This window comes from Chrysemys picta, chromosome 3 (assembly GCF_011386835.1).
Source record: "Chrysemys picta bellii isolate R12L10 chromosome 3, ASM1138683v2, whole genome shotgun sequence".
NCBI lineage: Eukaryota > Metazoa > Chordata > Testudines > Emydidae > Chrysemys > Chrysemys picta.
The window spans coordinates 171,779,951-171,924,129 of NC_088793.1; the positions used below are offsets into that span (position 1 = coordinate 171,779,951).

General features: G+C 40.4%; 2 long non-coding RNA genes across 3 annotated transcripts; one reads left to right on the plus strand and one right to left on the minus strand.

Moving 5' to 3' along the window:
• Positions 1 to 7,989: 7,989 nt before the first annotated feature.
• Positions 7,990 to 45,445, minus strand: LOC101946217 (uncharacterized). Its single transcript, XR_006175620.2, has 4 exons — positions 45,281 to 45,445; positions 25,661 to 25,780; positions 11,380 to 11,459; positions 7,990 to 11,196 (listed from the first exon to the last, which is right to left on the minus strand). It is a non-coding gene; the product is annotated as an uncharacterized LOC101946217 (long non-coding RNA).
• LOC135982521 (uncharacterized) lies at positions 25,391 to 106,730 on the plus strand. Of its 2 annotated transcripts, none has more exons than XR_010599920.1 (2): positions 25,391 to 25,895; positions 102,868 to 106,730. It is a non-coding gene; the product is annotated as an uncharacterized LOC135982521 (long non-coding RNA). The 2 variants fall into 2 exon arrangements; XR_010599919.1 differs by lacking the exon at positions 25,391 to 25,895 and adding an exon at positions 41,230 to 41,336.
• The last annotated feature ends 37,449 nt before the right edge of the window (positions 106,731 to 144,179 follow it).

Genomic DNA, 144,179 nt, shown 5'->3' on the forward strand with positions numbered 1-144,179 from the left:
ACAAAAGTAATGAGTAGGCCAGTTCTATTACCTGGTTTTCATGAAAAATACTTGCAGAAACCTAAAAATCTTAGATGAGTTTTAATTTCATGGGCTGGATATATGCAAAGTTTTGGTCATAACAAAGAAATTACTGTTAACATAATTTGCATTTTTCATCAGCAATGCATGCCCAGACAGGAGAAATTCTCCTTTCCCACAGTTCATTAGCATGTGTTGCTAAATTAGATTGGGGATGTATTTATAAAGTGTGGTTTTACTCTGCCAGAAAGGCTTTGGTGGGGTTCCATGTTTATTGTGTCTCGATGAGTTCCTTGACAACTGTGCTCTATTTACAAGGGGGAAAATGGCAGGTTTTACATCTAATCCAGCAGTAACAAACATTATGATGGTCAGTTATGCTCTCACTGACATTTGTGCAAACCCACTGTCTTCAGATTATGTCCTCAGTGACGCCTGTGCAGATCCATTGCCTTCAGTAAGTTTGTCTCAGTGTAACTAATTTTGGAATTTAGTTAATGAGTCCGTTGATGATGCATGAAGAATAGAATCTAGCCCACGTTCTCTTAGTTGTGGTGGCTCTTCAAGGCTTAAAGGAATAAAAAGCAATAAAACAAGTACTAAATGTATGTCTTCATTGCACAGTTAACCTAGTGACTCTCACCTGGGTCTGAGCACCTGCATTAGCCTAGCCCATGTGTGAGCATCCCTACCAGACATGCCAAACCCACAAAAATAACGCAGAAATTGGGCTTGTTTTTGGCTTAATTGGCTTGAGAGTTGCTTATTGGCTAGTTTTTGGCTTGTTGCCTCAATTTTTTTTTTGATCGACTCTCTGCAAGCAGGGGCAAGATGGGGGGAGAGAATCAGGGGTGCATAGCAAGCCCACCACAGTCCCAGACTGCACACCAGGGGGATCTAGTCACATAGAGTGTTGGGGTTCTTAGGGACTGGCTTGTTTTGGCCTTGTTTTGAAATGGGATTAGCTTGATTTTAGGCTTATTGTGAAAGTCAGGGCACTTATTTATCGCGTGAAAGTTGGCAACTGTGATACCTACAGCAAAACCTAAACTACACTGTGTTGTCACTGTTTCTGCGCTCACTGTGTCTGGGTGCATAACCACGGTTCTTTGTGCTGAGACACTCTAGGATTCTGTCCTACTCAGCTGCAGGAAAACTTGTCTGTCCTTTGGGGGGAATTGTGGGAAGGCATTGGAGGACTATTAGCACACAAGTGATTTACTGTATCCTCATTGCAAAGTGTGTGTGTTCCAACCTGAGTTAAACCAGAGCCTGGGCTCTAATGGATGCCCTTCACTGGGTAAGATAGCTCAGGCTTAAAACACATCCAAACCTGGGTCAGATTTTTTTCTTTGCGGATGGTAGGTGGGGGATGGTGAGAGGTGTTGGACTAAAAGCCAGGTAAGAGCCTGAGTTAACTGTGCAGTGAAGACGTACCCTAAAGCAGGGATAGTCAAATTATTTTCTGTCAAGGTCCAAATTTCTTAGTTAAGGTATAGTCAAGGTCCAGACTCCAGAGAAAATAATAATTAAAAAATTACAAGTCAATAAAAAGATGTTGGGGTCCATTCAAAAGCGTCTGGTGGTCTGGATTTGTCCCGCAGTCCGCCTATTGACTACCCCTGCCCTAAAGTCAGTAAGATAAGACTCTGAATATGCACAGGGAGTTGAACTATTGAGGAGGAAGAAGATAACATTTTTTATCTTTCAGATCAGAACCTTACTTTAATCTTAGCCATTTTATTGTGTATGTGTTGTCTTACTGTGAAAACCCATTGCCATCTTTAATTTTCCCGTGACATACACTTTGCAGACCTCCTTTGATAATATTCCATTTATCCACTTCTTATATTATCTTCTGTTCAGACACAAGAGCTTCCGCCAAAAGATCCAGCCTGGGCTGAAGTTTAAAGAGGAAAAATACTTGGAAATGTATGAGCATGAGCAGTGAAGCTTCCTGTAAAAGCTACAAATGTTTGGCATCCGTAGGTATTCATGGCAGCAAATCCAGCAGAGGCACATAATGTGTATTCTCACTAATTTCTGTCCAGTGGGATGTTTTCATAACTATTGCTTTACTATGGGAGATTTCAAACAACACGGTGTAACTCAATATTTTGCAGGGAAACATTATACTAGGAACCCAGGATAGGTTAGAAGATATCCAAAGATTTCTACTAGTTCGTCAAAGATCTACGCAGAAATTCTACACACCTGGGTACAGAAAGTTTGGTCTTCAGTTTCATCTGGAGAGTTAAGTATGATTTTAGTCCAGAAGCCATTTCCCATGAATTCACATCAACTGCATAATCTGACTTTTCTATAACACAAAGTTACTCTGGAAAGTAAAGTTCTCTGTTCAAAGTGCAGGCAGGTTGATTCGCTTCCTGCATGGAATGTACTGTCAGTTCATTTTCACTAGAGTGAGAGCTATAGCAACATTCTCCTGCCTCTTCCCCCACCAGATTTGAGCTAAACTCTAAACCAAACCAAAACAACCCCCCCCACCTCTCATCTATTTTCTTTTCTTTTACCCTCACTGAACCTGTCCATCGTGAGTGGTGGCATTTACTAGGTCTACAGACACCCTTTCATGGGAATCTGTATGCTGTTGGAACTGCTCTTGATTTTTAGAAAAAACAAAAACCTATTCTGCTTTGGATAGTGCAGGATGGGACATTAAATAAGACTAGGTCAGGTCAGATATAAAGGAAGCAGGAAGAGAACAGCAGCGAGCAAGGAAACATTAGTTTGAAAACAATTTCATATTCATCACTCGTGGAGCTATTAGTAAAATCATTAATTCATCGAGTAGTGTACCCTGAACGCAGCGGGAGGAAGAGTTGCAAGACAATGCATCTGTAAGAAGGTGAAATAAATTCAGACTGTACTTAAATGTTTATTCTACCAATTCAAAAATGAGGGAAGGGGGAAAGGGCATTGTGGGGCTTTGTAGCCTTAACCACAAGTTTTTAATTTCTACATTTACAGCTGTACTTTTGAAAAAGCAGCTACCAAACAAAATTGCACACCTGTACATGTCAACTTGTAGTTCCATTATCCTGGGGTTTCTAGGATAAGAAAAGACCCACTTGCTGAATGTCAACAAAATAGATCAAACCTTATTGCCTGACATAACCAACGAATCCTTGTCAGTGTGAACTAGCAGACTTTTGCCACTGTAGATTTTTATTCATTTATTTATTTTATTTTTCAACAGCAATTGCTTTAATGCTAGGCTTGAATTTGCCATTTTCCCCACCTGGTTCCTATTGATTTGTTCTGTTTTTATTTATGTATTTATTTAAAAGTCTGAGAATTTATCTTCTTTTTTGCCAGTGAATGAACTTCATTTGAGCCAAAAGCTATTTGTTTGATATATATCCATCCTGTGTTCCTGCCAATTTCTAATGTATGCAAATAAGGCTCACTATTAAAGAAAAAAGCAAACAAGTTCGTGCTCTAAAGTATCCTGTCCTAGCATGCATGGTTTCTCATGTAAATCTTTGGTTTGATTCTTTATGTACTGTTTGATTGTTCCAAAGTCCTGACTGGGCACATGTAGGAGATCAGTTTAAGATATTACAGTATGCAGTACTGAAAATAATACCTGAATGTGCACCACAGTATTCATTTCAAGGGATGACTACATGTACTAATGATTACCTAGCATTTGGGCTTCAGAGTAGACCTATGTTTCACATTTGTGCTGGAGCAAAGGTACAAATGTTTGAATGATGTTGGTGTACATGTTTATTTCATAGCCAAACTTCTCACCAGCTCCGTCTGAAAAGGGGAGGGACTGGGAAAAATAGTTGGATGGCAGAAACAGCACATTATGTACTGAATTCTCTGCTGGTGTAATACTTTGGTGCAATTCTGTTGAAGAATCTTGACCTATCACAGTTTAGCCCCAATTCAATCTCGGAAATGCATCAAATATCATAAGGTGCTGTAAGGGAAACTACAGTCACATACTGACAATTAAAATACTGTAGGCTGCATTGTGTAGCTGTGTCTGGACACACAGGGTTTGATTCTCATTTACGCTAAGGCCCCTTTACACTGCTCTGCTAGTCAAGAATTCCAAATTGCTTTACGTTGTATTTATATCAACGTTATAAGGTGCAGGACTTTTTTTTTAGATACAAGACTATGCAATTTAATAAAACAAGCAATCTTGTTGCCTGACATTTCTCTAACTACTCTGGCAAAGCACTACAGCTCTGTTCATCGTCCTGCTTTCTTTAAATGATACTCTCTCTGAGGAGGGACCAAGATGCATATTTGAATCTGGATTCCAATCCAAATTCAAACTTTCCCAATCTTGTAGATTATGATTAGGGCCTCAGATAGAGGCCATTACACAGGGAGCTCAAAGCTGCAAAATTCACATCAGCATTCAAATCCAAAATCTGTGCATGCGGGGGGAGACACTTGGGATTTTGGACCAGTCTAATCTTTTGTATAACTAGAATCAATTGAAATATTTTAGACAATTTTGAGGAACTATTTTTTACAGAACTATGTCTGCAGTTGTTTGTTTTTTAACCAGCTCTAGTTTTCATGTAAGTTTTTAATGACTAAAGAAAAGCAGAAAAGGACTTTTGTTTTGCTATGTTTTTAATTTCAGAAATTCTTATACAGTACAATGCCTGTCTAATCATCCTGTCATGAGGGTTTCAGCAGGAAATTCACTGCATATCTCTCATAGAAAGAAGGCGAAAATGAAAATCATAATACAGTTTTAAGGCAGCATATTTAAAGGCTGAGCTATGTAATGCCAGCAAATGGGACAGAACCAGAACCAATGATGGAAAGAGAGCCCTACTTTCTTAGAAAATTTTATGAAAAATAAACTTGGGAGCATGCCAGGGTGCCTGTAAATGTTTGAAGGGGATTGTTTGGTTACAGCCCCTTCATTCACTACTCCCAGTACTGACAGCCTTCAGCTCTCTGCAGTATGTAAGTTCAGACAGTTCTAGCCTTTACTTCAAACCAGCCCAATAAAATAGTATCGGTAACATCTTTAAAAGAGTGTTTCATGCACCGTGACAGGCTGAAATCCATTTTCTTTCAAATAACATTTTAAAAAAGAGATCGGAGATTTCTCTAATTTCAGAAGTCTGAATCCTCTGTTATGCATCTACCATTGCTTTCAGACTGTAAGAATATGCGGTACTGCTTCCTTTTATGATTGCCTGTTTAACTCCACCCCGTGGATAAGATTTTCTGTTTAAAGAATCCTGCATTTATTTCTTTTGACTAGGCACCTCTTTGGAAGCCTCTTTGATGCCTTGGGCTGCTCCTTTAGAAGTTTGCATTTGAAATTTCCAACCTTTTTGAAACCTAGAGCTTGAAGTTCCTATCTAATGCCCTCTGAGAGACCTTAAGAACCTTCATTTGAAGCCCTCTTGAAGCCTTTTTAGACCCCTTTCCTCCCTTCACCTTAGAAGAAATATGTTGTGTTTGGCCATCCATTCTTGTTGAGGAAGAGTCTAGAGACAATGCTGCACCTGAGTTGATCAGTGAAGACAGGATGTAAACTGCCTAAGAACTAGCTCCAAATTTAACCTAACTTCCCCACTTCCAACTCAAACTGATCTCATTGAAGGTAGGAGGCATACTGGGGGAAGGAAGTGAGATGGACATAGGGCCAGCTGTGAGTGATTCAATAGCCTCTTTGGGGCAAGGGAAAATTAATTGGTATTGAATGTCAATAGTTAAGATGTTAAGAAGAGGGGCGGGGTCAGAAAAAATTGGATTACATTTAAAGAAGGATATAGTTTGACTGGGTGGGACAATATAGGGATAGGATTAAAAATAGGGAAGAAGCCTTAAAGTTTTAGATTGATTAAAATATATACAGAACAAGGCAGGAAATTGGATTTTTTTCCCCCATCTCAGAAAAACATTTGAGATTTGGAAAAATGTTCCTGTCCCAAATTGGGGGGCGGGGAAGCAATTTTGAAAATTTGCCTACACTGAAAATCTGTAAACAAACAAAACAAACCACTTGGTTCAGGTCAATCGAACCATTTCATTTTGATTTTTCACCTTTTTAAATTTTCACTATAATTAGCTTAATTTTTGAAATGAAAAGTAATTTTGAAGCAGGAAACTGGAAAGTTTTGTTTTGAAACTGTTGAAACCTGTCACTTTCAACAACTTCTAAATACTTTTCAATTTGTTTTTCAAAAAGAGGAAATTTAGTCAAAACTGACCTTTTCCCATAGAAGGAAAGTTTCATTAAAATTTTTCCAACTAGTTCTAATTACATAGTGTGTTTCATCTTGGAGAATCCTAAAGTGCTTCACAAACTGTTATACAAACTATGTACAGGGATTAATTAACTGTTTCTAGGGAGGAATGTGGTGGTTGTTTTATCAGGGCACAGAAACTACCTAAAAGTTTAAGACAGGAAGTGAATATGCATCCAGTTCAGATAAGCATCCAAACTTTCAGGGATTTATACAAAACAAACCTCCAAAGAGAGAGAAGTAATCAAAGTATTCTCAACCCATTCTAAAAATATGGAAAATGAAAATGTTATCAAATTGTATGTGGTAAGTTAAAATCATGACCAGTGCATTATAACTGTATTTATGTGGTGAGCATGTGTCAGTATTTTGGCAGAAGAAAACCTAAACTGTCAAAAAATGTCTAAATTAGTTCCAAAGTTTGGGGAGTGATTTTATATTTATACAGATGCTTAAAGATATGTTGGGCATGTGCAACGGAAACGGGGTTATAATGATAGTTGGGGATGTTTTAGAATAAAGCTCAAGTGATGTAAACCACCACACAGTCAGCATGTTGTCATTACCTAATTAAATAATGGTATTCAGGACAATGGTATTCTCTTCCGTATTTTTGTTTTGGCCTTAGATGCTGCTTGAGGTGCTGGCAATTCTATGTAATGTTTTTTTAAAAACTTACAAAATGTGTGAACTCCTTAAGCACTAACTGTAAAATAAATCACCCCATAGAAACCACACCAGCCAGAGAAGTGTGCCTTAAGCTCCACAGACATAATTGTTCTGTTGATAGATGTTTTAAACACATCTTATGCAACATATGAGTAACAAGACAGAATAATTACTGTAATCAGAACATCACAAGCTGGGCCAGGACTCAGGAGAAGGTTACAGAAAAATTTTGTAAGATGAGTGGTGCTCTGCAAAAGTTCTGACTTCTGTGAATTAGTGAGACACTATCCCGGTTAAAATGTACAGTACTGCTCTCTTTATTAACACCTCACATTCCTTCAATGATCTATAAAAACGTACACAATTTGTACTGCATGACGCCATTTCCAACCAAACTATTTTTGGGCCTTCAATCAGAACTCAATTCAAAACAGTCAAAAAGAGTGTGGCTTCAAAAAGTTTAACTTTAAGTCCTTTTTACAATAGCATCATATGTTTAGGAAGAATCTTTCATCTAGAAGAGCGAGATCTCAAGGCACTGTTCTAGCAATGGCTCTCATCTCCTGCTGCTGTTCTTTATGCTCTGTTAAGAGCTACACAGAGGAAGCCATTTTCAGTGTACAACAAATTTCATAGTTCCTACAAAACCCAGGAACTATGTTACATATTAATAGGCACCATCTATTGGCAGCGTATGTATTAACTATTTACATATATGCAGATGTAGAGCACTCATAACATGCTCTCCATAGGAGCACCACTGGTGAATGTTGTCCAGGGCAAGCAATGAATCAGCACCTCTCTTTGCTGCTTTGGCTCCAGTCACTCCATAACTGGACCTACCCACTTTTCCATCGCTAATAATCAAAATTTAAAACTAGGCAAAGAAAACTGCTTCCTGAGAACTTCTTAGAAACACAATCCAGTGATTTAGACTTTTGAATTAGTCTTGATAGAAATGGACTAGCAAATGAATAGTAAAAACAGGTATGAGTTGTTGATTTAAGGATATTTATTTTGTATATTTTGACATGTGATGTTGACAATTTATATTTAAGCAGTTATGAAGCTTTACTTTTTGAATCTCAATGTCTACTGTCATTAAATAATTGTGACACCCCAGATTATTCCTGAACTGTGAAAACTTAAATCACTAAAAAAACATTTAAAATCCATAATTTTGTGTAACTGTGAAAATGTAAATTGATTAAAAAAATAAAAATGATAAAAATAAGTACCCATATTATCTGTTGCAATTATTTTAAAAAATGAAAATTGAATTCTGCCAAGTCTACCCATAAGGGAGTGTGAAGCCAAGAGGCACACAAATTACAATTTCTATGAGGCATTGTAGGAAATATAAAAATATATGGAGATATACCTATCTCCTAGAACTGGAAAGGATCCTGAAAGTTCATTGAGTCCAGCCACCTGCCTTCACTAGCAGGACCAAGTACTGATTTTTTCCCTAGATCCCTAAGTGGCCCCCTCAAGGATTGGGCTCACAACCCTGGGTTTAGCAGGCCAATGCTCAAACCACTGAGCTATCCCTCTACCCTCAGCAACTCAGTTGAATACAGATTAATGTTGAACTGACCCGAAATAAAACATTTGAATTCAGGTCAAAGAATTTAAATAATTCAATATCGATTGATCCAACCTGGAATAAAATATTGTATTTAATTTTCCTGATGGAAAGTCAAAAAATTTTGGCAAAATTTAAACTTTTTTTTTCCATGGAAAACCTTGATTTTTGTAGAAATTGCATTTTCCAACAGAAAAACATTTAAACAGAAAATTCCTAACCATCTCTATCCATAACCAATGCCTATTGAAACAGTAGTAGTTTATATGCCATATAGATTCCCCTGTAACCCTAATATATAATATCACAAAAGACATAATAATTAAACCCTGGACGCCCTTTCCCAGGTCAGTGGAGACTCTACCATGGAGGCACCTACTACTTACTAATACCTACATTGAATGAGTATTGTGAGGATTAATCCCTTAATATTTGTAAGTCTATTTGAACGTGATGTTATGAATAATAATGTATTTATGTAATACTGCTTTGAGAACAGTGTTTACAGCTGAGAGAAGAAGGGAGCTCTAAGGGCCTAAGAATTGCCCAAAAGGTCTTGAAGGGCTCATGAAAACTGATATACTATCAATGTATGCACCGTTCAAGGCTGCTAGCTACTTCCAAATTTCTTAATGGAAAATACTGGACACAAACCAGACCTTGTGAGAATTATCAGATATCTGTTTCTACTTAACATGTCCCTTTCATCTCTCACTTTCACCAAGTTTCCCAGAGGAGAGAACAGAATATATAATATAGATACACACACACTTTTATGCTTTTTCTGAAGAGGGCTCATTTTTACATTAGTGTGAATTTAAGGTTTGATCTTCTCTAGAAACATATATCTACAACAGAAACAGTTAGGCGTTACTTAGATTCTAATAGGAGTCCAGTGGCACCTTAAAGATTCACAGATTTAGTCTAAATCTAAAAAACCCTAAACCTAAAAAACCCACTTCTGAAGCTTATGCCCAAATAAATCTGATAGTCTTTAAGGTGCCACTGGACTTCTCATTTTTGTGGATACAGACTAACATGGCTACCCCTCTGATACTTGGATTCTAATGTATATTCCAAAATGCATGGGGAATTAGAGAGAGAACTTTTATTTGGAGCACAGGTTCTTAATCTATGGCTTATGGACCAATGGTAATCTGTGAAGAGCTGGCTTTTCATATGCTGGTGGCTCTCTTTCTTGTTTTCAACTGCTAAGAGACATTAAAGGAAGCTAAAAGTACATTAAATGCCTAAGGTATTGCTCCTCAAAAAGACCATTCTCTAGTTTTAGACACAATTTTATATCTGTCCTACACAGACTTCTTCTTTCTTTTTAAGATTAGTTAGACCACTGGTCCAATAGAATTTGGAATTTTTTATGTTTCTTTTTACCATGTTAAGTATTTGATCTACTCTAAATCATTTCACATGTTCTGTAAGTAGAGCTGGGTTAGGAAAATAACTTTATATACACACACTGGTAATTGCTGACTTCCAAGAGCCTATTGCTTCTTCTTGTAATATATTCTGCCTGTATTATTTCTTTCTTGAAATCAATAGGACCAGTCACATTTTTAAAGTTAGTTGAATGCTTAAATACCTTGCTGAAACAGGGCCAATGTTAGTTTGGTTTATTTATGAGTAAAGGCTGCAGGATCATGCTCCAAGTCTTACCAGGCCAAACTGTTTTGTTTTTTTTTTAATAGAATTACAATATTTAGGGATGAAAGTGATATGGTGGATAGAATATTTGGGGATTTGAGCAATACATTTGAAAGCACCTCATGAAATCTTACATGAAAAATTCATTTCAATGGGCTCAGATAGAGTCAAGGTCATGGGCGCTGAAAATTGGCTAACAGATTGTAAACACAGGATAGCGATAAATGGAGCTGTATCGAGCTGTGGGACAGAGGCTGCCCAGTGGAGTGGCACAAGGTTCAGTCTTAAAAGCTGTTTCTTTAATGTCTTCAATACTGATCTGGCAGAGAGAGCGAACAGCTCGTTAGATTAGCAAATAATAATATGTTGGGAGAAGGTGAATTCCAGTCATGACAATGACATAACACATAAAGGAGAGAAATATGGGAAGAAAATAAAATGAGTTTCATCCTGGAATCATGTCACCTAGGGATAGGGTGACCAGATGTCCTGATTTTATAGGGACAGTCCCGATTTTTAGGCCTTTTTCTTATATAGGCTCCTATTACTCCCCACTCCCTGTCCTGATTTTTCATATTTGCTGTCTGGTCACCCTACCTAGGGAAAGATCCATTGAGTACATGATTGATGTTTCAGTGTGAGGGAGAAACCCAGGAAGCAGCGATGCTGAAAGACCTCCAGGGATGACAGTGGGCAGACAATTCAACATGAGTTTGCTAAACATTATGGATACAAAAAAGTCCAGTAACGGTTTGGGCTGCATACAAAATGGTATCCTATTGCAGAAGCAGTTGTCCCTCTGGTCGGGGTGCTGGAACTAGCTGTGCTGGGGGTGCGACATCACCTCCTGGCTTGAAGTGGTTTCCATCATATAGGGATTACAGTTTTGTTCAATGTCTTTCAGCACCCTCACTATACAATTTGTTCCAACACCACTGCCTCTGGTGTGACTGCACTGGAATATTGCACTCCGATCTGGGTGCTATATGATCAGAAAGTCTACAAGTAGGACAAGGAATAATGGGATGGAATTTAGGAAGCAAAAATGTAGGCTGTATATCAGGAAAAACTTCTTTGTGTTGAGATGTATTTGGCTGTGCAATAGCCTCCTTATGGAAGGAGTAGAAGCCCCATTGCTCAGAACTTTTAAAACTATACTGAAGAAAGTCCTAGGTAACATACCTGAACATAGCAGAATGGTCCTGCAGGGGCTGAGAGATGGGCTAGATCTTCCCTCTTTTCTGTTTCTAACTTCTGTGATTCTGTAAGAATAGCCATGTTAGAAAAGGGTCAGTTATTAAAACATCCCATTAAACATACCATTTAGCTGGGAGACTACATTTGACCACATTCATCGTAATTTACAATAAAATTTGTGAACTGAGATTATTGCTGGTATTAAACATATATTCATAAGTAAATTAAGACAGTATTTAATGCTTCCTGCACTGCAATTAATTGTGTGCCCCAATGTGGGTCATTTCTACCATGTTTTAGCCTGCAAGTTGAATAGGACTTTAATAATCTTGATGGTATTGTATGTTACTGAGATGGCTTTTCATCTCTAGAAAGATCTGAATTTAAATCCTAGTGAAAATGAGTTTCTGGTCTTTCTTCTCTCTATTGATTGGTGATTAACATCTCAACATAACTGAGAAGCTCTGCTCAAGTTGCCTGACCCAGGATTGGAGTACAAGATGTATCCTGAGCTGAATTTGCAAGTCTAAGGGCAGCCTTGCTAAACATGTGAAGCACTAGAACAACCGTTCCAAATTTCTCTTTAACCTATTTCTCTCCCTTTCACTGCATGTGCTGCAAAACTGCATTTCACAATTGGAAGTTTGTTAGCTAACAACAATGTAGTTTCTCTCTCTAGTGACATCAGTATTTGTGGCCATAACTATGAAAAGACTTACTTGAACTTTCAGAAGCTTGTAAACTCTGATTGTTTTGGCCCCTTAAGATATTATCAACACATAAACAGGAAAGGAAAACAGATATAGTATCTACAACAAAATGTACCGCACACTCGGACATGGTAGCCAAAACTAAACCAAAAAGAGAAAAAACATGCCACTTTCTTGGCAGAAATATGAGATAACTTACATAAGCAAAAATCATGCCTGTAGCTACCATAAAATCCTAATCCACATACTAAGAATCTGTGGTGTTTGAATTTGTTCAATATACAAACTAAAAGCGAGCATGTAACTGCACAGTCCATAGCCTTCTAACTGACATATCATGACTTGGGGGGGAGGGCGGGGAAGTACAGCGGAAGTTGAGAGAAATATGCATGTGGCTGTCTCATGTTGTTTAAATTTTGCCTTGAGAAAGGGATGAATTTCACAGGATTGCTCACTTGATTTGCAGGGAATTTCTAAGACACTAAAGAGTACAATACTGCACTATTATGCAGCATAAGAAAGCTTTAGAAGTAGAAACATTGATATAGGGCATGCAGAGGTCAACGTGTTATGCTAGTGCTGTGCTAGTCATCTGATTTCTATTGGTTGCTTTAAATACAAAACAAGAGTCCTCCAGTTAGATGTCTAGAGGCAGCAGATGATGTTGTTGGTTTCACGTTTAACAAAACTTTTTTTTTCTTTTATTCCAGTGTAAGTGTAAGACAATTCACAATCCCCACCATGATAATAGTTGTAATTGGGACTTCAAGTCCTGAGAAAATGGCATCTGACAAAATGCTGGATGCTTTCATATCATCCACTATACATGTATACAAAAAAAAAAAGGAAAGAAGGCTGCTGATTTCTAGCTGAAAATGAGCTGAGATGTATTAGCAAATACAAAGGTATACTGAAATGCGTGGATATTAAGGCCTTGACCCTGTCAGCCATTGCAAGGGGTGCAGCAGGGTTCTCAAAGTTATTGCACTCCAATGCAAATGAAATTTATACACGGAGACAAGTAAGGGCATGAACTAAGAGTAGGGCTATACACAGAGGGTGAGATTCAGAGGGCCAGCACAGACCCTGCTTAGTCCCACCTAAGTCTTCAAAATCATGTTTTAGTGCGACTTAAAGAGGTGTGTAGGCCTTGTTCTGGCCCTATGCACAAGGGTGAATTTCACCTTCCAGGCCCTTTCTTTTAAGCTTCTAGTCCTGTGTGTTATCTTACTCCTGTCCTGCAGATTGTCCTCTGGAAGGCAAATGGACTATGGGCAGGAGTAAGCTATGTGTAGGGCAAGGATTTCAGGTTTAGGCTAGGTATGGTGGTTCATCTCAAGCTCCACTTACACCAGTGCACCCTTTTTCCTAGTTGTTCAGAGTTGAAAGTAGGTGAGGACAAAGACCATGTCTCAGGAGATATGGCTTGAAGCAGTGTCCCCATCATGCTGTTGAGGGCTTAGCTAAGTGTTCCTTTCTTAAGCCTCTCTTCCTGATACCCCAGGGTAACCTGGCAGTTGTACAGCAGCACTCTCATTGACACATTATTAGGTTCCAGTGCCTTCCCTCTCATGCTCACCACTTTTTATTTTATGCTTGTATATGGCAACACCCCAAACCTGCACTGTTCATGACCAAACTCTAAATCTGCAGCTCTTCTCTTGTCACATAGTCACAGTACCCTGTTTGATCTTACCTACAGAAGCATGTGTATCATAATAGCTATGCCCAGCACGGTAAGTTAAAGCTAGGGGCACCTACCTAGCCCAATAGATTACTGAATGGACTCTGTATTGCTATGTGAAAGTCCCAGCTTTAATTACTGGCTGCTTCTCTTGCTTTTCGCAAGAGCAGGGACAAGAGTGCTGAGGAAGAGACAGACAGCTCTGGAGAAAAACAATAGAATCTCAAGTCATTTCATAGGGAAGAGTGCTAATGAGTTCTGAAAGGTTCCAGCCATGTTACTTACTAGGCCTGCCATATCTCTTTAGCAAGCTGAGGGACTATTTACCTTTTTCCATCTTGTCTCTCTCTCTCTCTCATTATTTGAGGGGAAGTGGTTCTGGTGATGCCAAAACTTGGAATCCTGGGACTGGAGGGGAAAAAGGCATTTGGGTTTGCTGGGTAGGGTAGGGGGGATGTTCATCAAGGCTGTGGATTTCATTCACGTACCTGTTCATTACTGACCCTTTGTAAATGGAATATTTGGACCACATAATCACTCTTTAAGGCCTGATATCTCGCTCTTGTGCCTGGACTTTCAGAGGCATTTAGCCACAAGTGATATATTATATGGCATGATGGCCTTTTCAAGGTTATAGATCAACACCCCATTCAGATAAGCAGGTCAGGACTTTGACCAGCATGGTGGCCTGAATTCTTGCTTGATCACTTAATTTCTTATAATAACCCACACTTCTGTATTTGTAGCATGATATGGGCCTGTTGTAGCTTGTGCTTCGTTGAAAATAAAATTTCAAAAACAATCTTGAATTCTTATTTCACCGGCCTGCATTCATTCATTATTTGTGTGTCAAACCTATAAATCAACATTGCGATTCCCTTTGTAGAAGTAGTTCCCTGTTCTACCGTTATTCCTCTAATAATCATCTCATCTCTTTCAGCTTATACAGCTGCCTTCTGCTGTCTTTAAATAATTGCTTGTAGATTAAAATTCTTGGCATAGAGTGGCCTTTCTCTAATCATATGTCATCATCCTGATTATTTCTGCTCCTCAGGGGATTGAAAGCTTGTAATCTTAATTTGTAAACCAGTCTGATTAAAGGTATCTTATTTACAGGGCTTTAAAGGAGAACTCAGTGTGTTTCCTTTATTTCAGGGAAAATACTAATAAATTATCCTTTTTATTGAGGTGGTTTGTGAGAGGACAGCCAGCCTTTGGGCTACTCAGGAACAGCTACCACGGCATATTTTGTTAAAACAATCCTGCCACTCCTTATTAAGCTGCAAAGTGTTCTGATACAGTCACGCCTGACTGCTTGGCTAATGTACCTTGACTCCAAACCCCATGCAAATCCATTCCTTTACAATGTACACTGTGTTCACATCAAACAAATTCAGTCCTTCCTTCCCCTCCCAACAATCTCTTTATGGGTGAGTTCTGTAAAATGGCCAACATTTGAATGTTTGGGTTTCTAAAGACAGTAGGAGTTGTGGATTGGTGAGCACCTCTGAAAATGAGGTCACTTATTTAGGTGCCTAAATATAGATTTAGGAGCCTACCTTTAGAAACCAATGTCGTTGGCCATTACTCTTACACAATACATCTCAGATTCACTTGCAGTATGAGATTATCAATTGATAAAATGCTTCACAAAGATTTAAGTTAAGATCTTAAAACAAAACATTTCCTTTACTGGTTTACAAAGCTGCTACCAAAATGTTGAGTTTAAAAATAAAGTTAAGTGTTTGTATTGGCCATTTGTTTCTTAAATAATGTATCTGGCACTTGAGAAAAGGCACATCATGAGCGAATTCATAGAAAAAGTGTGTAGGTAATGTTAACCCATCTACCAAGTAAATCAAGTCAAACAAAGCAGCAAAAGGCAGCAATTAAATGGCAGAGTGTTAGCTGTCGACATGAATTTATTAACATGAATGGTATTTCTAAACATGAAGTTATTAGGGCTGGGTGGAAATTTTCTGCGAACATGTTTTTTATGTCTACTTCAATTAAATTTCTTTTAGAAACTGGAATGGAACATTTTGATTTTCTGGTTCAAAATGACTTTTTTTTCCAATTTTTAAAAAAATTGTATTAGCATATAAGCATTTTAAAAAGTCAAAATCTGAACAAAAGTTTTTTGATTGACCCAAAGCAGTTTTTTTCAGAATTTTGCTCCATGGGAAATTTTTAAAAATTGTTTTCATCTAATTTTTTAATAGAAAAAACTTCAAAATCCTGGAATTTTCTGTGAAAAGAAAAATCTGGTTCCCACACAGCTCTGCTAGTGATATGCTTATAGCATTAGTCTAATTTTCATTACATTGTTTCTGTAGTAAGTTATATCAGTCATAAAACTTTCATTAAACAAAGATTCATTTACAGGCTGAGTCATGGCCGCCACGCTGTTAAAGCCATAGTTGGCGTTGTCCTGCTTTAAATGCTTCGAAGCTGTAAAGCTAAATTATATGTAAAAATCTTATATTAGGTTTTCTGTCCTGAAGGCAAGGGTTCTTGTATGAGAGAGTGAACTATACAGTGTTGGCTTTCTTCCAATGATAATATATGACTGCTTAGACTGCATGTTTTAGGCAATGAGAAATAGATGTGTTTGTATTGCCACTTAATTTACTAAATCTACCATTAATAGAAAAGCAGTATTCTATTATGAACATACACAGTAAAAGAAAATACTTGGTATTACTTTTCTATGTGCCTGTGTATGTATGGTATATAATGGTACATGTAAGGAGAGTGCTGAAATAGGTGCAATGGGTTAATGGATCCGTTGAAATGAATCTCATAGTAGGAAACAGCAAATGTCCCCAGAGCCTTTTCCATATAAAATGTAAACTATTTTGAGATGTACAGATCTGTTTAATTTTAATATTTCCATTGGAAATGTCTTCAACTTTCTTCTAAGCATTCTATTAAAATTCTACACAGTAGGTTTTACGTTACATTATATTTGGTGCAAATGCTTTGTTAAAATTAATTGGCTAAATTTAGCTTTGGATGCAGGCAACCAACGTACTTTGAGCTCATATTAAATGAGACAATTCCATGTATAATCTATTACATGCTCTTAGTATAAGTGTGCATTATTTCTAATATCAGCTAAACCAAATACAACTCTTTTCGTAAACATCCACAATTGGAGCTAATATATCTGTGAAGAAACATATTCTGCCAGATAACACAGAGTCCACAAGAAATAGTACATATAAGATACAGAGCAAAAAAGCATTCAAGCCAGATCTTGATAAAGCCTGTGGACGTTTCCTGCAAATGTTGTTACGTGACCAAAAAAATTATATGTCTGTGCAAGATAAATGAATGTAAATGGGTGGTTAGAAGTGCAGTTGCCCATTTTGTGCATGCACAAATGGATAAGTCCACAAATCTTGCCAATGTATTTATAGATACTTGTTTGAAATGTGGTCCACAAAGCACAGACTACATTATAAATACTACACAATCCATTCCTGCCATACAGATTTCAACTAGAAATTCTTGCCTCTCTTCTTATAGACAGTATTAGTATTCCTTCAAAAAATATTTCCCTCAAATTATCATCACTTGGCCTTATGTGCAAAACATTTGCAAGCTTCTATAAATATAGAAACAATTCTATATTTACTTTCCTGTATGTTCATCATAAATAGAGTCAATGGTGTGCTGGAGTCCTGGTCATTTATCTGCAAAATTCACATTTTCTGCTAGAATTCTACACTGAAAAATTGAGGCTCAACTTTTTTTTTAATTTTAAAATTTTGGAAAACTTTGTTTAATCAAGAAACCAGTAACACTGCCTGGGACCTGACAGATCTTTAGCAAGCTCCCCTAGGTGGCTCTGCACACTCAGAGCAGGTCTTCCTCACCTGCCTTTAACAAAGATAGTTGATTGCACAAAGTTCTGCATTGGTTCTATGAGGTAGATGAACACTTATTGGACACTGAGGTGATACTATCAAACTCACTTAATCTCTCAGTATCATCTTCTAGTATTTTATCTAATCTCTTGGGGCCCAATCTTGTTGCTTTTAAGTCAATGGAGGTTTTGTTACTGGGAGCAGAATGGGAACATGGAATCCTTTCACTAATAGTTAGGATCCCATCCACCCTCTTGGTAATCGACTCAAGTAACTAATCACACTAAAAAAAAAATCCGTATGTCTATCCTGATTTTTTTCATTTTTAGACCATTATGCCTTATGTAGCCAAGATGATTATATGGAGTAGCACCATCCTTAATTGATATTATTGTGCTCCATAAGTTTCTCTTATATGCAGTACTCTGTATCATCTACCCCCATCTTTCTGTTGTTATAATCATTTTCTTTTACTCCTCTCTATTTTTTCAATGTCCTTTATATAATGCAGGAACCAGAATTTAGGGTCATATTTGTCACATTTTCCACATGTTCACTTCCTATTCGCATCAAGAAGAGAACATCCTGCCCCATAGTATTTAGTAATGACAGCCTGCAATAACCTGTACAGACCTCAGCAATACCAAAGATCCCAGGGAAAAAGTAATTCAGAGGTTTGTGTGTATGTGAGAGAGAGAGAGAGAGAGAGAGAGGAATAAACTCTTGAACTAGAAAGTTTCAGCCCTTTTACCCAAACTCAGAATAATCAAATCAAAATTAATCCCAAACATTTCAAAAGGCTTATGTGGGGTTTCTCAAATCCTTCAGAACATATTATTTTAAAACATGATTTAAGTAACAGGATAAGGTATGTTATTTATTTATCAGTAGGGAATGGCATACGACACTCTTTCCCCTCGATCAGCCTGACAATTCTTTCCATAATAGGTCTTGGAACAAACTGAAAATATAAGGATCAAAACCACTGGTACATAGTATGCTCCTGTTAAATGAAATGCATTTGTACATATGGTGCTTTTGTGATCAAATAATTTTGTTTTTACTATTGAACAATTGCAAAGTCAGTTGCAAATTCATAGCCAATGTCGCTCATTTCTCTCATCAAATATCAAGCTATGCAGGGATGGCAGTTTGAATGAGATGTTGTTGGGACACCATGACACCAGTTTAAAGAGAACTCCTCTACCTGGGAATTATGCTTTGCTTTTACAGTCAAAACACATACCATTCTCTCTTTTCTGTCCACTTTACATTAAAATTAATCTTTCAATGGGATGAAGTCAAGTTACACAACTATACAATGGGTGTGAGAACTGATCATTATTTACTATGAAAATACCATGTTACAATTTACAATCATGATAAGGCTGCTCTCCACCGCCAGTGCAGTATAAGGATCTTTAGTGTAAATAAGAATCAACTCACTATGTTTACTCATTCTCAGTCAACTATCCCATCTGCTCTCCATAATGGACAATTAGGATCTGATTCTTCACTGCCCTGAACCTATCATTTGCATCTGTTCAAAGTGGGTGCAAAAAGCTAGCATTATGATTTAGTAGCATTTTACAGCCACATGTGGGACAAGAGAGAATCAGGCTCATAGTCTGGGATGTAAGAATGTCTTATCCTATCTATTTAGTTAGTTTTATGATCGTACACACATCTGTGAAAAAGCTTAGCACAACTGGCAATGCAGTGAGAAACTTTATATCTTTATAAGATATCCAAGCAGTATAATGTCTGATAGTTTTCCCATTGGATTTAGTTGTTCAGTCATGAACTCTTTCTTTTAATTGAATTTCTCTTCCAAAAATGGCCGTACCCACACACATACTGCAAGATATCATCTATTGTCATTAATGCCAAAAGACAGTTCAATAGCATCTATGAAAGAAAACTTCTGACAGAATGCAATATTCCACTTCACCAAAATAAAAACAAAACCCTTTGATTTACAGAGTCTGGTTCTTTTCCTATAATAAATGTAGACATTTTCGTGAGCATTCTGTTTTTCCTGTGATTAATGGTGCTATTTATCTCAAGGACTTGAAAACAATCAGGCCATCTATTGGAAGATGTTGGGCTAAATTCACTGACAGCAGTGGAATTACACCAGGGTTGAATGGAGCCCCTGGTGTGTAATGGCAATCCATTAGGGAGCCTAAAAAAAGTTCAGAGGACTGATTGGGAGAAACATCCCAAAGTTGGAGGCTCTGCACAGAGGTTTGATCCATGCAATAGGGAGACCCTAACAGTGAGCAGGGGCAACAGAGCCTGATGTTTGTGCTGGGATTCATTTTGAAACTTGAGGCAGTATTCTGTGGAATCCACCTGTTGGAGTTGGCAATAAACATACTACTAACATTTCCACCAGTGTTCAAAGGTAAAGTATGTGTACTAGTGCAGGATAGGAATGTGTATTTGTTTTCATTGAACACTGTCTGACTTGTCATTTGTTAGCATATTTCTTTCCTCCTCATGTGGAGGGAATTGGCTTCCAGGGACTGATGATTGCTGCTACCCAATGCTAGCAGGTGCCAAGCCCTTAAAGGCTATGCCAAAGCTTTTCCAAGCACTGAAAGCAGAAGAGTGGCAAGCCCTTGGGGAGAAATGGTGGTCCAGTGGTTAGGGCCCTAGCCTAGGACTTAGGAGCTCTGGATTCGTGTCCCTATTCTGCCACTGACTTCCTGTGTGACTTTGGACAAGTCTCTGTGTCTCAGTTCTGCATCTGGAAAATAGGAATAATAGCACTTCTCTACCTCATAGGGGTGTTGTGAGGATAAATACAGTAAAGATTATTTAGGTTCTACTATAATGGGAGCCATATAAATACCTTAGAATTGTGAGTGCTGGAGGGTCTACCCTATGGATCCTACTCTACGGACAAGTGCACCAATGGATTAACCACCAATTGCATATCAAACCTGGAGATCAGTTACACCAAGGCTACAGATTTAACCCCTGTAATGTAATACTTTGGGTGTAAGTGTTGCTTGCTATATATCCTGGCATGCATATTGGTTGAGCAACGAAAGTGAGCATGTGCCATGCACTACCAGTGTGGAGTTACAGAATTGCCAGCAGTGGCATAGCTGTGGAAAAATGCTTGCTGTCATGGCAGTGTTGTCGTCAGTGCACGGCAGTGGTTTCTCACATGCATTCTGCTTCATGCACTGCCTCACACTAGTCAGGAAGGAGTTCATCTTGAAAGTGAAGATTGTTTTCATAACAACCAGAAATATCTGCAGCCCCTTCTGCCTGTCTTCAGTTGCACATATGCATTTCCAAGAGCTTCCGACAAAGAACCAACTGCCCTGCCAGCAGATGCAGATGGAGATGGTGAAGTGGTGGAATTGCATGATTCATATGCTGGGTAGCCAGGTAATATTTTTAACTATGCTGCTTCACGCAGACCCAAGAAGACAGCAAGCTGCAATTTGCCCACTCGTAAGGATATTGTGTGACATCCTTACTTCTGGAGCTATGTGATATCTCAGACTTAGTCACTGGGATGATACCTACATTACCCAGGTGATACTACTGTTCTGATTCTTGGGGGGAGGGGCCATCATCTCTATGGTCCAGTAGTATGAGCAAGTTAGTTTATTATATTGTATAAGTAGAGCAGCACTTTAGTCAAACTAGCTCACCAAAATCTCCTTCCCATCTAGTCTTTCCGTTCTCTTATGGCAGTAAACAGTTACGGGCATTAGCCCAGCCACTGAATATCAAATGATCCTAGCTGTTCTACTTGGCTAAGCTGAAGTCTGGGAGACTGACTTCTAGAACTGGGCAATGTAACATGGAGACAGAGCTGCCGCCTTGACCTGGGAAGATGTAAGCTTAGAAAAAGTATTCAGGTTTATTTATTTATCAACCCTTTTCAATGCTACCATAGTATAGATAAAATTCCTAAAAGAATGTATCAAACAAGCTGAGAAATATTATGACGAAACAGTCTCTTCATGGGCAAAGCAGAGCCCTCAGAGATTAACTAATAGGTACTTCCCATATAATTAGTGCTTACTTTATTAATGAGTCAAGATTTAAATAACCACACTCATTTCTATTCGGCACAGTATGCTGGACAGTTAAAGCATGTACTATATGAACTATTAACATATCTTTCTGAATTCTTTTATGGCCCTAATCTGTGTGTGTGTGTGTGTGTGTGTGTGTATAAAACTTTATAACACATTGATGTAATACATTTTTAAAGTATTTTTTATTTCTTAAGCCTCTGACTAGCTGACAACAATATGAAATTTGGTATAGGGAACATCTTTGACAACACCCATCTAGATTGTTGTCCACTTGTTTCATGTAAATATACTCAAAACCACATTTTAAAAAAATATAAATGAGAGCAAAGCTGTAAAATAATGTTAATGCCAGAAGTGAACATTACTAAGGAGGTAGGATTGTGTTTTTCGGTTTTCATCTCTCTCTTTAAGGAGAAAAATAGTCTAGTTGAAAATTACATAATTATGTTTCTTTTACCTAAGGCAAGTTCTGCCAGTGAACCATCATCAAAGGTTTGCATTTAAGCAGGAAACCAGCATTTCTGGCTGGAAAGAAAGACAGCATTATCTCTAGTTTGTTTACTTTAAGCTGTAACAGTAAAACTTTAGCACGAACATGGGAGTTTGTCTCTACATAGCTTAGGAAGAGAGACCAAGCAAGAGATGAAGTGAATATGTTAGATATGGGTGTGCATATCTTCATGCCTGGCGTAGAAGATTTAGTATACATCACTGAGCAAAGCTGTGAGATGTTATCTTAATGCCAATACATCAGCATGTTTTCCTTGGCTGAAAATTGACCATCCTTTCTGAATGCCAACTCAGTTATCAGAATAGGAGACCCAAAACTATCTCTCAGAGAGAGGGGCGGGGGAGAGAGAGAGCACATGATTGGTAAGAGAGGGTATGTTGGAATGCACTTTGTGCTGAACTATATGTAAGAGAGGTAGAATGCTGTTACAGTACAGTACTTTCCTTTGGGAATTTCCTGTGGAACAACATTGACCAGATAACTAACTAAATAGATATTAGTGAGAGAGAGAGAATCCAAGGGATATTTATCCTCAACTTAAACAGGTCCAATAATATTTGGAAGAGTTAATCATATTACTGTATGTATAACTACTGCAATCAACAGGTTAAACCCTTGTTACTGGAGCCATCTGGAAAATAAATTCTCTCTCAAAGAAATTGCTGCTCCACTCTGCATGCTGTTACAAGTTAAGCTTGTATAAAGCAAAGGGTGAAGAGACTTGAAAGATTATCTTGCCGTGCAAATTTGAAATACACATGATTTCATCACAGGCACTTTCTATAAGTAAAACATATAGAACAGTGATTCTCAAACTTTTTTACTGGTGATCCCTTTCACATAGCAAGCCTCTGAATGTTCCCCCCGCTCCTATCAATTACAATGCTTTTTTAGATATTTAACACCACTATAAATGCTGGATGCAAAGTGGGGTTTGGGGTGGAGGCTGACAGCTCGCGACTCCCCATGTAAGAGCCTTGTGACCCCCTGAGGGGTCCCAACCCCCAGTTTGAGAGCCCCTGATATGGAAGCTTATAGAAGTTAAATATTACTAGACATTCCCAAATAATTTACCTTTGTATTGTTAGTACAGTTCTGTCTTCATGTGTATTGAGGTTGATGTTGATGGGAAAAGTCACATTAACTTCAAAGGGCTTTGGAGCAAGCCCTCTATGTAAATTGCATAGGTCTATAAGGAAGGTTGGCCAGCAGAATGTTTTGCCAGGTTTATAACCCACTTGAAAACTGGGTTCTAGAATTAAACCCCAGAAATCATAGAATGTCAGGAGGTCAGCTAGTCCAACCCCCTGCTCAAAGCAGGACCAGTCCCCAGGCAGATTTTTGCCCCAAATCCCTAAATGGCCCCCCTCAAGGATTGAACTCACAACCCTAGGTGCAGCAGGCCAATACTCAAACCACTGAGTTATCCGTCCCCTCTTCTGAGTTCTGTTTAGGTTTGGCAAAAAGTGAGAGATGGATTTGTGTTCCTTTTCAAAATGTTAATTCCCTAGTTCGTAGAAGCAGAGCAAGCATTATCTTCCAACATGAATCTTTGGTGACAGGCTTCCTTTTAGTTAGAAAGACTTTGTTATATTTCCTTTGAAAAACAATAGTTGAAATGAAGGGAAAGGGAGTATAACTAACATTAATAGGATGAAATTAAGAAAGGGAAAACATGTTGAATATCAGGAAAAACATCCTGACAGTGAGATCTATTAGACAACTGAATAGTCTCTCGAAGGAAGTGCAGGAAGCCACATTGCTTGAGACATTTTAACACTACACTGGACAAAGCACAAGAAAATATATCATAGGAACTAATCTGGCATAGACAAAGGAAAAAGGCTAGCTGGCCCAACAGACCCTTTCTGTCTCTGATTTCTAGAGAAGTTAAAAAGTAGCAGAGGCTTAGCGAAGCCTTAAAACACCACCAGATCTTCAAACCCTTCTGAAGCAGTTTAACCAGGTGCTCTGTTCTGGTATGTAGACAGATGTGATATGGATTCTATTGAATATGTACAGTTTTTAGGCACTGACACTCACACCAGTAGATTCTAGACCAAAATGTAAAGCTGACAAGGCAAATTCCCTGAGATAATAAATCAAACTGTAAAGACAAATTTGGGAAATTTAATCCCTGTAACCAGGGCCGGCTCCAGCTTTTTTGCCGCCCCAAGCGGCGAAGAAAAAAAAATCGATTGAGCTGTCGCTGAATTGCTGCCAAAGAGGAAGCGAGGGACCCACCGCCAAATTGTCGCCTAAGACCCGGACGTGCTGCTCCAACAACGGATGGACTGTCGCCCCTTTCTATTGGCCGCCCCAGGCACCTGCTTCCTTCGCTGGTGCCTGGAGCCGGCCCAGCCTGTAACTTTGAAAATGACCTTAATGTGGCTATAACTCAAAAGAATATCGGAGCCACCAATCCCTACCTGTACAGCTCATTTGGGGCTAACAGACCATGTCCCCACTGCCTGTGGTCGTGTTTAAAACCTAACTGTGGGAGAGAATGGGCCAAATTCTGATCCACCAGCATAAATGGTGAGATCAGAATTTGCCCAGGGCATCTACTGCATAAACATACTTATCTGGTTATTAATGCTGTAGTTACCAAAATGTAATGTGCATGCATTGATCTGGCACTAACGAATCCATTGCAATTCTTCAGACAATTATAGCTCGGTGCTAGAGTCTCAGTTTTACTGGGACATTTGCTTGAAGTTCACAGTTGGCTGGCTTTTTTTTTTTTTTTTAATTGGTTGACGGAGTGCTCTGTGTGCATTTGATGGGTGGATGTGTGCGATAAATCCTATTAAATATGAGGTGGATTCCTTACTTTAAGAAACCTCCCATAAAATTATGCCATTAAAATATTATTTTCATTAACATAAAATATGCATTTTGAGAAACATCTTTTTCCTCCCGACTTACAATAGTTAAGGGCTCTTTGAAGACCATCGTGATGTATTTTATTTTTCATCAACAAACTGTTCCTTGCATCTTTTAAATACCATTTGCCAGAAATAAAGCATATGTTTAGCACTCAGGAAACGCTTTAGAGGATTAAAAATCACAGTGTGAAGAGGAAAATGATATCCTAAACCTCCCCTGCACTCAGACAAGCAGACAGCCACATCATGTGTAGCTGAATCAGACTTTAGGAACTGCTTGCACAAACTATGGAAATGTCTGGCAAGATAAAATGTACCCTGAGCTGGAAGAAAATGAGTCAGTGGTCACATGATGTTCCATGGCCAGAACTTTAAAACAAACTTTCAGAAACTCATTCAACATATGTTGATGAACACACAGATGAAAGCGTGTATTGTACAGATGGGAATTCCAGTGTCTTGCTCAGGGACTTTAGAACTTATGAAAGAAAGCATTTATAGTGTAATTTGTAGGACAAACACCAAAAAAATCACCTTCTTCAGACTGGTATAGTAGTTATGAAAGCCTTGTTTTCCTGAACATACTGAAGTATTCACACGTACACATATGGTATTCGAGCTTAACTCATCTGTCCCTTGGTGCATTCTTCATCACTGAAAGAGAAAAACAAAGCAGAAGAAAATGGAAAAGGCTGCTGCTGAAAGAAAAGCCCCATTTTATTCAGTCTTATGCATGAAAAAGAAAAGAATGATCAAGATCTTTCTCCAGGTTAGTTCTCGCATGCCTTGTGGATTTGAACTCCACTAGGAACGTTTTACTGAGTTTTACAGACTACAGAATCATTGGGTATTTAAAAAAAAAAATACATCCAAAGGATGGAAGAAAGTAATTTCTCTTTTCAAACTGGCTGTTTTTTTTGTTTGTTTGTTAAAGTTGTTATAGAAAACTTTGCTTTGGCTCAACTGGATGATTAAACAATGTGACGTAATATCCAAATTAGAATGCCCAAAGATATAGGATAAGGATTTTGAAGAGGCCTAAGAAAGTAAGGTGCCATCGTCCACTGACTTTCAGTGAGATGTGGACATTTTACCCCCCCTCAACCCTTTGAAAATCCCAACCTTAAAGATGTGCAAAATTTGGTGCATTTTGTTCGCAGGTATTCATGCAAATGTTTGTTTATTTTGGTTTGGATGGGTTTGCACCTCTCAAGTGTTACATTTGGGGTATCAAAAAAAATCTCAAAACAATAACAGTTTTACCCCAAACCACCTATTTGTAGCTCAAAATTTTTTTTCCTGATGAGTCTAAAATAGATCTCACTTTGCTCTAAACTCAGCCTATGTTTACTTTAAACTTGGAGTGGGTTTGCTCAAAGCTCAGACCAAATTCACCGAAGGATTTGCAAATCTTTTGGCAAACTTAGTCCAAAGTTTGAATTTGTAACAAAACCCACTAGCAGGTAAGGAGGCGAGAATATCAGGGGACCTGTCGACGTTTACAGAGTGTTCCTTTAGAAGGGTACATATCACAGTTGAGACTTTACGGGCCATATTTTCAACTGGCTTCAAACCAGCCTCCACATTTTTTTTGCATATAACACCATATTTGAATGCAGACACAGGCATATGTGAGCACCACTTGATTTGTTAAATGCACAAATGTCCACACCACAGTGGAGATAGAGACAAACTCTCAGATATGGTTTTTGAGCACACAAACAGGTGAGGCATGGAACATTTCAGGTTCAGGGGCCCTGAAAATGTTGCATTATCTATTTTAAACAAAGACCTGTGATGGAGAACAATTTAAAAAACCTTGCTGCTATGCTTATGAAATATTTTAGCCATATAGATGTATTGCAATACATATCTCCTGATCCTCAGCTAGTCTAAGGGTATGTGTACACTAAAGCTGGAAGAGTGACTAAGGTAGTCCACTAGAAATAGATGCATAACCACAGTGGCGCAAGCAGAGGGAGAAGATAGCGGCCCCAAACATGGTTCCATCTGAGATCATAGGTACTGCAAAAAAAAAAAAAAGTGTGCTCTTAACTCAGGTTACCTAACCCATGTTAGCTAACTCAGGTTGGAATAGCAGTGAAGACATGGCAACTCGGTTTTTAACTCAGACTTGAGTTAAAGCCTACAGGGGAGGCTGAGTGTAGCTAACCCAAGTTAGGAATGCACTTTTTTTGCAATGTAGACATACCCTAAGGCCCTGTTATGCTATGCTCTGCTCTGGCAGTATAAATAGGCTGTAGTGCTACTGAGAATGAGGGCCACAGAATTTAATATTACAGTTAAGGTTCTTTTGTTTAGCAACTATTATCCCACCTCTTCCAAGTAACATCACAAGAGGAACATATGCACCCTTTAACTCCTGTTGTGAGTTTATTAGTTGACATGTGCATGTATTTTTAAAACATTTGAGTAGCTTTAGTTTTAAAATCAGCAATACATTTTATATTGGGCAAACTTCAAATTGAAATAAGGGGAGTTACATCAGAGATGAACTTGGCCTATTCTTAAAATTATTAATCTTGGTCAATCTGCTGAAGTTTGTTCTTAGTCCTTGTTCAGGCAAAACTCTCATTGATTTATAGAACTGAGTAAAATAATAATTAATAATAATGAGGATCTCCTTGTGCTGTGTCTGATTAAAATGGTATTAACTTTTATTTTTTGACCCGTTGCTAATTGACCACAGTTGCAATGTGAGATTTCTTGGCTGGTTGCATAGATATTAATGTGTTGGGGTTTATAATTATATTGTAAATTACTTTTGCTGTAACATCCAGCCTATGCACTGGAATATTTGAAGACTGCGGTTTTCAATGAGGTGCAGCTGTTCTTACAAGGATATGATTTTCATTGCTATCACTTTTCTGTCGGGTGCTCTGTCTGTAATAAGATTCTCCTGCAACTTCCCAGGCTGTTAACAATATGCTGAGGTCTAAAGAGTCAGCCTAGCACTTTGATCCAAGATGCATATTTTGATCTGTTTGTCAATGATATCAAGAAAGAGAAAATAAATCTACAGTACTACAGTCTGCTTTGACACTAGCATCCTGTCAGTAGATTTGGACTGGCTGAGAGGACTTCAGATAAATGCCACGAGAGCCCCCAAAACCTGCCTAGCCACATTTCTCTTTTTGTCCTTATGTGTGTGTTTGAGGGGCAGTGATATAGTAGTAGATAATGCTAGGTGGTTTGAGATAAGCAGTTCCAACAAATCAGCGTGCTTGGCATGGTGATCGGATGAACATTTCATGGAGCCCTTTTATAATTGCTTGCTATCGAGCAGAAAGTACAGAAGGGAATTATCGAACAATTCATCTTTGCAAATGTTAGACTCTCCCCACACAGGCCCTGATTCAGCAGGTTACTTAAGCACATGCCTAACTTTAAGCAAGTGAGTAGTCCTATTCCCTCTGATGGGACCAATCCCATGCTTAAGTACTTTGCTGAACTGGGGCCTCAACGGGTGCATCTGCACAGCATTTGGGAGTGAGCCTCTCAGCCCGATATCCTGGGGCTAGTGTGGCTCATGCTAGTGCTCTCAAAATAGCTGTATAGAGAGCACTTTGAGGTTGCGATTTGGGCTGGAGCTCTGAAGCCAAATGAGAGGGGTGGGATTGGGAGCCCATGCTCCAGACCAAGCCACAACTTCAAAGCACTGTCTATACAGTTATTTTTAGAACATTAGTCCTTCTCACCCCAATCTATCAGCCCAGGCTAGGAGGCTTGTTCCAAAATGTTGAGTACACAAACCCAGTTTGGGTGTCAAACTCAATCCTTGCACTTGAGTTTGCAGAGGCATGGAGCCTAATCCAAAGTCTGTTGACATTAATGGAAAGACTCTCCATAGACATCAGTAGGCTTTGAATCAAGTCCTGAGAGCAGTACAGAAGCAACATGCTCAGCTTGGGAGGAGGGGTTTCACATGGCACACACCAATCCGTATAATTGTCTCAGGGGTCAATGGTGTCAGTCATCAGAGGATGTTATATTCAGGTGGCCTTAGGCATATCTTGTGCTTGTCACAACACAGAGTCAGGAGACTGCAGTTCTATTCCTGGTTCTGCTAAAGATTTTTTTGGATTTACTCAATGATTTTTGTATCCTTTGCTTTTTTTTTCCTTTGGGGAAGGGGTGGGGAGGAAGTAGTCGTAATATGTTTTAAATGGTATTGTTTAGAAACTGGCATTATTTCTAATGTGTGAAAATATGGTTAGATGTATTGGGCTAAATTTTCCAAATTCCCTTTAAAAATGTGTGCATAAAATGTACCACTTTTGTCTGCATATGCAAAACTCCACAGATGTGTACAATCTGCTGTTTACATTGCACTTTCCTGAAAGTGACTTTGCAAAATTGGTACATTTGTATTTCTTTAAAAAAATCCAACCTTAGTTTAAAAAGGGGAGTGGGGGGAAAGCAGCTCTCAGAGGATGCATTACGTTTTAAGAGCACCCCTGCAAGATACTGGCTTTTATTTTATAACTATACCCTTAGAATACTAAGATTTACACCCCTCATTAATGTAATTTATAAGACAAGATGACAAGAATTTTAAAAGGTCTGTAGCCCATCCAGTCAGTAACATCCAGGCAGTTCAGGTTTGACCAGCCTGATCTTGTCAAGTCAAGAAAACAAAAATCAATCAATAAATAGCAGGAGTGAGAGTACTTAAAATGAAAAAGAGAGAGTTCATTTCCTGGTAAGGGAGAGGGGCCAGGCAAGCAGCTGCCATTTTGCATTGCAGAGAAAATACCACTAGGAAGTGAATTCTTGGTATTATTTCCTATTGAAACACTCTGAGAATTCTCCCTCTTGGTCTTTTATGGTAGATTGATGAGAAGCATGATAGGAAATGCTTGGAAATGGCTTGTTCAGAGACAGATCCAGGTCAAAGCAAGCCTGACCCTGATATGAGCCCAAGAGTCACATTTCCATCTTGCTACCGCCAATAATAACCCACACAGGTATTAACTTTCATTTTTAAGTGACCTTCTATGCTTAGAGCTACTACTTAGAATAAAATTAGTCAACATAATCACACATTTTCCACTTTTTTACTGAGAAGGCAAAATATCAAAAGCATAAGCCTAAACTAAAGGAAGGAAAGTTGTTTGCCAGTCTGAGCAAGAGACTGGAGCGTCAGCGTTCTGGATTTCTTTCCTGGCTCTGCCATTGACTTTCTGGGTGGCCTTGAGCATGAACTGACAGACACACTTTTAAAAATTGGTCTCTAATTTGAGTATTTTAGAAAGCTAGTGCCTGATTCTCGGAGCATCCATAGTTCCCAATAACATCATTAAGTTTTCAAATGAGTCCATTAATTTTGGTTAGCTTAGTTTTTGGGGACCCAGTTGGAGACAACTAAAGTGGATTTTCAAAAGTACTTGGTATTGGCCTAACTCTCCTCCCACTGAATTTCACCATTGACATAATTAGGAGCAGAGTCAACGACCAATCCTGAGGACCTTTGAAAATCCCAACTTTACCGTGAAGGACCAGATTTTCCGCGTTACATAATACAACAGGATTGTCAATAAAATGAACGCCCAAAACTCAGGGAGGCGGGGGTTGTGCACACATCCCTCCCTGCCTCTTTCTCCTCTTTTTGCCTTTTCCTTCCTTTTCACACAAGGATAAAGTGAAGAAAATAGGGAATGGTGGGGGTGTGTGTTTAAAAAAAAATGAAACCTCAGTATTTCACATTTTGGTTTGCCATCAAAAAACATTTGATAAAAATGAAAGATTTCCTCAAAAAAATTATTTAAGTGAAACACTATTCTTCATTTTAAACATTTTGATGAAACTATTTTGACCAGTTCTACTGTCTACTGTGAATGTTTTCTGTTGTCCTCTAAAGGATAGAGTGACACCTGCTCAACTATTTGCTGTCATCTCTCCAGCTAGTGGCTAGCCCACAAAGACTATATAAACCACATTACTGCTGAGAGGTAAAAAAGATTCTCCTTTTGCAGAAGCAGCAAACATGGTTTGGGAGCTAAACCACTAGTTCAAGTTCTAGTCCTTGTGCTATACATGTGCTTAGGCTAACAGACATGATATATGTATATTAATGTGGCTGATGACATGAGCGAGTTATTTTCATATTCCTTTATCATTCACTATTCCCAGCCAACAAAGCTTTTGTTTGTACCAATGTTTATTAAGCAAAAGCTTATTTAGAGCCTATATTGAAATTTGTTCAACCAACAAGTAAATCCTTTTAGTAACCAAACAAATTTAGCTTCAGATGAAAGCAGAAGTAGTTTATAAAGAGGTCAGGTCATTCAATCAGTGGACAGAAACAATCCCATGCGACAAAGGTTATGTCCAAGCTTTGAGCCGGTGATATGATTCCAAGCTCGAGGAGACACACCTGTGCTAGCTCTCATCAAGCTAGTATCCTAAAGTTAGAATGTAGCTGGGGCAACGTGAGCAGTGGGAGGCCCCTCAGTATGTGCCTGTTTGAGACCATTGGCATGTACAAGTGGTGGCTAGCACCTCCCACTGCTTGCGCTGTCACAGCTAGCGCACTAGCTCAATGAGAGCTAACATGGGTATGTCTCTTCATGCTGGGAATCACATGCCCACCTTGAAGTGTAGACATACCCTTGGGTAATCGGTGACACAGCTCAAATAGCAAATTCCTAATATCACATCGAGTGACAGAATACGCAGTATGAACAGCAGTTCTGCAAACAGAAGAAGAAAGGACTACATTTGTTAACTACCTTGTTTGCGATGAATAATAGTTTGACTAGCCCTTCTAGGGATTCATTAGAATGCTAGAAAACCAGACTATACAGGTGGAAGGTTGAGCGTAAGTAATACTACCCCATGGCACTTCTTCATCACTATTCATCCATGGTCTCTAAGGGCTGGACCTTGAACACAAAATGTGAGCAATATTCTAAGACACTGGGACGCACCTGAGAGTCTGGTCTGACTAATCACTAATTTCTGAATCATTCTGACTGCGTAGGTACTTAATCACTGCCACGGTGTTGCATGTGTCCACAGTGTGAAGTGGCAAACAGGCTGAGGAAGAATCAAGGTGGGGAAGGAGAAGTAGTAGAGGAGAGAGCTGTGAATATAATGCAGGGGTAAAAGGGCAAGGAATGCAGAGCAGTATAATCAAGGGCAAGATACAGTAAGGAATAATGGGAAGAACCATTTTCACTATTTAGACATGTTGCTGGATTCTAAATGAACTGTCAGCACTTGGGTGAAAAAACCTAGATTTCATTGTGGGCAGCATACTGAAAACCTCTGGTCAGCATGCGACAGAGGTCAAGACAGGAACTAAGATGTTACTTTTTTTTTGAAAATACAAGCTAAGAGAGAAAATAATGCAGCAAATATCATAGTTCCATTATATGAGTCAATGGTGAGCCTTCAACCAAACACTCTGATCAGTTCTGGTGACTGCCTGTCCAAGAATATAGGAGAACTAGAAAGGGTCGAGAGGTAGGCAACACAAATGGATAGATCCACAGAACAGCTTTCAAAGAAGGAGAAATTTTAAAATGGGATGAATTAAGAGGCAACACAAGAGAGAGATGTAAAATAATGAATGGCACAGAGATGGTGAAATCAGGCACTCCTATTTATCCTTTTTTTCATAATACAAGAGTAGGAGGCCATGGAGTAGACACTGAAAGGCAACAAATTTAAAATTGATAGAAGAAAATACTTTTTCCACACAATGCTTAATTAACCTATGGAACGTCCTGACGTAAAATATTACTGAGTATGATAATTATTGTTCTTCCTAATCCAACCACTAACTTCTTGAGGCTGGAAGGAAACTTTCCCCAGAGAGATATCACTGCACACTTGTCCATTATGGGGAGGTTTATGTCTTTCTCTGAAGTACCTAGAACTGCTCACTTTCATAGACTGTCTGAGGAATCAGGTCTCTGAGGCAGTCCTGCAATTCCGAGATTCCTATGACCTTATAAAAGTTCTTACCTGGATCAGGATTCTCATTTTCACACAAACTTTCCTTATCCTTGTGCTGTATCAGTCTCCTCTTTCACAACAAGGAGATGATACACTTATGACACTGAGGGGGCATTATTCTGTCGTCTTTGGGTGGCACTGTAACCCAGAGTATCAAGCCACTAGACACTTTCACTTTCTTGTCATTCATTTCAACTGTGTGACTGTGTATGTATTTGCTGACTACACCTCTGTTAATAGTAACATAGGCTGGGTATTGCAGCTACAGTCCAAGCTCTTTACAATCCTCCTGTCCTTCAGGGTGAATTCCATTGAATAAAAATTATTATTATAAACTTGTTTATGGTAGGAACCCCAACCAAAATCAGGACTACATTGTGCTAGGTGCTGCACAGAGTGGTAAATAATCCCTGCTCTGAAGACCTTACCATCTAAATAGATATAAGATGAGGGGAGACTTGATAATAGTCTTCATATGTTGAGGGTTGTTATAAAAAGAATGGTGATCAATCCTTCTCTATGTCCACTGAAGGTAGTACAAGAAGTAATGAGCTTAATCTGCAGCAAGGGAGATTTAGATTAGCTATTAGGAAAACTTTCCAACTATATAAATTTTAGTTAAGCTCTGAAAAAAGCTTCCAAGGGAGGTTGTGGGATCCCCATCAAAGAAGGTTTTTTAAGAACAAATTGGATAACACCTGTCAGGAATGGTCTAAGTTCACTCAGTGCAGGGGGCTGAACTCAATGACTTTTTGAGGTCCCTTCCTGTCCTACATTTCTGTGATTCTATGAGACAGAGTTATAACGGAGTTCCTGTTATAAACAACCCCCACCCCTCACCCCCCCACACAAAAACCCCCTTCTACTTGCAAGAGAGGAGGGATTTTTTAAAAGGACACATCTGTACTGAAACACCTGCACTAAATAACTTTGTATCCATCCACTATGAAATTTTTCAGAGCCCAAATCTCATCCAAAATGCCACGTTCTCTGGATGAGGTAGAGAATTTTAGGAAAGTGAATCCTATTCACTATGGAATTCCAAACAGCCTTTCCGCACCTCTGATACTTTCACCTAATGAAACGACTATCAAAAAAAGCACAGAAAATACATTTCAGAATTTAATAATAATAATTGAATAGGTTTCAGAGTGGTAGCTGTGTTAGTCTATGTCAGCAAAAACAACGAGGAGTCCTTGTGGCACCTTAGAGACTAACAAATTTATTGGGCATAAGCTTTCGTGGGCTAAAACTCACTTCATCAGATGCATGGAGTGGAAAAAACAGAGGTAGGTACCTGCATGACCCCACAGTATACCAACATTTTTATGACTGACTTAGAACAACGCTTCTTCTGCTCTCGTCCTCTAACACCTCTACTCTACTTGCACTACACTGATGACATCTTCATCATCTGGACCCATGGGAAGGAGGCCCTTGAGGAATTCCACCAGGATTTCAACAATTTCCACCCCACCATCAACCTCAGCCTGGACCAGTCTACACAAGAGATCCACTTCCTACACAGTACAGTGCAAATAAGTGATGGTCTCATAAACACCACCCTATACCAGAAACCTACTGACCGCTATACTTACCTACATGTCTCCAGCTTTCATCCAGACCATATCACACGATCCATTGTCTACAGCCAAGCTCTAAGATACAACCGCATTTGCTCCAATCCCTCAGACAGAGACAAACACCTACTGGATCTCTATCAAGCATTCTTAAAACTACAATACCCACCCAGTGAAGTGAAGAAAAATATTGACAGAGCCAGAAGGGTACCCAGAAGTCATCTACTACAGGACAGGCCCAACAAAGAAAGTAACAGAACACCACTAGCCGTCACCTACAGCCCCCAACTAAAACCTCTCCAGTGCATCATCAAGGATCTACAACCTATTCTGAAGGATGATCCCTCACTCTCACAGACCTTGGGAGACAGGCTAGTCCTCGCTTACAGACAGCCTCCCAACCTGAAGCAAATACTCACCAACAACTACACACCACACAACAAAAATACTAACCCAGGAACCAATCCCTGCAACAGACCCCATTGCCAACTCTGTCCGCATATCTATTCAAGGGACACCATAATAGGACCTACCCACATCAGCCACACCATCAGGGGCTCGTTCACCTGCACATCTACCAATGTGATAAATGCCATCATGTACCAGCAATGCTCCTCTGCCATGTACATTGGCCAGACCAGACAGTCTCTACACAAAAGAATAAATGGACACAAATCAGACATCAAGAATTATAACATTCAAAAACCAGTAGGAGAACACTTAAATCTCCCTGGACACTCAATAACAGACTTCAAAAACAGACTTCAACGAGAAACTGCAGAACTGGAATTTGCAAACTGGACACCATCAAATTAGGCCTGAATAAAGTCTGGGAGTGGATGGGTCACTACAAAAACTAATTTCCCCCTGCTGATACTCATACCTTCTTGTCAACTGTTTGAAATGAGCCACCTTGATTACATTGGCCTCATTAGTATTCACCTCTTCTTGTCAGCTGTTGAGAATAGCCCACTTTCACCTTAATTGAATTGGCTCATTAGCAAGGACCCCCCACTTGGTAAGGCAACTCCCATTTTTTCATGTGCTGTGTATTTATACCTGCCTCTCTATTTTCCACTCCATGCATCTGATGAAGTAGGTTTTAGCCCACGAAAGCTTATGCCCAAATAAATTTGTTAGTCTCTAAGGCACCACAAAGACTCCTCATTGTAATAATTGAATAGTAGTTGTAAAAAAACCCCACAGTATCAAAACAACATGGAAAAGCTTTTATAACACTTGTGAGCTGGGTCTGCATTTCATCATTGTTATAAGTGAATAAATGTCTGAAAGGACAGGACAGCATTTATTAGATGAGCACAATATCACCTCTCCTCAAACGCCAACATCAGAAGGGAAGCTTACTCTCAACATGCACAGTATGAGAAAGTTACTGACATTGCAGAATAAACTGAACACACTTGAGGACATTGGCAGGCTTTTGTCAATTACACGAAGTCTCCAACAGCTACTCAAATGGCTAGTTACTGAGTGCTGAACCTCAAAAGATTCAGAGAGACTGTTCAGTTTGGATACGCATCCAAAAGTTCTACTGCTTAATCAAAACCTATCCAAGCCTCTTTGGTCTGGAAATAAGGCTGGAAATGTTGCAAGATCTTATGATATTTCCAGTGCTCACTTCTTGCTGCCAGCATAAGGATACCGTGAGAACCGTCTCTCACAATATTGTATGTTGGTACTGAGGCTTCTACTCTTGGCTGAAACAAAAATCAGTTAACCAAACTTTTTGAACCTCAGAAGAGGACTGGGTTTGGTTCAAAGCCCATCCCTAATAATTACATGGGGAAGATAAACCATAAACCCTTATGCAATGAGTTATGTATACAATTAGTTTCTTGCAAGACTATAAAGCCACTTCCCCCTTTTTTTTTGTGGGATTTAAATCCAATACAGTTTCATTTCAAAACCCAGCTTGGATGGAAATTTCGTTCACTCATAAATGTAGTTGCGACTAACTCTACCACTACAAAACTGGTTTATGGAGTAAGTGTATAATTGTTTCTGCTTTCTCCACCTCCCCACTACACATGCACCTTTTTGTGTGATATAATCATATTTTTGTCTACGATGTGTATATTTTTTAAATTAAAACTTTAGTAAAGAGAGATACTTTCGAGAAGTCTTTGGCATGCATTAGGAAAGCAAAGACCATGTGCTCTGACAACTGACTTACTTTGGTAGGAAAAAGAATGAGAAGAAAGAAAGATTAAAAACTGGCAGAAGAAAAACAACTAAAAAGAAATACAGCTCCAGATTCTGATATCAGTGACACAGATGGCTGTTTTGTCTTTTGAAAGCTCAGATGAAGTGTTAGGGCATGAAATCTTTTAGACTCAGCTCCTGTGACGCCTCATGATTGGACTCAAGCATTTCAAGTGATTGGAACTTAATGAATGAACTGTGAACTGAAGTGTTGCTCTCAGATGTATGTGACAGCTGGCTGCAGTAACTCAAACAGTTGCTAAAGGCTTGATGATGGCCAGTGATGTTTGTCTGTGTTCTGAACACATGAATGCATGTTTGTAATTCAAAAAGTGTTGATTCCTGCACTGACTAAAAATAGGAGGAAACAAATCACTGAGGCTAACTGATTTATACATAAAGGTATGCAGTGTTGTTGTAGCCTTGTCAGTCCCAGGATATTAGAGAGACAAGGTGGGTGAGGTAATACTGTATCTTCTTGGCCCAACTTCTGTTGGTGAGACAGACAAGCTTTTGAGCTACACAGAGCTCTTCTTCAGGTCTGGGAAAGGTACTAAGTATGTCACAGCTAAATACAAGATTGAACTAATTAGCATAAGTAGTTAGCATATATTCTAAGGACCCTTCTAGGTGAAATGGGGCATTAACACCCCTTTAATGATAGGCCAAAAAAGGGGGTTATGGCAGTCTAGCTATAGGATAGGGAATTTGAAGCCAATGCAAAATTAACTGGTAGTGGAGGCTCTACCGAGCCAATCAAAATACCCAAATATCTAATAAACCACAAAACCATTTGTGCAAGAGACAGTGTAATAAAAATACTTGAATGCTAATATCTAATCTGTATTAAATTGATTCACCTAAATTTGGGTGATTGCTGATTATGCACTATATGTATCTTTATGACTTTATCCAAACTAATCAGAACAAATAGAGTGCATTCTAGTTTAAATAGAATTAATGGGTAAAATCCTCACCCCCACCCTGGCCCCTTTATGCCAGGTAAAAGAGCCAAAGCAATGTAAAGGTGTCCAAAAATCTCCTGTTCTGACCAGGGAGGATTTTCCCTTGGTGCAGGTGCTGGAAAGACCATTTTAAGGCTAACTTCTAAGGACCCCTCACAAGCTCTGGTGTAGTAGCCCAAGGACAGTATGGGGAAGCCCAGGGAGGCTACTGTGACTTAGACAGACACCCTTCCCCCTTCCCCTCTCCCAGAGGCTGCCTAACTTAGGCCAGGGATATCTCCAGCCCACTCAGGAGGCTACAGAGATGGGTTTAAAGTTGCCTCAACTCCACTTCACCTGAACATCAAGTTGTGTGTTGCGCTTCTTAGAGGTGCTGCACAGAATCAGGGCCGGATATACACCTTATGCACCCTAGGAACAGCATATTTAACTCCCCCTCCCTCTCTCTCCCCCCGACCCCCCGCTGACCTTTGTGTTTTCCATAAAATATGAAACTTTTTTATCCCACTTTTTACTTTTAGGTGCTGCTAGAATGCCAGCCTCCCAGGCATGTGCCTTCTGTGCCTAATTGGAAATCCGGCCCTGCACAGAATCATATCCAATATCTGTGGAAAAAGTCAATGGAAAGATTCTCCTTGATCTCCACTGACATTGGATTGAGACGCTAGTATCCTGAATGATGAAATCAGAACTCTTGCATTGAAAGAAATATCCTAGGCATTTGAATTTCCAGCACCTACCACAAGGTCTGTCCCACTTTGCTTTTCCCCCTTGTCTTCCCCCAGCACTGTGCAACTCACATAAGTAAGGGCAGCCTTTATTTTCAAATACTGTCACTCCTAAGAAAGTGTTGCACTAGCTAGTATAGACAGCATGCAAAATGTGGCCCGTGTGTATGAATTTGCCATCCTTCCTGTCTGTTTCAATGTCATAGGCAATCTAAAACTATGGAAAAGACCTTGCCCAGACATTATCACAGTAAAAGACATTTATGGGCATATCAAAATGACATAAAATAAAACTATTATTTCTGTCTGAAGTACACTTTCCCCTCTGGGAAAGCACATCAAAGCACAAAGGTGTCATTTCCTTCAATAACAAAGGAAGGGCTGGCCCAAGATATTTGGCTGCTTCTGGTCAAAACTAATATATATAATATATATATTATATATATATAAATATGTTAATCAGCTCTGAATCTTGGTAGAATTTCATGGTGAAAATCTTCTTTTTTAATCTCTGAGAAAGGGAACAGAGCTCAGAAATGCAAGTAAAGAATATGATATGGGTAAGATTATTCCCTAGCTAATGTACATGACTAATCACAGAATCAGCAGCAACAAAAGAAACAAATGACTAAGTTTCCTAACTTGGTCTCTATGGTATGGGCCAATCCTGCTCGTGTGAGAAGCTGGTGAGAGAGCCATTTGGTACCTAGGAGGGATTGGCAGCTTGATTCCCAGTAATAATTGTTGTATTTATTTAAATACATTGTGGGGTGGGAGGTTGCATTTTTCTTGGGAAAAAAATCAATACTTACACTTCAGGACTTCATCCCATCTCTGTAAGAGAGAGCCAAAGCAAAGCACCAGATACAACAGTCCTTAGACTTTGGGGAAGTTCAGAAATGGATCAGAATCCAGACCTGAACAGCCTGGCTCATTCCCATGTTCTTGAAACCTTCTATCACTGACTCTAAATAAAATCAAAATGGACTCTGGTACATTAGCCGTTATGGCAGAATAGAGCTCATAATTACTCATCTGAGTAGTTCCATAGAAGTCAATGAGGTCACTCACATGAGTAATAACTACTTATGTGAAGAAGGATGGCAGAATCCTGTGTCTTGTAAGTAAGTAAATCTCTTTAAAACCATGTGACATATGTCAGACTGAGTATTTTGAGCTGTATTTCCATATTGTTTCATCCATGAGATGCTTACAAATGAGTCTTGTGCATGCAAGTTCACTATACAATACTGATACACAAATTAATTTTGATTGAGCTGTTTTTATCTCACTCATATAGTTGTACTGATTTTTTTTTTAAATTCTAACCAACATATTGTGAGAGAGAGAAAGGAAATATGAGGTTCAGAGGTTCAGGTCAAATAACCCTTCCCTCACATTTGAATGCTTGAACCATTTTAGACCTCAGGACAGTTACTCAGCTTATGTCAATGTTCCATTGTTGGCAATGGAGCTACCCCAAACATAGGCAGAGTTGGGGGGGGAGGGGCAAGGCAGGGTGTTGCATTGGGGCAGGCAGCCTGAGTGTGCAATGCAATGAGTTCTGTAGCGGGGACAGGAGATGTGCTGCTCCCAATTTGTGCCCTGCAAGTCTAACACCAGCCCTGGAGACCCCATTAAAATGGGGTTGCGAACCACTTTGGGGTCTGACCCACAGTCTGAGAACCGCTGGTCGAACCAATAGAAGGCTGAGGGGAGATGTGATTACTCTGTAATGACCCAACCACTCCCAGTCTTTATTCAGGCCTAATTTGATGGTGTCCAGTTTGCAAATTAATTCCAGTTCTGCAGTTTCATATTGGAGTCTGGTTTTGAAGGTTTTTTTGTTGAAGAATTGCCACTTTTAGGTCTGGTCACTCAATAACAGAGGTATTTTCTACTCCATGCATCTGATGAAGTGGGTTCTAGCCCACGAAAGCTTATTCCCAAATACATTTATTAGTCTATAAGGTGCCACAAGGACTCCTCGTTGTCAGAACAAGGACTCTTTCTCATGCTGTTTATGTACAGTGCATAGCACAAAGGGTCCCTGATCTCAGGTGGGGTCTCAGGTGCTATTCTAATACAAATAATAATAATAATTACATAACACCATATTTTTCCTTCTAATCCTGAATATAATGAAGGAAGGTATGACAATAACCCCAACTATACATCAACAATGTATTGTTATCATTTATTGTGTTAGTACTGAGGGGCTCTCTTCAGGAATCAGGAGCTCATGCTAGGCTTTGTACAAGCATAACAAAAAGATTGTCCCCAATACAAAGATTAGTTTTTTTTCTCCAGTTTATCTAGGTCACCCACTTGGTATCATTTCTATTAGTGAACACATTCCCAACACTGAAGAGATTCCAATGCCTAGGGATTCTTTAATTATTAAAATATTGTTTCTTAACATTAAATTTAAACTAAATCAGCCCCATTCGCGAACTGGCCTGTTTAAAATTCCTAATTGTAGTAGTTTCCAGTGTTCCAGTTTGAAACAATGTGTTGATCAACAACATATTTCAGAATCCAGGAAGTTGCTTTTTCCAGCCAAAAAAAGAAGACAATGACCATGACCAGATTGTTTATATTCTATTGCCTAATGATTTTTCTCTCAGAGGAAGGTTTTCTCTGTAAGAAAGAATTTCCCCCTGCACAGCTGATGTCTAAGAGAGACTGTGTCCTGATGACAAGATTCAGAAAGGTCGTTTAAATTATACTGGTAAGGTTGTCTCAAAAATGATTGCTATTAAATATGTTCTAAACTTAATATTCCCCGTAAGACTGACTGCCTCCTAAATGACATTTTGACACATTATTTTAGATGTAAGTGTGCATGTGTTGAATTTTAAGGCCTCCCTGTTAACTTTCAAAAAGCCTCATGAACTGAAATGAGTCAGGTTTATCTTGCCAAGCCTCTGGTACCTTTATGGTTTGAGGGTCTGAGGAGTTAGGGATTTTGATCTTGGAAATGTAATAGGTACTGCAGAACCAGCAATGCTTAGGGCCAGATTTTTAAGCATTCAGCACCCAGCAGCTCCTTTGGGCCTGATTTTCGCAGAGAGAGCAATGTGTTGGCATACTTACCTCTTTTAAAAATCTGGCTAGAAGTGCCATAAAGGAGCTGTTGGATGCTTAGCATTTTGTAAATCGCCTTAGTTAGTTGCCTAATTGTGAACAGCGCTCTTTTGAAAATCTGGCTCTGATTGTGGGTGCTTTTGAGGTGATGCCTCAGTGCAATGGCTAAGCTCCTGGGCTCACATAGCCTAGAAGGGCTGCCAATCTGTTCCTGGGTCCAGGAATCTGAAAACCCTTTCGTCTCTCCCAAGTCCATCAGGAGGTTAGTAGGGGAACCCGAGCCTGCCCACTCCACTGGATTCCAGCTCAGGGCCCTTGAGATAGATAAGTAGGATCAAGGTTTTTTTACTTTGACTGCGCCCCAAGCTTCTTCCTATCTGCCCCTGGATCTCTGCAGGCTCTCCAGCCTATTGGTCAGTCTGTTCCCTCCTGGGCTGTTGTTGTGAAGCTGTTAAGTAATTTGCTGGCAGGAGCTCCTTTCTCCAACCTGCTCACAACTGCAACCCCTCCCCTCTGCTTCCCAGCCCTTTTATCCTCCTAGCTGCTGTGAGGCTTACAATCAGCAGTGGCTCGAAGTACCTGTATTAACCCTTTGGTACCTGGGCCAGTGTACATACACCCCATGACAGTGCTGAGCACTTGAGAATCTGGCTGATTGTGACACTAGTGACCTTTATTTTTTTTTTCTTTTCTTTTCAAAAAAAGCTCATCTTCCAGAATGCTGATCTCTTTTGACAATCTGGCCATTTTCCAAAAGAAGGTCTGAGCTCTTTTGAGAAACTCGGCATTACTGTATGTATTTACTTTTGTGGCTCTGAAGCTGTGGAATGTCCTGTCTCCTGCCTGGCTTTTTAGAGGGAGCATGCCCTGTAATGCAACTAATTTCCCCTTGTGGGGAAAGGTGGAGAGCAAGAGGTAGGTGCGCATAGATCTCAACAGAGCAGGGAGACAGAACAAAATGCTGGGTGTTTGGTGACAGCAAAATAGTCAATTCTGTAGCAACAATGCTGAATTTTGTAATATCTTGAAAAAAAGGCTAAATTCCATGGCCATGCAATCACAGAATCCATGGGTCCCTGTGAGATGACTGTGGCAATGCACACCTCTCGGAGTAAGTGTTTCAGGCTCTTTGCAGACTCAGACAGGCATCAGTTTACATTTTCAAGGTTGTCTCTGCAACCATAAGGTAAGGTTAGAAAAATAATTTTTATTTAAATGAAAGTGGAGGTTCTCAATCATGATTCTGTGTCAAGGGGTGAATTCTGCACCAAATTTATACCAGGGGAATCACAGACTACACAAGGAGCTGAGGATATCTTACTTACTTTGCAGAGGTGTTGTGTGGATCTATTAATGTTTGTAAAGCACTTTGTGCATAAGAACTATTATATGATGTAAAATAGTAATCCTATTTTCATCAAGTTGTAAACTGAGTACTTTTCCTGGTGTTGAAGGAAGATATCATGTAGGAGAGAGATATGGGCTATATATGGAGGTAATAATGTGGTCTTTAAGTAATAGAGAAATCACTACCCTGATGAAAGAGTTAAGAATAGCTTGTTTGTCCAGAATTTATTTGGGCATCACAGCACTAAGAATCCAACCCAGATATTTTCTATCTTGATTACTAGTTAGGAATGCAAGTAGCAACTACCAGCAACAATCTTACCACAAGTCTTACTAACCTGTTTTTTGAGGTACCACCTGTCAGGGTGAAAGTATTGTTCTGTGTCTGTGCTCAATTCAGTCATTGGCTTGTTAATTGAGACTTACGACAAAGGTGCCAATTGTGGTAGTGGTATGGATTCCTGTCCATTGGGAATTGGATTGAGACCACCAATTCATTTCATGCAGACAGCTGACCAACCATGAGTTAGTAATGACTTTCCGTTAGTGGTGACCTAAGCTGTATTTGAACTAGTGACCTTAATGTGAAAGGCTCTGTATCCCATTTCTAATCTTCCGAGGATTTCATTTCTAACTTTTATTTTGTAATAAACTCTGTTCAACCACAGGTTTCCTCCTTAGTGGATGTTAAGGCAACAACCTGTTCTTCTTCACCTAGAATATTCTGATACCTCTCTCACAGTACTAAGTGATATACCACATACAACCTTTCTCATCATTTCATTCTGAAAGGATCTGAATATATTTTAATTAAAAAAAAACCTATAGAATCTCAGTGTTCTAATCAACTTGTGTTCAGGAGAGCAAAGAGAAGGTTTTATAAGCTGTATTTTTAGTACCCCCAGATAAAACAGTAGGCCCAATAGCACAAGCAAAAATTCTGTGATCCTTACTTCAGCAATAGCTAAATTCCTGTGCAAATCAATGAGCTCTTTACGTAAGCAAAAAAATTCAGAATTGGCCTAAAGTGTTTTGACACTTGTGCTGGTGCTAACAGAAAGTTACCATGTAACAAAAGCAAATAAAAGAAACAAAACATTCAACATTTCAGAAAATGTTTGTTTTTGGTTCAGTCTGAGGAACAAGCAAAGATTTGAGTCATTTTATCATATCTGGTTAGTCCATTCGATTAGATGGGCCAAATTATCTAAATTAATATTTAGAAACCCACACTGGCCTGTTTATCTAGAATCACATTTAAAAGCCCATATTGTCCAACCTTTTTTAGATTTATTCATGTATTTATTAAAATTGTCAATTTTTTATCAAACCCTCCTCCGATTTGTTGATTACTGAAAAGGAATAAAACACATTATTAAAACAAAAGCATTAACATTTCCAATTTATATGAGCATCTTCAAACTAAAAAGATCCTGCAAGAAGAGTGAGCATCTCCAGTTATAAACAAAACTTGTTATTCTTATGGTTGTTACAAAATATTTAAATCAGTACTTTTTTTTTTTTAAGCAAGGCAAAATATTTTAGGAGTAAAAATTTAATACTTTTTGTGGAGATTTAGCCATACAATTCCAACAAATGTTAATGAGAACAGGGCAATTAAATCCTATTAATTGCAATAAAAATGTACTCTTAAACTCCATATTTTCTATTTGCGTTTGGTTGACAAGAATTTAGGAAAAGATTAAACAAAACAGTTTGTTATGAAACCCAGCTGCTTTGATGGATGGGTGATGTGTCCAGATCTAAAAATCCGAGGGGAAAAAACCCATACCAACATAAAATTACATTAAAACAGACTTAAATAAAAAAGTGATCTTTGCTTAAATAGGGGAAACAGTCTGCAAAATAGTGAGTTTAAATCAAGAAAATTGCACTACTCCCTTTCTTCTCTGAAGCCAGTGCTTTGTTAAAAATATTTATGTAGCCAGACATAGTCCTACTTTTGTATAAATTATAACACAAACATTCAGATTCCCAAAGAGTTCCAGTACTCTCGTCCTCTGTTAGTGCTATTTCTCCATCTCTTTGATCAAAATGACCAGCCTTCAGTATATGGTCAAATACTTAACATATTTTGTATAGTTCATTCAGGAAAATACATGACTTTAATTACAACTCCATGAGTCCCTTGTGGTTTAAAGGAAGAAATAATCATAAGCTTTACCTGAGCTCCTGCTGACAGGCAGCTGAAGGAAAGTCGGATGTAAAATAAATACTTACAATTGTACTGTAAATGTACTATTATTAACATCAGTTGTGGAAAACTGTTGCCCGAGTTCAAAGATTGTAAATGAGCCTGGCAGTGAGACGTATGGCCCAAAGATTTGTTCTGAAGTCACTGTTATTATGCACCACAGCTCCCTTTTCCAATATAAAGGGCAAACATTTTCCCTAGACACCAAAATGTCTAGTTTGTGTTTTGTGTTGTGCTTCTGAAAACATTTTCCTACCCTATTGCTGCAATTTTGCCTTAATTCAATGTCTACTATACCCATCATATTAGAGCTGGTTGATTTTTTTTTTAATTACAAATTTTTTTTTTTAAATGACCTATTCTCAAAATAAAAATATTTTGCAGAAAATTTTTATTTTTTTTAAAGAAAATTTCCATCTTTTTGGCAGAAAAATCTCAAGCTGAAATTTTTGACCAAAAACGTATTTCCCCAGTTTTCATTTCTTTCCAAAATTTTCATAAAAAGTTTACCATTTTCTGACCAGCTCTATTGTGAAAGTTTCTGTTTATTTTAGGTCAAAAAGTGATGTCATGTTCTCAGCCAACAGAACAACTCCAGCTGTAACATTAGCTGTATATAATAACAAAATCTCTTTTTTATTCATAACATTCTTGGGTACATCTCCTATGACACCTGACAACATCTGAAAAATGTTCCTATTTTAGCTTACATTTTACTTTATTATTTTCACAATTTTTGTTTTCAAGAGTCTGGCTAGAACACATTGAAAGGTGAAGAAACATGCCCCATATTCTGCCCTATCTGATGAAAACATTTTCTAGATAGTTTTCCATTTCTAGATGTTAGCCTGAATTATCCTGTGCCAAAGCTTCTGTATTTTAGTTCATAGTATTGTGATAGCTAATTGCTAGCTGGTTAATAGTTAGAAACCCAGTCCTCCTGTTCTTCTTTTTCCAGTAAATGGTAGAACTCATGGGGTTCTTTCTCAGCTAATTGAGCTCATTAATAGTAAGAAAGCAATAACTATAGCAGAAACAACAATTGACCAGAAGTCATTTGCACAAAAGGAGCTTAGGTCAGGCAGCTATGTGGTTTAAAGAATTAATAATAGGACACAGAGTCTAGACCAGGGGTTCTCTAACTTCATTGCACTGTAACCACCTTCTGGCAACAAAAATTACTACACAACCCCAGGATGGGGGACCAAAGCCTGAGCCCGAGTCCCTCCGCCTCAGGTGGGGGGGAGGAGGGAGTCGAAGCCCAAGGGCTTCAGCCGCAGGTGGCGATGGGGGTCTGTAACCTGAGCATTGCCACCCAGGGATGAAGCCCTCAGGCTTCGGCTTTGACCCAAGGCAGTGGGGCTTGGGATTTGGCCCTGGGAGGTGGGACTCAGGCTTCGGCTTCATTTCCAGGCCCCAGCAAGTCTAATGCCAGCCTTGGAGACCCCATTAAAACTGAGTTGCGACCCACTTTGGAGTCCTGGCCCACAGTTTGAGAACTGCTGGCCTAGACCAAATCCAGCCCAGATCAGAAGAGACTGAGTATTGTACCATCTTCTAACATTCAGACAATTATGGGTGTAGTGAGGCACAGTGGCCTCCCACTCTCACCTGATGGTGGGCAGAGCCAGGCAAGCCTTGCCCCTTGCACCTGAAGCTGAGAGGCAGGACAGGAAGTGTAAGAGGTGAGGCCTCTAGCTCAGTGGGATGAGAGTCAGGGAAGGACTCAGATGCCTTTGCCTTGCTGCTGGCTCCTGGACCAGGGACCAATCCCTTCCCCTGGAGGAGAACCCCAAGGTAGGGGAGCTGCTGAGGCTGCCATCAGCCAAGTATCTTGCGTAGCTGCCAAAACTGCCTGCAGACAAGTGCCCTAAGTAGCTGCTGGGACTGCCGCCAGATGAGTACCTTCAGGAACTGCTTGGACTGCCAGTTGCTGAGTACCCAGAGACAGGGCCGGCTTTAGGCACTGCGGGGCCCGATTCAAAAGAGCTGCCGCCGAAGTCCCGCCCCTGTCTACGGCGGCAGCTCTTTTGAAAAGAGCTGCCGCCGTAGACAGGGGCGGGACTTCGGCGGCAGCTCAATTGGCTGCCGGTGCCTTCGGCGGAGGGTCCTTAGGGACGTTGCGGGGCCCGAATCAGGTGAATCGCCTTAAAGCCGGCCCTGCCCAGAGGAGACTGAGGACCCCCGAGCAATGGAGCCCTACAAACAGGTAGGGGTAGGAAGTAACCCAGAGAAACCAGACATTAGTCTGGTTGTGTGACCAGAAAATGATTCAGTCTGTTTTGGTGACTTCCCTGCTGACCTAGTGGTGGAACCATCCTCAACTGTTAGGGCCCTGGGCTGGGACCTGGTGGAGTAGGGTAGACCCGGGTCCCCTACCCCTGATCCCCCCCCGCCTTTGTGGGCTGGTGTCCTACTCACTTGAGGCCAGCAGGCCTACTCACATAGGCTAAAGACAGCCTATTGCTCTGCTCCGCCCATAGGCTGTGTTTGCTGTTCGCTCCAGCCCGAAGACTATATCAAAAGATTGCTCATTGCCTTGCCTCCCCCCCGCTCCCCTGCGGGTTAGGGCAATAGACTGTGTGCTGCTTTGCTCTGACCAGAGGATCAGAGTCCTAGCTTGCTAATTGACTCTATTACTGTGTGAGGTAGTGAAGCAGAGTGGCCTCACTCCGAGCCTGATGGGGAGGAACGGTCAAAGAACCACTACAATGGGTATGTATGTAAGAACTTCTCAAGTGTGTGAAATCATGTCATTGTCTATTGGCTGGCCTACCCAGAGGACATAAGCCTAAATGCTTCAGTAGTTACAGATTTTCCTTTAGCTCAAGTGATAAAGGCTTGGGGGATATTGGCAATAGAAGATTTGGGGTCAGATCCACAAGCTGAGTTACAGCCCCTGTGTGCCACACTAGCCTAGTTGCACCACTTTCATATGGCGGCTTAATTAATATATTAATGGCGAGCACAATTTTGCGCTGAATATTATTACAAATTTTGGATAGTGCCACGAGTGTGAGATTGGTGCTGTAACTGTCTGTGTACCGTATTGATATAACACAGGGGTTGGCGACCTTTCAGATGTGGTGTTCCGAGTTTTCATTTATTCTCTCTAATTTAAGGTTTTGCGTGCCGGTAATACATTTTAACATTTTCAAAAGGTCTCTTTCTATAAGTCTATAATATATAACTAAACTATTGTTGTATGTAAAGTAAATAAGGTTTTTAAAATTTTTAAGAAGCTTCATTTAAAATTAAATTAAAATGCAGACTCCCCCGGACTGATTGCCAGGACCCGGGCAGTGTGAGTGCCACTGAAAATCAGTTCACGTGCCGCCTTCGGCACATGTGCCATAGGTTGCTTACCCCTGATATAACATGTAGTCTTACCTAAAGTATAAGTCCCACAATTAATTAGAGGTGAGTGAATTAAGAAAGAATTATTCACCAATATTTTATTAAGAACACTTCCATAGTCAAAGTTATTCGCAGCTAATTCACACAGCTCTATATTAGTTACTCAGATAATGAAAAAAATGTTAATTGAATGATTTCTAAAAAGATAATAAAATGATATGTCTAGAATAAGTGTCAGTCTGCTCACCAAAATGTCAGTGTTTTGAAACATTGCCAGATCTGCAATTTATTTTTATTTGAAATATGATCAGTGTGCTACAGCATTTACTGTAAACTAGAAAATGGAACTGGATACGCTCCCAGGTCTCAAAGCATTGAAAAAGAGTGCCAGTAGAGTACAGGTCCTTTTGATACAGCAAGCCTGCCTTTATGTGGGTGAATCAGAGAGACTAACTGAATAAATAAAATCACTGCATTCAGAATCCAGTTTGCAGATGATGCAACAATCTTCATGTTAGATGATCATTTAGAAAGAAAATATTTAAGTTGCTTGTGTTTGAAATACCTGCTTTTATAGTTCAACTGGATTTGTAACTGAGCTGACTTTGTCATGGAAAATTTAGTTCTGCCTATCAGTAGGGTCAGACATGGTACCTACAGTTTAGACATGATCTTTCATCTACCCTTTCAGAATTAGGGGAATGACTTCCATTGAAGTCAATGGCAAAACTCCCATTGACTTCAGCATTCCAGGATTGGGTCCAATATTAGATCACTCCTCACCCTTCTCCTATAAACTGCTGAATAGGTGCAGATGATTTCTTAAATACTAATTTAAAATAAACCGAAATACTTACTATTTGATCTTATAAATGGTAACAGAACATTGATGATTAAAAGCTAAATTAAGTGTTTGTATAACTCCTCTCTTTATATGCTCTGATAACTTTGTTCCACTATATTTTCACCACATATATGGTGATAGTAAATAACTATTGACAATTATTTTATACAGTATAATTCAGAAAATATTTTTTTGCCATAAGTTTAATATGAATCCCTTATATGGATTTACCATGTGCCATTTAGCTCCTAACTTACGGCTCATACCCACATCTATTTTGCTATGAAGTTAAATAGGAAATATTTTAATGTGCTCATAGATTCTTGGAATATCTAATTACATAGCAAAAAAGGGGTGGAGGGGAACTCATTACAAATAAATATTTGAAGCAGTGAAGGACTTATTCTTCAGGCACTACTGGTCTTATAAAGTATTTTTGGCAAGACATTCTCTTTGAGGGAGTCCAGTACTAAATACATAGAAGTTCAGAAAACCAGGTATGTAACTTTTCCTCTGGCCGTGATATTTCTCAGAGATCTGCAGCTCCATTGGTCTGCTGATCCTGTGACCATGGGAAGATGGTGGGAAAAGAAAACACACTCACCAAACAGCAACTTTTCACACAGACATTTATTTCTCATGCCAGTTCAGGATAGTGAGAATTTTGTCACTGATGGTAGACCTTGCTTTGGACATTGTATCTTTTCTCTAGCATTACATGAAACTTAAAGCTGTTCTGTACAGGCCTCTGTCTAGAGAAAAACTTTTCACAATGTTGACAATAGTTGTCTCTTCCTATTATAATGGCCCCTTAGACAGTTGAAACTGAAATTGATTTCCCTTAGCAAATCTCTCTACTCTTCGACTGCACGCTCACATTGGTTTGTTATTGCACTATAGGGTTGTTCTTCAATGCTGAGCTTATAATACTGAATATTATTTTATTTAGTTTATGAAGACTATTGTGTAAATTCTTTTGGGGAAAATCCTCCCACATAAATAAAGAGTTTGCGTATTTTGCATATAGAAAGGAAAAGTAGGTCATATTTGAGGGGTTGCCTGTCTTAATAGTGTCCCTTTAAGCAAAACAATAGCACCAGTTCTAATAGGCAGTTTTCTTAAAAGGTTTCACTATGTGAAATGAAGCACTTTCTACAGAAGGATCCTTGCGATGTTCCAGCCTTCTTTCTTGGTCTTTCTGTCTTACTCCCTCTCCTATATGTAACCATTGTTGCATCTGACAAACCGGCATGATAGGTGAAGAGAAACTGTAGTATCTGCTAAATATCTGGTGCATCATCTACTGGGGAGTTGCTTTATCATCTTGTAGGAGAACTGACTCCATGATATTCAGTAAGAGATTTTTTTCCTTTCTAGTTCATCCCTGCTATATTTTTTTCCCAACTCTACTATAATCCAAAATTGCTCACAGGGTTTAGCATAATCGTGTGCTATAATCAGAACCCTATGTACTCTATAATTCTATGGTCACAAAATCTGGTGCAGAATCCACCCCACTCCATCAGTGTGAATGGGCTGCACTGAGGACAGGAGTGGCTACTGCATAATCTCTCAGTTGCGGGAAAGGACAGAAAATGTCTGGCCACGCTATTCTACACAAGTGTAACAGTCCCTGGAAGATCCTTACAAGCTGTCTCATCTAGAGTGATTTAAGAATATTCTAAATTGTGCCAGGGGCTAAGGTCCAAATTAGAGTGATGCAAAGGTGAATTAAAGCCACTTTCCCATCTCCCCACCCTGGTCCTGCACTTAGACAGTCTGTCCTATTATCTTTAAGGCGTTACTCTACATTTACACCAGAGCAGCTGAAATTAGAATTTGGCCCTTTATCTTTGCAAACTATATTCTGTGCTTTCTTTTATACACTGTATTCCCAGGTCTGATCCAAAATCACCGCATCAGAAAAAGAAGTCTATTTTATGTTGCTGAACTGAAACCCTTTAGATTCTCCAGGATATTTTTCTTTAAAAAAAACATTGCATGCCAAAGAATCTGAGATTCATATACTGCAGGATATGGTCTCATCACACCCTCCGCCTACTCATTTGGAAGTGTCTCATGATTTTCCTACATCATTTGACACATCTGTAGTTGTTTAATTGTTCTAGCCTTTTAGACTACATTGTGAAACAATTGCTTACTGGACTCTTTTTTTTGTTTTGTTTTATTTTATTTTTTTTAATTATAAATATAGCTTTCCCATGCACAGCACCTCCTCCACAGCAACGCAGACCTTGGAAACTTGCATGTTATCCAAAAATATGATTTTCTAAACAGGACGTTTAGATCTGCATTGAAGAAGGCAGATAGAATAGTCTGTGTATATGAAAAATGTTTCTGTATATCTAAACAAGACACTTTGGGAATGGGAGTGCATTGTATTTCTGGATGACTTTCTTTTTTATTCAGCTATAGTCATTTATCTCAGTTTTGGCTCTAATTCAGGAAAGCACTTAACTACATGCTTAAGTCCACCTCTATCCAGGAAAGCACTTAAGCACATGCTTAAACTTATGCATCTACATAAGCAACCATTGCTGTACAGGGATACTTTCTTGAACTGGGGTCTTAGTCTTCATGAGGTGATCAGCATTTTAAGCCACCCAAAAAGAAAAGTTACCGAAGTGCACTTATTTCTGTTCACTGGTATTGTGTCATTCAGTACACAGCACTTCACTCACACATTGCCAAATGCTTCAAATTCCGCTTTTCCCAGCCTTACTCCTCAGTAGTGAGGAGAACTCCCCACTTCTCAGACAGAGACACCAAACATCTGTCAGATCTCTAAATCCCCATCTGTGACTCAAGGTCATAGGACCAGCGAATCAATGCATTATGGTGCTAAACTACAACTCTAAGATCCCGTAATGGATGTATTTAGTTGCAAATGTTTAGAAATGATCACAAAAGAATGTTAAACAATCTTCGTTGAAACAGGGGCTTCTGCAGATACAGGCAGTGAAAGCAATCAGAGTGACTCTGAGAGACTGATGAAAGAGCTCCTACACACTGTATCACAAGAGGTCTGTAAGAACATTATTTGTTTTTTGAGAGGGGAAACATATGAGAGTCAAACTAAAACTAACTGATCCATAGACAAATCTAGATCACCAGAGTCTGTTTGGCTGGAACTTGTTTGTAAAGCAGTGTGGACTGTGGCATAGGTAGGGAAACCTGAAAGTGAAATAACTAATGGAGAAGGAGGAAAGGATAAGTTTAAGCCCTTCACTGGTATTTTCCACTTCCCACTTCGTGTGGTGAATGAACACAGCAGTTTTGCTTGGAGTGTCAAAGTTGCTGGCAATGTTGATGCTTTGGAAAGGCCACGCCAGGCCTGACTCTACTGGCGTAAATCAGGAGTATCTCTAGTGAAATATATTTGTATGTAACTAGTGTTCCAGACAGTAGAATCAGGCACGCAGTGCCTGGTACTTCAAGCAGAACTGGTTGTATAGTTTCCTCAATTTACCAGGCAGAACCCAAATAATGAACAAGCTTCTACCAAAACAAATGTCTTCTTTAAAACAGACGTAAAGTGAATTGTGTTGTCGTTTAGGATGACAGATGGACATCTATTCTACTCTGTTCATGTTCTTATACCATATTCATTGTCATCATATCTAAGTACCTGGAGACGTTGGTCCTCTATTTATCCATAGAACAGGTACAGCGCCAGGAGCCGTCATACAGCCCGCCCTGCAATCCCAATAGTGTGTGTCTGTTCTACTCTGGAGAAATCACTTGTAGGGGTGAGACTAGTTCAGTTTCCATTTCCATCCAACCCTTGGCTGCAGCACACTGAGGCCAGCAGTTCATGCCACATGGGCCATCACATAGCCATTGGGTAATAACAGCTTTTGATCATTACTGAATTAGGCTACATTTGATCCAGCAGAAAGCTTCATATCCCATGAAAAATCCTCTGTTGGTATTCGATTTCCAAATGTGTCTTTTAACATGTCCACATAAGCTGAAAGACTGTATGAGCAACTTTATCCATTTTATTATAAAAGAGAGAAATTTTTAATTCACTAAACTTCTAAATAATTAAAGTTTGTGGATGGAACTGAACAGTCACAGGAAAGTAAATACCATACAGTGGCTTTAAAAACACTTCCCAATGAGCCATCAGTTTAGTAGCATTTAATTACACAGTCACTTAATCACAACATAAGTGACTTTCTTTATACCTACTGTTATACCCTGTACATTATAAACTATGCCTGAGTGTTTTCAGAGCATAACCTAATTTCAAGCGTCAGGCTCCAAAGGGAGACTATCGTGTAGAGCACAGAACTTATTTTACTTCCTGTTTCAACTAGCTTTCCAACAGAAATGTGATAGAGACACTCTGATGATCAATTTGGTTATTATATTCAAGAAACAGACCTCTCTGCAGATTTGCTGAAAGCTCTCAACCCCATTTGGTTTGACTAGTAAAACAATGTATGTTACAGAAGAAGAGCAAAATTAAATAGGCAAAATGCAAATGAATATAGATGATTCAATCTTATGGCCATTTCCTGGCTGCAAGACTATAGAAAGAAGCACCATTCTCATTTAAATGGAAAAGTTCTGAGAGGACTATACAAAAGCCACTGGAGAAAAATGTACAGGTTGGATGTACTCAATATTAAATGCTTTTAGAATACATGGAGTCTAGTGCTCTACTGCAATAGCAATGGAATTGCTTGGGTAGTGTCTAAAGGATTAACAAAACACAATGACACACCTGCTGGAAGTGGTGTGGAGGGACCAGGGTGCAGCAAGAGTGTCCAGGAATAATGATGATTCTGCCAGCACTTCTCCTGGAGGCTGCCAGGCAATGCACATCATCCTTAGAGGGTACACTGCTCTCCTTCCCCATCCAGCCAACTCTTCGAGCCAACAGGGAGGGAAGAGCCTTGGCCTCACTCTGTCCCCTTCCAGTTATCCAGAAAGGCATGAGCTCCCAGTCACATTGTGGCTATCTATCTTGTTTAGGTCAGTGGCTCTCAACCTTTCACATCCCTTTCAGGAGTCTGTGTCTTGTGTACCCCCAAGTTTCACCTCACATAAACTACTTGCTTACAAAATCAGACATAAAAATACAAAAGTTTCACAGAACACGATTACTGAAAAATTGTTTACTTTCTGTTTTAACCATATTATTATAAAATAAATTAATTGGAATATAAATATTGTACTTACATTTCAGTGTATAGTATATAGAGCAGTATAAACAAGTCATTGTATGAAATTTTAGTTTTAGGGCTGTCAAGCGATTAAAAAAATTAATTGTGATTAATCACAGGATTAAAAAAATAATCATGAATAATTGCGCGATTAATTGCACAATTAATTGCACTGTTAAACAATAATAGAATACCATGTATTTAAATATTTTTGATGTTTTCTACATTTTTCAAATATATTGATTTCAATTACAACACAGACACAAAGTGTACAGTGCTCGCTTTATTTTTATTTTTGATTACAAGTATTTTCACTGTAAAAAAACAAAAGAAATAGTATTTTCAATTCCCTCATTACAAGTACTGTGCAATCTCTTTATCATGAAAGTTGAACTTACAAATGTAGAATTATGTAGAAAAATAACTGCATAGAAAAACAAAACAATGTAAAACGTTAGAGCCTACAAGTCCATTCAGTTCTACTTCTTGTTCAGCCAATCGCTCAGACAAAGAAGTGTGTTCACATTAGTGACTTCTTTGCATTTTGTCTACAGTGAAAGTGTTCTTAAAATGAACAACATGTGCTGGGTCATCATCCAAGATTGCTATAACATGAAATATATGGCAGAATATGGGTAAAACAGAGCAGGAGACATACAATTCTCCCCCAAGGAATTGAGTCACAAATTTAATTAACACATTATGTTTTTAACAAGCGTCATCAGCATGGAAGCATGTCCTCTGCAATGGTGTCCGAAGCACGAAGGGGCATACAAATGTTTAGCATATCTGGCACATAAATACCTTGCAAGGCCGGCTTCAAAAATGCCATGTGAATGCCTCTTCTCACTTTCAGGTGACATAAATAAGGGGGCAGCATTATCTCCTGTAAATGTAAACAAACTTGTTTGTCTTAGTGTTTGGCTGAACAAGAAGTGGACTTATATGCTCTAAAGTTTTACATTGTTTTGTCTTTGAGTGCAGTTATGTAACAAAAAAATCTACATTTGTAAATTTCACTTTCATGATAGAGATTGAACTACAGTACATGTATGAGGTGAATTGAAAAATACTATTTCTTTTGTCATTTTTACAGTGCAAACATTTCTAATAAAAAATAACAAAGTGAGCACTGTACACTTTGTATTGTGTGGAATTTAAATCAATATATCTGAAACTGTAGAAAACATCCAAAAATATTTAATACATTTCAATTGGTATTCTATTGTTTAACAGTGAGATTAAAACTAGGCATAGAATCATAGAACTGGAAGGGACCTCGAGAGGTCATCTAGTCCAGTCCCCTGCACTCAAAGCAGGACTAAGTATTATCTAGAAAATATATAGAGAAGAGTTAATGTACCCACTGGAAGACTTCTACGTACCCCCAGGGCTACATGTACCCTTAGTTGAGAACCACTGATTTAGGTGTATGAGGCTGGGAAGCATCCTTTCTTGTCTTGTACACTCACAATGGAACCAGTCTCCATATGATACAGAGGTCTCAGTTGCTACTGCAGAACTGCTTTTGGATCAGTTATGTGTTTGTAAATTCAAGTCTACTCCTGCTCCTCCCTCTATTTCTTTACTAGACAGGTCTTATAAGGAATGGTGTGCTCTCTTGCACGCTCTCTCTCTCTCTCTCTCTCCATTTGGCTAGGTGTTTTTTTGAAAACGATAAAAATAGAGACACTAGCCCATTATTTCCATCATGTTGAACCTCCAATAGAACACTTCTAACACACTTTATGTGAGCTGTGAAGGGGCATTTCACTTCTATTGAAGGTGACACAAATTGGGATTTAGTGATTTCACATCTGCTAGTCATTAAGGTTACAAATTTAAAAAAACAGTTGGTCAGTTTGCCAAGAACAGCCTTCAGCTATTGAAAGTCTTAGGTGTGCCAAAGAAGGGTCCACATCCAGTTTACCTCTTCAAGCACACAAAGCCAAATATTCTTTTCCTGGTTTTCGAGTCTTCAAAGTACCACTTTCTTGGATCGTGGGGAAATGCCATGAGAATGAGTGGCTTTGAGGGTTTCCTGTTTGAAATACTACAAAAACATTATTCTTTCAGCATTTTGCTGAGATGCAAGACCAAAGGCCTCAGGGAGATTCCTAGATATAGGAGACTAATGCTTCTCTCACTCCACCCACTTGCCTTCTGTGCTTCAGCACACTCAGTCCTGCCCTGGTTGGTCTAGAAAATTGCTGAACAATTCTAAAATGATTAAATTAGTGGTAAACCACAAAGGTTTACCAGTTTCCACAGACTGAAGATGATTACTCAAGTGCCTACAATAGTATCTTTGTAAGTCAAAGTTATTTGTGTCCCCCTTTAAATTGTAGTCTTCATGTCATATTATGTTGTGTTGTATTGCATCATCAGTAACATAATGGGACCAACCATGCAAGGTGCTGAGCTTCATTAGGTCACTCAAGTCAGTGAGAGTTGAGGGTATTCAGCACCTCATAGGATTAGGCTCCACAACGCAGATTTGAATGATAAAACCAATACATGATTAAATTTAAAGCAGGACACTGGTGTTTCCTGGGCTGATAGCTATTATGAGATAGCAGCTGCTTCCCCAGAAATGTCTAGCAAGCTAAAATAATGTCAGGATTAATTGGAAAACTGGTATTTATGGAAAGTGGGTAGCTGCCAATGGGTTGAAAAAAGCAAATAGTGTGAAGTAAGTTGGCATACCTAATTTTATCCTGTGCAAGTAACTACATTTCTTTACACAGTGGCTGCTTTATTAAAATAATAGGATACTGGAGAGTGCATAGGTGCACAACAGCCAAAATTTATTAGTCAAGCCCATTTCTACTTGATTCTTGAGTATTTCATTGAAAGAAAAAGCTACATAATGCACTTCTACCCCCTCAAATCTCCTTAGTGGATAGCTTTCTATTACTTCTCTCACTTTCCATTTTTTACTGCTTGTCTTTCATAGAGCTATTTACAGGGATGGTACTCAACAACTGGAGGACCATTCTACCCTGTGGTCTGATGTGACATTAAGATTATCTGTTGTTTGTAAGGATGGGGTGGGGGAGAACACTGTAAATAAATTGCACAAGGTGTTTGACTAGAAAAAGTCATCCATGCGGTATGTAGCCAGAAAAGAGACAGGAATGGGATGATGTTCTTTCACATTGGGGCACAGAGAAAATTTAAAATCCTTTCCTATGCCTGTCGTAGAGATGAAGAAGGGCTTCTACTTCTATCTGCAAAGCCTCAGCCAATGGGTCTGGTGAGTGTCTGGGAGGGGAATAATTTGGTGAATCTGAGTTGCAGTCTCCAGGGAGAAAAAGCGAAGTATTTTTTGCTGTCATGAATTTTGGAACATGTTCAGAGGGAATTAACCATATCTGTCAATCTAGAACATTCATTTCTAAAAGAGGCAAATGCCACATCAGCTATAGCTGTGTTTTGTATGGCTGTACTCACTAGGGTTCTCAATATGCTGGGGACGCTTTGTTCTGGTCTATGAGAGATGAATCCATGCTTCCCAGAGCTAGTAAAATCAAATGGGTTGGGGAGACAGTATTAGTTCTTCCCCAAAGGAGGACAGGGCACCAGCATCCCTCAATGAAATGGTCATTTAAATCCTGGCTCAAGAAGGAATCCATTAATGCTGACAATCTCACTGCTATCACTGGCTCTAACATGCCTGCTTGTATTCAAGGCAATTGATAAGATGCTGTTAGAACAAATCTGGCTGTGTCCCAAGTCCTTACATTTTCTTGATCACTGTCAATCTGGTTTCATGCCTGAATATAATACTCCTGGGCACCACTGCACAATGCAGAATTTTGCAGAAATTAATGTTGTTCGCACAGAATTCATTTTCCCCCACAGAAATGGGCTGCAGTGCTGATGGCCGCCCCTAGGAGCTGCTGGACCCAGCAGAGCCCAGCTCACACAGAGAAGACATTGCAGAGGGGATGGGATGGAGCTAGAGCAGTGGTTTTCAAACTTTTGTACTGGTGACCCCTTTCACATAGCAAGCCTCTGAGTGCGACCACCCCTAATAAATTATAAACACTTTTAAATATATTTAATACCATTATAAATGCTGGAGGCAAAGCGGAGTTTGGGGTGGAGGCTAACAGCTCACAACCCCCCATATAAGTCAGTGTGTTCCTGGCAGCTGCAGTTCCCAGCATGCCCTGAGGGAAGGAGAGGGCGGCACACAGGAAACTGCGTGCAAGCCTGGGACTGAACATCAGGCTGTTTCTCCCTCTGGATCCGGGCTCTGAGGGGGGGGGGGGTTGTCTGGGCCCCTAGCTGGACTCTGGGGGTAGGGGGAGAGGCAGAGAAACAGGAACTGGGTTATCATAGGGGTTTCTTTAACTCTCTACTCCTTGGGGAATTTTTGTGTGTGTTGTTACAGACGTACTTGTTGACAGGTATTTTAAAATTAATTACCAAAATATATTAAACTGGCATGATTATGCAGTGTTATTTGGACAAATAAAATGTGCAGAATTTTAAAATATTCTGCACAGAATTTTTATTTTTTGGTACAGAATGCCCAAGGAGTAATATTATATGGAAATGGAACTCTTTTGACCAATGGGTGTGGTCATCCTAGCAGTATCCTGATAAAAGTCAGGTGTTCAATGTCTAGGCATTTGCAGGGCCAGTGCAAAAGAGGATCCAGGCCAAATTAAAGTCTGCTGGTTGGAGGGGAACAGGATTGGAAGATCTTCTGTAGGGAAACAGTTACTATTTTAGTATCCAAAGGTGTGATGGATCCAGGACCCATTTAGTGCTGGATTTTGTTTTTTCTCAAGGGCAAAATGTTTGTACAAGAAGCTTCTTTCTCTTGGGCCCTTAGCCCAAGACATAATCTGGACTTGCTGCTCCCATAAGCACAAGAAATCCATGTACCTAGTACCTAGAACAACATTACCTTCTCCAGACTAGCAGGGGAGGCACCACACCTTTGCATAGGGTGGTGCAGTAGCCACTGTGCAGAGCTGTGCATTATAGGACTTAATCCACCCCCTCACAGGGAAAGCAGAGCAATCATTTGTAAACTTGCCAGACCTCAAAGGTTTGGAATTTGGGAAAAGCAGAAAAGCAACAAAGCTGCAGATATTTATCAAAAGCTTATCAGAACTACCCAAACATCTTAAGACTACAAAATTAGGTTAGAGAGGCATTCTCCCCATTACTTTCTGCACCTCTGTTTCCCATTCTAGGTAGACTGGGAAAAAAACATTTCTTCAGAAATTCCAGGACAACAAGAACATTTGGTTTGAGTCTGGTTCTTAAAATGGACACAGATTTGGGAGGGTTTGTGGTGGGGTCATATCTAACCTAAACTTGCGTGCCTATCTCTGTGACTCCCATTAAATTCAGTTGGATTTTTTCAATTAAAATACCATGAAACACTGAAAAATGACCCTAAGAACAAATTAGCTTGTTTCTCTTTCCCAGCTGTCTGTTTACATGCTGTGCATGACATTAAGGGTCTTGATTCAGAAACAAATTCTGATGGCTATTTGTTTGTTAATACAGCTCTCTGATTGAACATCCTAGAAAAGAAAGAACTCAGTAGTCTGACAGCTGTGAGACTGCAGTGTCAGCCAAGAGATTTGAATTTCAGAATAGTAGAAAACATAGTCCTAAAGCCTTGGTATTTCATATGGGTGAAGGCTGTTTACAGTATCACATGACAAAGCCATGGGCTAATTCAGTCTCTGAGGGGGGGAAAATACTTCAGCTTCTCCTATTAACTGATACAGAAAACCACCTTCGTATGGTACTGGGGAGACTTACTTCCTAGGCCTTTCTCTGCTGCATGCAAAATGCTTGTTGCTACTTGAGGATGACTGCAAGAATGCTGGGGCCTTGTAGCAACTGGTTCATCCTTTATGCTTATAGTGTGTAAGTAGTAATTACAGCACAAACCACATGTTTGCCCTCACAGTTTACTTGTGAGACCAGTTTCTGTGACTCCAAAATAACAATTGAATTTTTGTCAGGCACAACCCCCTTCTCATCCCCCAACCTCACCTTGCCTTATATAAATCTAAAGGCCTTTTAATTTGTGTCAATACTGTAAAATAGGTCACACAAGATTTTTCTTTCCCCTTTGATGATGGGAATTACATAATTATCGGTTTCCGCTATCACTGCAAAGGAACTAGTTAGAAAGCAAAACACATCAACCACATAAAAAATGTCAGGTATGTGGAATTAGCCAGGCTTCTGCAGAGAAGAATTACAGATCTGCTTTAAAAACCTTTAAGTTCCAAGGTGTTTGGATCTGGGAAGCAGGGGAAGGGGGTTATTCTGCAAGTAAGGGTAATTTGTGACATTCAGATCTGGGTTCAGATTTTAAACATCTCTAAAGTTCAGAGGTGTTTATATCTGAGTCTTGATTTTGTGTTGAATAAGAATCCTTATACGATCATATTCATTGCTTTCACTATACCATGCTGATGCTCATCCCTTTTGGTAGCGTTGTTCAGCAGCTGATCACAATTGCAGTCCCTGCACTCTCCAGAATGTGGCAGTGTGTGCTTTCCCATTTCAGGCCAGGCAGTTCCAAGCAGTGTCCATCCTTCCGTAGGCAGAACTTTTCCTGGAGCTTCCTTAGGAGTTGACTGGCACCTAAATGGCATGAGCCCCAGGTGATCTTGGGCAAATTGCTTATGGCCTAATCTTGAGGCAGGGGCTTTGTCATAAGCAAATTGTTTATGGCCTAAACTACACTAATACTTACCTCCCAGCGTATTCACAAGCTTAGTTACTGTTTGTGAAGTACTTGGAGCTCCTTGGATAAAAGGCAATCTAAAAATACAAATTATTAGTAGTACTGTGTTCTTGGGTTGCCCTTCCTCAGGACAGATAAGGAAGCCAGTTTGGTTTAATGATTGTGAATGGTAAGGACATCTGTGCAATGATTACAGAAATAGTAACATTCTGCTTAATAGGGATGCATTCTGAACAGCTAAGTGGTATTTCACCAGGTGTTTAAATAAGTGTGCAATTTTAAGCTCTGGACTTTTAATATAGAAGATACAAAATAATCATATTCAGAGTAAAATTCAACCCTCACAGCTGCAAACTAAGGTGTTACTTAAATCCTACCTAAGCTCTCAAAACAGAAGATCAGGAGGACTTTAGTGGTGCATAGGTTTCATGTTGACTTTCATTTTTGTTCCACACAGTATTTTATTCCACTTAGTCTTTTCAGACTTTTGTTTAATAGCCTCTTCTCTGAGTTGAGACAATAATTAGGATGACAGTCTATGTAACAGGGTTTCCACTGAACACAGAATAAAAATCCACATTAAAAGAACATTATTAACATTGGAAGGTCAAGCACTCACAAGTCAGGAAATGTCAAAATTAAGGTTGCCTTTGCATATGCATTGCAGCACAGTTTTTTTTAACAATTCATCTGAAAAATTGTGCCCACCTCTAGTCAGGAGGGGAATGGGAAAGGTTTGACGCAGAAGTTCAGTGATGAAACAGAAAATGAGAAATACAGTCCAGCATCAGAGGAAACACTGTTTTCCTTTCAGTAAGAATGTTTCTTGTTCTGCATTGGAAGAAAATGATTCTTTTGTGTTCTTTATCATTGGCATATGAGACTACCACGGGGAACGGGAAGGGAAAAATGAAGTCAAAGGAGGACAAAATAGAGACCCTCCTTGGGAAAAGGAGATAAAACCTTAACACAACTCACAGAATTCCACATATCTCCATATGCACATTGTCCTGAACCAATGGGGCTCAGTTACAGCCGCTCATAGTATTCTGCTGGGCCTTCAGCCAGAACGCTTCCCTGCAGAAAGGACAAATGGTCCTACAGATTGTTACCTTGTCATCCAAACCTCTCCACAATCTGATCCAGCATTCCAGTGTATGGAATGCTGCCAAAAAAGAGAACATCCTCTGGAGTTAAGTGATGGGGCTTCTCTTACAGAGACTTAGAAGCCATGGGGTTGGGATTTTAGCTACGATCCTTCAAGTTACTGTACGTGGGTGGATTTCTTCACATATCAATTTGCAGAAGCAGGACATTTGTTTGCACACATCTAGCTAAACAACGTGGGGCCTGCTGTGTAGCCTCTCTTTTTTGTGATGTGGGATTTATAACCAATTGTCCTCTTGCTACAGTATTATCCTATTATATGTATTTCTATTATTAAAGACTCGCCAACCCTTTCCCTGAACATGGAGCTACTCAGTTTTCCCAAGGGAAAGTAGGGCTTCCAAAACTGTAAACTATGCTTACAAAAGACTACATGCCGAGGCCTCTACTGTGCAGGTTGGAGGTGAGAAGAAGTCTTATTGTTTCCCTCATCATCTGATTGTGTGGTTGATTTTATTAATAATTCCCTTGTTCTTCCTATTCCTTCCGCACTTAGTTCTCCCCTTAATTCTGGGGGGCGATCTGGAGTGAGAATGCACAGGTCTGAGGGACCTGAAGAGGTGAAAATGCACCGTGAGAATGCACAGGGCCTGCAGCTGCTCTGAGGGAAATATCAACAAGAGAATAATAGAAAGATTGGGAGACACATCCCTCTCCAGTGGGACTTTTAATATAATTTTGTAGGACATATTTTATACCATTATGTTGGGAGTAACCAGGTGGTGCTGTTACATATAGGCTACATCTACACTTGGAGCTAAAGGTGTGATTTCCAGCCTGCATAGACTACCCAGGCTACCTTGATGCCATGGTAGCATGATCAGCACAGGCTAGCTGCCCTGAATATGTGTCCAGAGGGCCCAGGCAGGTTTGTACTCAGAATGGCCAGCCAATGCCACCGCTTGCCACTGTCCATGCTATCGAGGATTACTACTATTTTTAGCACACTAGCTCGATGGGAGCTAGCTTGAGTATGTCTACTAGAGCTGGTGTAGACAGAGCCATAGTTTTCTTAGCTTTCAAGCCATTGTTCAATCTATGAAAAAAACAATGCTGCATTGTTGTAAGTTTTGTGGCATATGTTCTTTTTTGCGGCGCTGCTGCAAGCAGCAGGAGAGTTTGCGTTCCACCTTAATCTCTGTAACTAGTGTTAATCCTTACAGCAGACGTGCTCCCTGGGAACTTGGTTTTGGTGCTTTGGCTAAGGCAAAGGTTTGTCTATACAAATATTTAGTTTGCAACAAGCTGGGGTGTAATTCTACCCTGCACTAGCCTGTCACTGTTCCTGTGGACTCTGCTGACACCACTTTTAACAGTTTCTTCAAGTGATTTGTTCAAGTCCGGTCTCAAAGAAGACTGATGATTACTGAATGAGGGGATTACCTGTGTGCTATTTGACTACCTCCATTCAAGCACTAGCGTATATTTATACTAAAAGTGTACCCAGACTTTGCATCATTGGTTTCTCCTCCACTGAGAAACAACCCGAGTCACCCAAATCTGCTACTGCTCGGCAAAGGAGTGACAATTTTGAATGTATTCTCACAGGCATGGTGGCACCCAGAGTGTACATGTCCCAAAGCAAGGTTGATGTCACCATAGCCAAAGGTCCCCTCTTACATAAGCTAGGGGCTATCTAATGGGATAGGATGGATTAGACAATGACAATTACACTTGCTATAAATAAATGTATGTATAGACATTTCTATTATGTATTCTATTTTGCTTGCCAATTGTAATTCCATGTTCAGTCTGTTTGGCCACCAGGATGTATTCCTGAAGAAAATACGCATATATCCACCTGGTAGCCCTCTGTAAATAGAGAGAGCAAGTGGTGTTTTGGATTTGTGCTTCAGCCTTGCATGTTTTTCTGAGCAGTACTGTTCAGGAGTAAATATAATATGTACAACTAACAAAATATATTATTGAAGTTGCATTTTCATAAGCCATAATCTATATTTTGCTATTTTAAAAAATTACATAAACAAAAGATGCTTATGGTAACAAGTGGGTGTGTACAAACTAAGCAAGGAGCTTTGAATCCAGTGCGCTCTTGTTATACTGGGTACAAAAAGATAATATCACAATGTAGCATAAATGAAAACTCTGAAGATATCCCGTTTGTTTGTTTTACTGTTTTGTTTAATTTCATGGATACACATGTTCCTTTCTGGGTTCTTATAAGACTGCAAAGATACGGTATTGCCAGAGTAGGTTTATTTTTCTTTTTTTCTTTGAAACCACAAATTATACTGTTTATCATGGTTATGAAGCAACAGTTGGGGGACAAATATGATATTAAAAATAGACTTGGATTTCCCAATCACCAGGAGTGCTGGCTTGCATGCCTATGCAGCAGTGTTGATTTGGGGGTAGTTAATTTTCTTGGCCTTTGTTTTTCTACTGTGTGATGCTCTGAGGTTATTTCTAGGCAAAATGAAATATATAGCTATACATAGTAAGAGAATTGTATAGTAGAAAATGTTCTTGGCACACACGCATAAGTTAGGATGAGCGCATAACATGCGTTGGAATGGAATAGCTGTTTTTTGTTTATTTGTCCATTTGAAAGCCATTTTGAACATAATTTTTACATTTCTTTTATTAACACACAGTGAAACAGCTTCAGATACTTAAAGCATCGTTGGGCCAAAGAGAGAGAGGCTGGGGAGATGAAAGGAGAGAATGACTATGTAGGCTGCTGGTTAGGGCACCCATCTGGGAGATGGAAAACCCAGGGTCCAGTCCTCCTGTTCCAATCACTCTTTAATTATTTATCCAAACTAGAACACCTTCTATGGGAGAGAATAAGGGAGCCCCCATGAGAGCCACAGGGCAGTGGTTAGAGCTCTCTTGCTGAGTGGTGGGAGACTCCTGTTCAAATTCTTTCTCCCCTTCAAACAGAGAGGGGATAATTGGACGCTGGTCTCCCACATTCCAAGCGAGTGCTCTAAAAGTTATGAGGAGGGCACCACAGCCACTTCCTCCAGTGGCCAGATTTTGAATGGGACCTGATCCAATTGGTGGCCTCGGAGCAGATTAGGCCCCTCACACAGCTTAGCATCTGAACACCTATCTTTCCCTGTTCTTTGAATCTCTCTGGGGCTCAGGTGGGAGATTGGCATCCAGAGGCCTAGCGGGAGACAGTAGTGAGGAAGCAGAACTGTGGGCACCTAGGGAAATTTTACCCTGAAACAATAAGGTTTGGAGTGAGTTTAGGCATCTATAGAGTTTGGTGGGAGTTTGTGAATTGCAGTAGAGCCTAAAATTAAGACTCAGGAACCTAAGCCCAGACTGAGATGCCTAAATTTTGGGTTTAGGTAACTAAGTACCTTTGTTAATCTGGGCCCTTCTGCCTACAGGATGAAGATCCTCTGGTTACCTGATGAAGGCTTACTTCTACCCTGTTGAGTATATGATTTTCAAGAGTAATCACTTAAATTGCATGCTGATACAACCTCTTCTATCTTATGTTAGGCACAGGGAGTCTCCAGCACAGATCAGGAAGAGTCAATGTGGAGTAAGGACAGATCTTTGTATCTTTTGGATTCAAGCCCCGGGCTGGAAAAATTTTTTTTAACAGGTTGCAGATGGCCAGATGACTTTTGTTGCTATGATAAAAACAGTGCAGAGTTCTGTCTGCCCCTGCTCAGGCTGTCAGACAGGTTTTCCTGAGATGTAGGAAACAAAAGAGTTTAAGCAAACAGGTAAAACAAGGAGATCAAAAAAACAAAGGGAAATGGGAGTGGAAAAATAAGGATGAAATACCACCCCCTCACCATTAAATCAAGTATAAAGTTTAATGTATAAGATGAACTCATAACTGGACACCTAAGGATTACTGTATTGTGGCCCATTAACATGTATACTGTGCACAAAACGTTGTAATCCCAGTCCCCCCGCCCCCACAAACAGCGTTTCAAAATTAGCTGTAATTTGCATGGTTCAGATAAAACATGATGTGAATAAGGTTTGGTCAGGTGGGTAGTACTAGCCCACCCTAGAATTAAGGATGTTTCTCAATGAAATATCCATACTAAGATCTTAAATAAATATCCATGTATTTACGTTGAGAGGGCTCAACAGGGCTACATAGGCTGGGAACAGCTGAGTAATTTCCAGCAGCATGTGATGTTACATAGGTAGGAGAATAGAGAGGAGTGGGGACAGTTTTGCTCATTCTAGGGTATGCAATACAAGGGAAAATTGAGAGAGAGAAAAGATGGGGGAAATAAAATAAAGGATTAAGGTGAGAAGGATGAAGGAAGGTTATGCTTAACTCCCATTTTTCTTTTCTTTTGTACTCCCTATTTTCCCCTTCCTCTTCTTTGTCTTGCACTGTTTTGCACTCGGTCTGTCTCCTTCTCTTTTTCAGTCACCTCCCATTTTTCTACCTTTCCTCCCCTCTCCTTTTCCTTATTCCTCCTCATTTTAGACTGTGCCCCTTTACCAGCTCTCTTCATTAACAATAAATGTTCCTTTTCCTATAAATTGTCTTTCCATCTAACAGCACTACTGCTCTGCTGGCAGAGTTCAACTCTGTTTTCATGTTGCACTCCCACTGAGAGAAACTGGGTATTGGTTAACACACTGATACAGCAAAGTATTTAAGCACATGCTTAAGGTTATCCCTGTTCAGCAAAGCACATGGGCACATACTTAACTATAGGCATGTGCTTAAATACAACATAGATGTTAAATCCATATGTGCCTATTTCCCAATGAAACGTAAGCACATTGTGCTTTGTTGATATGGATGAACTGCTAAATAAGGATCTAAAGTAAGTGCCTCTAGCAGGCATCTTTTTGGGAATTCCTTTGCATTGATCACTGCACGGGTGGCTTTTTCCATGTTAGTGTGAATATTTGATTTTGACTGTGAACAATTATATCACATAAACTCATATGAACTTTGTAGATTCATAGATTTCAAGGTCAGAAGGGACCATTGTCATCATCTGGTCTGACTTCCTGTATCACAGAAGCCATAGAACTTTCCTCACATAATTCCTATATCTTTTAGAAAAACATCCAATCTTGATTTAAAAATGGTCAGTGATGGAGACTCCATCACCACCTCTGGTAAATTGTTCAGATGGTTAATTACACTCTCCATTAAAAATGGATGCCTTATTTCCGGTCTGAATTTGTCTAGCTTCAACTTCCAGCCATTGGATCGGGTTATACTTTTCTCTGCTAGATTGAAGAGCCTGTTGTTAAATAGTTGTTCCCCATGTAGGTACTTATCGAGTGTGATCAAGTCACCCTTTAACTTTTTCTTTGCTAAGTAAATGTGTACATAATAGCTTATTATTCCATCTATCGCTTACATTGTGTCTAGGCTGTTTAAAAATGGACATCTCACAAATTACACTCCCCGTACTGCACAGAAGTTCAGCTTTTCTCCAGAGTGTTCTCAAACGTTTCCTTTTTCATCTGCCAAAACTCACTCAGGGACTCTCATTCATCCACCTCTGACTCTCCCCACCTCCCACCCCTTTACCTTTTGCTCCCCTTTGCTCTCATCTCCTTCAGAAGTTGAGAAGCAAAGGAAGAATCCTCCCTTTGTACTCCGTTTTTCCCTTCTCTTCCCCCTCCTTGTTTTTTCCCTCTGACCTCTCTGTGGTTTTCTTGTTCTGATTATGAAGTCTTTGGGGTCTTTTCATTATGAGTATCAAGGTTCATTGTATGTCCAGTGTACTAAACTAGTTTAAGATGTTTGGGGCCAAATATCCTGACAAGTGATTAACCATATAATCTAAATGGATGGAATTTTCAAAAGCACCTAAATGATTTAGGAGCACAAGTCCCATTGAATATCAGTGAGACATGTTCATAAGTCACTTAAGTCTTAGGCTCTTTTGAAAAACTCATCCTACATCTTTAAACCTTGTTGGTTTAATTTTGGTGAAAGCTGCTTTATATTTTTCAAAGATGCTCATCTATTTTATCTTTGTATTTGGCACTGGTATGAAGGCTACTGGAAATCGTGTGTCCAGTTCTGGTGTCAACAACTCAAGAGAGATGTTGACAAATGGGAGAAGGTTCAGAGAAGAGCCATGAGAATGATTAAAGACTTGGAAAACATGCCTTAGAATAATAGACTCAAGGAGCTAAATCTATTTACCTTAACGAGAATTTTAAGGATCAACTTGATCACAGTCGGTAAGTACCTACAGTGGGGAAGAAATATTTAATACTGGGATCTTCAGTCCTAGCAGATAAAGGTATAGCATGGGCCAGTCACTGGAAATTGAAGCTAGATAAATTCAGATTGGAAATAAGGCATATATTTTTAGCAACAAGGATAATTAACCACAGGAACAATTTATCAAGGTTGATGGTAGATTTTCCATCACTGACGATTTTAAAATCAAGATTGGATACTTTTTCTAAAAGATCTTCTCAAGGAATTATTTTGGGGAAGTTCTATGGCCTCTGTTAAGCGAGAAGTCAAACTAGATGATCACAATGGTCTCTTCAGTCTTGGAGTCTATGGATCTATAATTTTAACAGTTATCAGTATGATTTAATTCTCACCATGCTCGCTTCTGGACCAGAGTTGTGACTTCAAGTCACCAAACAAGTCCTGGACCCATACCTAGTAGGGAGGCTGCAGTGTATCTGTAAGGGTTGCCAAACTACTAGAGCTGGCATGTTCAAGGTGAGGCATTAAAATGAACTGCATCTGCTTGGCACTAGAGACTGGGAGTTATATTTGAAAATCACATCACACTTATCAAAAAGAGAGGAATAACCTCAGAGTTCAGACCAACTGCCTCTCTTTCAGTAAAATCTGGTGTAATGACCAAGGCTGTGTGTTAATTTTCCAGGTAAAAGCTCTATGATGCTTGGCTTAACCACGAGATCTTACATGATCTAAAAAATAAAAAGGAGTCATTTAAAAAATGGAAAGTAGGACAGATTACAAAGTATGAATATAGGCAAACAACACAGGAATGCAGGGGCAAAATTAGAAAGGCAAAGGCACAAAATGAGCTCAAACTAGCTACGGGAATAAAGGGAAACAAGAAGACTTTTTATCAATACATTAGAAGCAAGAGGAAGACCAAAGACAGGGTAGGCCCACTGCTTAGTGAAGAGGGAGAAACAGTAACAGGAAACTTGGAAATGGCAGAGATGCTTAATGACTTCTTTGTTTCGGTCTTCACCGAGAAGTCTGAAGGAATGCCTAACATAGTGAATGCTAATGGGAAGGGGGTAGGTTTAGCAGATAAAATAAAAAAAGAACAAGTTAAAAATCACTTAGAAAAGTTAGATGCCTGCAAGTCACCAGGGCCTGATGAAATGCATCCTAGAATACTCAAGGAGCTAATAGAGGAGGTATCTGAGCCTTTAGCTATTATCTTTGGAAAATCATGGGAGACGGGAGAGATTCCAGAAGACTGGAAAAGGGCAAATATAGTGGCCATCTATAAAAAGGGAAATAAAAACAACCCAGGAAACTACAGACCAGTTAGTTTAACTTCTGTGCCGGGGAAGATAATGGAGCAAGTAATTAAGGAAATCATCTGCAAACACTTGGAAGGTGGTAAGGTGATAGGGACTAGCCAGCATGGATTTGTAAAGAACAAATCATGTCAAACCAATCTGATAGCTTTCTTTGATAGGATAACGAGTCTTGTGGATGTGGTATACCTAGACTTTAGTAAGGCATTTGATACGGTCTCGCATGATATTCTTATCGATAAACTAGGCAAATACAATTTAGATGGGGCTACTATAAGGTGGGTGCATAACTGGCTGGATAACCGTACTCAGAGAGTTGTTATTAATGGTTCCTAATCCTGCTGGAAAGGTATAACAAGTGGGGTTCCGCAGGGGTCTGTTTTGGGACTGGCTCTGTTCAATATCTTCATTAACGACTTAGATATTGGCATAGAAAGTACGCTTATTAAGTTTGCGGATAATACCAAACTGGGAGGGACTGTAACTGCTTTGGACGACAGGGTCATAATTCAAAATGATCTGGACAAATTGGAGAAATGGTCTGAGTTAAACAGGATGAAGTTTAACAAAGACAAATGCAAAGTGCTACACTTAGGAAGAAAAAATCAGTTTCACACATACAGAATGGGAAAAGACTGTCTAGGAAGGAGTACGGCAGAAAGGGATCTAGGGGTTATTGTGGACCACAAGCTAAATATGAGTCAAAAGTGTGATGCTGTTGCAAAAAAAGCAAACGTGATTCAGGGATGTATTAACAGGTGTGTTGTGAGCAAGATACAAGAAGTCATTCTTCCGTTCTACTCTGCTCTGGTTGGGCCTCAGCTGGAGTATTGTGTCCAGTTCTGGGCACCGCATTTCAAGAAAGATGTGGAGAAATTGGAGAGGGTCCAGAAAAGAGCAACAAGAATGATTAAAGGTCTTGAGAACATGACCTATGAAGGAAGGCTGAAAGAATTGGGTTTGTTTAGTTTGGAAAAGAGAAGACTGAGAGGGGACATGATAGCAGTTTTCAGGTATCTAAAAGGGTGACATAAGGAGGAGGGAGAAAACTTGTTCACCTTAGACTCTAAGGATAGAACAAGAAGCAATGGGCTTAAACTACAGCAAGGGAGGTCTAGGTTGGACATTAGGAAAAAGTTCCTGACAGGGTGGTTAAACACTGGAATAAATTGCCCAGGGAGGTTGTGGAATCTCCATCTCTGGAGATATTTAAGAGTAGGTTAGATAAATGTTTATTAGGGATGGTCTAGACAGTATTTGGTCCTGCTATGCGGGCAGGGGACTGGACTCGATGACCTCTCGAGGTCCCTTCCAGTCCTAGAATCTATGAATTTCCCTACACAAGGCCTGATCCAGTATCTCTGTGCTCTGCACAGACCTGAGAAAGCTTTCTTCTACAAAGTAAGTGTGGATGTGACCCTCTGGTGTGAATGTAGAGAATGTAGCTGGTTGCCCTGCACATTTCAGAGAATATGCAGCCTCCTTTTTTGCACAGTTCTGACTGGAGTTCTCAGTTACTGTCACAATTTGCACCATCACGATTTAGCTCCTTGCTTTGTGAAGCACTTTGAGATTCCAGTAATCTGAAAGGTGCTACATAAAAGTATTTCTTTGTAGAATAATTGTCCTTTAAATCCAAGTCCAGTGCCAGGATCTGGTAGACCTTAAATCACAATTTTTACTTGGCTAATGTATGAAATTAGCCTTTAGTAATGATGCAAATATGCATAACGTATCATTTTGCAAAATTCTTTACAAACATTAACTAGCTAATCTTAACAGCACTCCTGTGGGTTAGGTATGTATTAACCCCATATCATAGATAGGGAAAGTGAGGCACAAATTACCTAATTTGCCCAAGGGCACAGCACTCGTTTATCAGATCTATGATAGCTAATAAAAAAATACATTGAGAGAGTTTCTGGCTTCCTCCTCCATTCAGATCATGCCTCTTTCATATCCACTATCCCATAGTCAGAAGTCATTCAAGTCCAAACCTGCAAATACTTAACCCAATAAATAGTCCTTAGTTGAATGGTCCATTAAGCTATCCCAACTGATCTTGGGTGAATTTGCCTTTACCAGGTTCCTTTGCTATGGGACTCAATAGGATATTTGTGTGAGCAAGAAATACTCTTGAGTTGGGGTTAAGGGTCCTATTTGTGGTTTTATAAAACCACAATTCAAAGTTTGCATCTTGAAACGACTAGGATCTTTTCTAATTTTTTTTGAAGCCAATAATCTCATCCTATAGTTTTGTTTCAATTAGAGTTAATCCCATAGTACTGTTAATTGACATGGTGTTTGCTTTGTAAATGGTGCCAGTAAATCAAAGTGGTAATTTCTGTTGTCCCCACTGTTTAATTTTGTTTCTGTCAGATGACTATCTGCTCCATACATGCCAATGTGGTTTCATATCTTGCCATTTGTCTCTGTCAGAGTTACAAAACCCGTAGCAATAACACTCCCCCCATTCCAAGATATTTGCACTGACATTTACGGCAGCAAGTTTTATGGTTTTTAAAAAAAGTCTAAAAGATATAGAGTTGCAAAAGGGAAGAACACTTTAAATATAACTGTACATTAAATATGGTTACTGAGTCATTGTTTCGGTTTTATACAGGACATATATCTGGCCTGTTTAAAATGCACTGAGAACCAAAGCTAAAAACCATCTGCACCTCCTGTTTCCGTCTGAGACGTTATTTATGTTTTTGGCTTGGTACCCTGAGCTAAATACAGAATGTGTAAAGACTGTTAATTAACCCTTTGAGAAATGAGTTTCCCACCAGCATATGGAGCACGAATATGTTTTTAATCAGGTAGTAAAACTCCCAGGATTTATACTGTTTCAAATGTTGCTTCTTAATGAAACCAAAGGGAATACATGTTAAATACATTAAAAGAATTAGCCCCAAACCTATTTTTAAGCAAAGTTAAATTTGTGACCCACACCAACAAAAGCCAGGAAATTCAAATTTAAGGCCAATGGTCCAACATTAACCTAACGTATTTTGGATAAAATGCTTAGTGAAGTAAATTTTAAAAGGACAGTGTCTCTCATCTGTTACATTTTCTTTTCTGTCTGGTTGCTTCATTCCAATGTTGTTTAAAGATCTGTTTATACATATACATTATTTTTTGAAAGTTGGCTAAAATGCCCATTATTTTCCTGATACAATAGATTGGAACATCAATTAAAGAAGAAATTCAGACTAAAGCTCATTTTGGCCCTGATTCAGCAATGTATGTGAACGATTTAAGCAAGCAAATAGTCCTGCTGAAGCCAGTGAAATTTCTCCCGGGCCTAAAGGTAGTCACATGCTCAAATACCTTGCTGAATTTGGGCCTAAAAAAATCCTATTATTTAATGAATAAAACAAACCATCACAGCTGGAATGTGATTTAACCTCCTCCAATTGAAGTCAATAGGAGATGAACCCCAGACTTTAATAGGAATTCATTCTTACCCTTAGTATTATTTCAATCTCTAGCATAAACTCATATATATGTACATAATCTGTGTGTGTGTGTGTGTGTGTGTGTGTGTGTGTGTGTGTGAGAGAGAGAGAGAGAGAGAGAGAGAATAATTATATGGATACCTGCAATAAAAAATGTTATGAACAAAAACTTTATTGTCCAAGCACAGGGCCTGTTTGTGTGCTTTTCAAATATCTGCAACTTGGCCATTTTACTTTTAAAACACAAATTGAATGAGGCATTTTTGGAAACGATGGAATTAAGGGCCTGGAAAATATCATGGTTTAAATCAAAGTCTATTTGATGTTATATATATACACACACACACACACACTTCAAACTGGGAAGCCTACTGGTTTGTCTTTGCACATGTTTGACTTAAAAATAGTCACAATGAATTTTTTTTTGTAAAGGATTAAAAAACCAACAATCTTTAACATTCCTGTGCCATAACTTTATGTGCCAAGTTTCAGGCTGAGTGAATTTTCATGGCCAAGGGCTAAACCCCTAAAAATAGTAGTTTAAAATATATGGCCTGAGTCCAACTGAAAATAGCCTTGTCAGCGTAACTTCTGGCCCAAAGAAGCGTTGAGGTCCTGTTGTGCTGTAATGCCATAGAGGATTTTTACCGTCCCTTGGAGAAAAAACAGGCTTTTCAATGGCTGAGCCTGCAAAATATTAGTTATTATTAATTGTATTACACCAGCATCCAGAAATCCTGATCTGAAGTAGGGCTCCACTGTGCTAGATTCTGTACAGTTACATAAGAAGACATAGTCCACGACCAAAGGAGCTTACAAACAACAATTCTAATCCTGTAAAGATGTACGCGCAGTCCCATTCAAGTCTATGGGCCACACTGTACAACTTGTCGTCATTTACACCAATGCCAAACGGCTTTAAATCGTTACCATTCTATTCTGTATCATGTTTACACCACCTGTGCACTGGTCTAAATGACAACACAAGTCGCAAGGTGATGGAGAATCAAGTTCAATGGAACTACACACAAGGTGAAATATGCGTGTCTGAAACCTGGAGCATAAAGATTAAGGTCTAAGGCCTTGATTCTGCCTTCAGATCTGCAAATGGGGATGCGTTCGCCAACACAGAGGCCTACCAGAGAATCAGGATCTAAGAAATACCTGCTGTTGGGCCCAGTCCTGTTCTCGTGGAAGTTGATGATCACTCCTTTTTTATTTGCCAAAAAGATTTTGCTAAACGAACAGTAATAGAGGACCTATAGGAGAAGTATTTTAGGGCCCAAAATTCAGATCTGGAAAAATTAGAAAAACTAATGTCACTTAATGTCTTTAAAGGACTCAGGCCCAGATCCTCAAAGGCATTTCGGCTTCTAACTTCCATTGAAATCAATGGAAATTAGAAGCCTAAATATCTTTGAGGATCTAGGGAGAGACAATAGAGAAAGGAGTGATATTAAGATGGAGACAGGGTAGAATTTCATGAAGTTTTGCAATAAAAATTTGGAAATTTAAATAGCTATCTCCTGGCCCACAAATTTTGTATTCTGCAGAATGTTGGCAAATGTGGCAGTTTTTGCCTTAATGTTTTTCTTTAAATATGAAGCTCCATGAAAACTAAACAGATCTATTTGTGTGAGGAAAAATGTGCAATTTGTCAGGTGTTGTGCAAAACTGAAAAGTGTTTGTGTAATCAAAATGAAACATGAGACCTCAAATTTAAATTTTGTACAGCCCTGTTATTAACAAAATTTGTTTAAATAAAAGCATTTTTGTTCAGATTTAAAAATCTCCCTCCAAAATCTTGATATTAAACACTGAAGGTGAGATTCTGATATCCTAATTACAGGTTACTAGCACATTATGCCACAAATATTCCCATTGGCTTCACTGGATTTGCCTGTACAGTATATAACTACTGAATGTGAGAAAGGTTATCAGAATCTGAAATATTTTGCTGCTACATGAAAACTGGAAGATGAAACTGAGATGTCATTGACTAGTGGCAAAAGTGCAGTTGACTAGTCTATTGTTCAAGCCTAGTGGAATTTAAAAAGCAAACAAAGCATAAATGGTAAATTCTTCCCATTTTGATATGCAAAGGTATTATTAGTAACACAAATATGGATTTTTAAAAGATATCTAAATTTAAAACAAGTGCATATTTAAGTGCTTGCCCACTTCAGACACACACACCCGTAGTACATATACACAAGTCAGGGTTTTATGCATGCATGGAGATCTACATGTGCACAACACCAGCCTGCACTCTTACAATGAGGGATTGTCACACCTAAATCAGGCAGATTTAAAGTGAGCATGTACTTGTTCTGAAAATTTGGAACAAGACTTTAATCTGAGACTCTCTTACACTGTACATAATTTCTTGGTAGATATTTTTATTTCTGTTGTTGCTACTTCAGGTTGTTGTGTACCTTGCACATCATTTGTAGCCTGTTTATAAACATGGTTACAGTTTCTTAGATGCAATCTTTAGGGATCATCAGAGACCTAGAAGAGCAGTAATTAAGCCATCTCAAATGCGAACGTCATGGGCCTCATTCTCCAGACCCTTTTTCTTGCATGCTCCTTTATACCTACCCCATGTGAGTGCAAAGTAGTTGCAAAATGCTACCAAATCAAGTGGTGGTGTTTGACGCTCACTTTGCACAACTGTAAAGGATCACACAAGTGCAAGACTGCAGAAGAAAATCAAGCCCCTTATCTAGGTTGCTTGGGGAAAATCCGTTTTATATTTTAAAATAATAGTTGGAAACGGTGGTGCTTGTTTTTTTGTTTTTGTTTTTTTTGTTTTTCTGAACTGTGCATGTTTTCTTTGCTCAATGCCTATAGAAGGCATTCACCATTCATGGAGTCTAAGGGACCATGGAGGAGAAAGACCATGTATTCTGAAGGGATGGCATAGTGTTTTATGTTTACTTGGGGTACTACTCCAAAGGCTTCTGAAGTGAATGGGAGGTTTTCCATCAGGCACGCTGTGAAAGTGCGGTATTGCACTGTCTCCATTTGTCCATTACTTTGGGTTCCAATTTCAGGGGCTGCAACCTTTTGATGGCCACTGTCGGGGGATAGGAAAAGGAGAGCAACGGCTCTATTTGCAGGATATTTAATTGGTTACTTTGCCATTTTTTTCTTAGTCTCTGACCTGAAGACTGTTGATGGACGTGCAGATCTGAAAGACTACAGTTTGGATTTTAGATCCTGGTATTGAATTTGCACATTAGAAAAACTATCATGTTCCTCGTAAACTGAACAAATTGGATTTGAATACAGTAAGAGACAACAAGCATCCAAGTCCATGATGCCATTTTTATCAGGTTTCTTCTGAAAGGAACCAGATCTTAGGACCCTGTGTAGTCAGAGGATTTAGAAGGGAACAGTACTATTGTGATTGATAAAGGATTGTTTGTAATAGAATGCCTTGGAGTTACTCTCTACTCCTCCTACCTCAAAATACACCCATGTTTGTATCCATTTCTGATTACTAAATTCACAGAGCTATACAACTACTTTAAAATGCATTCAGACACTGATTAACCCTTTGATTCCATATCATTTTTTGATTAGGAAAGGAGAAAGCACCCAAAATATTATTTATGAAGAGTCGGAGAAAAGAATCTAGGCTATAGTCAGCACACAAGCAGATCCCAGAGAGGGGTCACTTCGCAAACATTGGGAAGAAGGGTGTATTTAGAACACTGCTGTGTGCTCTGGAGTTCTTTAGGTAGCTGGAGATCTGGGGCTCAGAGAAAAAATGCAGTTTAGAGGATTAATAATGGGATATGGCGCTGCCTCTAAGTCACATGTTCAATTCTGGTTCAGGTGGGCAGGGTTCAGAAAATTGTTCCCATCAGATGACTGGTGGCCTATCTGAAATGAGTAGGTGACTTTAGTCTATTCTCTGATGTCCATGTAAAATCACAGTTGGCACCTTTGATGGCATGATCAATGAAGATGCCAAGGGCTAAATGAATGAGTATGAGGAGCTGTGCTTTAATCCTGAACTTTGGTCATTCTGTGAATATGAAAATGCTTCCACCGCTACTTGCTCAGCTATACTAATTCTAGGAATAAACAGAGCACTCTGGTCTTGAAGATTGTCAATCCACTTGGACCTTTCACTGCTGAATAGTGCCACATTCACTTAAATTGCCTTCAGAGTGAATATTTTTTCTTTAAGTCAAATTACATCACCTAATGAAACATAAATCATAGTATAATATTTCATAGGCCAAATTAAAGAACAAGGTGTAATGTCATATGTCACAACCTGTTTGGAAAAAAATTATACATATAATATATGTAATTTTACAGATTCAGTGAAGTTACACAGAAAGGGGAGGAATTCACCTCCACATGCTTCCTTGTATAGGAACATATTATTTACAGCAGGCAAATCAATGTACAGGTCTAAAACATTTTTCCAGAGAAAATAAATAAGTAGAATGAATAAACCTTACTATAAACAAACTACACATCATCCACCAGTGTCTTCATACATCATATCCTTGTCAGTGGCAGTGAAGCATAACTAAATATAATTATCCTAATAAATCCAAAATCAATATAGGTCAGTACTGAGAAATTAAAAAATAAAATGTTCATCTGAGGTTTTTAAAACAACTAAATTCTACCAAATACTACCACAATCTATGTAATCTGAACTAATCCATAGAATGGATAGCCAGATTTTTTTTTTTTGAAAGAAGCCACTGACATTTTCAAATAATTTCAAGCCATTACACAAAGGGAGAGGGGGGGCTGTTTAAATCTATCACAAGATACATTGATGTTCTTTTTTGCAGGGTTCGTGTCACTGCTTTTATTCATCCCCATGAATCGTCACTAACATCCTTTTTTTTGCAAATGAATATGTGTAAATTGAGAGGGGTGTGTGTGTGTGTTTGTGTATATACGTGTGTGCACATGCGAGTGCATGCACACCCCACAAACCAACAAATGTAAGGCAGGTGGTGGATATACTGTATGTATGAATACAACGAACAGACAGGCTGTGTGGTCTAGGGAATAGGATAGTTGACTGGAAGCCAGAGATCTGTGTACTGTTCCTGGCTCGGCTACTTACGCAGTGGGTGAGTTTGGTCAAGTCAATTAACATCTAAACTTTTCCATCTGTAAATTACCCGCCTTTGCAACCTGTTTGGAGACCTGTGTATGAAAAGCATTATTTAAAGTGCTAGAAATTATTAGTATGTTAGTAGGATCGGATCAGCAATCAACAGGGATTATATATTACTTTCACATGTTGCCACTGGGACAGTGGAAAAAGGGAAACTTCTGAGAGCGCCTACAGCTTTTAAAGGACTATTAATGAGAACTGAGCCAAGCAGGGCTAGGTATAAGCCCTCTGCTCTCTTTGTGGACCTAAGCTTCATATCATCTTAAATTTTCTCTCCTACTTGCTTTAGCTTTTCATGAGCTCAACAGGCCACCCTTCCTTCTCCAAGACTTCCCCAGGTGCCAACTTAGCACCCAGCCCACACATCAAATCTGCATAGTCAGGTTTCCTGCCAGGTCATGATCCTCTCTGGGACACATTTGAATGAGAAGCCTCAGAAGCAAATGTGCTTTTGAACGAGTAGCTGCCCAGCTCAATAGAGAGATGAAGACCTAGTGGTCTCTACAGTGTAAAGGCCAGAGGGCCTGGATAAGTGTGTTTGTGGTAGGATGCTGCTGAGAAAAAGTTGTGAACGTAATAACATAAAACTGGCCAAAGTACTAGATGTTTCAGAGGGAATGAACAGTACAGGGCAATTACTGAGTGATCTTTCCCCTCTTGTCCAGTCCCAGCTTCTGGCAGTCTGAAGTTTAGGGACACCCAGAGCATGCGGTTTTGCCCCTGACCATCTTGGCTAATAGCCATGAACTTATCTAATTCTTTTTTGACCCCTGTTATGCTTTTCGCCTTCACAACATCCCCTGGCAATGAGTTCCACAGGTTGACTGCATGCTGTGTGAAGTACTTCCTTATGCTTGTTTTGAAGCTGTTGCCTATTAATTTCATCAGGTGACCCCTCATTCATATGTCATGTGAAGAGATAAATAACACTTTTTTTCTCCATACCATTCATAATTTTATAGACCTCCATCATATCCCTCCTTAGCCATCCCTATTCTAAGATAAACAGTCCCAGCCTTATTAATCTCTCCTTATATGGAAGCTGTTCCATACCCCTAATAATTTTTGTTGCCCTTCCATATACTTTGTCCAACTCAAATATATCTTTTTTGAGATAGGGGTGACCAGAACTGTACATGGTATTCAAAGTGTGGGCATACAATGGATTTATATAGTGGCATTATGATATTTTCTCTTATTTGCTATCCCATTCCTAGTGGTTCCTAACAAACTTAGTTTTTTTGACAGCCGCTGCAGATTGAGCAGATGTTTTCAGAGAATTATCCACGATGACTCCAAGATCTCTTTCTTGAGTGGTAAGAGCTAATTTAGACCCCATCATTTTGGATGTATAGTTGGGATAATATTTTCCAATGTGCATTACCTTGCATTAACAAACACTGAATTTCATCTGCCATTTTGTCACCCAGTTTTGTAAGATTCCTTTTTAACTCTTTGCAGTCAGTTTTGGACTTAACTAGTAATTTTGTATCGTCTGTAAACTTTGCCACCCCACTTCCACTTTTTCCAAATCATTTATGAATATGTTGAACAGCACTGGTTCCAGAACATATCATTGGAGGACCCCGCTATTTACCAATTTCCACTGTGAAAAATTCCTACCGTTGTGGAGATGGGCTATAACAATATGGTGAGGACAAGGGGCTCAGATCAGACCCCATATGTGAGCCTTCCAATTGACCCCTTCTTCCACAGTGAAGGATGTACTAAAGTATTAGGTTTAGAATGAAGAGTATGCTCACTTTTGGCGGGAAATTCTGAGAAACAAGGTTTTAAGGATTTGGGGCCTGATTCTCTCTTCACTCATGCCCACTGTACACCAGTGTTACTCCATTAATCCCAGCTGAGCTACTCCAGATGTATGGACTGATCCAGGGACCACTGAAGAACTTCAGTAGTCTTTGGATCAGGCTCTTACTGTGGTGCATGTGAGAGGAGGGTTGGCCTGTAGATTCTGGTCTCCTCACTAACCAGATATACCCTTCTGCCAGAGATGACAACTTGCAAAAAAACCACTGTTTCCCCCAAACAAGTCATGTTCCACTGATAGGTCATGGGCCTGCAAAGCTTCAGTGTTAAGAACACAATGTAAAATATACTCACTTCCAAAAGTACAAGTTTACACTGGCCCAGGTGTATAGTCCTAGTTCCTGATTCTCCACAACCTTGTACCTTGTGTAGTCCCGCTACCATTGGTGTCATTCTGATTTGGTAGCCTTTTACAGCTACCTTGCATTCACTTCACAGAGGTGAAAATGACTACACAAGGAGCAAGGCAGTAGGGAATGAGGTTCCTAGATCAGAAAAGAAGTATCTAAGTGGGAAAGAGAACAGCTTCTAGAGCTAGGAAAACAACCTGTATGTTTTTGCTCTATAAAATGTTTTTACATTTTGAAACTTTGCGAGAGGAAACCAGAGTTCACTGACAAAGGTATTTCATCAAGCCCGGGCCTGTGAGTCAGAGTCTACCTGATGACAGAAGTGAGCCAGCTAACTAGCTGCCTGCTGCTCACATTTCAGGTTAAAGTGCAAATGCACCACAATGCTCACCAGCCACCTCCGGCAAACTCCACAAACAATCTTTCTTGCAACGATTTTCATGTACAGCTCTAGGGGTACCTTTTCTTTCCCTTTTCTCTCACCCTCACAGGAACATGTTGTATGTTGAGCGATTGTCGGAGTGGAACTCTGTTTGAACTTTTGTCTAATCCAAATGTGAAAACATAAGTAACCAGGAATTCAGTCGGCAACTACAATAAGATAGTTCCAGTTATGCAATCCATTCACTTATGTGCCAAAAAGATCTGCAAAAGCCTATGTGGGAGAGGCATTCAAAAGTTTTTCCTTTAATAGAAACTGCTTTGTAGGTATCTGATATGCCAGTAAAGATTAACAGCCAAAATTTATTTATGCACACTGTGGACCAAATTCAGCTCTGGGAAAAGTAGATACAACTTGAATAAATGGGAATTGTGCCTGTTTAGTTTAGAGCTAAATTTCACCCTATATGTATTATTTTTCCTCTATCAGTCATGAGTACAAGCATATATATAATCCAAACCTTGAAATTCTAGCAGAAGTATTTTCATTATCAAGTAAGATCATCACTGTGTCTCCCATCCGGATTAATCAAAGCTTTATTGTTGTTAGTCTGCAGCTACAAAAGTCATTGTCACCAAGTTTAACATGTAGAGCTATTAGAAATGCCAATCCAGATTAGACTAATGGACCATCTGGTTCTACATATATATCACACAGTACATGTGCCCTAATTAACTGGCTGGTTTCTTGTAGGTGTCACAGTAAAAGTGGGTCTTCAGAAGGGATTTAAATGTAGAGAGTATAGTGACCTTGCAGGCTGGCTCAGGAAAGGCATGGGGGAAAGCATTGAAGATGACATGGAAATGTTTATGGAAGAAGTGGACAAATGGGGTGTTGAGGCTGGCATTGCTGGCATAGTAGATGAAGGTCCAAAGATGTAAAAAGAGAGAACCATTGTACATAGTAAAGTTGCCCTCCACATCCCTAAAGCTACTAACGGTACATCTATACTGCAATTAAACACCCATGGCTGGCCTCTGTCAGCTGACTTGGGCACACAGGCCTCAGGCTGCAAGGCTAAAAATTGTAGTATAAACGTTCGGGCTTGGACTGGAGCCCAAGCTCTGGGACCCCATGAGGGGGAGGGTCCAGAGCCTGGGCCTGAACATCTACACTGCAATTTTTAATCCCGCAACCTGAGCCTCAGGAGCCCAAGTCAGCTGACCCTAGCCACGCGCAGCCATTCCATGGATCCTTTAATCCAGTGTGAATATACCCTCAGGGAACTAACTGCTATACTTGCGGGTGCTGTTTAGCTGTTTTTAGCAACACTATCTAACATATTAAAATATTTTATTCTGAACCAATGCTCTGGGTCTGAATATGCCCAGAACTTTGAGGAAGTTTTGGATCCAGATATGAACTGTTTAGCTCAAGCCCATCCCAAAATGAAAGTAGTGCACTCAGTCTTCAGTTGAGCTGAGTATATGCTCGGCACAGCTGAGGTGGTGGTGTGGTATAAAGGTGTTTAAAAGCCACCTTTCTGCTCCTGTCCTTTTCCCCAAAAAGCCTCCAGAACAACTTAGAGCAACCCTAGGTCTACTCTGGGCTGCAGTGGTGAATTTCAGGTCATTGTCTCTGCCCCAATCCCTTCACTCCTCTGGCAAATCCCTTGTGTTCCCCATCTTTTATAGGAAGAGGGGTGGCATGCGGCCAACTTTGCACAACTTGAGGGCTTCCTTCATCAGGGGAATCTTCAGTTGCTCTTTTGGAGCAAATTTCTGGCATCACAAAGCAACCAGAACCAAAGCCAATAATTGACGCCATTAAGTGTAACTTCTATTTAAATTGTGGGGAAACTGGTAAAGCAAAACAGAGGATATGTCTTCCCCTCTTCTGCCCCCGCCCTTTATATTATTCTTCCTACATGAGTGTGGATATGAATGGATCTATTCAGGAGCCTCCCTTTGGTGCTGCCTGACATAACTGCAGCACTTGTGGCCTAGATGTATTTGTGTGAGAGGACATAAGTCAGCATTTCTACAAAAGCAAAACATTCTGGCATAGATGAGTCAGCTACATAAGGTGACAGCTCGCAGTAGCTTGAATTTAGTGGGAGAAAGGCCTGAACTACAAAGTTGATATTTGTACTTTCCCAAAGTTCTGGGGTATGTAAATCTGGCATTTTGCTCTTGGCCCATTTTTGTCTGAGACATCATGAGAGGCCAACCAAAGGCAGCCTACTCTGATGAATGCACAATGTTGCTAGTGTACTCGGTAATTAATAACATTTTTTAAAAAATCATTTGGCAACACAATTGCATGGGTTTTTCATCTTCCTCTGCAGTGTGTGGGTGCTGGTCACTTGCCAGGATTATTTGGGTAGATCTCAATCATTGCACTGCCACTGCACTGGTGCACCTCGGTTCCATCTATTCTCTTCCTGTGACACATACTAATCTAGTCTCCTGTCGGCTGTAATATTTTGGTCTAATTTTGATCGTTGGGTTTATTGTGTGGGTGCTGGGTGATGTTGATGGCTTGTGAGATCCCGGAGGTTATACTAGGTGATCTGATGGTCCCCTTCTGGCCTGAAACGCTATGGTTCTGTATCTCCTGAAAAATGAATATCTAAAAACAAATCAATAAAATAAACTAATCCTATTGCTAGAGTTTCTTTTGCATTTATTTCAGAATGAGTATCTTTGTCTGACAATACAAAAGACAATATTTCCCATTCTGATGTCTACTTCACGAGTTTTCCTGTATTTTCTCCTCTTGGTGGCAGCACTACCGATGCTCCTGGAACATATCTTTATTTAGGCAGAGGGTCAGTATACTTGTCATTACCTGTGGGGGGAGGGAGGGGATGAGAGAACTATTTCTGTGGATTGTTGTAATTTATTTTCAGTTTGGCAGAGAAGTGCAAATCTAATTCTTTCACACAAGTTTCCTTTCATTGTACTAAGTCTGATCAATTCCTCTGTGCATCCAAACAGATGTATGTGAAGAGTAAGATGTCTGGGCTGTCACATGGCCTCCTAAATACCTGTTGCCTATATATAGATAGATAGATCAGATTACAGTCTCTAAATTGTAGGAATCCAACTTTACTGGCCTGCGGTTTCTAGCCTGTTTAGAATGAGATGCAAGGATCGATCGACAATATGGACTTTGTTCAGATCAAACAGATTTTTTTATTTGTGTCCATTATGTCTCCTTCCCCAGTTATATTGTGAACTGAGTACTTATGCACATTGCTAAAACAGGTGGTAGGATTTTGTTTGTTTGTTTGTTTGTTTTTATATTTGTGACCAGATCCTCAGCTGGTGTACATGGGTGCATCAAGATCTGACGTCATTTATACTAGCAGAGGATCTGAGACGTTTTCCTCCATTTAATGCTGCTAATTTTTATAATACTGCTCAATATTTCTCTCAACAATTATTTTATAATTCTTAGCTGACTTATAAGTGAAGAAGAGACCAATATTATTTGCTCACTTAGACAAATGACCATGGTTTGAAGAGGCGTCTTACTGAATCAGGTACACAAAACATTATGGAAATAAATCAATCATATATATATATATGTGTGTGTACAATATATAATAATAAATTATTTCTTTTTAGCCCTACTGTGATTAAAACAAACTAAATGTAAATGTAAAATATATTTCCTGAGTCTGCGAAAGTAAACAGAACCTTCTACAGAGGGCTGGCAATTCATGCAGAGATGAAAATACAGATGAACTGTAGAAGGTTCTGTTTACTTTCATAGCATTTTCCACCAGTCTACAGCAGAATTTTCTGCTGGAGTCATGATTCATGTGTTCCCATATTTAGATGGCAGGAAAGCCTGTCTGTGAGCCACATGCACGCTGTCCAGATTTTGGGGTAGGGATATATGTATGTGTGTGTGTGTGTGTGTGTGTGTGTGTGTGTGTGTGTGTGTGTGTGCATATACATATATACAGGTTTGTGTGCACACTTATATCTAGGTGCATTTGTGTATGTGCATGCACACACACACACACATATACACTAACACATGTAACACTTGATGTAATGCTTACACTGAATTTAAAAACAACCTCTCCCACAGTGGACAGAGACATCAAATTGGGACAGTAATAATAAAACTGATTTTATTTATTTCCAGGTTCTAATACTTACAATTTAGCAAAGTAGACTACATATATACAATCTACATATGTATACACACACACCCATATAGCACACATACACCAATAGCTTACTTTAGTAAACTATCAAAATAAAGTAAAAACAAATAAAATATTGAATGGATTCCCAGTATCTGTTGCTGTACCTTAAATCGGTATCCCCTTGCAACCAGTGCTATCCCCATTAAACCCCAAATACAGCTTCACAGCCAATAGAGGTCCCTCTACTGGCAGAGCCAAACTCTTTTGGGCCTACCTGTACATCAATGCACTGAGGGCATATGTGGCTAGGAAGGTGAGGGATAGGACTTTAAGATCCTCTACTTATGGCTCCTTTTGTATTTCCCAAACCCAGCTATGAATTACTTACACAGTTCTGCTAAAATCTAATTTTCTTCTCCTTTTATCTTTAAGGCCCAATATGGTTACTTGGGTTAGGACTGAATGATCCAACCATAACCATCCCCCAGTATCCAATGTATAGTAGACTTTACTTATGTATTTGACTCATGGACTATACTCAGACAGCTGAACATGGAAGATTCGGAGATGATTGAAACCTGTAAGCAGAGAAATTGAAGTGTTTAAGCTGTCGTTTACGCTCCCCAGTCAGGTTACTGTTCCTGTGATACTCTGGGTATGTCTACACTGCTACATAAGCGTGTGCTTGAGCCCAGGCTCAAGCCTAACCCTCTTTGAGTCTACACTGCAATTGCGCTAACCCAGGGCTTTGATCCAGGGTCCCAGGACCTGCAGGGCTGGAGGGTCCAAGCTCAAATTAAGCTAATATCCAGGGAGCCTATTGCTTTGCAGAGTAGGTGCCGTCTCACTTGACTTGGGTCCTTGGAATCAGCCAGAAATATCCCACAATTCCAAGGGACAATTCCTTAATTCCCCTCTATCCCAACAATCTGCAGCCCACTCTATTGAAAATGGAAGCCACTCTACCTGTGCAAATGGCAGCAGCTTGGGTCAGTGTTAACCCATTCTCTTCTGATCACTGATCTGCAAGCACACTATCCGAAAGCCTTTGGGGTTTGCAACGGAGAGCGAACCAATCAAGCCTTTTGCAAAAGTGAGTTGCTTCAAAATTTCAGTGTAACCATACCCTCTGTGGTCATGGGATTCTAGGATGCACCATGGTGGATTCAGATATGGAGGAGGCTGTGCTGCATCATGGGAGACGTAGTCTAGTTGGAAGCAACCCTTAGAGGAGAGGAGGCCATGAGGCACCAAAGCTGCAACTCCCATGAGCTATAGTTAAGGCAGACACAGATTACTGTTGAACTGACCCAAAATGAAATGTTTCAGTTTGGTTTGACAAACTGAAATGTTTGACTCAGCTTGACCCAACCCAAGCTGAAATATTTCATTTATATTTTCCTGATGGAAAAACAAAATATGTTGGCAAAATCGTGATTTCTTTTCCCTCTTGTCCTGCCCCTACTAACCTTCCGCTTTAAACTATGAACGGATGTTAAAGATAAATCCTCCATACTTGTTTTTCCTTTCTGAACATTTCTGGCCCTTTCACAAAGCTTTTTTAGACACCTTGGAAGCCCCCACTGACTCCAGATGGTACTTACTGTTTGTTAGATTCATTGTTAAAGAAACAAGGAGTATTTGAAGCGATCAGGGCACAAACTTTAAGACTCACCTGTAAAGATACAGGTGTTCATTTCTGTCCGTGCTATACTCCGTGTGGGCCAGACTATGACCCCCTTACTCACCATGCTAAGCAGTTACCCACCCAAGACTTCAGTTCTTCAGGGCTACTCATATAAGTAAGTGACCATCAGTGAGGATAACAGACTCACAATCATGAAAAAAGGAAATATTGTCAATTATTAAAATTCCTCATTCCTACTCTTTGTTCTTTGTTAACAAAAATATATATAAAGAATTAGAGCTCCCACCTTTGGATGCCCCCATCAATTCCCCAAGGAAGATTTCATCGATTAGAAATGACTCCAGCTGACTGAACTTTTATTTTGCTATTTTTAGAGTGGTTACAAAAATGAGGGTTTTTTTGTGATTTCATTTTTTCCTTTTAATATACCACCTCCAGGAGCAAGTCTTTCCTTTAGAAAATTCTACTGCTATAGCTTGGCAAATCTGGAGCAGATCTATTTGGACAAAAATAGCTTGATATGTGTATATATATTTTAAGTAAGGAAGCAAGTTAATATAAGGTGACTATAAATAGGTTTATCCATAAAAAACATAGTGACTGTTGGCCCACGCCTTGTTTGTGCATTCATTACCAAATCTGAACATTTAAAGACAGGACACAATGGGAGAATTAACATTTTTGGAGGCTCGACTGTTGCACTTAGTTTTGAAAATGTAGCTCTAACTTGTTTATTATTCTGACCCAAAGGGACGTTGTGATATCATGTTTATAAATATGGTATGGGATTGATCCAGCTCCCATTAAGGTAAAACAAAGGCTTCCATTGACTTCAATGACAGCTGGATTGCATGCTATAAGAAAAATGAAAATTTTCCAAATGTTTGGTGAATTGAAAATTCTGAAAAAGTTTTATTTCAATTTTTGGCATTTTTCTTTAAATATAAAAGCAAAGGAATTTTGGAAATGAAAGGTTAGAAAGGGGACTTAGGTGCTATTCACAAAAACAAAGAGGAGGAGGTGCTCCTGCCCCTGCCGCTGGTAGCCCAGTGAATTGGGCTCTCACCTCGGATACGATGGAGCTATGTTTGAATCCCTGCTCTGGAGCAGGGACTTGAACCAACACCTCACCTTTCTTAGGTGCCCTTGTGACCAGGCTATCGGGTGTTCTGGCGTGGGTCTCTCCTTTTGAAGCTATTCCACTTTGTATAAATATTTAAATATTCATAGGACTGGACTTGGGTGTCCCTCCCCGCCCCGAGGTGAGTGCAATGGGACAAGAAGTCCTATTGGGAGTATTTAAATGAGTAAAACTGCACAAAAGGTGAGATTTTTCAAAAGGGCCTAAGTGACTTAGAGACACAAGTCCAACTGACTCTCAGTAGCACTTGTGTTCCTAACTCCCTTGGGCTCCTTTGACTATCCCAGTTGCATGTCATTGTTTGTTGGATCAGGCCCTTATTTGGCCTTGCTGATTCTTTAATTGTGGTACAGTGGAGAAATTCAGACTGGTACGACTGAAAACACTGGTAGCTATGAAGAGAGACATTTGGGGGCAAAAACATAAAATTTCATTAAAATGCCTTTGATTGGAAAATCCGTAGAAGTCAATTGGAATCTTGGTACTGACTTTCATGGGAGTTGGATTCAGCCCAAATTGCTGTGGAATATCTGTGGTAGAATACTACATAAAAGTGAAACTCCTCACAACAAAACAATAAAACACCTTAATGAGGAGCATCTCATCAAATGACTCCAGTGTGATCTGAAAACAAAATCAGATTCAGTTTTGATGTTTCCAATTTATTCTTAAAATACTGTTAGTACATTTCTGTTAGCATGGGTTTTCAAAATGGACTCATTTTAGTAAGAATAAGAATAGATTAACTGATTTTTATTAAAATCCTTCTCTTTCCTCAGCAGAAAAATGGTTTGAAAGTGAACTCTCTGACTGTCTATGAAAAAGATATTCAGAGTTGCCATTGCTAAAGCGCTCGCTGTGCTATTATCTCTCAACTTTCAAAATTCCTTATTGCATAGTCACAAAAATGGAGCTTTCAGTGTCAATGCACATTCAGTAAGAGTGACAAGAGTGCAATTCATGTGTCCTGGCCCTGCCACCATACTTTTTAAATCAGTGGTCATTCTTCTTTGTGGTGTCAGACAATATGCTCTAAGAAGCAAAAAAAAGGCAACGAATGTCTTCAGACATGCTTTGTGTGAGGGACTATGTTCCCCTCACTCAGGCTTACACAAAAGGACTTTCACATCACTCACACAGGAAAGTGACCTCCTGATCCGGTGCTACGGCCAAAAAATAAACCAGTGTTAGCCCCTAGGCAGTCCGTGTGTGAGTACTGAGCAGACCTTCACTCTGTCCTTTCCATGGTTTATTTATAGATAGCCTTATTTGTTTGCATTGTCAAAAAGCAATAATTCATAGATTATTTCTTAGAGTCAAGAGAATAAAGATCAAATGCTGCCAAGTGTACACATGACAGATAAATGAGAGTATAACACCAGAATCCTCCTTTATCATGGAAATTGTGCTGGTTTCCTGTTAAGCAAATGAAAAGCAGATGTTAAAAACATAGCCAGTTGTGCATAGTTATGCTGCATTGAGATGACTAAGATTACAAGATGGTAAATGGTTAGTTGTTTTTTTTTGTTTTTTGTTTTTTTAAAGTAGAATGGTAAACGTGAAAGAAATTTGCCATTCAGTTGACTTTAGTAAGTCTAGAATCTGCTGTTTTCAACTCTTTTACATGAACATGATAGGAGGCACAAATGAAAGTTAATCTTCCTTTTAAAGTGTGTGTGCTTACAGTGGTACTTGGAATTTTGCTTGTACATCTTTAGTAGTACCTTTGTCAGTTAGCAAAAATTTTGGTTGTTCAGAGATTTTACCCTTGGGCTACCTTTAACTGGCAGTCTTTATTCCTGGGATTCCACATTAGCTTGTTGAGAAATGAATCAATTGTGTCTTTCCACTGTGTCTCCCTCATAATGTCATCTCAAGGTATGAGGCTGGGGGGGGGGGGGGGGAATGTAAAGCCTGAAGGGGGAAGGTGGGGGAAGACAGATGATTTATTACAAGGTGCCTTCCTTGCTGGAAATGTTCCCAACAAGCAAAGAATGCTTGAAACTGTTTTGTGAATTGACTCTGTGTGTGTGTGTGTGTGTGTGTGTGTGTGTGTGAGAGAGAGAGAGAGAGAGAGAGACCCCAAGGAAAGGGCAGTGAGAAAATGCGTTCATTTACAATGCCACTCACTGGGATAGTTTCATAAAATACACATTTCATTTTTCTGACGATATAAAGCTATGTGGGATGTAGAATATTCCGATTTTGGTGGGAAAGTCCTGATTTCCAAATGATTCCAGGTTGGTCTGCAGACTTTTTAATGACTTGTTTCTGCAGTGCTGCTTCCTGTTTGTACAATATGCTGACAGTGAATTTTGAAAGAGTGCCCAGTCTTCCCTGAAATTGATATTTTTTAAAAAAAATGAAAGAAAGAAATAGGGAGGATGAAGCACGCTTCTGCTTCAGCTATCAAAGCAAGCTGCCAAATACTGAGAAGAAGTTTCCTAATAATGAACGATTTCCAGGGACATCACCCCAAAAATGAAAACGCAATAAGATTTTGCAATGGGCAAAATGGCAGATTTGAATGACAAATAGGATTTAAGAGAATAATTAATAAGCTGACCACATCTGCTCTTTGTTATGAACCATGTAAAAACTCCATCAAGGCAGTGCTTTCTCAATAACATGGTGGGCATGAAATTCACACTTGACATGAACTGCACGAGTTTTCTTTGGCTACCAATACTGTGGCTAATCTGGCAGTCATTGAGGACCCAGTCCTGTCCTCCTTACTCAAGCAAAACTATCAAAGTCAATGGATGAGCAATCCCACTGAAGCCAAATGCACAAATAAAATGTGAAGTCACTGGAACTAATTACATGCTTAAAGTTAGGCATATGCTTAAGCAACTTGAAGAACTGGAGCCTTAAGTCCTGAAAACAGATGAAGAGGATATGAAATATAATCATGCTCCTGGACTTACCCATTAACATCTGTCATTATTCAGGAGATTTAAAAAATCACATTATCTCCAAGGTAAAATTATTTTTTTTCCTGACAGATCATTTTTCTCCCCTTTACAGCTCCCTTCTGTGTGTGTTCCTCATCATGTGCTCCCCACAATTTTATCCCCACTGTATGTAACACACTTCTCATCCAGTTGCATTCCTCAGTGGGTTCTGGTAGCAAGAGGCAGGTGGTCCATTACGAGTTGGAGTTGGCTCGTACAAAAGCCATTGATCTAGGTGAACTATATATCTTGACTAAATGTGGATAACACCAGGTGGAGAAACAGATTTAACAGCATTATCCACAACACTAGTTTACAAATTCACTTATTTCCCTATGGTAACATACATTTTTGTGTATCCACATAAAGATGCTAACTGCAATGTGCAGATTCTCCCAGTTCCAGTTCTTCTGTTCTTCCTTCACTTTTTCTTATCCCTTCAATACATGCAGGCAGGAGACTGGAGTTCCAGATTAATTGATCAATTTAAGGGATCATACCCTCTGGAATTATTGCCATTCCATTTCTAACCTCAGGACTGCAGAGAAGAGCAAACCTTGAAACGTTCAGAAGTTTGTTTCTGATGAGCACCCAGAAATGTTTGTTTGAATCAGCAGATGCTCTAGCATCTGCAAAACTGGACTGGAAATCCTCTAAGAATATGTTTTTTCATTGTGAGATTTGTCATCATACTTTCTACTTCTATTCAGACCACAAATATATAAAGAACTGCTTTAACCTTTCAGCACTGCTGCGTCTAATCCAGGTGGAGACTGGAAGTGGAGAGGTGCATTAATCTGGGTGTGGTTTTTTTGTTTTTAAAGTTATCTGGTGGCCTGTGTGAAATGAGTTTGGTGAGGATGAGATACTATTGTGATGAGGACCATTATTGTTACAAAATATTATAGCACTTCAGATACAAATGCTATCAAATCTAAATACTATAAAATATTTTACATGACCCATAAGAATTTTTTTTTTAAATTCCTGCTTTAGGCTTATATAGCTGTGAAATTACTTTTATGAAAGAAACATTTTGTCTCTGGTTGAGTAAAGATGCCAGGAGAATTAATTTCCCTACATCAAACCAAGCAATAAAGTAAACTCATTTTCTGAATAGAAAAACCTCTGAAAACAGAAAAATAATATTCCCTTGTTGAATTTTCTGCTCCCTGTGTGGTCAAATTAAATTAATTTTAAATCATTTCCATGAGCTTTAAAAATGTTATCTTTGTGTCCATCAAAGAAGACAGAATGTATAGATATAGCATGTTATGGAAGTGAAAAGAAGCTGATTGATTTATCTTTTTACTGCAACTCAGGAAACATCGGAAGGACTGGTTGCCAGTCCACATCAGCTTCATAGTCCAAACTAAAATGCCTTTGGTGCTGCTAGCCAGAATTCCATGCTGGACTCGACATAGGCAGACACTAGTATTCACTGTTATTTCTCAACACTTTCAGAAATTGCTACTATCCTACTTGACAAGAAGGTGGCACCATCACTCTGAGATTGGTATTTCTCAAAGGCTGCAACTGCAGATCCACACGGGTACCTTTAAAACAATCTCCACAGGATGCATCAAGTGAATAACAAAATAGCAAATTCACTGCAGCTGCTTTATATGTGTTTTTTTTTTTTTTTTTTTTTTAAAGAAACCGCCACACTGAAGTCCTACTCCCTTGAAAGTAATGAGTCCTCCTTTGTGCTTTTCATGGGAGATGTACTGCTTCAACTGGATCACTTCATACCCCACCTTCATTGTATCCCACCACAAAACGGCTTTCCTTGGTTTCCAGCTACAATGAGTTTCTTTGTAACTCGGGTGCTTTGCTGGTGACCTGCCTGAGCAGAGTTTCACTTCAACAGCATTGAGGGGACAATGCAATGAAGAATCAGAGCTCCCCCACGTTTGTATCAGCACTCAGCTTATTGGTGCTGCCGTGACAGATGCTCGATGCAGAAATCTGAATATAATTCTTAAATGCCTTGGCTGTACTTACAAGTTACTCCTTAGTGACCAAATCACCATATTAAGCTAAACTTCATAAAACTACCTTCGTTTCTGAGCTGCACGTGGACAATGTTTATGCCAGAAGATAAGGTGGACCCACTTTCATGACTAATTTTATGCTAACTGTAAAGATGCAGGAATTTATCCTCCCCCTTAATGTGTGGGCGTATAACTTCCCATAATGTTAGTGAATGGTCTGCACATGCATCAAAGGGTAAATTATTGTTCGTTGTTGTTTGCACTATGCCATAGGTGTGTATGGTGTTCTACAAACAAATAAAACACATGTTCCTGCTTGTAAAGGCATTCAGTATATTAAGCAGTTATTATACAAAAGCCCTTCTCTTAAGAGTCGCATTTGCATCTTTTGTAGTGAATACATGTGACAATTTTCACACACCATAAACTAGAGAGTATAGAGGAGATGAAAGGACTAAGGCTTCTTCCAGTCAGTGGCCAAATGTTCTCTATATATGTCATATAGATACTTTTTTTTTTCCAACCAGAGATTTTGAATTTAGCTAGGGAGCTTTAAATATCAAAGTTCTCTTTGAGTCCTGGATTTGTTTCACAAAGGCAGTGGTTTAATAATCAATGTGAAATGCTATCCTATTCACAGATCTACCCGCGCTACCTAATCCCTGTTACTTTCTCTTTTAATAAACATGGGGGTGAAAGGGGTAGGGAAAGTTTTTCAGAACTAAAAGCTGCTCTCTGCAACACAGCCAAGCCCTTCCTGACAGAACTGTGGTTACACTGCTATGTAATTTGTGCAATACGGGGAGGCAATTTTCATCGTAAGTGGTAAATACAAAGGCCTCACCATGCTGCCCACTAATTGCTAAATACTCAAGAAGTTTTTCAGACATTTATTTAACACTAATTGCATTTGTAAATACCCTTTAGTTTACAGTGTGTGAAAGTTGCAATGCATGCCTGTGACAAAGGATATCAAAGTGACACTTCATAGGCGGATATGACTGCAGCAACGTTAAGCTCCTTTTCAATAATATTAATCATTTATTAAAACTCGGCCCAGCAGAACAGGCCAATAAGTATATGATGAGCTCTTAATTTTAATGAGTGATATGTAGAAAGCAATCTCCCCCTCTAAAATTTTCAAAATATGTAATAATTTTGCATATTAAATGGTTTTAGCCTATGAATTATCACCTTAACATGTTAGTAATAATAATAAGGTGACTACAAGTGGGGAAACCTTGCTACAGGTTTTGTTTTACTTACACAAGGCAAAGAGCTCAATGAATATACAAACACCAGAGGCCTTTTGGATTGTTGTCAATTAATTTTAGCATTGTGGCAGTGCCCGGCAGTTTCCAGTCATAGATCAGGGCCTCATTGTACTCAGCACTGTGCAAACACATAGTAAGAGAGTCCCTGTACCAGAGTGTTCAGAATCAAAATAGATGAGTAGTGGGAAGGGAAACTGAGGGATGTAGACTTGGTAGAGCAGGTCAGTGGCAGAGCTGGGAATTAAACTTAGATCTTTTTACTTCTAGTCCAGTGCCCTAATTGCTACAGCACACTGCTTTGCCTTAGTGGGCTCCGTGCTCCAATCCCAGCACTGCTGGGAAACACAGCTGTGAGGTGGACACTGGGCATGCAGTTGAGAACACAAAAACCATTCTGGCATCTGAGTACTCAAGGACCAACCCTGAAGTCCTGGGTTCTCTCTCTGCGTCATTACTGAATTTCACATTGCAATATAGCTCATGAAATCACACAATAAAGGAAATTATACATTGTGTTTCTAGAACATATAATCATGTGACGTATGTTTATAGATGGGCTTTGCTTCGTGGTGCTTCCTTTTCAAGCCTGCAGGAACAGGGTCTAACAAAAAGTGTGTATGGTGTGCATGAAAAGGAGGTACTAAGCAAGAGCGAAGGCAGGCTGTATTCAGCCTTCCTCATACAAATTGGCCAGTAAACCTCATCTGCGATCTGAACTCTCACACTTTACCCTGCTGCACTAGGTCTGAGTCCTTTCTGAATCTTGAGAGTGGGCTGCTGCTGATGCCACATTGTTAGTTGGTTGAGTTAGGGACAGATGCCCACCAGGGACTAGGCTGGGACCTAAAGAGAATTTGGCTGCAAATCTGCAAAGATAACAGTTGTGTCACCTAGTTCCCCTTACAAGATGTTATTAACTATAAGAATAGTGCTGAGTGAAGCCAAATGTTCAGCATGATACAATTTAAATGTTTATCTGATTTATAAAAATTTCATCTGAACTCCTCTGTCATTCAGTTTTGATTGTTATCTACATGTACCTAATCCCTTTATTCGGGAAATCAGGCCGGAGCATCTGTCCCTGTGGGACTTTTATGCCTGATTGGATTCAGCCATGTGAGGAATAGCATGAGATCGGCTTTCCTCCAGGTCTGCTGAGTGGTTAGGGCAGTGGTTTGGGAGACCTGGGTTCAGTTTCCTGCTCTGCCACAAACTCCCTGGGTGGCCTTAAGCAAGTCACTTATCAAATCCTCAGATCCTCAAAGATCCTTAGGCATATGGATTTGAATGGGTTAAATACCTTTGAGGATCTGGGCCTTAGCCTCTCTGTGCCTCAGTTCCCCATCTGTAAAATGATGATGATTGTACTTCCATACTTCACAGAGGTGTTGTGAGGATTTTAATGTGTCGAGGACCACATTAAAAATTGTGAGGTGCTCAGTTATTGTGGTAATGGGGGTCATATCACTACCTTTCGTAGATGGCAGAATTCTGCCCTCATGTGTGTGGGTGTATCAGAGGGGAAGGAACATGCAGGGTGCTGCTTGGCCATCTGCATGGGAATTTGGTAAAATATAGATATGGTTCTAGCTCTCCCTTGAAAGGTAGACTGGAGGCCAGATAATGCACCTAACAGCATATCTGTGCCCTGAGGGTGGTGAGATGGTGCTCTCCTTGGGAGTGTGGCTAGACCATATGTCCTGCTGTGCATACAGTTCCATCCAGCAGCTAGTGCTGCTCCCCTTTGGAGCAGAATCAAGGGGCACTGCTGTATGTGCTACCCAAGGCTTATCTGTACTGGCAGAATGGCTCAGGAACCATGTGCTTGGCTATTCACACTACATTCTCCACTCTTCCATTCACATGTTTCAGAGGCGCAAGAGCTGAAAGTACAACAGAAACCAGGACATGAAGAGGGGCATGAAAGTTTTTAAAAAAATGAAAAAGAAAAAGAAAGGAAGAAAAATAAAAAAAGAAACAAAAGAAAAGTTCACCAAACTTATTTCAGCTTCAGAAAATGTTTGTATGAACTTCGGGCTAGGATTCAGGCCAGCTCTTTTGTTAGTCTGAAAGGGTTCACCCATCCCTACATAACAGTCTGTTAAACAGAGCTATAGGAAGAGCTTAGTACATATGGTAACGAGAAGCTATCACGTTTGGGGCCTGATCAAGCGCCCTTTGAAGTGGAAAGATTCTTATTGACTTCAGTGGGTCAAGCTCTTATCTTTTTGTCAGTTTTGGAAAAAGATGTGTGTGGGGGGAAGGAGGGGGGGACAGTGGGGGAATCACTGGTGTACTTCAATATTGCAAGTTGTAGCAATCAGCCAGCTCCCTTCTTTCTCCATTCCCTCAAATCCATGTTTGAAATAAAGAATTTCTTCACATTTTGGGAAAAAAAATGAAAAATGACGGTGCAATTTACAAGATATAAAATATACTTTGGAAACTAATTGCAGATTTGTGAAACGTTATAGAATGAACTTGAGCATGGAAAATATGCTTGTGCAACCAGCTCAGCTTTAACGCATGTGGGTGGTATCTGATGGCTGCATGATGGTCTAGGTGGAATAAATTGGTGGTGCCAGTCCACTTATTAGTAGACATGGATTTTCATTGCCACTGGAGACCAACAGATGAAAGGGCTAGGGATGGAGAAAATAGGTCAGTTAAAATGAGAACAACCCAAATCTTTGGACAGTCCTGGAACCAAACTGAATTCAATCATTTCAGAGCTTTGTGAAGGGTTTGTTTGTCTCCTCACTCACTCCTTTGGTAGGAGTGGAGTGCACTGAATATGCTATTATCCGGTGCTTCCTGCATAATGACACCCCAGAGGCTATAATCCACACAGGAAACTGTACAGCCTAGGTTCTCTCTACTAAAGAAGCCCTAAAGTGCGAAATTCCACAGGGTCAGCAGCAGCTCACATCATCACCTCGTATTGCTCAGAAAAGGCCATAAACCAATGCCTTCCACAAGGCGAGCACTGAAGGTGGTAGCAGAGAGCTGAGGGTTCCCTAAGGAGACTGCAGGGTGGGAGGATACATGGCCACTTCTAGAAGAATTACCGCCAGTGTAGGAAGGAGGGTAAAAGTTCTGGAGCCTCTCCCAAGAAGACTACCTACAGCATTGCCAAACATCCTGTGAAGAAATGCTGCTGCCACCAAAAAGGAGAGAAAAACCGGAGTGAAGGAAGGAGGTATCAGAGACGGGCCTCACTCAGGATGGTCACTGAGTTTGGATAAGGTTCAGATAGGCACTCAAACTTCTACGTGCTTACTCAAACTGGACTTGGGAACCTTTTAATCACTAACAGAGATTTAATTCTCCCCTTGTACAGAAAGGCCGGTTGTTCCAAGTGAGGCCTACTTGGGCTTGATTCTCCACTGCCTTACACAGTAACTGGTCATTTCATCTGCACAAAGTGGTTGTAAAATGCTCTCAGGTCAGAATTGTCCACTCACATGCAGCTGTGGCAGCATTTTACCTTCCCTTTGCACAGGTATAAATTAGTATATTAGGTGCAGAGCAATAGAAAGTCAGGCTCATTGGTGGGAGAGGCTGAGAAAGCTTGCACCACCGGTCTCGCTCTCTCTCTCTTGTTCATTCGTATGGCATCTACAGAGCAACATGCTGTAGATGCAATTGTAGGTCCATAAGCCATTTCAAGGCCTCCTCTGCAACATTGTTGATATCATCCAATTCACCTTTGAATCCATATTTGGGGCATTATGTTATATGTTCGATGGTTTGGATGTTCTCACTGCAGTCACAAAAAGGGGAGCTCTGATTTTCCACTTGTGCATCAAGTAGCCACATCATCCAGGGTTTGTCCAGGTGCAGTTCAATGTGGTCCAATGTCTGCACGGCAAGTCTAAACTGTGAGGGCGGCTGGTTAGGTCAATAATAATGTGCTTGTTTGGAACAGTAGATGAGGTCCAGACACTTTGCTATTCCTTGGCCAGATCAAGAGACATGCCAGTGTTGTGCTGTAACCATTCAGTGACCATACAAAGGCTTTCATGTCTAAGGCTGTCGACCCAGTACCATTCAGATGTATTCCATTCATTTTTCAAAAAGTAGCCAACAATATCTGTGGAGTTAATAATATTTTATGCCTTTAAAAGGATACTGTGAATGTCAGATTGTCCCAAAATGTCAGGTTTGTAAAAACAAGTTTTTAAAACCTGAGATCTATAAAAATATTCCCACAATTAAAATAAAAAATCCAATGAAAAGAATTGTTTTAAAATAAATAAACATTGCCTTGTGGTGTTTTTAGCCCAAACATTCCATCATCAAGAACCTGAAAGAGAAACTAACTGCACTGATTTTCATTTTCCAAGCCAAAGGAAAATCGAAATGTAACATAGATCATAAATAGTGACATGTTCACTGGATTTTTGAAATTCCTTTAATTTGTAATCATCTATGGTATTAGTAACACAAGCAGACTGTTTTGTTTACAACATAGCTACCTATCTTTGAGTCCAGTTCTGCTATTCTTACTCCCCTTGAGTAATACCTCATTCTAGGACCCATCCCATTGATTTCAGGGAGACTACTCCTGGAGTAAAATACTATTCAGGCTGAGTAAGGATATACGAATCAGAACTATAGTACTTTCTAAGACACCTACCACTGTGGTATCTTAGCCGATATGATTAAGTTGTCAATGCTCCTTTAATGTCACTATTGAAATGTTATGAGCTATATACAATTTCCCAATGCTATGGCTAAGTACAACTCTAACATAACAGGATAGGAATAATTAGGGGCTTTAATGCATGGCTTACAATTTAATTTATACCTGATTTCCCCCCTCCCCCACGCATTTAATGGGCCAGGTCCTGAGATGCGTACTCAACTCTTTCCCAGGCAAATTCCTATTGACTTCTATGGGCGTTTTGCTGATTTCCAATTCAGGAATTGGCCCATTTTTTCACTGCTGTATTTTAGGGATACATGTAATCGAGAAAGATCAGCAAAAAGAAGGAAATTCACAGGAGTCATCCTTCTCTCCTTCCCATACACACCCCAAGAGGGAAGGGGAATCACATTTCAGATAGTAGGAAGTCACACTTGCCCTGTTTGTTCTGTGATATAAACCTATAAACAGAGCCATTCAGTCTGTAAATAAGTCAGACTTACAGAGTGACTGAAAGATAAAAGTCCTGGCTCGCCAAAAAAAAAAAAAAAAAGGTGGGGGGAGGACCGACAGAGGTTGCAATAAAAACAGGAAGGTCTCTGTTGGTCCTCTTGAAGTCTGTGGTTAAAAACATCAAAGCATGATTTTTTTCCCAACCAGACTGCTGTGTCACTTTATAATTCTTCATAAAGTAGCCCATCCAGGAACTAACATACTGCAACTGTTAGCTGAGGCTCTGCTTTGAGTTAGAAAAACTGTAGCTAGCTTCAGGCAAGTTAGGTTTAGGAATCTCTTGTAGGTTTACTTGGCACGGTGTGTTTCATTGAAAAACAAAAACTTTTCAGAGCTGACAATTACAAGCTCTTCTACTTCTTCTTTTTTTTTTTTTTTTAACTCCCAAGACCGTAAGAAGTTTTTAATGATTTTGAGAATTTCCTACCTTGAAACTTCAAACAATCAAGTTAACTGTAGTGTTCATATCAAAGCCAAAAGTATATATTCTCTGCTCAGTTAATTATTCAGCAGCTATGGGGGGAGGGGGGAGAGAGATTTTCAAGTTCTAAGCCAGCAGGGTGCATCAACCCTCTATCTTTGACAGGGGAAAAAGAGTTGGCTGTCATATGAAACTAATTCTTATAAGACATTCAGAGAACAGCATTGAGTTTTGTTTCTTGGCTGCCCTTGGGAAAGTAGCCAGATAGAGATAGGTGGGAAGAGACGCTAATCAGGAAAAAACTTGTAGAGTAGGAAAAGAAACAGCATTGTTCTGCAAACAGGGCTAGTGAACTCTCATGTAAACAGGGTTAGAGGCTTCTCTGTACTACACAATACAGACAAAAACAGCTTGATTTATTATGATTCAAGAGCTGACATATTTAAATTAAGCAGCATTTGTTTTCGGATCTAGTGTAAAAAGGACAGGCTTCCATTTGCTGAGCTGATACCAGTAACAACAATTCTGTACAGATGGAGCGTCAGAAAACAGAGTGATCAGACTTTCAAACATAGGACTGAATGTAAGCAATATAGACCTACAGTAGAGCAGCCTGGTTTTGGAATCAGAGGTTAGATTTTATCATCCCTTATAGTGGAGTTGCCAGTATAAAACTTGCAACTACCGTAACTCAGGCGATTTATTTAAAGCAGTGAAGAGTTTTTGTAATGCCTTTGGTGTTCCACGGCAACATTTGCTTGTCCAGTGTCTGCTCACGCTTGCTGTTGAGTACAGATGGGTGTGGACAATAAATAGTTCTCTCAACAGGCAAAGTATCTCAAAAATAAAGACTGAGCCCAAGCTTATCCCTATACCTGTTTTTCACACCAGCAGAATTATCAATTTACTTGGGTCCAATTGAAGTCAGTGGCAAAATTCCATTGACTTACTGAGAGCAAGATTTGACCATTGTTGTTTTGCTTACCAGTCCAGGACCAGGAAACACAGGAACTTTCAAGAAAAATCCTGTACTTTTGAGATTTCCATGATGATTTCTAGATAAGTTTAGTTAAGTTTTGAACAAACATCCAAATTTTTGGGGTCTTATTCAGACTGAACTGAACCAAACTGCTGACCTTAAGTCCAGATGCCCAAAATGAGAATTGAGATCATTCAGCACCTCAGAAGATTGGGTCTCTTATAGAAGTTTCATAGCAGTATACAGGAAGAAATCTGGGTGAATAAAAGGGGGGGGGGAGAATTCATGAGCATTTATCAAATAAAGGCTATGAAATCACTTCTGAACCTATTTGTTTTTCATGAATATTCGTATATATGACTTTTTGTCAAACAAAGTCCCACAGAAGGGGAAATTTCTAAATAGTTGTATAAATAAATTTGAGAAAATGTTCACACCACAAGTGGTTTATTCATTTCTTTCCCATGGTTATGAAAGCTTGTCATCCAATGAAAGAACACAAGGAGTGAATACTACAAAGCACTGGCGGGGTAATGAACATTTGGTGAACAATTCATATTCTAAGATGTTTTAATATGAAACACTTGTAGAAAAATTTGGAATAAGTAATATATTAATACAAAAATCAAAGTTTGTTTGTGAATCAAACAATTTGCTGTCAATACTTCATCCACCACTATGTTCAATCATAGTCCGTCATTAGCACTAAAAGTGGGCTAAAATACAGAGGGAGCTTTAGAAGTTATAGGGCTTGTCTATATGAGCATTTAGTTCACAGGAGGCCTGGGTGTGAATCTACCCCACTCAGCCTGCTGCTCACTAACTGTCCCTGTGGACCTTCCTGCTGCACACTAAAAGTTCTGTAGTGGATGTTGGTCCACCCGGCTTTGGAACGAGACTGGATTAAAGCCCACTAGAGAACTTTTAGTGCGTGGCAGCAGGGTCCACATGAACAGTTAATGCGCAGCAGGCTAATATGGGGTAGATTTACCCCCCAGCTTGCCGTGAACTAAGTGTTTGTATAGATAAGCCGTTAGCATCAGATTTAATGTATCCAGCATTCCTTGAACCAGAGTTTTATGTGTGGCAGCATTGAATCTTTTCATCCTTCCAAGGTAAACACATTAAGTTCCATGTAACTTAGTTTGAGGGTATATCAGGTAAGAACTTAAACATGGAGGTACTCTCCAATAACATTAGAGATTCTGGGCCAAATTCTCAGCTGGTGTAAATCACTGTAGCTCCATTGACTTCAAGATGAACTATTCACAGCAGACTTAAATGGTGCTAAGTCAAATTTTACCAGTTTGAGGTTTGGGCACTTTCTGTAACAGCAGGGGGTTCACCAAAGGCCTGATCAGAAACCCACTAAAATCAATGGGTGTTTCTCCAATGACTTACATGTACTTTAGTTCAGGCACCAGGTGTCCTAGTGACCACACATTTCCCCTCTGTTTTGCCTGGCTAATGTTCTTTCCCACTGTGGTGGATGCATTTCAATGATGCTAAAGAAGCCCCAATCCTGAAATTCTCTGCTCAGAGGCACACCACTGCACCTGCATGGAGCCCCATTGACTTCAGTGGGTCAATAGGCAACAGTGCACCTATGTGAAGTGAATTGCAGGACTGGACACCTCATTTGTAAAGCACTTTGAAATTCTAAGGCACGTAAGGTGCTATATAAACACAAAATACAATACACTGTTGTTATTCAGTAACAATCTTCATTGTCCCATGAACGTTTATGAGAACCCAGAAAATCACCTTCTCGTTTGGAAACAGGCATGGCTTGATCACTTTTTTTCTTAACCATGATATGTTTTTGAAAATTAAATAAAATACATATTTCTACTTGTCACTAATAGTTTTATTTAATGAAGTAATTAACAGCAGCTTAGTATGAACTATGTTTTTCTTGCTTCTCAGCCTGAAATTTCCAAGATGGCATCACCTGTAAGAGAGAAAAAAAAAGAATGTCATTGAATAGAGGAGGAGATGCTGATTTCTATGTGAGTGGACAGGAGAACAGAGAGCGCTTTGTGGCTGAAACTCAGTTAACTGGAAACCTCGGGAATTGCAATTTTTACGTGACTGCGGTTCAGTGGAACAGAGTCTTGCGCTGATAACTCAGAGATAAACGACTAGATCCTGGTTTGGTAGCTGATGCTGGAAAACATGACCCTCTTCATGGATTGATGCTATACAGACTCTGGTTGCCCTAAAGGAGGCCATATCCCTCACTAGCTGGTGCTGTGCTGGAATTAAAGTAACTGGCAAGGCTAACAGTGGGAGGAAAAGCATGCTGTTTGTGCAGTGGTGTTGTTCCTACTTATCTGTTAAACAAAAGTGTGCTTTTAAAATATTTTCCTTGTCTGACGTCAACGAGTGTTCCAAGCATGAGAAAATAGTGAGCCTGTTGATGTGCCAATTGACTGCTATTGTCAAATGGCTGAATTTCTTAGATTTCTTAGTATTGATTTAGCGAAATCCCTTGACAGCCTGAGTTTGATCTCTTCCTGATGACATTCTGTCTCTCTTTTCTACTCGATGAAATGGCAGGTGTATTATATACAGTATCATCAATTTATACTTCACAGCCATTTCTAAGCTCCTGCACTTCCTCAAATTCTCTATTTATTTTCGTACTTAAGGACCATGTTGTTCAGCCATTTCTTCTCGGTGAAGTGCAAAGATTTGGTTTAAAGCAGGCTATAGCTGAAATATGGCTTTCATCAAACAGTAACATCTTTGTCAAACTTCAACAGAATTAACCTTAACTGCCAAGGAAGGTTTGACTTCCATCATAAAAATGTTTGATTAGTGTTAATAATTTATTAAATTGGTTTGTCCTGACATTGCCAACATGCTGGAAATCTCTCAACCATTAAAACATTAACAGAGGCTGTCATACAATGCTTCCCCTGTTCTGTGTTGGATTTCAGAACCACGTTCTTCTGAGGCTGGTTCTGCAGGGTTCCAATGTGCACTCATTAGGACTGCATTAAAAGATGAAATATAGTGAATATTAAAAAGTGTGGCACTAGGAAGCAGAGCATGCTGAGCGTACCTCCACAGACAGTTTGGCTGGGATTAAACCAGGCAAAAGCAAACCTTTTGTCAAAATATGGGGAAATACAATTGTTAGCTGAGTATCTTTAGGAGATGGATCCCCTCTGTTGGATTACTGGTGTATTTTAAAAAATTGGGTGAGGCATTATTAGAACTACATTGAATAGTGAACGTGATAATTGAACTGTTTATGTTGAGGCATATCACTAAATTGTATCCTCGGCAGAATTCCATTCAATAAATGCACTCAGACCTTGAGAATGGGTTCCCACCAACTTTTACTTTGATCAGGTACAACCACAGTTAAATTTCCAGTGGTTGGAGCCTAACCTGTAGCAGCAACACCTGCTTTACCTCATGCAAAATGGAATTGTGTGTGGTGTTGTTATTTATCGATACCCTCTGAGTGTGCAGAAGGCTTTTTTATAAACATATTGAAGACAAATAGCTAAATCTATCCATTGTGTGCTTCTATTATCTTCAGTGGCACTACACCAGGAATGAATTTGCCCCAAGGACTTAGTCCCAAAGAATTTACCATTTCCTTTTGACATACCAGTATATGGGACATAAGGTGCAGAGCCACATTGGAAGGCAGTGTTGAAAAAGTACATAAGTGTTCACTTAGGCAAGCTAAACCTTTCTTTGTGAGCACACACTTTGTGGACTGCATTTAGGTGCCAACCTTGAAAATTTGGCCCAAGGTTTTTTAATGTGGGAAGATGTTCTATTCAAAAGAAATTCAGAGCAGCTGTGGTTTATTCAGTACCCTGTGATACCCAATGTGATGGGTGCATTAGAACAAGAGGCACATGTCTATTTTTTTTTGCTTAATAAATAAATAAACGGAGTTTGGCAGACATGTCCTAAACGCTTATCTATTTTTGAACTCATGACCCTTAAAGCAGGTTTCATTAGTGTCTGGGTCTTGCTGTTCTCAATCTACATCAACGCTATGAATCAAAGTCTGTGCTCAGTTACAGTAATATAAATCTACAGTATCTGAACTGAAGTCAGTGGAGTTACTCTGGATTTACAATAATGTAACTGAGGGTAGAATTTAGACCCGTATTTTCACTTCTGTCAGTGCTCACTGGCAATTCAGGGAATACATGCTTTGTATTGTGAACTTCAACAGAAGAGTCCCATGACATCAAAATATAAATCAAGCTGTTGAATTCACTGAAGTTTAGCGATGTTTACTGTTAGCACTGAGCTGACTGCATTTTGTAAAAGGGAACAATGTCTTCGTACACGCTGTTTTATAATATGATGGCAAAAATTGCATAGGAAGTTATGTATTGCCAAGGAAGAAAAAATAACCAGTTGTTCCAACATCAGAAATTCATAGTCCTTCAATTTGATACATTCTGACAGATATGTCAGTTACATGACTGTTCTGGGAACAGTTTTTAAATAAATCCACATACATCTTAAAGCACTGACTCTGAAAGTGATGAAAATAGAATCACTTCTGCTCTTCTGTATCAATGTTCACAGCTTTAATGCTTTCTTAAATAGTTGCTGTGATAATATTAAAAAGTGTTAAACCGTCTGAAATTTAAAGAGTCCTGCATTCATAAATTATAAAATGACAAAAAAAAATGGGTCTGACTCTGCATATTACATGGGATTATTTTAATCTTGGGTATCAGGGTCTCCTGCGAATTATGATGTCACTATTGATGGAATTATTTCCTTATAATTCACCAGCCCATCTACTGTTCTCTATGGGATAAATCTTGATTTCCTATTTCAGTTTTTACTCAGTCAAGTAAAACGTCCATTGACTTCAGTAAGCTCTTGAACTGACTATTGTCCTAGGGGCAAATCGTGCTAAGTGCTGAGAACACCCTCTTAGGCTCTGAGCATCCTCAGCTTCCCCTGACAATACCCCTTGAATTAGTGCTTCAGGGTTTGTCCCTATAGAATGAGCCAGACACATGCACGATATACATAAACAGACAAGAATGGAAATTTGATATTAATGGTTAATAAACATCCCATTCAAACTGCGACACTGGCAGACCAGGTGCCAGCTGATGCCAAGGCCCCCATGTCTGGCTCACCTGTGTGTTAGTATTGTTAAAATAGGTATTAGAATGATAAGAATGTGTTTAGTGTTTAGAATTTATGTAATGCTTGTAAATTGCTGCATACATTAATCTCACTTATAGCATCTGTATAGCATATTATAAGGTAATATCTGAGTATTTGCATTATAAACCTTTGTAACTGTGTAAATCACCAGAGAGAAACATTAACTAATATAGATCTCCAACAGAAGGTACTATGTCCTGGCCAACCAGGATAGACACGAGACAGACCAGAGTACGATATTAAAGAGGACAAAATACCCTTTTTGTTTATTCAGTCTCCTTCCCTCCCCCTGGAAGATGAGTCTTGCAAGTGAATTCTTCCCATCAACTGAGTTTGCAGCTCAAAGCAGAAAGGTGGAAGGGAATAAAAACCCCTAACAATGATGAACTGTATCTTTATGCTGCTTAGACTCTGGAGGGCAAGAATTACTAGACATAAGCATAAGATCCCCAGTGCTTAGCCTGGGTTAGCCCTAAAGTACAAGATCTTGCTTGTCACAGAAGCCTCTTTTACTTCGGAAAATTAAGACTGTAACTCATTTGTGTATGTATGTTTACATGCTTTAACCTTGTAAATATCTCTCGCTTTCTTTTCCTATTAATAAATCGATATATAGTTTATTATAGGACTCCTACAAGTCTTGTCTTTGGTGTGAGAAACTCTAAGGTGCAACTGATCTGGAGTAAGGGATGGGTCCTTTGGGACTGAAAGTAACCTGAATATTGTTGTGATTTGTGGTGTAAGGGACTATCTATCACAAAGGTAGGCTCTGTGGATGGCAAGACTGATCCGTATACCCAAGGGGGCTGTCTGTGACTCCATGTTAAGGCTGTTACAGGGCCTGAGGAGTTGTCACAGAATTGATCTGTGAAATTGAAGTATAGAACTCACAGCCAATTTGGGGTGTGTGCCCTGGTCCCCAATAGTCTGCTCTGAGGTTGGTACTCATGCTCTTGAGCCACTGGGAGGCAGCTTGACACAAACCTTCTCCAAAATAAAGAGGGTCATGTGAGCTTGAATTAAGTTTGTAAGCGTTTATTAATTATAATTCTACTGCTGTTTCCTTTCCAAATAAGGCCCCTGTCTCATTGCATTTGTAAATGCCCTGCAGAAACTTCATCCCAGTTGTGGTCGGGGTGGGGGGAGGGGGCGGGTGTCACAGGGTGGGAAGTGAGATCTCATAGGTCATCTCGGGAAATTAAAGGGACAGTTATCTCTTTCTTTCCAAACTAATTACTCTTATTTTATTAGAACAATCCTTACATGCATGTTGAAACCTTCTTCAATGGCACTATTTTCCTGGCCTCAGCTTTGATGTTTAAAAAAAAAAAAAAAAAAAAAAGGGCAGCAGGAGCTATGTACTGAGCACAGCACTCAGTCACTGAAATAGCTGCTAGTGATGGATTTTTTATAATGTTGTATGATTTAGCCAAAATCCAACAGAGGGGAGAACTCTGCTCATCACATCAAAACAACACCATGTTTACTGCTCTGTCTTCCCATTATTTGGACTCATCTTCTCCGATCTGTCTCCTTCTTCTAGGAATAGTACAGATAATTACTTATCTGGAAATATCCCAGATACACTACTCCCCTTATATACTGTGTGTTGATCTTCAACCTGCTTCAAACTTCAACTTCATAACTTCAAACTTCATAAACTTCAACCTGCTGTAGGTCTGCGGAGAATCTTGGATATCTGATTGCCCATGAAATACTTGATTTTAGTTTGGGTGGATGGGGTAACTTTGCCAGCCACAGTGTTATATTATTTTATCCCATCATGGACCTCTTTGGTGCGTCAGATAGCCTAGATTGTATAGGGCATGCCCTTGTCACTATCAAAAGTGTTGATAAGTTAATGGATTCTGATGTTCCCTGCTTTTCATTTGATTTTTCTGATCTGATCTAAGCATTATAATATTAAACCCTTTGGAAAACATGCCCCACCATTAAGTGCAAATGCAGTATGGCATAATAGCAACATTCAGTATTAGGAAATACTATCTGCTGGCATCAGCCAAGGAAACAAGTACTATAAATTATGAGATCCTGGGGAGGGCATGGAGTTGGTACTCCTGGGTTCTATTCCCAACTTTACCACTGACTTACCATGTGACTTTGGCAAGTCACATAACCTCTAAATATTGTATAGCGGGTAAAATCATTGTCCCTTACACCTTGTGTAGCCATTTATACCTGTGCAAAGTGGGTGTAAAACTCAACAAATCTTTTATATTCACTTTGCACTCATGTAATGCACTCAAGTCTCAGTAAAGAATCAGGCAAATTGCATCAACCTTTGACATATTCCATTTTCTCCTATCTTTTTAGACTTGGCTATCATTTTACATAACTAGTTACACCAATAAATTGCTTTAGAAGCAAATAGAAGGCTAAAATATCTTGGGCAAAAAAGGTCCAAGACTGATGTTTGTATTATAAAGTTCCTTAGAAAAATATTATTTAAACAAAATAATGTTATCTGAATGTTTTAATATTTGCATTTTAATATGTTTGCAAATATGTACAGGAGGCAATAAGTATTAATATTTAAGAAATTATTTCCAAGGGAGTTAGGTGTCTAACTCATTTAGGCACTTAAATTCCCACTATGGCCCACATCCTCAAAGGTGTCTACATACCTTTGAGGATTTAGGCCTATGTGCCTATCTGCATCATTAGACACTTAAATACCTTGTAAATCTGGCCCTGTCTCTTTTGCAAATGGAATTTAGGTTCCCAAATCACTTAGGTACTTTTGAAAATTTTACCCACTCAATTACCCACTAATGGTTTTATACAGAGATTCAATAAACAAGCCATCAACACTTTCATTTGGTAGAGTGAGTAAATTATAAACTATGAAACCCTGGAAATTCTGTTCGAAATCGGAGCAGCAGTGACTTCGGAAAGCAAAGAAGCCAAACTGATATGCTAAGATATAGAAACATCCAACAACAATGGGTAGTGTCCATGTTGTACATGACTGAAAACAGAAAGAGAAATTCCCATTGTGCCTTCCTTGTGATACTCCTATGGGCAAAAATGCTATGTATTTCATCTATTATATTTTTAGATTTCATGACCATTCCTTGATTTGATCTTAACTACATTGCCAGCACATGCTCAGACAGAAGTGAAGGTGGTAGGAATTAAAGGTGAAATCTGCTTGAGTCACACCTGTAGCCAGTTTTATTTATCATTTCTAGAAGTAAATATTTGATGTTTTATTACTCACTATAAAAATTCACCTTTTTTTTTGTCCCACCTGCCTGATCCAGTCAGTTAATAAGTTAACAATTTCTTTCAGCAGTTGGGCAGGAAAAATAGAAATCCAGTAGTTTAGTATTGGCTTCTTAGTCATATCTTGGCAATTTTTCCTCACTGCATTGATTTTTTTTTGAGGCAGTGAATCAACCTCTCCTTGGCAGCAGAGGTAAACAACACTGAGAGAGACAACTACTCGGGATGTTTCTTATACTCAGCACCCCTTTCCTCAGCATAAAGGTTTGTGTCTGCATAGCAGGTGCAGCTTAGCCCTATTTTTAAGATAACTACCTCAAATGCAAAGAGTTCAAGATTTAAAGGTGCTCCACAAACAGTCAATATTTGGCTGTGATTGCTTAAGTTGCACTGGTATCGTATGATCATCATCAACAGGAAATGAAGGACTTTGTTCCTTCATGATAAAGATTATATCTATATTAAAAACCAGTCGGGCCTCCTATGTGCCTGATTTTTCATATGCAACTGCTTTTGACTACTTACCTTTTAGCAATCTCCCTTCTGCCAACAAATAATTTAATACTGTAGCCTGGTAGACAGGACTTTGTTTTATTTTTCTAACTTTATTCCAGCTCACAGACTGAAAATCACTTCCCAGAGCACCAATGGGAGGGAATGTTTCCAGAGATATAACAACCAGATGATTTACACATTTCATTATGGTTTGATATAGCTCATAAAGATAGGGGCTCTTTTCAGCATGGTTACTTAAGTATCCAAATATTTACTTTAAATGTATTGTACCTAGCATTGCGCTATAGTACATTGGACAAAGTGTATATTGTGTGGGTGGGTGGAACCTGGCAGATTTCTTCATCTTGAACCCAGGCCGACTTAATGATAACACTTGGAGGGAAACAAGACTTATCACCCCATGGGAAACTACAGAAAACGTTTTATGATTGTGGGAGTATAATGGCAGGTGGGTTATCATTGGGGCAGGTGCTGAAAGTACTGCACCCTTTCTGGAGCAGCTGAAGGCATAAAGGAAGTACTTGTTACAGGATTAGGTGTGTTATAAACCCCAGTGAGCCTGATTCCCCTCTTATTTACACCAGGACTAACTCCACCCAAGTAGGGGTAAAACTGATGTGAGCAAGAAGAGAACCAGATGCATTCACTTTCTGTCGTCTCCCCTCAACTGGGTGGAGGATCCATGAGGCAAAGGGGGTGGAGACCAGGACTATCCTGGGAAGTGGGGTAGCCAGTGGGTGGGAACTTCCAGTGCATCACCTTCAGCCGCTTCTTCCAGCTGGGCTCATGTGGACTCCAAAGAGATTATAAAGCCACCCTCCCATGACAGAAACCCTAAAGGAGGGTAGTTAACAATATACCTGCTCTCCTTTAAGGTGAATGTTTCTCTCCATTAAATATAAAGCCCAGTCCTCCACAAGCTTTAAGGCACCTTAAGTACCTTTACTTCCCCTGATAATACTTTACAAGTCTGTAGCATTTTCCATTCCCATATTGCTAAGCACTTTAAAAAAGTGGTTGCATGATACTATCCCCGTTTGCTGCTGGGGTCATGAGCGTGCAGAGAAGAATTAAGGTGCCCAAGATCACAAGGCAAGTTAGTGGGAGAAGTGGGAGTTGGATCCAGGTCTCTTCACTTCCAGCTTCATGCTAGATTCCCTAGGGCCTCAATTTAGCAAAGCACTTAAGCACATGCTTAACTTTAAGCATGTGATTATTCCAGTTGACTTCAATGGGACTACTCACTTCAAGTTAAGCATGTGCTTCATTACTGTCCTAAATCTGGGCCTCCATAGAACTAACCTGCGTTTTTCTGGTTAAGCCTACACATGCATACAAGTAGGGTTATGCCAGTGCTTACCTATGAAAATTATAACCAAATTACTTATATTTTTGAAAGGAAACATAAGATTTGGTTTTAAAATTGTGCAATTGACTAGAGAACTTTACTCCTCTGGCTACACATTCTCTTGCTGGGGGTGGAGGTGAGTGGGTAGAAAAAGTATTTTAGCACAAGAAAAAGAACATAGACTAAAAATGTAACAGCCAAGAAGTAAACACTAATCATAAACAAATGTAAGCTTGAATACAGAAGACAGTGATTTTATTGTATTGACATATGGTGCTCAGGAAACAATGGAGGATTTGTTCTTTTACATAAGTCAGGGCACACTGGCAGGCAGACCAATCCTGTGGCCATTGCTTCCAGATAGCATGTGTCATAGCTTGAATTATAAAATAGCTAGGAATGTACAGGCAGGAGTGAGGAGAAAGCTTTCTTTAAAGGAAAAAATAATCTCTTCACTTTTTAGGGCACAGAGGGCTACTATAATGTATCATACTGAAAATCAGACTAGAACTAAGGAAGTGATTCCCTCTCATAAGGTAACTGCTCTGCTTCTGCCGTTCTCTAAAGGAATAGTTTGATTTGAACTCTACAAATCATGTCTGTATGTGATGTCTCAAAGCATACAAATACAAAGTCTGTTTTGCATAGCTAGGCAAACCGTGAAGAGACAAATGTTTTTGCAAGTTGGCACTGCTGCTCAACACAGTAAAGTAATCTGTCCGGATGTTTCAGACCTCTGCTCTCAATGCCATTAACTTTAGTGCCCATCCGGGCCCTAAACAAAAGATCATACTAGGATCTAGTTTCCTGATGTGGATCACAGTGGCAGGTGGGGATTGTTCTCTGTGATAACAGCAGTTACCCTCAGAGAGGGACACGTTTTTTATTGTCTCCTGGCACAAGATACATTGTTCAAGTGATCAAAAGCAAACAGTGACTACAGGCACAAGAGAGCCATTTTGAAGTTGGTACCTGTAGAAGGTATCAGCTTTGTGATGATGTGTCTCAGGACCTCTTAAAGAAGGCATTTGTAAGGGAACTACTGGCTACTATTTATTTATTGTTTGTATTTATTACAGTGCAGTAGTACTGAAGGGCCCCGCCAAGATTGGGGCCTTTTTATACTAGGCGCTGTATAAATGAATAGTAAGAGGCAGTTTCTGCCCTGAAGAATTTTCATTCTAAATAAAAAGACAGGCAGAGAGTGGGAGAAAGGTATTATTGACTATCATTATTAAATGACTTGACCAATGCCATATAGGAAGTCTGTGCCAGAGCTGGCAGTTGAAACCAGATCTTCTGAGTCCCCGTATAGTGCTTTAACTAGAAGATAGTCTTTCCTGTCTTAAAAACTGCAAATAATGTGGGGGCAGGTGAGCAAAGGAAAACACTTTTAATGATTAATTATGGAGTAGTAGTAAAGGAAGAGCAAAAATATCTCCAAAATCTTCCATTTGTTGGATCCAAGGTCTGAATTAATGTAATTGCATAAATGCATTTAAAAGGCTGTTTGTTTATTCAGGGATTTACAGATGCTGGATTCAAGAGTATGTCAATGCTAAGATTCTTCTGCTTATATTTCTAAATATTTTTATTATCAGCCAAGGACTAGAAAGTTAACACAAATGTCTATTAATCTATCCCTAAACTTTCTCTCATTCTAAGTAGCATATTCCACCCTAAGCATTCACTGCTAACCCAGGGGATGGAATTATGCTCTTCTACCACAAACATAAAGGAGAACCTAGCCTTTATAGCAATGCAAGAAGGAGAAATTACAAAGGCTGCATAATCCTCTTCTCGGTAAAATGTTTCAGACTCCAGAGTAGTATTCCTAAAAGGAACAAATAATCTCATTAAAGACCACGAAATTTGGCATTTCTTCATTCAGCGATAGCTTCAAGGGATTCTAAGACCAGGGCCAGCTCCAGGCACCAGCCAAGCAAGCTGGTGCTTGGGACGGCAGATTGTTCAAGGTGGCATTCCGCCCAATCCTAGGGCGGCACGGCCGCTTTTGTTTGTTTGTTTGTAGTGATGCTCTGGCCTCCCTGTAGGGGGCGACAGTGCAGAGGACGGGAGCGCCCTGCAGCAAGCCTGGCAGGGCAGTCCGCGTCCTTCCCTCCCAGGCGACCGGACTGGCGCGGAGCCCCTCGGCAGGTGGCGCACCGGTTGGGGACGCGTGGTAGCACCCCGCTGAAGCCCTGGCTGCCCCCCTTCTCTCTCTCCCTCTCCCCCCCCCGCTCCTTCCCCCTGCCCTCTGCTAGCCAGTCCCCCTGCACCCTGTCTCCGGCCGTGCTGCAGTCTAAGACACAATATCAAGGAGTTAATGTTTTAACACCCCTTGGGAAGTGTATAGTGCTATGTAAGTGCTAAACCTTAGTAGTAGTAGTAGTAGTATCAGGTGCTGTTAAGAGCGACTTGAGTCACTTTTCCACGATGGCCTCCCTTGTACAACACTGTGCTAAATCACATCAAGGTATCAGCAATAGTCCTTTTGTCCAAAGCAAAAGCTCCATTTAATCTGTAATGAATATATCCCAGTTTTCAAGCCACCAGGAAAGACTGGACTCAAGGAGTAGGTTATTTCCTTGGTGGAAGAGGAATGCGTTGGCATCGATGCAGGATACTGTATTTCTAATGTAATTTTTGGCAGGTATGTACACTCTCAGCCAGGATGTTAGATGCCAAAAGCAAAGTGTGGCTCATAGCGCTCTGATGTAGCAACAGAAAGAGTTTTGTGTTCCAACCTTCAGTCAGCCTGTGTTTCCATGGCTATTTATCAGTGAATAGTCAGAAAAAATATTTGTGAATGCTTCTGTGACTTCTACCTTGAATTTTACTTCAACCATGTTTATGCACATTTTATTTACTTGTAATGAACATTTGTGCAAGTGAACTGTTCGTCACACAACTATTGGAGACAGCAAATTTCAGGCCCACAGCTGAATTGAAATTCATTTAATCACAAAAAGAATATCATCTCATGATCAAATAAAACTTAGTTTGTGATAGCAGAAGCTGTGTTGCCTTTTTAACAGTGGCCACTGCACGTGTAATAACAGACATATGCAATAGGCTTGCATTTGATTAACAAACATTGTTAAGGCTGGTCCTCAAAAGGTCAATTTATGAGACTTCGAAATCTTTTTCTTTCCTGCAGAGAGCTATAACCCATATATTAAAATAGAGGAAAACATGAATTATTTGCATTGCATCATTTTAGGAGGCCATCATATCAGCAACCTTCACTTCCAGTGGGAGGGAAAATATAGATAGTTGAATTATTTCATAGGAAAGATGTGAACAGTCACTTCAGCAAACATGGTCTCTTGATTAAAAATTCTTGATTGCATCCTGTCTGTCAACAGCTCCAGTCTTATTTGCTTTGGTGCAACCTGTCTTCCTTGTAAACAAGGTTTCAAAGATGTTGTGAAGACAGATGAATGTCTAAACAGAGAAAACAAAAACCAATTGTACCATAAATCAGTTCTCATAGACTCAAACATCTACCTTGACGTTAGACCCGTAAGACTTTGCTTGAATGAATAAAGCTGTTATGCTATAGTTTTCTTTTCATATACCCCGCTGAGTACCTTCATTTGTTACACTTTGTTTCTTTCACTCCTCATCCAGACTGCTGTAGTTATACCTTGTTGACTAAGGGAAGCTGGTAACAGCTTTGGTATCCTAGATCCACTTAGGGTGACCAGATCACCAAAGACAAATATCAGGACGCGGGGGGGGGGGGGGGGGGGGGGTGACGTGGGGGGGGCGTGGCGGGGGGGGTGACGTGGGGGGGCGGGGCCAAAAAAAAAAAAACTTCCTCCGCAAGTGCTGGAGGGAGGCCCGGGAGACTCAGGGGAAGCGCGGGGCCGGGGTGAGTAACAGTCCGGCCTGGCCCCGAGCAGGCAGGACTCAGTCGGGCGGTAGGGAGAGGAGGGGGGCGGCCCGCGGGGCCAGGAGGCGGCTGTTCTCCCCCCCGGGCAGCGGGACTCGGGAGCAGCCGCTGCTGCAGCTCCCACTGCCGCGGGGGAGGAAGCGGCCATGGCGCTTGGCGCCCGCGGCTCTGGCGCCCCCGAACCCCCCGAGCCGGGGCCTGCTGCGGGGACCCAGCAGCGCGCACGCTGCGCCCAGCCCCTGGCCAGCGTCTGGGCTGCTGCCCAGCTGGTGCTATCGCGCGGCGGCCCCGGAGTGGGGGCAGCAGGCCCCAGCCCCCCCCGTCCCGCAGGGGAACGAACGGGGCTGGGCGGCCGATGCCTCCGCCCCGGGGCCACCGCGCGATAGCACTAGCTGGGCAGCAGCCCAGACGTGCCTAGCCAGGGGCTGGGCCCAGCGTACGCGCTGCTGCAGGCCCCGGCTCGGGGGGTTCGGGGGCGCCAGAGCCGCCGAGCGCCATGGCCGCTTCCTCCCCCGTCGCCTGGCCCCGCGGGTCGCCCCCCTCCTCTCCCAACCACCCGAGTCCTGCCTGCACTGGGCCAGGCCGGACTGTTACTCACCCCGGCCCCGCGCTGCCTCTGAGTCTCCCGGGCCTCCCTCCAGCACTTGCGGAGGGAGGGGGAATGGTGAGCCCAGGGAAGAGGCGGGGATTCGGGGAGGGAGCCAATCGGGGGAGGAGGGGGCGGAGTCGGGGCAGGGGGGGGGGGGCGCGAGCACTTCCGGGCTCGAGGCTCGGGGCATTTCCTTGTTTGTCCGGTTGTCCCGACCGCACGTCGGTCGGGACGCGGGACAAACAAGGAAATATCGGGACGGTCCCGATAAAATCGGGACGTCTGGTCACCCTAGATCCACTGCTTAGAACAATAGGGAACCAAGAACCTTTCAAAGTTGTGTTTGCCATTTGGCCAGCCCTTGCAAACTCCATCAGCAGAGTTATTTAGAATTGTCAACAAGGCTAGAGGGTGCTTTGGTTTTCTCTTTCTAGCTGGCTATTTTCCAAATGGTATTTACTTGCCTACAGGGTCAATGACCACATTGTTTATCAGCAAAACCCTTCTTTCTTGGGTTGCTCCTGCCCTGCTTAATTTCTGACTCCTCATTCTTGGCCACCATGGCTCCAACCATTAGGCCTGATAGCCCATGTCCCAGTCTATGACAGCTGAGAAGTCTGCTTTAAATATCAGAACTCATTCCTGGGGGGTTGGTTGCATAGGTCTGACATGAATTGTCAGGTTAGTAATTTAGACTTAAGGTACATCTACACTACAAAACACAAAACAAAAAAACCCTGCAGCAGTGAGTCTTAGGGCCCAGGTCATCCACTCAGGTTTGTGGGGCTTGTGCTAGGAGGGGTAAAAATAGCAGTGTAGATATCCAGGCTTAGGCTGGAGCATTGGCTCTGAGACCCTCCCCCCTCACTGGATTTCAGAGCCAGGCTAAAGGCCAAGCCCACTGCTGTGTTTAGCCCTGTAGTGTGAAGCCCATTAGCAGAGACACTTGACCTGGGCTCTGAGACTCCCTACCACATGTCTTTTTTTGCAGTATAGATGTACCCTGAGACTTCGAATCTCCTGTGTGTAGTAGCACATGAGGTCACCAAATTTCCCACTCTTGTCTATCCAGAACAAGATGTTTGCCCCACTGCTGTCTGTCCAGAATAAGTGATATCCAGGTTGGCAGTTGTCCCGCAATAGGTTATTTTTTTGTCCTCTGTCTGTGCCTTCTCTTCCCTTAGATTGGATTCCAATCTAAGATGTACCTTGCTTCTGCTATGGGGTAGCTTGATGATATGGCTAAACCACTGTAGCTGTCTCTGTCCTCCCGTAAGGATTGCAACTTGATGTGGTGGGAAAGCTTGTGTGCTTTGATGACCCTGTGAGCTATGCTAATGAGAGTAGAATTCCTGGTAGGTAGGGCCACCCAAACCACACAGATCAAAAGGTAGGAGCCAGACTAAAGGCAGTCCACCACTCTTCCTGGTAGGGGGTTCTGAGTGAGGCTAAGACCTGCCAGGCCAGAATGCTTTCTGTTATGGAAACAGCACAGCAACAAGACCAGTGTTAGTAAGCATCATTTTTAATGGTGTAATATGGGACTCTCTCACCATTAATACTGGTAGACGAGATGAACCGTAGCCACAATGTCCAGATCTGGGCTCAGACTTTCCTAAAGTTCAGGCTTCTTTGGATTTGATTTAGGCCTGGCTTTAACTGATAGGATCCACTTTCCTTCTCTTCCCTTTTCTTAAGCCAAAACCAACTTGGTGTTTCTTCTTTGGGGATAGTATATCAGGCTAGAGAGGCTGCTATTATTATTTTATCACAGTAGCACAGTGATGAGGTGCATACCCCCACACATGCCCTGAAAGGCTTAATATGGGCCTAAAGGATACCTGGAAGGAGAGGCAGGCTTAGTTGAGCAAGAGGCTCAGCTGGGCCAGAGTAGGCTGGATTATAAAGCCAGGGAGTTTGTAGCAGAAAGGGGACTGTAGGGACAGAGTTTGCAGTCACTCTGTGGGGAGGTGAAAACCAGGAGGGAGAATAAACCCTGGGGTTATAGTTCTAGAAGGGAGGTCAACTCCAGAGGAGTAGTGGGGAAAGGAAGACAGAGGGCTATTTAGGAAGAAGCTGGGGGAAACAGCAGCAAGGTATTGACTGTTTGTCGTAGGGTCCCTGGGCTGGAATCCAGTGTAGAGCATGGGCCAGGGTTCCCCTACCAGCCCTGGGGCACAGGAGCACTGGAGACGCTGCCTGGACAGACTTTATCATCTTAGAAGGGGAGGACTACAGTGATGTGGACAGAGGACTGAGTCACAAAGGAGCATTCTGAGTCTTGGAGAGAGAGAGAGAGGGGCCACAGTGTGAGGAAGGGGGTCTCCAGAGGGAAAGTGGGCTGGTACAGGCCGGACGGCATACCAGTAAGAAGTAGCTGCTGGTACTGGCATGTAAGCAGCCCACATTAAAGCGCTGCCATGGCAGCGCTTTAACATCACTGCCCCTTCCCCCCCAGGGCACCTGACGGAGCCCCAGGCCCTTTAAATCGCTACTGGAGCCCCGGGCGGCGTGGGCTGGGCCGTGTGGAAGGGCTGGCTGGGGGAGGCTGACCCGCCCCTTCCGCCCGAGGCCCTGCACCTTCCGGGGGCTCGGAGCCAAGCTCCCGTACCAGTAAGTAATTTATCTTACTTTCACCTCTGGGGGTATCAGCCCTGAGTGCAGCTAATCCCCAGATGCGGCCCCAAAGAGGCATTCCCAGCGGTACGTGAACCCCATGACAAGCCCCTAAAGACTAACTTAGATGGGGATCCCATTGAGTTAGCACATATGACCACAGAGTGAGAGATAGTCCCTCTACCAAAGAGCTTACTGCTGGGAGAAAAACGTTGAAGAAACAGACTCCTTTTGGAAAGTACAGTTATGTTAACATTGAAATGCTTTGTGAAATCCTTCTGATTTCACTGAAATGCTGTTTTAGATGTGGAAGGGGGAAAAGAAGGGGGAAATAAGTTCTGAAGATGTCCCATTTTGACATTAGTATAAATTTTGATTTTTCATTTTGAAACAACTTTGTTTTGAATTTTTAAAATTGTCTATATTATAAAATAAAGGCAAAATGAAATGCTTCAGTTTTGTCACAAAGAAACACTTCAATTTGAAACAACTTTTTCCCCAAATTTTCTTTTGCGGGGATTTTTTTGAAATTTCAAAAGTTTTGTTCCTAATTGGAACAAAAACAAATTTTGAAATCTCAAAATATTCCATGAAATGGAATTTGCATTTTCTGCATAGCTCTACTTACTGTCTAAATCAGTGGTGGGCACTGCAGCCCATGGGCTGCATGCGGCCATGAAGGTAATCTGATTGCGGGCCGCGAGACATTTTGCTGACATTGACCATCTGCAGGCACAGCTCTCTGCAGCTCCCAGTGGTCGCGGTTTGCCGTTCCCAGCCAATGGGAGCTGCAGGTAGCAGCAATCTGCAAGGACATGCTGGTCTAAATAGACAAGATAGGCAATGGTTGGAGGAAAGGAACAGAACATGCAAGCAGAATGAACAACATGATGTTTTTGCAAAGTCATGTTAGTTCCATGCCTTTTTTTTTTGGTGGCGGAGGGAGGAGTTTGCTAGAGGACGATTAGAGAAACAGAAAGGAAGGGAGAGGAGACATTGAAGTGTGAAAGGCAAAAAGGGAGGGAAAGCAGGGATGAAGCGTGATCACGGGTGAGACTGAAGTGGAGTGACTGTGCAGAAGTAAATATCCAGTCAGCACAGAGAGAAATGGCCAGAGTAAAAGCTGGGGAAAGTGTCTGAGGATATCACTAATGTCCTTTACTGCAGCTGCTTCTGTGTTTGCTACCTGCTGGAGTCTCTGGCTGGCTTCTCCCATGAGTTTCTCTCAGTCTCAAACCAACCTGGTCAGTAGGGGCCCTGGTACCCACAGAAGTAGGGACTCACCCTTTTTATACCAGATTTGGCAATTCTTACCTCATACTCAGAGCACTGTACTGACTCCTCCTACACTACTGTGTACACCCATTTTACAGAGGAGAGGCAAAATGACTTACTTGGGGTTACACAGCAGGTCAGTGGCAAAGCCAGGATTAGAACCCAGGTGTTTTAGACTCTTGTTTTCTCCTCAAGACCTGCTACCTTTTAAAATATGATATGCCATTGGCAGAGCCTCATTACCATGACTGTCAACCTTAGGGAAGACTGTCAAGAAGCAGGGCAAAGACCCCAAACTGGTGGTATGTTCTATAATTAGACTACCAACCCAGTCGCAAATGAGAACTCTTGAAGCACTACCAAGTCTTACCATGGAGTCAGAAACACTGGAATGTCCAAGGGAACTATCTTGCCACCTAGGCAAGCTGCACTTAGTGCTAGTCGGTTGCTATACCCCAAAGATCACAAAATATTCAGGTTGCTCCCAGTCCAGTCACTTATCCCAGGTCAATTTTACTTTAGATCTCTCACAAAAGACAATGCTTGTAGCCAATCCTGTAAAAATTAAGAAATCTATAGTTAGTTTTAGAAAAATAAATGAGTTATTACAAGGTTTAAAGTAGGCAAGAATATATACACAAATGAGTTAGTCCATAGTTTTAAAAGGTGACAGAGTTGTAGTAATCTGTCAGTTCTGAATGTCTTTCAGGGCTAACCCAGGTTGACCCTGGGGATCTCTACTTCTGGTTCATAACTCAGCCCTGTGAGAATTCAAACAGCAAAAGAGAGAGATCAACATTTTTCAGCTGTTTCTAGTTCCTCCTTCCAGAATTCGAGCTGATGGGATGAGACCTTTTGCATATAGCCTCTTCATCAGGGGCGGCTCTATGTATTTTGCCGCCCCAAGCACGGCAGTCAGGCGGCTTTCGGCGGCATGCCTGCGGGAGGTCCGCTGCTCACGTGGATTTGGCGGCATGCCTGCGGGAGGTCCGCCGGTCCCGAGGCTTCAGCGTACCCACCACCAAATTGCCACCGAAGCCGCGGGTCCGGCGGACCTCCCGCAGGCATGCCGCTGAAGGCTGCCTGACTGCCGCCCTCACAGCAACCAGCAGGCTGTCCCCTGCGGCTTGCCGCCCCAGGCACGTGCCTGGTGCGCTGGTGCCTGGAGCTGCCCCTGCTCTTCATCAGTGTATTGTGATGTCCCACAATGGCCCATTTAGCTTTGATTAGAGGACAATCCTTCATGACTGGCTTCACAGTTTCAGAGCAAACTTTTTTTTTTTTTTTTTACAGTTATGAAGCAAAAACTTAAACATTACCTTAAAGCACGTGAGGAAGATGCTACAAGTAAGATTAATGCATGCAGCAACTTACAAGTGGATGTTTAAAAACTTTGTTATAAGTTCAATACCTATCTTAACCATACTTAAGCATACACAGGTGAAAGACTGGTTTCCAGCAATGAATTTGACCGTGCTCAGCTGAGGCCTAAAGTCCTGGCAAGAGTTGGCACCTGGTCTGCCAGCGTCACAGCCATGATATTGTGAGATCAAAGACTTTGCCAGCTCAAAGTTTCATAACTCAATTAGTGACGTTGACTCTGGTCCTAGGAATAACGATGCCTGATCAAATTTATGCCACTGCATCTCCAGTGATTGGATTTGATCCACTTGATTTTTCCCACTGCAAACTAAAGTGATTCCACCAAGCCCTTTTTGGCCTGATTCCATGTCCATTTCCACACTTTGTCCTCTACTCCCTCAATACCTATCCCTGAGAAATGGAAATGTCATATTCATCCTCTCTCCCGCATGTTGCCAGCACCCTTCATCTTAAAGAAAACATTGTTTTTAAAAGGATTCAAATGAGGAGTTAGTATTCTCCAGTTTGTTTCCAAGTCACAGCATTCACTGCTACAGTTGGATCTCGCAGTCGGGTCAGATTGTTTTATAACCTCTGCTGTAAATTTGAGCAAGCTACTGTTTTAGTAGCTTGGTGCATTATTTTAAATTGCCTGGATTTTGCTCATGCTGCACCCAGTGATCAGTAGGGATGGAGGTGAACTCAGCCTGTAAAGGCACATCTGTTATGCAGGATATTTACATTCTGTCAGCTCTAAAAAGATCTGTATTCTAAGATACAGTAGTTGGTAGGACAGTGCCTGGAAGGGTTTTATAAAGTGAGACTTCTAGAAGGCACCGAGATTGCTGAGGTAATTTTTATTTTTATTTTTTTAAAGTGAGAACATTTTTCTTTTATCATTATTCTTCTGGATCAGCTCGATAGAGTTATCCAGCTCCAGCCCTGTCAGTGCAAACAGGAATTGAGAGCAGCTTCTTTCCCACGGGCTTATTGGCTCAGTTCTGCGATATGAAGGCAAATGAAGGGAAGCAAGAGCTGGGCCTGAGGGGTCTTTCCCCATCTCCCACCACCTTCAGCTCTCCTTCACTAGAGAAGGATCAGGAAGAGTTAGGTTGCCTTCCTTGTCCTGGATTCTGCTTCAGTGTGCATATAGGGGTGGGAAATAGAAGGAAAATGAGCTATGAAAAGAGCCACCCAATTATTCTGGGAAGACAGAATGATAGGCGGGAAGAAGCCATCATGCTTCACTTATCTTTTTCAGTGGAAGGGAGCAGTATGGTGATATCCAAATACCATAGTGATGAATGGATAAAATCTCTGGCAACATGACAAAGTTTGAAATCTACTTATAATCTTATATAGTAGTTTTTCAGTCATGAGAACAAAAGGGGAACCCACAGAGGAGAAGTTAAGCAGAGTTCTCAGATATCATAGGCCATGTGCTAATGGCTCATCCAAGGTAGAACCATTTTCAGACCATGCTTCAAAACAATGAAGCATGGCTTCTAAAGAAAATATCAGAGACAGATCTCTACATGCAGGAAATCCACTGATACTGGGCCAGAAAGTGGACACATGACATCTGCATTTTAGTGGGTGGTTAGTGCTTTGTTAGGATGCTATGGATGTGTAAATAGTATATGTGTATGCCATGTGTGTACATAATTTATAATTGCATGACACTTTTATATTTGTTGCTGATCAATTGAATGTATATCTTGTTTATCTTCAATTTTTATTTGATTCTGTATTTCTGCGGGATCTTAATTCTCTAAGCATTTGGGGCAAAAGATTGGGCTAAATGCTTGGTTGGAGAAAACAGGTATTATTCAGTTGAAATCAAAGGAGACACACTGATTTACAACAGTTGAGGAGCTGGCCTTTAAATATTTTTCAGTGAGAGATCATAGTCTTCAATTAAAAACTGATTATGCTGCACTAAGGTACTGCATAGACTGAACCATACCCACTAACTGCACCATCTTGCAAACTTGTGAAACCCACTAGTTTATGTGTGAAGGAAATCCTAATCCAAACATTTTATTTACATCCAAATATACACGAGTCTTAACTTCCCATATTGTTTTTTAATTGGCCATAGTAAGGAATGAGTGTTAGGATCTGAAACGGATTATAAATCTAAAAAAGATCTTGGATTAATTACACCATTTTGTTTTTATTCGTGTTCTAATGGATCTCTCTCTCTCTCTCTGTATTAATTCCCACCCAAAACTAAATTTCATTATGAACATTCTCACTATACCCTCACCATGTACTATCCAAAAGGCATTGCTCTGAAACAAAGATAGTATAGTGTATTATTTTTAACTCTGATCTAATTAATACTGTGTGTACATTATTGGAATCAGCACAGCAAGTCCTTTGTATTTCATGTCACAGTGGATGTTTGCTGTGTGCTGTCATTATGAGGAACACATTTCTTGCACATGTCCCGTATGATGGTAATTTTAGAATGCTTCTCATTGCACTAGAACTTTGTGACATCACAGAAAGCACAACTCTAATTGCCACACAGGATGATCTCATTTCTGTTCAATATAGTTACATTGCTTGAAAAATTGTGTGACTGGTGGTCTGAACTCCAGTTCCCAGTGGAGAGGTGTCCACTTAAAAACTACCACCACAACTGCTGCCCTATTGGCAGTCTCAACATAGAAACCATGGCTTGAATGACCAAAGAGATTTAACTCCCCTTCTGCATCCAGGCGTTCCAGGTCTGTTTGAGTCACAGTGGCAGGGCAATATGGGGAAGCTACCACTTCCACAGGCTGTGTTACACCTGTTCAGCCATAAATCTAGGACTGGCAACTGTCAGAAGCACTTAGGCTCTCACTCAGCCCAGTACACAGGCATGTGCATAAGTCCTATTGATGTCAATGGGATTTACACAGGTGCTAGGGTTGCCAACTTTCTAATCACACAAAACCAAACAACCCTGCCCCACCCCTTGCCTGAGGCCCTGCCCATGCCCCGCCCCTTCTGAGTCATCACCCCCCACTTGATCCATCTCCTCCATCTCCCCTCCTCTGTCACTCGCTCCCCCCCCCTCACTTTCACTGGGCTAGGGTGTGGGGGTGGGGTACAGGAGGAGGCTGAGGGCTCTGGCTGGGGGTGCAGGCTCTCGGGTGTGGCCAGGGATGAGGGGTTCAGGATGCAGGAGAAGGCTTTGGGGTGGAGCAGGGAGTTGGTGTGTTTTGGGGAGGTGAGGACTCTGGCTGGGGCTGTAGGCTCTGGGATGGGGCCAGGGATGAGTGGCTTGGGGTGAAGGAGGGGGCGCCAGGCTGGGGCCAAGGGGTTCAGAGTGCGGGAGCAGGCTCAAAGCTGGGGCAGAGGGCTGGGGCATGGTGGGGGGTGGTGAGGGCTCCAGCTGCAGGCTCTAGGGTGGGGCCTGGGATGAGGGCTTTGGGTGAAGGAGGGGACTAAAAAGTAGAGTGCCTAGGGCAAACTAATCATGATAAACTGGACATTGTTAGATTCTTTTGCAGTAGTTGCACTGCCAAGGACTAAAACGTTAAGCGCCTAGGGCAAACAAATCATGAAAAACCCATTGTTAATATTCCTGTTCTGTTCAAAATAAATGTTAACATGTTTAAAACACTTACTGACTGATCCTTCCCCTGATTCAGGGTCTGGGTTAACGCCTGGGGACGGTTGGTAGGGGATCTCTGAGGGTGATGAAGAGATCCTGGCTGTCTGGGAAATCAGCGTCGTAAGTGCTGTCGACTGCCTCCTCCTCCCCTTCCTCATCTTCCCCGTCCGCTAACATCTCCGAGGAAGCGGCCGTCGACAATATCCCATCCTCAGAGTCCAAGGTCAGTGGTGGCGGCCGCACCTAGAATGGAATGCAGTGCCTCGTAGAAATGGCATGTCTGGGGCTGGGATCCGGAGCGTCCGTTTGACTCTTTGGTCTTCTGGTACGCTTGTCTCAGCTCCTTGATTTTCACGTGGCACTGCGTTGCATCCCGGCTGTATCCTCTCTCTGTCATGGCTTTTGAGATCTTCTCGTAGATCTTCGCATTCCGTCTTTTCGATCGCAGTTCCAAAAGCACGGACTCATTGCCCCACACAGCGATCAGATCCAAGACTTCCCGATCAGTCCATGCTGGGGCCCTCTTTCTATTCTGAGATTGCATGGTCACCTCTGCTGGAGAGCTCTGCATCGGTGCCAGTGCTGCTGAGCTTGCTACGATGTCCAAACAGGAAATGAGATTCAAACTGCCCAGACAGGAAAAGGAATTCAAATTTTCCCGGGGCTTTTCCTGTGTGGCTGGTCAGAGCATCCGAGCTCGGACTGCTGTCCAGAGCGTCAACAGAGTGGTGCATTGTGGGATAGCTCCCGGAGCTATTAGCGTCGATTTCCATCCACACCTACCCTAATTCGACATGGCCACGTCGAATTTAGCGCTACTCCCCTCATTGGGAAGGAGTACAGAAATCGAATTTAAGAGACCTCTATGTCAAACTAAATAGCTTTGTTGTGTGGACGGGTGCAGAGTTAATTCGATTTAACGCTGCTAAATTCGGCATAACCTCCTAGTGTAGACCAGGCCTTAGAATAGCAGAGCAGTGCTGCAGCATCTTGTTTATAGCAAGATAGTGCTTAAGCGCAAGATTGTGCCAACGTTGCTCACACTGAATAATACCTTACTCAACAAGATGTCTAGGGTTAGCATATGTCTGTGTTTTCCTGGACACAGCCTCTTTTTTGAGCCTTCTCTCTCTCTCCAGGGGGATTTTAAAATAACAGGAAATGTCTGTGGTTTTTGCAGGGCAGAGAAGCTGCCGCTCAGAAAGAGCCCCAATAGGTCCACTTCCTAATTGGTCCTTCCCCTGCCTCTGCAGATGATTGGTCCATTCCCCTGCAAGCCAGAGCTGCTGGATTCCGCCCACCTAGGCCCTAGCTCCCAGACTTGGGGATGGGGTCCCACAGGGAGGTGCTGACTGACAGCTGGCACTGCATCCTGGGCTTGCATCAGTCACCCTGCTACTGTGACAGGGGGTGACACTGCCCCCCACTTCTAGTGAGTACCCCTGGCACAGGTACCCTCTCCAGCTTCCCCCAAATACCCCTCCCAATACACACACACTCCTCCAGCACCTCCAGGTACCTGCCCCCCCCCCCCCCCCCCGCCCTCAATTTCTCCCCCAGCGGTGTCCTCTTTTTGGAAACTTGAAATATGGTAACCCTAAAAATGTCCCACTCACTTGAGTAGAGCTAATCTGCAAGAGTCACAGTGGCAGCATTGGGCCCATTTTTATAACTGCGTTGATGGAGGTAGAGGGAGGTTAAGAAAGCTGGCAAGGGTCAGAGACTAAGTCTCTCAAACTAGATTTCAAAGCCAGGAGTCTCACCATTTCCATCCCTTTTCAGTGACTACCTCCTGCAACGTAAGGCCCAGATTCTGCAAACTGGCATGACTCGTGTGAGGATGTCAGAGGGATCATTTGTAGTAGTGAGAGAATCTTGGAGAGATTTAATTCTAAATACACAAAGGAGGTGAGACTCCGCTTGGATTTCTTCCATGCCTGTCCAGCCCCTGCTGTTTCACTGAGGTCACTGGGATCGGGTGCTGTTAGCACCTGATATTTTTAGTATTAGGGATCAAGTTGCACAGTTTTGGAAGTCTTGTTCATAATGAATCACAACTCTTTGCTCAAATTGTAGTAGTGCTAACGTTGTGCAGTTTCACCAAACAGACTTGTCCTGAGGAGTAAAGAGGCTTCGGCTACAATGACCAAATGTCTCCTGTGAAACAAATTTCACTATGAGAATCTTACAAGAAACTGCTTGTGGATAAACACTGACTAGGGCACAGATTTATTTAGCGTAAATGAATACAGCAATGAAGAGGTTTAGCATTACTGTAGATGACAAGGTTTCTTAGAATATCATATTTAAGGTAAGCAAATTACACATTCAGCGTACAGAGAAGTTGCAATAGCTTAAGTGGCTGCAAATGGAAACTCAATGTGCAATTATAGTAAACCCAACCCAAATGTCAGCATTTTTCAACCAGAATGGCTTTTCTCCCCAGACGAAGAATGCCAAGGTGTCTTTTTGCACCCTTAGCTATATTAGACCAGTCCTTTGTTCATTACCTGCAACTGGAGTTCCCCTCTCCCACTGCTGTTCACCTCTTTCTGTTAATTTTCTTCTCTTTAAATCCCTGGCAATCTCTTCATTAGCATTTGATTCAGTATGCAAACAGACTCCCTGGTGAACAGTCCCACGCAACTGTCCACCAGGGTGACAAGTGTCTCCCACCCCTGTGGTTTGGAACTTGTCTTAAGGCATGCTACTTCTGGGGGTATGTCTACACTGCAATTAGACACTTGCAGCTGGTCCTTGCCCACTGATTCAGGCTCACAGGGCTTGGGCTAAAGGGCTATTTAATTGGAGTGTTGACATTCAAACTTAAGCTGCACCCCGAGTTCTGGGACCCTCCCCTTCATGGGATCCCAGAGTTTGGGCTCCAGCCCATGCCCAAACATCTATACCACAATTAAATAGCCATTTCGTCCAAGCCCTGTGAGCCCAAGTCAGCTGGCATGGGCCAGCCACAGGTATCTAATTGTAGTATAGATGTAACCTGGGTTGACCTGCCCTTAACTACAAGGCCATTTGAGCATAATTTCAAATATATATTGTAGCCTTTATGGTCTAATTGATAGGGTTTAACAGAGTTGGGGCTTATCCCTTATAGTGTGGTAATGATTGATGAGGGTTTGGTCTCCTGATTGGCTACAGTATTGAGAGCAACAAGGTGAATATCACCAGATCATTAGAGTGAGAGACCCTAGGAGCACACGAGGAACAGTCACAAGTAATCACATATCCATTTATTAAGAATTTCATTAAGCAGGTAAATGCCACAATCATTGACCCATAACAGAAGAAAATGGGATAATATAGAATGTACAGCATGAATACTTGCACTACTCACATCTCCATGTGGGGTACATTGGAATATGGATGATCATCAGGTGGCTATCAGTTAAGCATCTCCTGATGCATTCCTTCCCAGCACAGACACAGAGTGGTGCCTTTTATTATGAATTATACTAATGCCCACTGAGGTTCATACATATTCACAAAATGTTCCACCTCTTTCCCTTGTTTGTACTTCCACACCCCACTAACTTTGGGGTGCCCCATTTTCATAGGCTAAATATTTAATTCCTCATTACTCATTAACATTTACATCAATGAATCACCATAGCAACTTGAAGTTAACTTATTGCTAACACTCTATATCTACAAAAAATTCCCCCAAACATTACAACCCATTTTAATTGGTATCTTGCAGTTTTAACTGCCACAATGGGATACATTTTTCCCAAACATAAGCACTTAACAAAGATATTTACTGTAACAGCACATTTTATGATACAAGGTTATCCTCATGTTAATCTATTTCTAGGCCTGAGGCCTTTTGTTCCAGCCTTAATCTATACTAAATCATTTGTTTCTGTAATAAGCCAATACACACCTGTTAATCTTATACCCCACTAACATTCTATTTACTCCTAACGACACAAGCTAAAAACTAAATGACAAATCCTATTATTTGCCTCTTAGCTACCACGTACATAACTATTATGTTGATCCAGGTGACAGGCTTTCAGTAGAGACTTTACATGATGCTTTTTGGTGAACTAGTATGTAAATACCAGACCCTGGGGATCCCTGTAGCCCTTCTGCACCCTGAGTCCTCTGCCAGTTGACATCCAGAGGTCCTTGGGTCACACATACATATAGTCCCTACTCGTCCCAATTGCCTCTTTTGGGGTACTCGACAGACCATATAACAATCCTGTAAGATACTGGCTGAAATGTCACTACCTCTCAGGGATAGGCTGCAGAATCCATTTAACAGGTGCACTGTGATACTAAATTAAATAGCAGTTTTGAATAAGTGAAATCCTGTGCAATTAAATCATGAAGTGCAAACCAAGTCCTGTTCCTAGTGAAGTCATTGGAAGTTTTTCCATTAATTTCAATGGCATCACAATTTGGCCTTGTATGCATAAAGGGCCTGAGGAGGGCTGGTTGAAATTTTTCTGTCTAAACCATTTTTAATGGAAAATTGGATTTAAACAATTTTTTTTTCCAGAAAGTGTCTCCTTTCCTTTAAAATTTTAGATTCTTCAGCAGAAAACTGAAACCCCAAAAAGGGTGGTGGTGGTGGTGGTATTGCTGTGTTTTTTGTTTTTTCCATTTTTCAACTAAAAGGCAAAAAAATGCTCACAGGAAAATAATAATGTTTTTCTAACCAGCACCATTCCACTAGGACCCCTTTTCTTCCTCGGAAACGCAGAGTAAAAAGAATAGGCGTTGTTTATAGGAAAATACTAATTTGTCACGTGAAAGTTACTGAACAAACAACAAAAGACGACAAATCCACAAGCAGCAGTGCTTGCAGTCTGTCTTAAAATCACAAAGTATTACAAGCAGTGCCATTGCTGCCTTGATGTATTGCAGACAGAGGCACTCTACCAATTAACCTTTCATGTCACTTTGCTCACATCAAATGCTCCTTGATGCCAATGCTTTGAGAATGTTGTTGTTGCAGATGCAGGCATTGCACATTGTTGAAAACAACCGTTTTCCCCCCTCCCATGTTTCACTGGCAATGAGCATTTAAGGATACCCATCACTAGTAATTTGCAAGTGAAATCTGAAGCTAGTTATTCCTTAAATACACCTGAATATATTCATTCTTGACATGCTAAGAGATATTAACATAAGCTCCAGATTGTATTTGTGCACCTTCATGTACATAATAGTGTTACTGGAGAAGTTAATTAAAAACAGTGTAAATATTTTATGCAGCACTTTATAGAGACACACAGAAGGGGGAATGATCATGCAGCAGGCTGGGTAGAGCTAGGTCTCCTGATTCCCAGTCCAGAGACCTAACAACTATCCCTGATGCCTCTAGTTTTGAGTAGGTATTTATTTTTCACTTGTTTTTTTTTTTTCAATTTTATGCACTAAATATAGGAGATCAATATTATTTTAAAAGTAGAAAACTACTCCCCTGTGGTGGGGCGATGACTCACTGGTGTGGCACCTCCTGCTGGTTGTCCAGGGAATCAGCTCTCCAGCCTCTGGAGCACCCTCTGCAGGCCAGTGTCTCTCCTGCTGCTGGCCCCCCATGTCCCTCCCGGACCCCAGTACCCTTCTGGATGAGGGTTCTGCCCCCTGGCAATACCCCCTCAGTCTGGGTCTCCCCACCCAGGGGAACCCCCAACCTCCTATCCCTCCCTTGCCTCAGTGGCTGCTGCCAGTCACTAACTAGCCCCCGCTCCCTTGGGCAGACTGCAGTCTGTAAACCACTCATCATTGGCAAGAGGGGTTTGAACCTGCTGCCTTTGCCTAACCTTGGGCTGCACCCCTGCAACCCCAGTACCTTTCCTGGCCTTTAGCAAGGCCTGCAGCCTGGGGGTTCTCCAGGCTGGAGCTCCCTAGCTCCTCTAGCCTTTCCCCAGCCCTGCTCCACTCTAGGTACCGTGCTCAGCTACCAGGCAGCCAGGTCCTTCTCTCTCTACTGCTAGAGAGAGTGTCTTTTCTAGTTTCTGGCCCTCAGCCCTCTTATAGGACCAGCTGTGGCCTGATTGGGGCGTGGCCTCACCTGTGGCTGCTTTCCCAATCAGCGTCTCTTTTCCCCTCTGCAGCCCTCTCTAGGGCTATTTTAACCCCTTCGGGCAGGAGCCACCCCACAACATCCCCACACTGGCTAAAGGGCCTAGTCTATTATTCTATGTGCATTATGCATACTATACCACTTATTCACACCAGTATAACAGAGAGAAGATTCTGACCAATCTGTTACCCATGAGTAGTTTGAGTTCACAGAGACTCTTTCTTTGGTCCTAACTATGCACATTGAGTCCCTTCATTATATGATTTAAGGAAAGGGAGAAAAGAGATGAGGAAAAGAAGAAAAATCACAGTCTAGCATTATATATGCACTATTCTACAGAATCACGGCAGTTTATTTTCATACTCTCAAAGTTGCCACACTTATTTTTAATTATTGGTATTACATTTTATGTACAATAGATGTTTCTAGCACTTTACCGTTATTGCGATTTGTTAGTTTGTTTTCTTGTTTCATGGGAGTTTGTAGTTTTTGTCTTGCTTGATTGTTTGCACAGTTAGGATTACTGTCCCTGAGGTATCCTGCAATAGCAACCATCCTGTGGGGTGGTTGAAAGGTTTTTATTTAAAATGCCCAAACAGCAGTGGTGATAGATCAGTGGTGGAATGCTAGCTACAGTCCATACCAATGCCATCGGTGGGAAGCTGTGCTTAAAAAAATCCATGGCATAACATCCAAAAAGAGATGGACTTTGAGGAGCGATTTGAAAGAGGAAAGTGCAGTCACATTGGAAGGGACAGGCATAGGAACAGCTCCAGAGAGAGTCACACAAGTGAGAAAAGGAGGCAGAGGGGCATGACGGTGATTACAGTGTGGAGCTTATAATAGAGCACAGGAAGGCCATATCAGATGCAGGCAGAGGTAGATTCATGGGGAGCTTTGAACTAAGGTTGTGTTATTAGTTTGTCTTACACTGAAGTGCATCTGTCCATTACTGAGTGATGAAAGCTCAAGAGATGCACCATCCACGCTAGACCAGTTTTACAGGATCAGCGTGCGAAATTCACTGAATAGTTCAACTTGCATGAAATGTGACCATGCCACTACTTGTATAAACAGAAACACAATGGAAAGTACACATGGAATACGATCAGGCATAGCTGATACAGAGTCCTTGAAAGCCTGTAGTAAATACTCTCATTTAAAGACTTTCACCTGTTGCTGCAAATCATTCATACCAATGACATGTCTGTTGAGACTCTGATCCCTGACGCAGAGTGAAGAACATCAAAGAAAGATGTGAGCAGATCAAGTCTCAGGTAGGCATTGCATCCCTGTTATGGATGAAAGAAATGTCAGGAAGTTACAAAACAGGTGGAATTAGGATATCACCTCCACAGCACTAGTGACGTGACAAATATTAGCAGATTGAGCTGTCGGCTCATGTGCAGTCACAAAGGAAGTGTTTCAAAAAGAACATTTTCTGTTCTGCTGCTATAATACCATGTGAAACATTGTACGGAACCTCTCCTGCGATCTTCACTCAAATGAATCTCCCATTGATTTCAATGGGAATTTTACCTGAGCGAGGATTGCAAAATCTGGCCATACAGATCATAATAGATTAAAGTGTGTGCAGTAAACTGTCCATGAAACTAGTCAACTTTAGTCAAAAGTTCAGATGCACTATCTCTTTCATGTATTATTCACCATACACATTATTTATATCCACCCATCTTCTTCCCCTCAAATGTCTATATTTCTGACATGTAAACACGCTATCCTCCCTGCATAGTTATTCTGCATTTACTCTGAAATATAATATACACTCATTTTAAATAGGAGAGGTTTCACCCCATGTGTGAACTGCATTCTTAAAATGAAGGCAAACATATTTATGATCAGAGCCAACAAGTCTGCAAACATATCATTTGGGAATCTAATATCAGGTCAATTTTGGTGATGTTCATCTGCCTGAGTGCTGTATAATCTACAGTTATTGAACCAGAAAAAATCTATTGGAAAGTGTGCTGCAAAACACTATCATTTCAAGGCCACCAAATTATAACATTCTACATGTTAACAGTATGAAAATATATGGAAACTGAAGTCAGCTTGCAAATCAAATACAAAGACAGTACAATGTGTAGGTTCTTCTGATTTTTCTTTTAAATATAATTTTAAATTTAACAAATTTCCTTACAAAGCTGAAATAAAGGGCTTGACCCTAATATCACCCCCATTAATTTTACATTTGTGAAACTCCATTGACTTCAATGGAGCGATTCCTGATTTACAGCTGTGTAAGTGACATTAAAACCAGACCCAAAGAATTCCATAATTTTACAACATTCACTGATTCAAAGACTAGAACAATGTTTAAAATTTAAGCCATAAGAAAATTGGCCTCCACATAAGCAAATGTTTCAGAGAACATTACCTGAGGTTGAGATTTATAATGAATCTGTAAATCAGGTGAGCCATATTTTGTTACAGTTTTGCATGGTTTTACTCATCTTATCTACATAAGGGCTTTATAGTGCCACCAATCACAATAGTGTCTAAACACCTTCCATATAAAATCAATAGCAATAATGAAGTCCCTGCTGAATTTTATGGAGTCTCTGGTACTTCTCCCTTTTTAGGGTAAAATCTTTGCGTGGAATAGGTTTTGTGGTTTTGGTTTTAAAATTTTATTAATGTTTTTGTATGGTGGTTTTAGCTGGACTGACTTCATTTAAAAAAAAAATCTGTTTGCTTTTTTTTGGGGTGTCAGTGATGTGTGATTCTTATCGTGTAAAGGTCTTTTCAAAGAGGAAGGTTTTGCAATGTTTCCTAACAGACATACTGTGGATTTACCTACTCTCCTCTAGAAGTTTGTGCCATACCAGGATCCCTTAACTGAGAATGCTGTGACCCCCACCTCTTATGCACTGTGTCCTGGGCTTTGTGAACTGCATTAACCCAGAAGAGCACAGCTGTCACAGCCATTCATAGATTAGAATTCGGTCTTTGATGTAGCTGGGGCTTGATCCATTAATTGCCTTGAAAATAAGGACCAAGACCTTGACCTGGCACTAGAAGCTGAGTGAGAACTAATGGGCCAGATATTCTCACAGCAGCCTGAGCCATGTAGAAGACGGGCAGCTGTATTCTCTAGCAGCTGGAGCCTGAGAGTTGTCTTCACATTTAGCTTCAGATACAGTGAATTACAGTCTGTCCTGGAGGTTACAAATACATGGATCATTGTAGCCAGGTTTTATGCTGGGAGGAAGGGATAAACTTTCCTAGTAAGCTAGGTGTCAAAGGCAGAAGTTTTAGCTACTGATTCTACCTAGCCATCCAAGCTTAATAAAGAGTCAAACAGGACCACAATGCTTTGATGAATGGGGCCTGTGAGCCTTCAAGGAAGGTGGAGACAATGTCTCCGCTAGCTGTTGTCTTTTACACATTCTGATATTCTAGTTGCGTCAGGGTACAACACTCTGTACCCTAGGCTGGCGTGACATAAAGAGTGCTGCGTGCTTAGGGCTAGACAGCTTTGGCCAATAAGACTCTTCACAGGCACAGATGTCTTGCTAGGGGACCCTGGTGCAGCACTGAGACTTTCTCGGGGGCCTTCCTAACGTCCCTTTGTAATGTATGGTTTGTGCATATTAGGATCCAGTTCTTGTTGTGCTGTCCTAATAAACAATAATGGAGTATGATGTTCATACAGATAAGGAAGCTTTGCCATTTTTTCTATATTCTCTGGTAATGTTTGTGAATTATTTTCATTGCTCCTTTCTCCTTCTTCACCTGTTACAGCTCTCAGAAGTGAAAAAACTTGATTCAGCATGTGAGGAATGTCACAGTGAAGAGGCACAAATCATGGAGAAGAGAGGGACAAAGCATGGGCACCTTTGAACTAGAGCTTGCCATGAGCTGCATAATGTAGATCCTGATGTAGAATGTCACGAAAGTTCATAGGTATTTTGACCTATTATACATGAGTCAGCTGTGACACTGTGACCCAGATTACAAAGCTCTCCTGCCCCTAATTCTGGTATATTCAGATCTGAGGGCACTAAGTTGGGCTCATTTCCACTCTGAACAGAGCTCTTTTAAGGTCTGCCGATAATGGAACCTGGGAATTTGGTCTACCACCAAAACTGTGTCTGCAATACCATCATATACTTTTCATCATCTCTTTTCACATCACTGCTGATTATCATTGATGTTGGCTTGAAAGCCATTCTCCCTTGTAGTCATCCCAACACCACCGCTTACAGACCTCCCCAACTTTCCCCCGCCATATTGTGCTGTGCACATGTTTGCAACTGCTAGTCAGTAACGCAGGCAAGTTTTATGGCTAATGGGTTGGTGCCTAGAGCCCAAACCGCTGGCAGGAATTGGGAAGTTAATTATTTTCTATTAAGTTGAAATCCTGCCTCAGTGGGAGTTTTGCCATTGACTTCAATGGAGTTAGGATTTCACCATTAGACTCTCAGAGATTGTGTCTAACAAAAGAAAATGTCGCAACTTGATGTACTGCCAATTTGTGAAACTTTGATTTAAAGTTGCTGCAGCACTATTTTAGCACCCTTATGTTAGCATATGGGCAGCCCCTTGCAGCAGCGTTCTGACCCCATCCGCCACCTGGGCTTGCTATCACTCTTCTTTTACCTAATGAGCAATAAATTATTATTTTTATTGACTGACTTATGCTCTAGATATTCTACAGAATGTTACTGGACACTTTCCTGTGTTGTGGGAACTTCATATTTTATTTTGGAAACTTGGCTAGTGGCAACTTAACCACAGAGACTAGGAACAGAAATAGCAACGTATGTGCACTTTAGAGAATGGTTTGACAAAATTACAATAAATTACAGGAATTCTACATTTCTCATATGAGCAAGCAGGGACTTTTTTTGTTTGTTTGTTTTTTGAACAGCCAGGAACAAAGATGTCATAGAAACTTTTTGTAATAGTCAAATAGTTGTTTGTTAATTAAACTACTTGTCATTTTTCTTTTAGCATTAAAAGACTGGAAAAGATCATTATACATTTTCTTCTTTGATGAGCTTTGGATGTAGTCTTGTTGCCATTAATGGGACTACTGCTGTGAGTAAAGTTGTGCAGGATTTGAGGGATTGGGCTTTCTGTTTAAATTCATTCTTTATTCTAGAAAAACATCCACTGAAGTCAATGGGAAACTTTCCCTAAGCATGGACTGAATACAAACTGATTAAAGACTTGAAGATCTGGCCCGTGCTAAATAGCTCTACTCCCTGAACACACATAGCTGAAGGTTCTGGACTAGCCAAGACCAATGTGTTTCTCATTGGAATATTTTCTTCTTTGTTGGCAAAATGTACCTTCTAGTAATTCATATGATAAAGACCACTGGGGTGGTACTGGAAAGAAATATGTCTCCAACTGATGATAGGCAGCTTCAAAGTATAGTTGATATAGTCCAAGTTTCTCTTTGAAACGTGTTTTATTCATATCTAGTCCTGAGTGTTGCTCAGTTTGTCCCAGTTCTTTTCGCTTGTGGTATACAGAGACAAGCAAGGCACTGTTCTTCCCACAAGGTTTTTCCCTTCAAAGGACAGGGCTGAAATGGAACTAATATCCCAAGGAAAGTTTGCATTTCAAATGCCAATAAAAGAAAAATATAAAATTCACAAGAATCCAGGAAAGCAGCTTTCTCTGATTTTAAATATTTTGGCCAAATTCTGTCCTCAGTTTGAAGTCAATTTCTTCCATAAAAAAAAACATCATATGTCTGTTTGGATGTCTTGCTAATACATTACCCCAGCACCGTACTGTTCTACTGCTGGCTTCTGAGTCCTACTGACCACAAATTCTAACCCTAACTTACTGCTTCTGTCCCTCATACTCGTCTACAGTATAGCTAGATTCTAGCATCTTATGATTCTCATTCATATAGATTAAGCACATACTGTACAGTGCACTAGTGCTGTACAAGGCACGAATAAATACAGTTCCTCCCTACCTTGAGCTATTTCACAAGAGGGTAGAATTCACTCCTGTGCAAAGAGCCAGCACAAGACCTGCACCATATAAGCTCTATTTGCAGGATTTATGTGACTCTGGAGGCCTTCTCTACACACACAAGTTTCACCAGTTTAACTAAAAACAACTTACTGCTTTAATCTAAATCAATATAAGTTAATGTAAACTGATTGCAGAACCCAGGAGTTTGTATTCTTTAACTAAATTGATTGGGGAAAAAAATTACTTACACTGGTACAATTTTTGTGCATAAATGAGGGTCAAGTGGCATGTAGGCCTTCTGGGGTTTCCCTGCACAGGGATGAATTTCATGCAGAAAAGTGATGGGACTATCTAAAAAACAAAAACCTGAAAATCAAGAAAGCCACTTTTTAACTGGGGAACCGGATGACTCAGTAGGAAAAGAGCCTTTCTTCTCGTAATCACTTGTTCAAATCCAACATGTTTAATACGAGAAGTATTTTAGCATTCAAAAGTAACATTTGTATGACAGTGTATAAACAGCATGATCCTTTGCTCATTGAAGTTGATGAAAGCACGATCTGACCCAAATGAAGTAGGTTTTTCCAGTGAAGACAGCACACTGTGTTTATTTCTATTTTTCTGGTCTTGATGACAGCAAACGAGATTGGGATTTTAATTTTTTTAACATCGGAAATACCATGTTATCTTCATAACAGCAGATGTCATTTTTTCTGGCAAGAAAGGCGCTCTTTAATTCACTTTGCTAAACACACTTATGGTTTGATTGGCAGTATGTCAGGAAAATGAAGTGAAAATGGTTCTGCAATTGCCAAAACTAAAGAAGACTTGGATTTAAAACATCCGCACCAGAAATCCTGTGCTTTTCAAACCATTATTTTTGAAGATTTTCTTTTTCTTTGGTTTTGGTTACAATAAATAGGTCAACAAATGCTTTAACAACGTAGGGCCAGATTTCCATGGGAGCTCAGCATATTCTGTGCTGAACTTCTTTGAAAACCAGGGTATAAGTGCTGCCATGGGAGTGCTGGGTGCTTAGTCCTCTTCAAATTCTGATCCTTATATAAGCACTTAAAGGGAGCTCATTTCTATCGAAAATCTGGCCCCAACTAGCACATAACCTCATGTTTCAATGTCTGAGGGTCCTCTGGGTGGGGGGAGGAATATGTGAGGCAGGAGCCCATCATTCTGAATCGAAGAAGTCCAAGCAAGCTGGAACTGGGGGAGTAAAAGGTTATGTTTGTATTGGGTCTACAGGAGCAACCAGCAGCCCAGCTCCAAGCAATTTAAAGGACAACAGAGTACATTGATAACTGTCACAGATTACTTCTAGGATACTTTGAAAACAATGCCACTTTTGCTACTTTTTGCAAAGACCCTGTAGAAGTCTCAAGAAGCAACGGGTACGAATCAAAATAAACAAATTCCATCAGGGTTGGGGGGAAGATTCAGCTAACTCCAAATATGCATCCTAAAGAAACAAGTAAGTAAATGCAAAACAAAATGCATGGGTGGTGGTGCGGGGGGGGGGGGGGGGGGGAGGGGGGGGGAATTGGTAGTAGCTAGAACCAGGTGCTCAGACTATGAAAGAACTGACTGAGTTATGTTTCAGAAGGATCATTAACTCTCTGGTTCACTGTGAATCTAGGCAGACTTTAGCTTGAATTACAGTGTTAGAATGTTAAAACAAAGATATTGCTTTGAGAGAGAGGACAAAAGGAAAAGAAAGTTCCTTTTTCATTATCCTTCAAAAGAGGGTTTTCCCCTTCTGTTTTTGATACCCTGCTTCCAAAAGGTCACACATTGTGGCCACCTGCCTCGCAAATAGGGTGACCAGACAGTCAATATTAGGGGCTTTGTCTTATATAGGCAACTATTACCATCACCCTCCCTGTCCTGATTTTTCACACTTGCTATCTGGTCACCCTACTTGCTGAGAAGGGCTGAATGGAAGTGTGTATCTTAAAAAGGATTTCAGCAGGGTGCTCCATCCTCATGGGTAAGCTAAAGTCTCCTCCATGCAAGCTTAAACACAGAAGTCATGATTCTCCTCTCACATCAGTTTTAAACCATTGTAACTCAATGGACTTCAACAGTATAACTCCTGAGTGACACTGGTGCGAGTGGGAACAGAATCCAAACCAGAGCCTCACAAGTGTCCCAGGCAGTTTCTCTTATTAAGTGTTTGCCACTGGCATCCTAAGCAAATCTCTTGAGACCTTATGACTTTGTCAGCCCAGCTGCAGAGTTGGATAAAACTTGGAAAACGCTTGGGGCCTGATCTTTCAAGCCTTCAGTGGGCAAGAAGTTTGCCTGTGCAAAGACTGCAGGATATGGGCCTAAAAGTAAAGAACATTTGAGCCAATCTGTCCCAAGTGAGTAAATTCCAATGAACAAGTACAAAGAAAGCAACAGAGGGTCCTTGAGGTGTGAACACCAAGGGAGGAGAAACTGCTTCTGTAGTTGGATAGCCATATATAACATTGGTGGACGTGCAGGTGAATGAGCCGGTGATGTTGTAGCTGATCTGGTTAGGTCCTGTGATGGTGTTGCTGATGTAGATATGTGGACAGAGTTGGCATCGAGGTTTGTTGCATGGGTTGGTTCCTGAGTTAGAGTTGTTATAGTGCGGTGCGTGGTTGCTGGTGAGAATATGCTTAAGGTTGGCAGGTTGGCAGGTTGTCTGTGGGCGAGGACTGGCCTGCCTCCCAAGGTCTGTGAAAGTGAGGGATCATTTCAGAGTAGCAGCCGTGTTAGTCTGTATCCGCAAAAAGAAGAACAGGAGGACTTGTGGCACCTTAGAGACTAACAAATTTATTAGAGCATTAATAAATGCTAATAAATAAATAAATTATGATCTAATTAATAAAATAAATTATGCTCTAATAAATTTGTTAGTCTCTAAGGTGCCACAAGTCCTCCTGTTCTTCTTTTTGAGGGATCATTGTCCAGGATGGGCTGTAGATCACTGATGATGCGTTGGAGAGGTTTAAGCTGAGGACTGTAGGTGATGGCCAGTGGAGTTCTGTTGGTTTCTCTTCTGGGCCTGTCTTGTAGTAGGAGGCTTCTGGGTACACGTCTGGCTCTAAACTGCTGAGCTCCAGTTCATTTGCAAATTTGACACCATCAGATCAGGATTAAACAAAGACTGTGAATGGCTATCCAACTACAGAAGCAGTTTCTCCTCCCTTGGTGTTCACACCTCAATTGCTAGCAGAGCACCTCACCCTCCCTGATTGAACTAACCTCGTTATCTCCACACTGATTTATACCTGCCTCTAGAGATTTCCATTACTTGCATCTGAAGAAGTGAGGTTCTTACCCACGAAAGCTTATGCTCCCAATACTTCTGTTAGTCTCAAAGGTGCCACAGGACCCTCTGTTGCTTTTTACAGATTCAGACTAACACGGCTACCCCTCTGATACATAAGTACAAAGAAATTAAATCATGTGTATTTTCCTGTCTGTCTGTATCTCTGTGACTAGAGCCTCATGATTTGATGGATTCTTCAGAAAGCTGTCTCCCTTCGGAAAAAATGATGAATGCTTATGGGCAGGCTCTTTTAATTTAAATCTAGCTTTGGCTAAAAGAACTACGGCAGTTAAAAGTGTGGTCAGTATTTCAAACTGCTGTAGTTTAACCCACAGATAATGCACAAAGCAACCACTTAATTCTTGGCAAAAGCAGAAAGCCCTGTATATATATATATATTTATTTTATCCTGTATTCTTTTTATTTTAAACAGTAGTGCTGCCGGTAGTGTTACCTACAGTATCACTATGTTAGCTCTGTTGGAATTTACTTTTGCTACAGTTGTAACTTTTCAGAATTCCTATTACCTTTGCTAGAGTGTCTATCTCAGAACTGATATGAGCAAAGCAAAGGAGAATGTAGGAAGTTAATTTTGTGTGTGTTTATTTTAGAGCCAATAGCTCTGAATCTGAAGAACAGGAGCCAAGACATTGAACAATGAATGCATTGTAGTGATAACTAGCAAGTTTGCTGTTTGTACAAAATCAAAAAAGACTTTGGTGCTACCTTTTTATCTTTTGCCATTGAGTGCTTTTGCCAAAATGCTGGAGGTGTAATATAATCCCCTGTAATTACATGTTTTTGTAATAGAGCATTCCTTGACTGTTTATACGGATTAAACATTGACTTAGAATGCTGGAAGGCATTTCAGCCAAAATAGTAAACAAATTAGCAGTCAATATTGTGCTACAGTTTAGCAGTCATTGTTCCGTTCTACTTTGCTATTAAAGTATAGCTATTCAAGTAATCTATGAATGGCTTCATAGTGTCTTATCTCGTTGCTATGCTAACTTCTTTGTTCCATGCCGCTTTTTTCTGTTTGCAAAGAAACAGCAATCAACGAAATAAAACAGATTTAAGGCCTGATCCTACTCTCACTTACACTAATATAAACCAGGAGTAATTCCCTTGTAATCAGTGGACTTCCATATGTGTGAAATCAGAATCAGGCCCCTCATGTTGGCTTTACACTGGCATAACCCTACTACCTTCACTGAAGTCACTCCTTTTAGCAACTCTGTAAGAGCGTGATCCTGCACCATATAAAACAATGGAAGCTTTGTTGTTGAGTTAAACAAGAGTAAGATCAGACTTTTATAAGTGCCACTATAAATCAATGTATGAATAAATCAATCCAGGTTCTATTTTACAATGCACTCTCTTGCTCTTAGGGTGCTATAGAAAACCATAGAATGGATGGATGGATAGTAAAACAATACCCTTCACAAGATCCATACACAGATACAGCGTGGCACATTTTTCTAATAATTTAATCTGTTTGGCTGAAAAGTATGGAGGCTTATTTGAACTATAACCAAACAGAATATGTGTGAATTAAGGGCTTGACCCAAAACCAATTTTTTCAATTGACTTCAGTGCGCTTCGTATAAGTCCCTAATAAGTCTTCATAGTTGGTCTGGAAATCTTGTATAATCAGCCTTTCTCTCAAAATTTCTATCACTACCAATTTTTGATCCTGTTTCCAACCCCAGAACCAGGACATGCAGATGCATCTGAAAACAAAAAGTAATGGCTAAAACAAAATGGCCCTGACCTCTTTGAAATGGTTAACTAATGACAGTTTTTCTGGAAATGTTTCAGAAATAATGGAGAATGGAGGCTGATGTTGCTCTTGTGCTGGCTTTACACTGGTGTAACTCCATTGATTTCAGTGGACTTACTGTACTCTGGTTTTGTACTGACGTAAATGAGAGTAGAATTTGGCTCTGGATCCATGGAAATAAGACAACTTTGTGATTCTCAGCTCCTGGGGCCATTTCCATCTCCAGTGTCCATTTCCTTGGAAATGGACAGCCCCCTGGCAAAAATAAGGCAAGATTTTAATAACAAATGTTCGCCATACCTGTTTGCAGATCTGACCTCTATTTACATGAAAATGGACTTGGAAAAGCTGCCAGTACCAGATGAAAGTGAGAAATAGCACTCTCGGTGCTAGCTGTCAGCTAACAGCTACAAGTGTTGGTTTACAAAATATTGTTGGTTAAAGCATTTTATAGTTCAAATAGAAAAGAAAACTCTAATAGGCAGACTCTTTTAATTAAGTGCCCTCATACCTGACAAAAATGATTTTTAGTGATTCTACTTTCATGGGCACTGGTTTTACTCCATCAACTAGAGCTTCTCTACTCCAGCTGGCCTTCCTTAAGTCCCCACAGAACTTTCTCCCTAGAGAAGTCCCTCTCCAATCAGGTCCAAGAAACCCTACTCAAAACATCTTAGGTAAGAATGTGAGGTCTCTAGACGTTTTGGGAGGAGGAAATGGAGAGAAAGGTCTGAGATGGGAGTGTTGACAGGTGTTCCCTGGAGTTTTGCATTTACTGAACTTGACCTTCCAAGAGAAGCAGTCAGAATTGGTTTGTTTCCAACTAATGTCATGCAAAAATATTCCCAGTGAAAAGTAAAGCTGCTTACAACATAAGACCTATTTGTCATTCTCGAGTCTTTGTCGCTTTCTCCTGAGCTGCAGAGGACATTAATGAAGTGGAATCAGTATTTTGTTCTTCAGGATTTGGGGACCTCGGGGTGTCTCCTCACCCATGGACACCACAATGCTCAGTTCCATGGCAGCTCCCAAAGCAGTTAATCCATGCTACATGGATCCACTGGCCATTGCAACCTTGTAGTCACCACAGGGGCATAGACTGCTGCAGCTTCAGGGCTGCGGTAGCAGTTGAAAAGCATCCCTGTTGCCAGTCCACAAACTAAAAGGATTCTTCTGTTCCCAAGCCTCCCAGGGAGCCCTCTGCATCAAGCCTAACAACTTTGATTTTGGACTAGGATCAGTATGTAGCGTAAAGTAGATTAATATATTACTATTAAAGAGGCAGCCTGGTTTAGTGGTTAGGGCACTGGCCTGGAAGTCAGGAGAACTAGATCTATTCCTTACCACTGACCTGTTGTGTGAGCTTGGACAAGTATTTGTGTCTTGTACTTTACCTGTCTGATCTATTTGGCTTTGGGGCAGGGACTATCTTTTTTTTAATATATCTATGTACTATATCTATGTCTTATCCGGTGAGTCCCAATTCTCATCTGGGGCCTCTGGGCACCAATGTAATACAAACAGTAACAATGTATGTGAGTGCAGTATTTCACATAATAACGTAAGACACGAAAAAACCTAGTAGGAAACTGTAAAACAATTCCTCATTTATGAGTTTGGAAGGTGACACTCTCCCATCAAGTTCTTACACTTAAGAAGCATTCAAAATTAGATTGAACCAAACTTCTGTTTCCCCTACTTGTTGTCAGTCTGACTCCAATTGCTAATCTGGATTTAAACTTCTGTCCCCAATCACGCTGTTATTTCATTAACCTCATTTAAGTAGCATGGTGTTATAGGAAAAATAGGTGTTTTCTTTATCAAAAATCTATTGCCATTTTTTCTTTTCTCATTCAGCGTATTCAAAATGATGTGAATGAATATAAAGCTTGCTAGTGCTGAGAATGTCCCCTTTTGTTGTGGTACAGCAAGTGTCTGGAGTACATTAGAGGATTGGAACGAAGTAAGTCCTGGTATTGATTTTGTCAGTAGTGTTGCTATGTCAGACGCAATTTTCCCATGTGTATGGAGAAGAGGGATGGTCAATTTAAAGGCCGCTCCAAGTTTTTATTTTTCATCATTAGACCTTAGGTGATACAGGCAATTCCCTGTGGCTTCTGGGGCTAATAGTGATGGCAGCTTGAAGTAGAAATATTAAAAAGTATCCAGACAAGATACTTTCTCTTGTTATTCTAAAATCTTGATCCGGAATGTGGAGGGAATATCCATACGATATGACAGTCTTCATGGGTAGGTTAACAGATTCATCATCCGATGAGCATTCTCTGATCATTCCTGCTGGCTGAAAAAGTATTAATTGGGCCAAACAATTAGCACTAACTGTTTTGAGGTTTATCTTCCACTATCAATGGACAAATCTAAGAGTTCAATAGTTTCATTCATTTTATCTAAGAATGTTTATTGGAAACTTATCCAAAATTCTGTGGGATAGAAATCTCCTAAGATTAAACATTTGAAACATTGTTGTTTAGGT